This window comes from Cervus elaphus, chromosome 12 (genome assembly GCF_910594005.1).
Source record: "Cervus elaphus chromosome 12, mCerEla1.1, whole genome shotgun sequence".
Taxonomy (NCBI): domain Eukaryota; kingdom Metazoa; phylum Chordata; class Mammalia; order Artiodactyla; family Cervidae; genus Cervus; species Cervus elaphus.
Window position 1 is genome coordinate 66,523,358 of NC_057826.1, and position 144,179 is coordinate 66,667,536.

At 40.3% G+C, this 144,179-nt stretch overlaps 2 protein-coding genes and 1 non-coding gene across 3 annotated transcripts; 2 read left to right on the top strand and 1 right to left on the bottom strand.

Annotated features, from left to right (window-relative positions):
- The first annotated feature begins 2,693 nt into the window (after positions 1-2,693).
- On the top strand, positions 2,694-75,768 carry RASGRP1 (RAS guanyl releasing protein 1). Its single transcript, XM_043920454.1, has 17 exons — positions 2,694-2,997; positions 7,239-7,423; positions 41,074-41,179; positions 50,117-50,179; positions 50,542-50,673; positions 52,592-52,745; positions 53,776-53,949; positions 54,982-55,098; positions 57,339-57,614; positions 59,028-59,108; positions 62,222-62,326; positions 63,115-63,224; positions 63,999-64,143; positions 64,851-64,887; positions 65,621-65,773; positions 66,578-66,963; positions 73,210-75,768. The coding sequence occupies exons 1-17, from the start codon at positions 2,963-2,965 to the stop codon at positions 73,342-73,344; spliced, it is 2,394 nt and encodes a 797-aa protein (XP_043776389.1). The 5' UTR covers positions 2,694-2,962; the 3' UTR covers positions 73,345-75,768.
- Positions 75,769-80,677: 4,909 nt separating this feature from the next.
- Positions 80,678-110,867, bottom strand: FAM98B (family with sequence similarity 98 member B). The gene is made up of 8 exons (XM_043920705.1): positions 110,714-110,867; positions 103,814-103,959; positions 102,559-102,693; positions 96,951-97,129; positions 93,952-94,032; positions 92,227-92,343; positions 83,558-83,725; positions 80,678-81,491 (listed from the first exon to the last, which is right to left on the bottom strand). The coding sequence occupies exons 1-8, from the start codon at positions 110,782-110,784 to the stop codon at positions 81,105-81,107; spliced, it is 1,284 nt and encodes a 427-aa protein (XP_043776640.1). The 5' UTR covers positions 110,785-110,867; the 3' UTR covers positions 80,678-81,104.
- Positions 110,868-118,513: 7,646 nt separating this feature from the next.
- Positions 118,514-118,620, top strand: LOC122705959. The gene has a single exon (XR_006344228.1). It is a non-coding gene; the product is annotated as a U6 spliceosomal RNA (small nuclear RNA).
- Positions 118,621-144,179: the final 25,559 nt, after the last annotated feature.

Consider the following 144,179-nt stretch of genomic DNA (forward strand, 5'->3'; position numbering starts at 1 on the left):
TGTGCCTTTGTGCACCTAGGTGAAAAGAGATGACACGTGGGAGCAAGTACGCGAGCAAAAGCACTGCGGCTTGCAAGGGCACCCCAATACCGGCAGTGACCAGGTCATGACCTAAGAGGTCAGGTGCCTGGAGGGCATGGCTGGAGGCCAGGCAGGACAGGTTTGGTTAGTTGTGAAGGTGAGCAATGTTAAGAAGTTTGTCCTTTATTCTGTAGCAACAGGGAGAGGAGACAAAGAAATGACATGATCAGGTAATTCTGAAAACAACATGAACAAAGGATTAGAGAACTAGGAAGGCCACTTATGAAGCTGTGACACATGGTCAGGTTGGAGATAACTGGGGCCAAGACATGTGGCGGCGGAGATGGAGAGGAAGCCCTGGGGGACAATTCAAGGCAGCGACCAGTTGGAAATGTGGTTTTGGATGTTAGATATCAGGGTTAGATATTCAGACTCAGGAGTCATCTGGGTCCTGTTGAAGTCATAGAAGAAATTTAAAACGCCTACTTGGAAGAAAAACACACACACACACACCTAATTTGAGTAGTGGGTCATTTAGAAAATCTGACGAAAGCAGGCATTTTTAGTTGCAGAGGCTTCTCAGATACTCACAAAAAGCTGAGCAAAAGGTCCAGGGATATCACTGAAGAGCCTCTGGTTGAGAGAAAGACTATCAGAGAAAGGATCCGAAGGAATGACCTTACCCAAAAGGTAAGCAGAAGACGACAGTGATCCCCAGCCTTTCTCAGCTGTTACAGAGACATTGACTACTGCCCATCAGAGGGTTTTTTTGGAGAAGCAGAAGAGAGGATAAGAGAACATAAGTAAAGAAGGAGTGCTTTGCTCCTGAGGTCAGAGGCGCCTCAGACAAGACCAGGGAGACTAACCACATGGCTGATGATGAAGAAAGAGATGGAGCTAACATCTGATTTTTAAGGTGTTTGGAAAAGACAAATTGCTCAAGTAGGAACAACCAGAAAGCCTCTTCAAAGAGTTCAGCTGGGCCCAGAAACCCAGTCAGGTGCAGGCGGAATGCACAGCTCTCAGGAAGCCTAAGAAAAATCTGCTTCCTAGGCAGATGCAGGCCTCTTTCTTTAGAAAACTCAGCAAGACTAGTTTCTCGAGTGAACTAATAGCTAATCATTTCTGTACTTATTACATAATGAACTGCAGGCGTATAGCTGTATGCAACTGCCTGAAACTGAGCTCAGTATTATGTGTATATACCCAGTAGTCTATCTGTTAGTCTATCTGTCTATCTAAACACATTTACATATAATTATGCATTATATAAAGGCATGTGTTTATCATCTTGGCATATATACATATGCATATTCAGTGTAAGTCTGGAAGAGTGTCATAGTTTAATATTAAATATCCAAATATTCCTTCAGCGGTGTATACAGCTGTGACTGAGAACTTGGGTCTGTTACCCAATGTTCGTGAACATTCTCAAACTTCTTTCTGGTCTCAATATCAGAAGAGTTGATCTCATGAACAATTGTTTGTTGTTTTTTGGTTTTTTTTTTGTCTTGCATGTGACAGAAATTGAACTTTAGGCAAGGCCTCCTTTTTGAACACGACTACTCGAAATCCAGGAGAAAAGTTTTTGGTCCCACTTGTTCTATGGGATGCATTAAAAAAAACAAAAGACCAGCAACCTTTCATTTCTGTTTCTATTTTATATACTTTAATTTCACATTTCATTTCATATGCTTGGTGAATTACGGACCTTTGTAAGCTATCTTGAATTTCCTTTTTAGGAGAAGGTGGCATATACATATGAGGCTTTAAGGTCCACAACATCATGGCTGAGAAGGAACTTACTAATGTGGCTGGAGTTAAGGCATGTGGCCCTGATAATAGGTATGTTATTAGGACAGGCCCGCAGCCTTTACAGGGAGTCAGCCAGATCTCAGCCCAGGTCGTGGTTCTCTCTGGTGGGTACTAGTTGTATGATGGGAAGCATATTATGCTCTAAACCTTAATATTTTTCATCTTTAAAACAGTGACCTCTTGGTATCTGGGGGAGACGGTGTAAATGAGGAAAGCAATTAGCACAAGGTACTCAGTCAACATTTGCTATTGCCATCACTATCTTTTTACCATTCATGATCAGATCTGCCGTCAGAAAGTTCTCCCACTCCTCCCCAGCTCTGTGCCCTTCACTCCCATACCCAACAGAGGCCGAGCAGCTGTGTCTCCCCTGATATGGATCGTATCTGGAGTGTACCTCGGGGTGCAGAACAAGTCTCTCCAGCCCAGTTGCTAATTACGAACAAGATGATACTCAAAAGCACAGGCTAAGGCGGACCTACAACTTTGTTTTCGTTCCTTACCCCACCCTCGACTCGGCGCTCTGGTGTATACAAGAGAGGCTGGCAAGGGGATAAGGGGTCTTAGGGAGCCTGGACTGAAATTCGGGAAGGCGAAGGAGGTGGGGATTGCCCTTAGAGCCACCGAGCGAGGCCAGTTTCCTCCGGCTCCCACCCGAACTCCTGGCGCGGGCTGGGTGGGATCCAGGGCACCTGGAGCCTCCCCGCCCCTCCAGCTCCGCTTCCGACCTCAGCCCCGGGCCGAAGTAGGCACCAGGAGCAAAAGGCGAGAGTGGAGGGAGGCGCAGGCCTCTGGGGCCTACGGAGTAGTGAGGGCAGGTTTCGGGGAAGAGCTGAAGAGCGCCACACATTTCCTCGGGCGATAACCATCAGCGCTCGTCAGGTGGTGGTGCGGCGGGCTGTGCGCGCGCGCAGGGAGGAGGGCGAGGGGGCGCGCTCACACAAAGTTTGTGCTGCGGTGCGCCGCGCTCCGGCTCGCCCAGCTCCGAGAGCGGCGGGTGGGCGGCCCGGGCGAGCAGAGCCGGGGCGGAGGAGCTCGGCAGGCGGTGACGGCGGCGATGCCCCGCGCCCCGCCGAGCCAGTCCCGCCGCGCTGGGTGAGGTGGCTCGGGGAGCACGGCTGCGGCCATGGGCACCCTGGGCAAAGCGAGAGAAGCTCCACGGTGAGTAGGCGCGCCTGTTTCCTTTCTTGGGGCGGGGGCACGGCGCGCACGACCCCGGGACCTCGCCGGGATGGGGAGTGCGGCGGCTGGCACGGCGCCACCTCCTCTGGGAAGCTGCGGGCCCGAGGTGCGGAGGGCGGCGGTCCCCCGGGGTCTCGGGTTAGTCTGGGGCGACGGGCTCGAGGGACGGACGCGCCCGGGTTGCCCGGCGCATCTCGCCCGACGGGCTGGGTGCGGACGCGCGCCCTGAGTTGATCCGGCGAGACCCGGAATCGCGCTAAGCGACTGGATCCCGGGTCCCTCGGCGCTGGGCCCAGGGGACTCCCACTCGTGGACTTTCCGCGCCCCGCGCACCTGCCGCGGCCCCGGCAGCGCCACCTGGCGGTCCGTCCGGCCCCGCGGAGGTCTGGAAGGCCAACTGCGTTAGACGCGAGCGCGCAGGAGTCGGCGAGCCACGCAACCGCTTGCGTGGAAACCTGCACTCCCCTCACCCACCGTGATCCTAGGGACATGTTTCAGGAGGGACTTGAGGTGACAGAAAATGACGGAAAAGTGACCGTGAGTCAAAAATCTGTTGGCAGGGTAAGGAGGCCCGGAGAGGGCGGGCAACTTTGAGTTTGTTCCCCAAAGGGCCGGAACCGGACAACTGCCTGAGCTCAGCATAGGGCCGGGCAAGCTGGGCTCTTCCCACCTCCATCCACGCAGATTATGTTGCGCCTGACGTGCCCCGTCCAGCAGGAAGCATTGCCCTGCTGGACCTCTTGGAACTAAAAGCTCTTGGCCCCTTATGCCCTCACCTGCTCTGCCCGTGAAGGTCCAGCGCTGTTCTCTGCATGGAATTGAGAGGAGGGGGCTCCGGTAAATTAAATTCAGCCTGTGTTATGGGAGGAGGGAGAGGACAGGACTGGAAGAAATCCTCCCTAGAAGCTGATAAAAGCCATCTTTCACTGCAAAGAAAACTGTGGGAGTTTCCCTTCGTTCTCTTTGTCCATTTCACCCCTCACTCTTCTGGCCTGAATTTCACAAGAAGTTCAGCCCGAAATTGTGACCTCCACGGAGGTACCTGAGGCTGGAGAGGATTGCACCTGAATCAGTTCAGATTTTTGAAAATCTCCTTCAGCAAACTAGATAGGGTCTTAACCAGTTGTAGCCTCAGGGCATGCTTACAAGTTGTTTCTCTCCGGCTTTTTTTTTTTTTTTTAAGCTGGTGAGGAAACATTTGCCTACTATCCTTTAAAAATACATAAGGGTTTGCAGACTTAGGGGCTATTGGTTCTATAGATTGGAAAAACAACCTTAGACCTGCCTAAAAGAAAGTGGTTTATAAATTCCTATATCTAGCCATTTCACCAGAAAAGATAGAACAATTTGAAGGTCTGTCACAAAGCAGCCAGTCAAGAGACAGCACAACAAAATTGCCCAGTTTCCTAATTTATGGTGCACATACTTCTCATCTTCCCGACCTCTCTGAATGCCGTCTGGGTTTTAGCAGGTTCTCTTCTCCCTGGTTTCTCCTGCCCAAGCCCTCTGAGTCTCAGCAGCCTCTCTGCCAACTGCATCTCTCACCTCCCTTTTACCTTCCTCCTCCCTAAATACTCCCTTCAAGTCCATTTGTTTTGGGTAAATGTTACCAGCCCCTCCTAGTTCTGGTAAAAGCATCTACCTTTGAGAATCACCTCCTGGACCAAAGTGGTTTCCCCTTCAGGTGACACTGGGAACCATTACTCGGATTAGAGTCAGGGCAGTCTTTTGAGTCCTGAATGGTTGATGCTATCAACTGAGGGAGAAAATGGAATTTTCCCTGGATTGGCCAGTTGAGAGACAGAGGTGGACACCCACCTCCCAGTCCTAGCGGGAAGAGCTGCATATGGAGACCGCCTCATTGCCATGTCCTCATCTGTCCAAGCTTAAGAGAATGTGGAAGGCATATGAGAAAAAAAAAGAAAAAAAGACTTCTAACCAGAAGGACTTTGTTTTCATCTTTCCCAACTCTGCCTTGGGAGGAGGTCTTAATGGTGAACAGCAGCTAAGGCTGAAAGCTGACTGATCCCAACAGTGGATAACCAGTGCCAGGTTTAGGATCATCACTGCTTCTGCGGTGGGAAGAGAGCATGACATGGGCAGGGGAGGCCTGGCTTCTAGCTGGCTCGGCACTGGTGCCCTATCCCATTGTCTTTCCAAGCCTGGACTTCTACAGGCATGGTTGAAGGGCTTGGAGAATGACTTCAGAGGGGCTATCCAGCTTTTTGCTAATTCTGAAATAGTGAAAGATGCACAGTTCCAGGCACAGTAAATATTTTTTAAACAGAATCAGAGAGGTGCCAAGTACAAGTCCCAGATCTAGTACATATGAGTTATACAACCTTGTCTATGTCACTTAGCCTCTTTTAGACTCAGTTTCAAAATCGTGAAATGGAGATAACATCTTGGTTGTAAGCTTTAAAGACTATGTAAATCTCCATCACAGAGCCTGCTGTTATCAGAGTTACTAGTTCCGGTGGCCATTATTGTTTCCTTTCATTTTCAGATACTGGTCTGATCTTGGAGCCATCACAGGGCCTGGGTGAAAATCAGTAGTGGCCAGAAACTTGATCAAGTCCTATAATACCAATTTGATCTTTCAGAAATCACTGGCTTGGGCTAGCAGATCCTAAGAGCCAGTTTCTGATTGGACTTGACTGAGCCCATCCTAGGTCAGGACAGGTGGCAGCAGCCAATGCCAGACCAGCTTCTGAGCTACTTTGAAAAGGAACTCGAAGGGCCTGGTGTTCCCTCCACAAGTCTGGCTGTGCAGTAAGTGGTCCCATTGTCTTTTAACAGGGTGGTTTTGCCAAATCCACGTGTGCGTCAATATTTTATTTTGATCCAAATACTTCTTCAGCCCCTTCTGGGTGATATTACATCTTGTCGGTTACAGCTTTCACCAACATTCCACCTGGAACCAGTTCTCCCTCCTCTGAGAACATCACACTTCTTGCCCTTGACATTCACAGGCCAGTTATTTAAGATTTGTAGAGTTATCTTTTCTTGGTCTGGTTCTCATTCTCCAGCTAGATTTTTGTATTGAGGAACTTGCAGATGACCTTCATACTACAACAACAACTAACATATAATGAGTGTGTTTTATAGTTTGCAGAATACCTTCACAGACTGTCTCATGGGTCCTCTCTGGTCTTTCATACATGTGTTACTCATAGAATAAGTACTTATTGATCAGTTGATGCCATCATATGTTTATCAAATATGTAGTAATTAAAGTTATGGATCTGAGGTATATTTCTCTGGGAGTAAACATGATAGCTAGAGGCACAGTAGGAAGGGGAGGATATGCTCAAAGGAGTTACCAGCAATAATACCTATCGCTAGTAAACCTCCAGAGATGATAGATATGTTTCTGTGTATGTTATGTTTATTTTTTTAATGGAAGAAAAAATGCTCAGTTAACCTATTGATATCATTGTGCAACAAATTGACTTTTACTCTTGAGGTCATGACCAAAGATAAAGCTAAATGAAAGTGGATGAAACTGACCTATTGGGCTACTAAGCCATTTCCAGGTTCAGACTTCTCCTTTTGCATTCACGTCTGAAATAAAGCTCTCATAATCAGTAAGGACTTGATAGAATGATGCTTAATGATAAAAATGACTCAATGACTCTCAATAATGAAAAACAGAATCTTAGAACCCACCAAGATTTAGCTTATTATCTAAACACCACCTCCATAACCCTCACCCCCTGCACACAGGTCCCCACATCCTTAAAGATGTTTTTGAGGCCACCTGACTTTCGACAGTAACTCTGGTATTGCTCAAGATTGTTGAATTTAGCTGAAGATGGGACCAAACTGAAACAATTCTTAAGACCGAAGTCAGTGGTCTCTGGGCTAAAATAAAAAATTTATTGCTTGGAGCTAAAACCTGCCAGGATGGTCTTGCGTCTGCCTCTCCCCTTCAAGAACTGGAGAAAGCAGGCCAAACCAACCCCAGCCTCAGGCTGAAGAGCCCTGCTTGCAACCCTGAAATCTCACCTTGCTATTTGCTTGAGAGATATCCCTTTAACAGCCAACCAGTCCGCTTGGTGCCTTTACCAAGTGGGAGGGGTATGTCTTATCAGCCCGACTCCTGGGATTAATTGTTTTATCTCCTTTTCTCCTCTGTCTGCCTACAGAGTGCAGAGCTGTCAAGGTGGTCTGTCCCCTGGCTGCTCTCCTCTCATTCCGTTCCTCTTCTCTTTCCCTAGGAAACCGTCTCATGGCTGCAGAGCAGCCCCTAAAGCGAGACTAGAGGCGAAGCCCTCCAGCAGCCCCCTCCCCTCCCATCCCAGCCTGGCCCAGATCACCCAGTTCCGAATGATGGTGCCTCTGGGACATTTCGCCAAAGGAGCCAGCCTGGACGATCTCATCGACAGCTGTGTTCAGTCTTTCGGTGAGTTGGCGAACTGCCCACATGCATAAATGGGGCTCTTCTACTTGTTCTTCCTTAAAAAGTGCTTTATAGAATAGCAACCTACATTGCATTTGGGGTTTAAAAATAGCTTTCGAGCCTTTGAAATGTTAGAGACAGTGTGCAGTGCCTATGGCACATGACTGTGTGGGTGTAATAGGTCGTGATGAGAGGTGCGATTTAAAGCGAGAAAAGTTACTGAGGAGAGTTTGTGTTTCCAATTTTCTCAGGATGGAGGTTTTTCTCGTGATGAAAAATATCATAAAATGCAATGGTGCATCTGGCGCTTTTCTGTTCTTAGGTTCTTGGGGCACACAAAGACTAGCAAACGCTGTTACCAGACAGCAGTTTGGATCATTGGATGGCAAAGTCTGAATAATTCCCCTCACAATCTCGAAGGGTGGTTGAGGTGGAATAAGAAAGGGCTGGGTAAGGCCAAACTGTCTGTGCCTGGGAGATACTGGCAAATGAGCGGTGTGATTGAAGATTGGGGATCTATGAAAGGAGCAGCCAGACGTGTTGGCAGGGAGTTATCTAGATGCCGCACTCTGTCATCACCCGACACACCATGAGGGGTGAGCAGCTTAGCGCAGCTGACAAGGGTTATCGGCAAAGATGCCCTATTTAAAAAAAAAAAAATTGTAGGCAGTCTCTTTTGATTGTTATATGTGAAATAGTGATGGAAAAGGACTAAACATTTGTTCCCCTCCCTGAAAAAGGAATGATGGAAAATTCATAGAGTTCCATTATCACTGGTACCCACTCTGCTCCTTTGGGACCTCTCTGTCTCCCACTGGGAAGCTGATGAGCTTGTGTGGCTCAGCTCAGAAGCCCCAGACCACCCCACCCTGGCACCTTCCGGGGAGCTTAAGGAAGACTTGGTCAGATTCCAGGTGCTTGATAAGATCCCAGGTAGCGTGACTATGAGATTGTTAAAACTCAGAATGAGGGATTTATTCATTGGCTGGATCTGTGTTCCCTTGTGGCTCAGCTGGTAAAGAATCCACCTGCAATGCGGGACAGCTGGGTTCAATCCCTGGATTAGGAAGATCCCCTAGAGGAGGGAAAGGCTACCCACTCCAGTATTCTGGCCTGGAGAATTCCATGGACTATATAGTCCATGGGGTCACAGAGTCAGACACGACTCAGTGACTTTCACTGGATCTACGTAGTGCTCAGTCAGACCTTATTTGTAGACTTAGGAAAGCTGGACATTTTAGGGATCCTCCTTTAATTGGATTTAACAAAACATTGAACAGTTTCCATGATTCCAACATTGATTTAAAGCAGCGGTTCTCAAATGTTCCTGCAAAATCATGTGGCGGTTTTTGTGGTAACACAGATTGCTGGGCCCCACCCCCAGACTGGCTGTTCTCAAAGGTCCAAGGTGGGGCCCGAGAACTTACTGTTCTATCAGTCTCCCAGGTGATGCTGCTGCAGTTGATCCAAGAACCTCACTTTGAGAATCACTGCTTTTTTGTTTTAGATTTTTCAATTTGGAAAAGAAGGAGCATATTTTTTGTTTGTTTTTTTTTTTTTACTAATTCAGCATTAAATTTTAATTGAATTGTTATTTATTTACAGTTTAGTATTTCAGCTAAGGATGAATTCAGGAGCAAAATAAATGATTTTCTACTTAACCTCTTTGGAAAATAACCGTACAAGAAGATAAACTAGAAGCCAGGGGGATGGAGGGAAGCTTGGTGGTGATGAGCCATTGTTCGTCAGGCACTTGACTTTCACCTGGTTCTCAGCTCATAAGCTGCAAAGCTTCTCACACAGTTACGGTCGTCTTATTTACCCGTCTTTCGCAGGGCACTGTGACTATTTCATGAATAAGCATTTTTATCCTCTTTCCATTTCACTGTTGAGGAAATAGGACCCAGCAATCCTGCAGTCTTTCTTCTTCCTGTGCCAGTCATCCAGTTGCCCTCTGGGTTCAGGGCTGTTTTTCTAACCTTCAAGTCGTCCAGCCGTCAACCTGAAAAATACAGGAGGGATTCTGAAGCCCTGCAGAATAAGCAAGCCTAACCCACTCCCCTCAATGAATGAATCATAAGAGGGCTAAAGATACTTTGTTTCCTGGATTATATTGAACCGAAAAGTACCTTAAAATCCCAAAGGTATAAAAATCCCATTGAGTCTCATGGTCTTTTAACCATTATCATGAAGCATAGATAGTCCCTAATTAAGCCCCTAATTGCACCTGACTGGCTGTTGCATGAGGAGAATTACAGTGACCGAACCCCTCTTCCATTATTCAAGCTTAGAATTCCTGAGAAATGCACTGTTTGGCGGGGGGAGGATATGCAAAAGACAGGGCGGTGATAAGCTAAAGCATGCAAGAAGAATAAATTCCTTAAACCAAGAAGACTTGGAGTAAGTTCACTCTGGGGTTGAGAACGCATATTGGGGAGAGCACCCACTCTCTGTTCAAATCTCTGAGCAGGACTGTGAGAATGCTGCGGGAGGCAGGAGGGTGCCTTCTCAAGGCAAGGCTGTGCAGGTGATGTCCTGAAGGGCTTCCTGCCACAGAATTTACATGAAAGAGGCATGTCTGGAGGGAATGGGAACCAGCACTTTCATCTGTGATTTTGACTCAGGTTATCAGTTGAGTTGTCCAGTGGAGGAGGGGTGTGGAGCTGGAGGGGGGTGGGGCTGGGGATTCAAGCAGGACGGTGACAGGCAGCCAGCCGTGTCACTTCTGCCTTTGTAGGTCTCCTCGGAGGTGATCAGAGAATAGTAATGAGCGAGGTTAATTTTTTTTTCTTTTTAATTTTTTTGAGACATCTTACTGGTTATTTTCTCTGATTAGTATAGAAGAGTTTTGCTTTAGAATAAAACAGTCTGGCTTAATTTTTCTTTGTGAGTTTAGAAGTCTTCTCATTTGAATACCCATGAAAAGGGAAATAGCACTGTTGAAATGTGGGAAAAGTTTTCCTTTTTTTTGGTAATCTCTCCCTTTAGACTCAGGTTTAGCCACTCCTCCCACCAACTTGGCAAAGAAGATGGAGGGGAAAAAACCTCTTTTGAACATAAAGACTGATTAGTTAACTTATTAATGTATTTTTTACTACTTTCTCAACCTCACCTTGGTGTAGATGCTTTGAATTGGCTATAGCTTTGCTGTCCAATATGGTAGCCGCTACCCACATGTGACTATTTATGTAGACATTTTAATTAAAATTAAATCAAATGTAAAATTCAGTTCCTAAGCCTCAGCAGCCATATTTCAAATGCTCAAGAGTCACGAGTGGTACCTGCTGCTGGACAGAGTAAATAGAAAACATTTCCTTCTTTGCAGAAAGTCTGTTCAGTGGTGCCAGCCTGGGTGGACGGTTGACTCAAAGGGTAAAAGCAATGTGGGATTTACATTCTTCTAGCAGCTCCAGCTACTAGACTCTAAGGCATCCTGGGCATTTGGTAGTCTATACACATGGCTCCCCCTTTAGTATTATTAACCATTAATTACCTCCCACACTGTTCTCAGAGGAAGGACTTACTACAAGGCTTTTAAGGGTGAATGACCAGCATGTGCAAATTAAGGGTACTCTTGAAGGTACTGGTAAGCCTCCCAGTGTCACACACAAGGTTACAGATCTGTGATTAGAAATTCAGAGCCTTGAGTCATCGTGTGTTGCTTTCACCATGAAAGAGCCCACTCCCACCTTCTGTTTTAAGCAGAGGTCATGCTTTTACATCCTCACCGTATTATTGCTGGTATCGTATTATTGCTCTTCCACTGAGCATAATGAGGCAAATCATCACAACCTGGTACATTTATGGCAAATGTATGTGAATCACACCATCTGTTTCAGAGGTAGGAAAGACCTATGAGATCATCTGAGCTCTTTATAATGTTTTCACTTTGTAAGAGGGCTGCCAGCTTTGAGAGTCAAATGGAAGGTTTCAGATATCCCAATTCTGCCCCCCTCTGAACGTAAGACAACTGTGACAGCATCAGAAAGAAAACTGCAGGCACGTCCCAGTAAGGGACCCTCAGCAAACAGTCCTCCTGCTCCCAGATGGGGCATGGGAAAAACCTCAGTGTCTTTGTCTTACATATCAATGAGAAAGGAAACACAGTAGTATCTTATTTATTTTGTGTGTGTGTGTGTGAAGGCTATATGTACTGATTTTCTTTTAAACTAAAAACAACTGTGAAATAGGTCTGGTATTACTATCTCCATGGACAAACAAGAAAATAAGTAAAACCTATGAGAATTAAAACAACCTCCTTCATGTCTCCCCTCCCAGAAGCCTCTTGCAATCTCAGCCAGGCCATGCTTGGGGTTCTTCTCCTAGGGCAGGCCTCCCCTCACTCAGGGGAGCCCTTCAGGCCACACAGAACACGTCTGTTCTCTGTGCCCACAATCTGCAGGCTTGGTGTCCCCCGGATTAGAAATTAAATTCCATTCACTGTAGGAAATCTTTATTGAGCCCTATCTATATACCAGGCATCTGCCTGAAACTCACTCTCAAACAAATTCTGAGTTAATTAAAATTAGTGTATGCATCGTGTCTCCCAAAGAAGAAAACCCCAGGACTAGCAGGTTTATTTCCCATCCCACTAACAGGTATGTTTCCTGCAGCTGGTTGTTAAAAGCACTGCATAGACATTGGTTGTTAAAAGCATTGTATGACCTCAGCTAGTTAAAGATAAAACACTGCATCGATTTTTAAAGTTAGAACCAAAAAAGCACACACACACTTGGGACTCCGGTTCCCTCCATGGCAGAGGCAAGATTCAGGGTTCCTTAGCACTCTGCCGCTTTAGTCTGCACCAAAGCCAGGCGTCCAGAGGCAACAGAGGCACAAGGCCAGAAGCCAAGGGCCGTGACATTGAAGGGCACTCGGGCCCAAGAACCAGCAACTCCAAGGAACAAAACCAAGTGTAGGGTCGGGAAGGCTGGCCGTCATGAGCACAAGCCCTTTGTGAAGACCACAGCGGTACCAGTAACCTCCTCGGTGGAAGTCCCATCTCTGGGAGTCACAGCTACAAGATTTCACTGTAGAGGGTGGTCCTTAAGGCACCCACGTCCTGAAGCTTCTGGGCATTAGAGCAGCTCCCAGGTATGACCGTTCTTAGTCCCCTGGAGTGAACTCGTATGGTGTGATGGGGATGCTGTGTGCTCCAAGGGGCCTCTTTGCTGCGTTTTGCCAGGCTGGCATGTCTGCCCTCTCCGGGGTGTGAGACACAGTGGCTGCCAGGCCTGAGAAGGGAGGAGATGGGACTCCACTCACATCTGTGCTCTGTTGGGCGATGGTGTTTACAGCAGACCTCCATCTGCAACAGAGAACAGAGGCGCTCCTCACAGTGTACATGCGTAAGGTTGACAGTGTTCGGGAAGGCTGAGCATTTTAGTTCAGTAACTCCAGCCGGAGAAGTGAGGTTACTGAGAGAAAAAGAGAGACAGGTAGACAGGAGACTGACGGTGGTTGGACACTTATTTACTGCCTGTTCAGTAGGGCGCTGGACCTTTACCTGAACTGGTCTCATCCATGTTCACGACACCCCTGTGAGGTGGATATTATTTTTGCTTTTTTAGTTAACGGGCATTTGAAGCTCAGGAACGTTATTAACCTGTGGAGAGTGGCCTCCCTCATGAGTGGGAGAGCTGCTGAGGTCTGGACTCTGGTCTCAGGTCCCTGTTCTCTCCACTCTACCGGAGGTTCTCCAACTGTAACAGGAACAGTCATTGTTGTGGGGTGTGTTCAGCATTCAGATTCCTGGGGGTCAACTCCAGGATTTTTCGTTAAGCCTACAGTCACTGTGGCTTTGATGGAGGTGACCCACACACTGATTTTGAGAAATACCATCCTACAGCACACATACCTGCTTCTTGGACATATCAGAGCATTTTCTCAGGCTTTCTAAGGAAACATGGAAAGCTTGAAGAATACAAATCCTCTGAAAAACGATAGAGCAAATAGCTTTTCAGCTCTGTGAACCGGATTGAAGCCAGCCTCCTGGGCATGTCTGAAGCAGTCAGTCCAGATCTAACAAGAGAAAGACCCCTGCCCCTGAGCAGGTTTGTAACACTGTGCCCACTTCTGTCAGATTTACCTGCATTTCTATCCCTTCTCAGCTGTAGGAACTCTTGAAAACTCCTGCCTGTCAGTCTTTTGGCCATGGAATAAACAGAAAGTGGGTGTCTGTCATTACTATAGTTTGGCTCCTGGCCCGCAAAGGCATTCCCAACCTGCATTTCCACCTTTAAGCCACGCTCAGCCCAGTTCCTGCGGTGCTGGAGGGCCTGGCTTCTTAGAGTGTGCCTGCTCCCTGCAGGTCAAGATTCACAAGTAGTGGCTTAGCTGGGGGAACTGGCGCAGTGCCGCCTCTGAGCACTGCTCCAAAAGTGCTGCTTTTCCAGCAGACTTCTTAAAGCCCTGTGTTGACATGAAGGTTATTACGTTCATGATGGAAACACGTTGGGAAGTAGTGTGAAAGCAAAAGCAGTGTGTTCAGGGGACTTCTCTGATGGTCCAGTGGTTTAGACTGAGCTTCCAATGCAGGGGGCTCGGGTTTGGATCCAGGGTCAGGGAACTAAGATTCTACATGCCACACAATATGGCCAAAAAAAAAAAAAAGGCAATTTGTTCTGTTCAGTTGTTGGCTGAACCAGCAGTGATGGGCGGTGAGACCACCGGGGAAGGCCATCTGAAGTGCAGGCCTCAGCCCTGGCCCAGCTCCTGAGGGTAGGGCCCGCCTGTTTCCTCCTGGAGCGGTGACGGCTGCTGGGCTTGGTGCCTTGGTCTGCAGATAGTTTGAGCTGCCAGCGGGTCGTGTTGTCCTAAAGTGTTATGAGGAAGACAGCGGGGAAAGAGTGAGAGTGGAAGCCGGTGAGCTTCACACGGCCTCTGCAGATACGCAGGGCACCACGCTCGATTGGATGCTGTCACAATCTTGAAAGCCTTACTCTGTGAGAGCAGGTTGTTACATCTTCAGGAGTTTGGCTGGCCAGTTGCTCAACACAACCATCAATAAAAATTAAATTATGTAAACTTACAATTATATTAAAAATAAGCCCTCAAAACTCATCATTTCCTAATATGTCATCCCATTTCGCTGTCATCCGTTATCTTGAGATGATGTTTGTTGTGTCTGCATGGTACGAATGCGGTGTGCTCTGCTCAGCCACCCAGTACTGTCTGAGTCTCTGCGACCTGCGGACTGTAGCCCTCCAGGTTCCTCAGTTCGTGGAGTCCACCAAGCAGGAATGCTGGAGTGGGTAGCCGTTCCCTTCTCCAGGAGATCTTCCCAATCCAGGGATCAAACCCAGGTCTCTTGCATTGCAGGCAGATTCTTGACTGTCTGAGCCATCAGGGAAGCCCATGGGTGCTTTGTAGCAGTATGATGTTCATGTATAGCACATACATGTCATCCATGTATTCATACATATAGTGGGTAGACACACCTGCGTCTCTTCCCAGCTCCATGGTCATGAAGTCCTGTCAGGAGCTTGATGTTGCCTGCTTTGGGAGTATTTACACCGAGGAAATGGGCCATCGCTACTAATCAGGGCTTCTTCTCAACCCACCCCTGAAGAAGACATTGTTAAACATTTACTAGCACTTTCCCCCAGCTACAGAGGAGGCTTACATGGCAAAGGGCCAAGGTAGGAAGCTGAAAACTGGAAATCTTACTTTGTGTTACCTGGTTAAGAGAAATATTATTTGCCTTTGTTTTACTTCTTTCTTTCATCTAAATATCTTATAAAACAACTCTCCATGTGTTCTGCAAAGAAAAGGAACAATATACCTTAGAGATAAAGAGTTATATATCAGTGAAGTTGAGAAATTTTCTTAAAGAAGTGACAGTTCTGTGGTCACGAGAGAGGAAGGGGCGTGGGGGTTGGAGGAAAGAGATGCAAGGGGTCAGATGTATGGTAACAGGTGGTAAATAGACTTTTGGGGGTGGTCACTGTGTAGTGTATACAAACACTGGATCATAGTGCTGTATACTTTGAAACCTATATAACATTAAAAAGATGTCACAGTGAAACTTTAATACTGAGACATTTGCATTCCGGAGTCAAAGTTATCACTCTGTGTTTTGTTCTCTTAATTTACTTCCTCTAAAAATTCTCCATGATTAAATTTTCCCCTATTTCTGGTCAACTAAACCTCAATTTTGTGACTCTGTTCTTCATGTGTTTATATATTATATGCTGTCACTCTTTGTTTCTGATTCCATCTGTTTAATCATTTGCCTTTGTATCTCTCCATGTGGTAACAGGTACTATTGATACATAAAATCAAGCTTTTGTTGAATATATTTTCATAAGTTTATTGCTTGGTATATTTCTAATTTTGTGAACTGTTTATATCCTTTGCCTATTTATCATTTGTTTAATGTTTTTCTTATTAGAGGTTTGCAAAAGCTTTTTATTATTTATTTTTTTTAAGCCTGCTAACTGTTTGATTGGTATTTGTTACTGACACTTTTTTCCTCACTCCTTTCCATTTTTATGTTGGTTTTGAGATATTAATGAAGTGAAATTTTACATTTTTATGTAGTTAAATTGTCAATGTTTCCTTTTATCTGTTATCTTTTCCTGTATTAACTCTAAACTTGAAAAAAAAATCCCTGTTCTAAAGATTTGGTGACTATTCCATTGTCATTTTGTTATTTGTGCATTTATTTGGCTGCTCTGACCCTAGTTGCAGCATGCAGGATCTTCCTTCTGTTGCGGCGCGCGCGCTCTCTAGATGTAGCACAAGGGTGCAGTAATTGTGACTTACGGGCTTAGTTGCTCTGCATCATGTGGGATCTTAGTCCCCCTACAGGGGTTGAAACCCAGTCCCCTGCATTGCAAGCAGATTCCTAACCACTGGACCACCAGGGAAGTCCCCCCATTGTCATTTTAATCTAAGTTTTATTAAATCCATTGTATGATGAGGGCTTTCTGGTGGGTCAGAGGGTTAAGTGTCTGCCTGCAATGTGGGAGACCCAGGTTCGATCCCTGGGTCAGGAAGATCCCCTGGAGAAGGAAATGGCAACCCATTCCAGTACTCTTGCCTGGAGAATCCCATGGATGGAGGAGCGTGGTAGGCTACAGTCCATGGGGTGGCAAAGAGTTGGGCACTACTGAGTGACTTCACTTCACTTTTTATGATGTAATTTCATATTCCACTATTGTGGATGTTTGGTATAAGTTTGTCGGTGGTGTTCAATGAAAAAGAAAGAAACTTTCAGTTTTGTGTTTGAGGTTGTCATTGGCTTAAATCCAGAGCACTTAGACTTGCCATTTTGTAACTCAGAGCCTCAGTTTCCCCTATTGCCATATTCCTAAAATGATTTCTGAGACTGAAAATGCCATAATCAGGTTTCAATTATGATGTTGAATGTGAACTTGAAAGTCCTTTGGGAACTTGTATACTTTTGATTATTAGAAGAGTCAGTATCCTTGGGGTGAGGAATTAGAAGGCCAACCAAATTTAAATCCATTTTTCCCTAAATTATTAATTAGACCAAATCTATGTTGTACTTGCATAGGCTTTTTTATTGTGGTAAAGTATACATAACATAAAATGTGCCACTTTATAAGTTCTTGTATTTACAAAGATCTGACTAACTCAACTCACATACTTACATTTTTCTAGTTTTTTTGAGAAATAGACATACATCACTGTGTAAGGTTAAGGGGTATAGCATAATGGTTTGATCGATATATACTGTGAATTGATTACCACAGTAAGTTTAGCTAACATCCATTTTCTTGTATTTACAAAGATCTAATTGTAACTAAGTTCTCATGCCTTACTTTTAAAATTTTAATAGCTTTTTAAATTATTTTCACCATAGAAAGCTTATAAAATACAGACTTGCAAAAAGAAGAAGATTGCATGCATCCATTCTACCACCATAAGCAAGAAAAATACCATTGACACAGTTGGGTGTGTCTTCCTAGATTATATTCTATGCATATTTATGTTCTGCAATCATATTAACTTTTTCTGGTAGGTTGACTATAATTAACTCTTTGCTTTTCGTAATTCACATTGTAAACAATTATGATCTTAAATATTTATAAAGAGGTGTACTAGCATACAGAGTTGCTACTCCATCCTAAAATTGATTTTAAAAAATAATTCTGGCATAATCTCTTCATGTATGAGACATAAAAGTGAAGGTTGCTTGGCAACTAAAATGATTCTAATGAGGAATTGAAGACATTACAAGAAAAGAAGAGTAGTTACTCATTTCTTTTCAATGCTAAATGCTAATTAAGTTATGATAACTATGACTGATTATAGTTAAAAATGAAGGAAACAAATGCTCCCATTAACTTAAAAGTCTTGAGGTGAGCTTTTTTTCCCTAATGAATAGGAAAAGTCAGACTGGTTTTGCTGAAGGGAAGCTTTCCTTTCAGAAACTGGGAAAAATCTTAGGGCCTTGTTAACTTTCTGACAAATAGTTTACTTCAGAAGATGATTCTAGGAAAAAACTGGGAAGGTAGTTTATGAAGGGTGCTTTGTAAAGTGGGTTGTTACTCTGGGAGTAGGAGGTTTCAGAGCTATCTTACTTAAGGCAAAGGAACTGGGGTACTTACATGCTTAAGGACTGCTTCTAGGGGATCTTAATTCTCCACCACGTCTGAGCCGCCTGGCACACAGGTGAGGATGGAAGGGGTCTCCCAAGGAAGCCGTCAGGCAGCTGGGAGTTGGGTGGGCATATACTACAATGGGAAGGCCTAAGAGTATATGGGTGAGGCACTGATGGCCTGCTGAAGTCAAAACTAAATTCTCAGTAAATGTCGGAAGGGCGAATACAGGCTGCATATAGATCCAGATAGATTCAGAGCTGGTTAGTAATTAAAATCAAAGTGTGTACATACAAACATGGGTATGGATGGATGTCATTCTGCAGATGTAAACACTTATGAGTGGCTCTGGACATTTCATCAAATTTAAACACAGTCTGTGGTTTTGTTAGACACACTGATGGAAATACTAAGTACATTAGATAAAAACCAAAGTTCAGGAGGATCAATAAGGAAGAACAAAGAACTTGGATGACACTTCAATAAGAATAAATGTCTTACACTTAGGTTTAGTAATATTGCTTTGTATATATTCTGGATGGAAAAAAAAATAGATTGTCATCTTATGAAAAATGTCAAAGGATTTTAGTAGATTATTAATTTAGAATGAGCCAGTAGTGCCATGTGACTTCTCAAAAAGTTAACATAATCTGAAATTGCATTAATAGAAATAGACTTTCCTGATTAAGGGACTAATACCCTGATTGAATTATGAGTTCTAGTCCTAATGCTCACACATAGGAATGTTTTTGCCCTTAGCAAGTTTTTTAACATTTCTGAGGCTCAGTTTCTATCAACATGAAATTTAATACATAACCTCTGTTTTGTTGTGAAGTGGATATCTTTAAGTAGAAAGAAATCATTTATGTAAAATATAATTAGAAACTATTATAGGATATGGGGCTTCCCTGGTGGCTCAGACGGTAAAGAATATGCCCACAATGTAGGAGACCTGGGTTTGATCCCTGAGTTGGGAAGATCCCCTGGGGAAGGGAATCGTCAGTACTCTTGCCTGGAGAATTCCCTGGACAGAGGAGCCTGGTGGCCTACAGCCCACGGAGTGGGAAAGAGTCACACATGACTGAGCAGTTAGCACTGTTGTTAGAGTAGATAATCAAAAATAGTAGATAAGCAAAATATTGGGGTTAGGGTTTAGGGTTAGTTTATAGACTTGAACGTTAGTATATCATCTTCCCAGATTAATAATGCAGACTATCAAAGGATCCATAATTGCATCATGGAGATACAAGATGGAGATACCTGGTCAAAATGGCTGGGTCAAAAAAAATTACCAGGTGTTGTCATAATAGACACTTGTAAGTATGAACCTAGCAGGTAGTATAATTTTAAATTGTACATGAATATGAGCTATATAAATAGGTATTTAGTCAATAAGACCCAAAAAAGTTATTTTTTCATTTTTTCAAAATATTAGGGCAGTGATAAATCCAATATGAACTCTTTTATGGAATTTATTGAAGGAATACAGGTATTTGATGTAACTGAAGCACAGAAGGAGTAGAAGATACCTATAGGCCTTGGAAACCTCTAGAATTAGGGACTAGAACACTATCATGAGATACCAGAATGTATTTTCTGTCTCTTTCTTCTTTCTCGACTTGCTTCCCTGCTTATCAGCTTAAGATTCTTTCACTAAAGATTCCCCAGTCAGGGAATGTGGCGCTTAACAGCTGCAAATCCTGTATCTTTAACCATTAGAAATTTAATGTTTTTTTCCTCAAGTTCAGTGAAAAAATTACTCAGTGAAAAACTTTGGTTCAAATTGGGGTAGATGGCTACTACCTAAACCAATCAATTATGGCCACAGGGGTGGAGTCATTTAAGAGTAGAACATGATTGAATTTGGGGAAGAAATTTTTACTACATGTTTGCTGATGTTCTGGGCACATTAAAACAATATCTGTCTATTACAGCAAGATCTGGTCAAACAGTATAGAGTGTAGGGTATTATTAAATTTAGGTTTAGTCTCTGGGTTTTAAGATAAGAATGGAAGGCTAGAAAGAGTACAGAGAATATAAATAGTTAATGAATGATATAGAAATAAATTCTATGGGGCTATAAGATAGCAACAGCTGAAAAAAAAACAAATTACTGTTTTTTTCTTCTTCTTAGTCTTAATAGTGTTAAGCATTTATTTGTCTTGATAATGTTATGCATAGAAGAGTTAGTATGAGTTGTTTACCTCCAGAAGAACAGAAACAGAGTCAATGAACTAAAATTTCACCAAAGAACTACAGCTTCCCACTTATAGAAGTATTAAATATCAAAACAGTTCTGGCTCTAATGGATTGCTGACTATTGGAAGTATTTTTCTGCTGTGAACAACTATAAAACTGGACATAACATGTGAAATAACTATTTTTAGGTATTAGAAAACAGGACAGACTTGTGATTGTGGATAAAATGGAAAGATATGCAGAAACCTCAAAACTCATCTTGACATTCTCCTGGAAGCACTTTAAAAATTATTACACAGAAGACTGGAAGTCAGCATCTTGCCTGGCAGGGGAAGTAGAGTTTGTGTTCAGGGCTTTCTGGGGTGGTTGGAATTTATGGAGTAGGGTACTGGAAAGAAGGGATCTCCTTTCGTCTTTTGCAAAATGTTAAACTGTGTACAAAGGTGGTAAGACTCCATACTACCAAATAGTTACTGGGGTTCTGTAAGTCAAAGGAAGTCTTATAGTCTGTGAAATATTGCAGTTTGGAACCAGCCAGAATGTAGAGAGATAACACCTGAGGCATTCAGCTGAGACATGAAAAAGATCACACCACATGAGGAGGAGCACTAGAGCCCTGGAATAGATGCTACTCTTGAGCCACCCTGACAAAGCCTAAATCCAAGCCTTGACAGGATCAGTTTTAAAGCCCCGGTAAATTAAATGTGGCTATAAATTAACATGATACAGATTCTCAACATTGTATCCACAATGCCCAGCATATAATATAAATTTATAGGAAAATTTAAAAAGCAGGAAAATGTGACCCATAACCAGAAGAAAAAAAAGTTTAATAGAACTAGACTCAGAATTGATGCAAATGTTGAAATTAACAAGTAGGGAATTTAAAATAGTTGTTATAAATATGTTGAAGGATTTAAAGTAAGGTAAACAAAAGAGTAACTCAATAGATAAATGGAAACAATAAAATCAGAAGACTGACAGCATCCACTGTAGGGGAGGATGTGGAGCATCTAGAACTCTTAAACATTATGAATGAGATTATAAAATGACAAAATCACTTTGGAAAACTGTTTAGCCATTTCTAATAAATATACACCTACCCTTTGACCCTTCAATTCCACCCCTAGGCATTCATGCAAGAGAAAGGAAAAGTATATCATGGACTTACAAGTTATACAAGATATGATCTGACTTATACAAGAATGTCCAAAATATTAGGTTGATGAAAAAGTAATTGCGGTTTCAGACCGTGAATTTTAAATCATTATATTAATTGCTTTTGCCATGAAAATCCAAAATTGGAAACAACCCAGATATCACACAACATCATAAAGAATAAACAATATGCCATGTATACAACACAATACCTACTCATCAATAAGGATTGAACTACTGAAAGAGTCAGCATCGGTTAATTGCAAAAATGTTTTGCTTTGTGAAAGAAGCATTGCACACAAAAATAAATACTGTATGAGTCCAATATATGAAGTTCTAAAATAGGTAAAACTAACTTATGATTTAAAGAGAAAAAGAAAAATGGTTTTATAGTTGGGTGAGTAGGAGGAACTGACCAGGAAGATAAGGGAACTTAACTGGGTCATAGAAATATGGTAAATCTTGAGAGGGGTTTGGGTTATAAGAATGTATTTGTCAGAAGACATCAAACTATATGTTAAAACACGTGCCTTTCACTGTACCTCAATAAGATAGAAAAAGTTATTTAAAAAAAAAAATACCCAAACTGGCTAGCATAAGAAGTTCCTTCTATAAGGACTTCAAGTGAGAGAAAATCTTTTTACAATCCAATCCTGTGTGGTAGAGCTTGCTAGAAGGCAAAGCCAAGACTTCAGCGCCTACCAGATAGCAGTGACTAACTTCTCTTTCACCTCTGGTTTAATCCTTTGGGTTCTTCTGTGATTGTGTGTTGATCAAATAAGTGAGGGCCAAGATCTGAGGAACAAAATGTCTACTGACTCAGAAACCAGAGCCCCTCCTCCCCCGACCCCCCGCCGCTTCTGATGTATACTGGCAGGGCTGGGGAGATAAAGAAAACTCTACCAAGAACATCCTTGTTTACTCAGGTGATCTGGTGCTAGTGAGGTGCTCTGTGGAGCACCACGAGAACCAAAGAGGTGAAATGGTAGACTCCTTGAAAGTTAATTCATGAAACAATGCTGGTGCTGAAGAGAGGTTCATTGAAACGGACCAAGAGCCCACACATTTCATTTTAATCATACTTTTGAGTCTGTTCCAGCTGTTTTACTGGAGTGGCTGAAATAGTATAAAATGACTGGTGTTCAATGCCTCATGGGTCCTCTCTCTGGCAGAAATAGTATGAGTGGTAAGAGGCCCCAGAATTGGATGGTGGAGAAGGGAGGAAAAAACACGTTTTGCTACTGACTCAACACCAAAGAGCAGGGTCATCCCTACATTGATGCCTGAGAAGTGATGACCCTGGTGGACACTTCCCAGGGTTCCAGAGCAGAGGGGAGAGAGAAGATGTCCCAGATAGGCAAAGACCCTTAGTCAGCAGAGCCTGTGAAGGACCTGGGAGGATGGACATCTTTATGTTGGAGTGTGTGCACAGCCCTGATCTCTGGCTTCAGAGATAAAATATCCTCTTAGACTATGGTTGTGCAAGCCTGAGGAAGAAAGGGGTTTGCTAAACAGTAGGAACTCCCTTGGGTCAGAACAGTTTCATGGTCCTCTGGTTTACCCCAAATTGATTTCTTTCATTAAAATATATATGTATATTTATTTATTTGGCTGTGGTGAGTCTTAGTTGTGTCACATGGGACCTTTGATCTCTATTGCACCATGTGGAATCTTTAGTGGAATCCATGTGGAATCCCACATGTGGCATGTGGAATCTAGTTCCTTCACCAGGGATCAAATCCAGGTCCCCAGCATTGGGAGCACAGAGTCTTAACCACTGATCCACCAGAGAAGTCCCCCAGATTGATTTCTGATCTGCTTCTGATTGCGCTTTATGAATTAGAACTAACCAGTCCTCACTGAGGAGTCTGTAAATGTTGGCACCAGATCACCTGTTTGTTAAGTACTTCCCATGCGTAGCCCTGATGACACCTGGAAGACCTCACCATTGACTCCTGAAATTGGGAATGTCTTCAAGGGTTATTTAGTAGCTTGCAGACCTACCCCTTCCTTAGCAAGGAATAAACTAGGTGGTCTAAAGCAATCTAAGCAAACTTGAGTGACCATCATACCTTTGGAGAGATTTTTAAAAATATGAATTCTATGTCCATCCCTGAATATTTTGATGGAATAGATAAGAGATAAGACCTTGGGATTTATTTAAGGGAGGTCGTTTGATTTATTTTTTTGTTTTGTCTTATTTTTAAGCTATTTTCACTTGAAATGTGAGTCAGATTTAATATATTCATTTGCTTCTGGATAAGTCTGAACATACTCATCCTAGGATAGAAAACCTTTGATTTTTTTTTTTTTTTGCCCTGAAACTCTCCGTTAACATTAAGGCCACCTCACTAGAAAAACAAAACAAAAGTCACCCACTAAAGCCGAAAATTTGACCTGGTGTGGATTTTTTTCATTATGTTATCTTCTCTCAGAATGACAAATTATTATGCAAATATGAGTGAAGGAAAATTGAAGTCTTCAATATCTTAACACAGATAGATCTTTCCTATGGTTTCCCAGGTAACCAGGTGTGTGGAAAGGTGGGGGTTAGAGGGGAAATACACGCTGAGTGAGGAAAGCCTTGAAGTGCTTCCTGCTTATCCGTCTGCTCCAGACTTATCCAGACTGGCTGTGGGATCATAATTTTACCTGAATCACGAGCATGAATCAGGGGCACAGTTGCCAGCTTGTGTCTAGGAGAGGTACAAAGATGAAATAATGATATTGACCCTGCTGTGACCAAACTCTTAATCAAGCATCTGAAGCCAAAGCCTTGCCAACTTTCAGTCCCATCTTTGCTGATGTCTTGTACATTTTGGGGTCTGAATTTGTTTGAAAGTGACAGATCTGGGGTCTGAATTTGTTGGAAAGTGACAGTCATGGCTCTCTTGTAATCTTGGATGGCCTTCCATATGGTTCCTCGGCTTCTAAAGTAGTCTGGGAAGGCTGATGACGAGGAAGGAAATTGAGAGTTAAGATGCTCATGCTGGCAAAGTGTGGGAGGAAAATTAACTTCAAGTAACTGAGCTCACTGAGTTACAGCAAAATTAGGCAAAACCAACCTTTATTTCATGCTCTGATATGACCTCACTGTAGCAGCAAGCATGCATACATGCCCACATACACACTCACACACCCACTCACACACTCTCTAACATTCCCTTGGTAGCAATGCAATTAGGGAAAAGATGCAAGAAGAAATTATGGTTCTTTAGAACCTCTTTAGAAATGATCCGCCTTGAAACGAGCCTTTAGGGCTCAGGTTCTAAGACACAACCACCTGCAGTTTTAAAAGATTACTGGGTGAGAGGCTGCTGCCTTCTTCTTTGTGTGGATAGACCATTGCTTTTGCAGAATTTTAAAGATCAGAGTAAGGGCCCTTCCCCAGTTTGATATATTAGGTCCCCAACACTTTGACCCTGACCCATGTTTCTATACCTCCTATCTACAGGTGCTTTCTGACTCAACCCAACTGGCTTCACAGTCCTTTATTGAATATACTTTTAACTCTCTCATCTCCAAGAGTAGAAACCATCTCTTCTCTCACCCAGAATGTCTTTACCTCCATCTTAGTTTGTCAAGGTTTGCCCCCCTCCTTCAAGACCCACCTCACATGCCGCCTGTCCATGAAAGTTCAGTCATTTCTTCTAGTCAGATCTGGCCTTCCCCTCCCCCCACACTGCATTAGTGTTTCGTTCATGCCTCCCTCCAGGCCCTTCTTGTGTTCTGTTACAGCTGGAAGCTTCTGGACAGTTGCTAGAATAGGACCTTGGTTATCTGCACCCCCCTCAGTACCAGGCACAGCTCTCTTAGAACAAAGATCCTGGACTCGTGATGAGAACATCTGAGCTTGGAGCACCAACCCTGTCACTGTTGGTGCTGTTATCCACGGGCCGGTTGTTCATCCAGGGTGATATTCAATTATTTCCTAACTGGTACAGCACAGGCCCATCTGTCCACACAGATACCACTTGGACAGACTGAACGTCAGCCCTGTCTTTTTGCCTTTCTCATCTGCCAAGTGGCCATGTCCCTACCCACCTCACAAGGGGGCTGTGATGGTCAGCTGTGACCGAGCACTGTGTGATGGAAAGTGCTGTGTTTGGCTGTTTGATGGTGTTTTCAGTGCCGTGTGGGGTTGGTGACCCTGCCGTTGGCGTTCCCTCCTGCTCTCCTCTGCCCAGAGCAGGCTTCAGAGCTGACCACAAGCTGCTGCTCAGTTGTCGACATAAGCCAAAGAAACCTTAGCACCAGCCTGTTAGATCTCACAAACAGTTAGGATATCAGCTTCTTCAGGCATCTTCCTGTGCCATTTCAATCCCCAAAATGTCAGTTTTTCAGTGGATAATTTGGGAATTCATTTCAAGATTGCAAGCCCAGGAAGCCTTTTTAAACTGTAGTCTAAGCTTTTCTCACTCGAGGAGGCTTGTTCTGTTGTACAGTGACCTTAAAGTCCAGAACCCGTAAAGATACCTGGGAATCTCTGATTGTCACCGAGTCAAGGCCTTGCTGTGTTTAGATCTGCAGATGGAGTTAAGTGCCAGTGGCGTTAACACAGGTTGAACGAAGAGCCTGAATCTTGGGTCCTGCTTTGTCCTTATAGTTCCTTGATTTCTTTTCACCCTTTTTTCTAAAAACTGTGGTCATTCCCTTACCATCACCTCCCTGCGTTCTCTCACATCTCCAGAACATAAACCCTCACTCACTACATCTTTCTTCCAAAGACATTTAACTCTTCCTATAAGTGCACGGCTACTTCTGTGTTTATCATTGGCTACTAGTCAATATCTGTTCTTACACAGAGCAGTCCCCCCTTATCCAAGACTTTGCTTTTTGAAGTTGCAGTTACCCACAGTCAACCACAGTCTGAAAATATTAAGTGGAAAATTCCAAAAATAAGCAATTTGTAGGGTTTTTTTTGTAGGTTTTATTTTCTTATTTTTATGTGATATTTTTAATATGTGCTTTTTAATTTTTTATTTACATATAGTCGATTTACAATATCTTATTAGTTTCAGCTATACAGCACAGTGAGTTATTTATATATCTACTTACATATATGTATATTCTTTTTCACATTCTTTTCCCTTATAGGTTATTACAAAAGACTGAGTACAGTTCCCTGTGCTCTGTAGTAAATTCTTGTTGTTTAGCTATTTTGTATATGGTGGTGTGTATCTGTTAATCCCAAATTCCTAATTTATCCCTCCTCCTGTTTCACCTTTGGTATCCATAAATTTGTTTTCTATCTGTGAGATTATTTCTAAGTAAGTTCATTTTGTATCTATCTTTTAGATTTTATGTACATGATATCATAAGATATTTGTCTTTCTCTGACTTAACTTCATATAGTATGATAATCTCAAGGTTCATCCATGTTGCTGCAGATGATGTTATTTTGTTCTTTTTATGGCCAAGCAATATTCCATTGTGTGTGTGTGTGTACACACTACATCTTCTTTATCCATTCATCCATCAGTGAACATCTAGGTTGCTTGCATGTGTTGGCTGTTGTAAATAGTGCTATGAACACTGAGGTGCACGTATCTTTTCAAATTAGAGCTTTCTCCAGATTTATGCCCACGAGTGGAATTGCAGGATCATATGGTAACTCTATTTTTAGTTTTTTAGTTGCATGCCATTCTGAGCATGGTAATGAAATCTTACACTTTGTCCTGCTTTGTCCTGCCCGGGACATGAATCATCCAGCAGATCCACACTGTAGACTCTACCCACTTGTTGGACTAGGAAAAAGCATACGTGGTATATATAGGGTTTTGTACTATCTTTGCTTGCAGGCATCCACTGGGGGTGTTGGAACATCATATCTACCGTGGATGTAGATAAGACTACAGTCCTGCGAATTGGGTGAAAGAAATGGCCCAGTCCTAGGCACAGCAGGAGACTGGAGACTGCAGGGAACTAACTGGAAATCAAGAAACCTTTGTCCTTATCCTCAGAGGATCCCCATTTAGAAGGCAGTGCAGGTCTGCGAGACTACAGCCCTGGACTCAGAACATAGGGCTGAGTCCTGTATTTATATTGATACAATATTATATTTTATATTAAATATAATAGTACCATTGTATTTCTGGAGAAGGTAACCAGAGCAATCATTTGTAGCCCCTTCCTGCCACTTCCTAACTGTGAGACCACCGATGGATTATTTTTACCTTCTTTGAGTCTGTTTCTTCACGTGTGAAACAGAGCAGCATGAGTGTGGCAAAAATTAGAATGCGTGTGACACGGCTGTTTTGTGCATGTCTCAGCCTGTCAGTTACCAGTGTCGTGGTTGGGCCAGCCTTTGTGGTTCTTATTATGATTACAAGATGCCGTTCAGTAATAGCCATCAGGAAACTTTGAAAAAATAAAAGTTTATTACTGACAAGACCTGGAAATTATACAGCATACCAGAGACAGTCCACACAGCAAGGTTGGGGGAGGGAGAGAGAAGGGAGAAATGGAGGGAAGGAAGGAAGGAAAAAGGGGAGCAAGAGAAAGGGCACACAGGCCAGGGATTCTGCATTTATTGGGGTTGAGGGTGGGGGCAGAGCTCACTCTCTATTGGTGAACTTTAAACATAAGGGCAGGAGTTTAAAGCATGATGAAAGGAAAAAGCAGGTAGCTCAATGGTCAGTTGTTGAAATCAACCACAATCTCTAAAACCAAGGAGCCTGGGGTGGAGAGCCAGTCGAGAGCCTGGCTTTTTATCTAGTCTGTGGCTGGCAGTGCGTTTATTTGCGAGATAGCCATCTTTGAAGGTCGCCTCTTTGAAATGGATGCCTCGGCAATCAAAGCTGAGGTCAGGCACTTGTATTACAAAAAAGACAAAAACAAAACAACTCTCAGAGCTTACCCTGCCGTAGCCTAGCCCACCCACAGGCGTAGGGGATGCTCAGCTACTTCCCCAGGCGGACTGGCCCCAGAAACCCTCCAGAGCTGGGACAGAAAGGAGGTGCCTTTAATCTTCACAACCCAGAGTGAGGACCAGCAGGGTACAGTGGCGAGGGTGGGGCTGAGTCGCAAGACCTGGACTCGGGTCAGGCCCTCGCCACTTTTAAGTCACTGTGTGATTTAAGCAGCTCACCTCACCTTTCTCTGTTTCTTTATCTATCAAATAATAAAGGTAACACTCGTCCCTCAGAGTTGGTGTGAGATGAGCTAACCTGTGAGGAGAGAAGGCGCTCGTAAACGTGCACTGTCTCTCCTTCAGCCGTGCAGTGAAGGCTCGTCTGCTACGTGACTGCTGTCAGGCAGCCTAGGTATTTGTGACCTTACAGTCAACCAGATATCACAGTGGTTTGGACTTAGTTCAGGACCTTGTTCTCCCCCAAAAGATGTCACAGTGCTTTCCTTATCTTGATGGATCTCCTGACTATCTCTCTGCTGAGAGGGATGGAAGCAAGATGCTATCAAGTTCTTCCTCTGCAAGTGAGCGCATGGAGGCTTGGAGATGACAGAGCTATCCCAGGGCCAGGAGCTGGGTGCAGATCCCAGGACTGCTGTTTAGAAGCTGAACTCCAGCAAGTTACCTTACCCCGGCTTCTTCGTCTATCAGATGACAGTACCGCCTATCTCATAGAGATGACACATGTGAAGACTCTGGGGACAGTGCCTGGTACCCAGGAAACACACCATGTATGTTTAACAAAAAGTGAAACAGAGAGACAGTGAGCAAGGGGGAGACAGTCAGGTGAGACTGAATGTGTAGTTCATCTGTTCCCGTTAGATGCTGTATTTCCTCCAACAGTACCAAACACTGCTCCTGGCTCTTGCGTGTTCCAATTGACACCAGCCCTGAGGGTTTCAGTGTTGCAGTTTTGCTCTCTGTAAGTCGGTGACACAGCCTTGCTTCGTGCCTGGGGATGTGTGAAACATTTTCTTACTTGGCTCTTTTTTTGGGCAGTTTTTTGTTTTGTTTTGTTTGTTTTCCCCTTTGATTCGGTTTTAGTAAGAGATTCCTTACCCACCTGTGAAGTTCTCTGTTGCAAAGTCATTCCTGGGTCCTCATGCAGATTTCCCTCTAGTACCTCAGTAAACCCTGAGAAATCCTTCTGCCTTGAGGGCCTGACGGATGGGTTGTGTTTAGAACCTAGAACTGGAAAGAAGTTCGGATGCCCCTGCTGCCTCTGCCATGGATGGGGACCATGCTTAGAGGAAACCATGTCCCATCTCCTGGGCACGGACAGTGTGACCAACCACTGTGGACAGCCCCTATTTCAGTTTTGGTTATAAAGAAGTATTTCGTGAAAAATCATTGTCCCACTCTGGAATAACCAAAGCCTAACAGGAGCAAAGAGAAAAACAAAATATTGTTCCAAATCCAGCAAGAGAAGTAAGAATAGTTCACCACGGTTACAGTGGTTAATGGATTACTAAGCATTTTTCTGTCTTTAACCAAAGGTAATCTAATCCTAACTACAACCAACGAAGGGGCGAGGAGGCTTTCAGAATAACTTCTATCTGATTACAAAAGGCTTTGTTCAGTTCTCTTGACTACATGGTGGTTCGATGATGGTTTTTGTCCATGACTGTTCACTGTGGAGAATTATGAGCCAAGGACAGTTTCTAGGGTGAAAGCACAGTTTGCGGTGAGACTGTGTTGTCAGCCCTGTTGTGGTACACTGGAATGAGGTTATCTAGGTGGCTGTTAGGATCAAGTCAATATTGAGAAAAACTTTCTGAAGAAGGCTGAGTTTATGGCTATCCAGTAAGTCTCAGGCCTTGTATTATTTCACTGGGCCAATGTTTGGAACATTCCTAAATTGCTTCTTAATACCTATTCAGCCTGTCAACAAACATGCCAAAAAAAGGCCCACGGTTTAGCAGACAAGACTGAAGCAATATGAGCATGCTCCAGTAAGCAAGAAGAGCAGAGTGCGCTCTGCCCCAGATTCCTCCCCGGTTGTCGTGTCTTTGTCTTGGGTCCACCCCCTCCCCGGCTGGCCTGCCTCCAGCCATCTGTGAGCAGCTCTCTGCATCCTCCTTGGGAAGCTGAGCTGGGGCCCTACTGCCGTCCACTCCCCACCAGGCACGTTCCTGGGGGGGACAGTCACCCCGTGAGCCACGTAGGCGGCATTGACAGCAGCTCGCCAAGGACTCAAATCCCAGCGTCTCTCCCTAGCCAGATAATCCGATTTTCCCCAAGCACTTGGATGTTCCCTGGAGGAACAACCACCCACCCAGGGTATTCAGTCGGCGCTGTCTTCCAAAGCGGCTCTTAGAATATGCAGTCGTGGCTTCGTCCCAGAGTCCCATCCCCGGGCCCGCCCAGCACCCGTCACGCGTCCTTCCAGCCCTTGTCTGTTCGTGCCGGCGCAGCCTCGCCACGTCCACACCCAAGACTGTGTCCAGTTTGCGGAAGTGAAGAGGACAGCTTCCCTCACTTTTCTCAGACCCCTCATCCTTGAGACGTGACAGGCCGGATGGAGGCTGCAGTCCCCAGGGAAGGCCATTGGCTGGCTCAGTTGAGGCAATAGAGCTAAAAGCTCTTTTCCACTTCAGGCGATTTTGTGCGCATGGTTAGACATTTATAGATTGCAGTCGCTCATCCAAGAAATCTAGGTCGTCCTTTACATAGAGCTTCATGCTTCGAGAGAAGAGCCATGCCCAGGGAGGACCGTCCCCGGGGCTGTCTGGTTTGGCTGAGGGAGGGGAGAGTGTTGCAGGAGGAGGGAGAGGTGGGCCACACGGGGGCGATGAGCGCTCAGGGGACTGGGCATTTTCACCTACGCGGCCACTGGCCACAGGCTCTCCAGGGTCTGGTCATCCTAGCCTAATGGTGCTCACAATAGCCCTTGTGTTGTCATGACAAGCGGTGGGTTTAAGGGTTCGGGTCTCCAGGGAGATGTCGGTACTGTGACTGCAGTGAGGACAAGGTTGGTCTGCAGGCGCAGGGCTTCTGAGGGGGAAAAAGAGAAGTGGCTGTGAGCAAGAGGCTTATTTAGCTTTGTAGCTTGGATGGCTGAAAGGCAGAGCTCTTCACAGGATACTCAGGCTTCACCCTGCTCACCTTCCAGTAATCCCCCAAGGAGAGGCAGTTTCCTCGGATAGAACCTGGGCTGGGTCCCCTGGGTCCCCTGGGCTCCCTGGGCTGGGGGCCAGAGGGCTGGTCCTGTCTGCCTCCACTCGTCAGCCCTGAGACCGTGGCCAATGCGTGATAGCCCAGTGTCTTCATCTTTAAAATCGTGTCCTCGTGCTTCCTCCTCAGAGACCTGTACAGCTCACATGCTCAGCAGAGGTGATTCTGTTTACTGAACATCAGTGCTGTGGAAACACAGCCTTGCTCTCAGGTGTTGCATTGAGGGAGAGTTCTCTAGCTTCTGGGGGTGTCAGGGGCAGCTGTGTATGCACGTGTTGTGCATGTACATGTATTGTGCGTGTACATGGATGGGTGTGTATATCCAGATGCTAGGCAACCTGAACGCCCTCTCCACCTCCTGCTCCCCATCCCTGACCCAGCAGGACGGTGAATAAATCCAAAAACTCATGGGAAGCAGATACAGTCCCTTTCCTTTACAACGTGCCTCCAGGTCGGCCTATCTGGGACAGTAGTTGAGAGAAGCCTGATTAGACGAAATCAAGGGTCAATGAGCCAGGTTTTCCTGTCCTCTATATCCCTGGCTTTGACGGTCAGCAGCCCCACTGAGAAGACATGAGCCCACCCAGCCCTTTCCCACTGGGGTGGGATGCTGCTTGAAGGCTTGTTGCAGAAGTGTGAAACTGCCGGTCACGGTTCAATGGAGGCCTTGTATTGTTCTACATCATGGTATCCTCCAGCCAGTGCAAATAAATAATTAAAAGCTACTTGTAACCAAGATCTTCAGAGCTCCTGGACTGTGTATTGGGCCAAGGAATAGTAAATATTCCAACTAGACCTACATTTTCTCGGTCATGTGGTCTGGGTACTCACCATGGGTCTGGGTATGATGTACCAAGTTACCCAGAGCGGCCCGGAACAAGGCGTGGGCTGCGGGGCACTTCCCTTGTCCCAAATTCCCACTCTACGTTAAAATGCTCATCCTTGGGTGAGACCGGTAAGCACTCCAAGAAGTCACTGTTAGAACGAAGACATCTAAAAGGGTGCTCCCAAATGTCCTCCTCTCCTCCCAGGGCCTTTAATGATAGGGATTAACTGGTCAGTTACACCAGGCAAGCCGAGAGGGCACGAGATCAGGATTGAGGGGAAAAGTGAACTTGGGAGCACTGGGAACGAGACGCCCAGGAGGGAAGGAAGCCAACCCCAGGTCCATGGGTGCAAGTGGCAGCCACGGCATCTAGGAGCAGCCGCACCCGGCCTGAGCCAACTGCCAGCATCTCCTTCCAGCTCCCCACTCGGACTTCATACTGGTGGCTTGGAATTGGCCCTAGTGGGAGCGTTAACACCACAGAAATCTGCAAACACTGCAAATCAGAGTCCCCCTCACCGTCCAAGGAGAGCTGTTGTTTAAACTCTTACCAGTGCATCCCCAGCAGCAGCCACGCTGGTTGGCACACCTGCCCTGTGAAGGGAGACTTTGTTCTTAGCGAATCACTGACTTTCTCTTAACTGTAGTCTTCCCCCAAATCTGGAGGGGCTGAGGACCAGAAAAAAACCAGGATTAAGGTGGTACTGATACACGTCGTAAGCTGCTCAGGTAGGAGAAGCTCTGAGAGTTCAAAGTCTGTCTGCGTCACCATGTTCTTTCTTCACATGCACTTCCTGCCCCAGCTGCAGCCGTGGGCTCTAAAACATCAATCAGCCAAGCAAACGGCACACCAGTAAGCTTGTGTTCAGCTTGCCGGTTTCTCTACACTCTCCAGACAGGCTTTGATGAGTATACCAGTCTTGCTGTCAAATAAGGTTCATTTCTTTGGGACATTTATCGCCTTGTAGTCCATTCAGAACTCTGGATGTACCTGGCAGGTTCTATGTGGAGCAGCCTCTTCTGTTTCTGGACTTACTGATCTGCATTGGCAGAGGCAGTCCTGCTGTAGGCTCTAGATCCAACCCTGCCCCCCAGCTTTCTGATACAAGCTTTCCCATTACCGTCTTCTGGCCTCTGGTTTAACTTCCCTGGTAGCTCAGCTGGTAAAGAATCCACCTGCAATGCGGGAGACCTGGGCTCGATCCCTGGGTTGGGAAGATCCCCTGGAGGAGGGCATGGCAGCCCACTCCAATATTCTTGCCTGGAGAATCTCCATGGACGGAGGAGACTGGCAGGATATAGTTCATGGGGTCGCAAAGAGTCGGACACGACTGAGCGACTAAGCCCAGCACCCCACCCCCACCCAGTGTTGACAGCTTTCTTACCCTCAGTATACCAATTTCTGACTTTCTGCCTTTGAAAGTGAAAGTTGCTCAGTTGTGTCTGACTGTTTGCAACCCCTTAAACTGTAGCCTTCCAAGTTCCTCAGTTGATGGAATTCTCCAGGCCAGAACACTGGGATGGTTAGCTGTTCCCTTCTCCAGGGGATCTTCCCAACCCAGGGATGAAACCCAGGTCTCCTACATTGCAGGCAGATTCTTACCAACTGAGCCACCAGGGAAGCCCAAGAATATCGGAGTGGGTAGCCTATCCCTTCTCCATGGGATCTTCTCCACCCAGGAATCGAACCAAGGTTTCCTGCATTGCAGGCAGATTTTTTACCAACTGAGCTACCAGATCCTTTCACAATCAAGAGATTTCCATGGTAACCAAAACAGAGGGGAAGAAGAGACTCTGCTCTGGAGTTTCTGTGGTGTGGACATGTTCTATGTCCGTCTTGCAATGAGTCATTCCCACCCCACCACCCAGATAAGCCTTCATGTTAGGAAAGTCACCCCCACCCCTTGTCAGCAAGAAGTGAGGCCTAGAATGCAGCCCTTTGCAGGTTTTTTGTTCTCACATGAGTCTCATCACCAGGGAGAAGATAGTCACCCTGGGAGGCAAACAGCTTATTTAAGATTAAACCACAGAAAGGAAGAACAGCGTCTACAGGCCAACCAAGAGGCAGAGGGCTGGACCAGATGGCCTCTTGAAATGCTGGGTCACCTCGCTTCAGATATCAAGAGATGCTTCCCGAGTCACCACGACTGGATAGGGTTTCTTCTTCCCCAGAACTTTACCACCATTCAGCATGGTCTCCACGGGTTTCACCTCTAGCATTGACCCCCCCGAGATGATGTTCAAGTGTCTTGAGTGTGTGTCTTATTCCCCCACTAGATTGTGGGCTCCTCAGGGACAGGGGTGTTCTTGTAGCTCTTCAGACCTCCTTTGGTACCTCGGAGTGTCCCTTGCACTGAGTCAATTAATGATAAAATGTTTTTAATTGAAGTAGAGTGAAAAGTTGCTCTGTAGAGTAGTTAGAGAGTTGTGTCCTGTCATTGGAAGGGTACAGGCAGAGCCTGTTACCTGTGATGCCTTTAGGGGAGGGGGTCATGCATCAGTTAGAAGGTTGAGGTGGAAGGTAGCTAAAGTCATTTCCACCCTGAGATGCTTTGATCCCATGAAGCGTGGCTGTTGCCAGCACTGAGTCAAATGATGGAAACCCAGCCGTTGGCTCACAAAGAGATGCCGTGGCTTTCCTGTCTGTTCTGTGGAGCAGATGGACCGCAGGTCGGGTGGGTCTTCGACTAGCAGCACACATTGCTCCTCAGGTCGCGTGACGGAGTACGTGAGATTGACATTTTATGTCCCACTGAGGTTTTAACCTTTTAAAGCAGGCTTCCTCTGAAGTAGAAGGAGAAGCAGATGGTAACGAGAAAATATGCACATTTTATTATGCATTGCACATTTTACTTATTAGAATTTTTAGTATGACACCCTGTGTTTTTCAAAAGCCTAAAGCTGCAAACAAAATTAAATTATTCACTGAAATATTTAAATCAGTTTACAGCAGTTATACCAAATTATCAAAATAAAATCCAGAAGACTGGAAGGTAGACTTCCCTGGATCACCCACTTTGAGATCTGCCTTTCAGAGGGAGGCTCTTCCCCTCAAGAAGGAAGAAGCGCTGCTCTCTGAGATGAGGGCAGGAGGCGAGTGCCTCCTTGATGCAGTCATACAGATATTGAAGGTCGCATCAGGGAGAGGCAGTGGTGGGAACGAGGGCAAATGCACACACCAGGACGTCCTCCTGTGGAGCAGGGGGCACCGAGGAGGGGGTGCCAAGACGCACCTTCCCTCCTCTGCCTCCCTTTGCTGGGTGAGTCACTCCCTCCTGGCCTTACCATTTGCCAGCCTGCCCTCCCACAGAACATGTGAGGATTAGCATGCCCGAAGTTGGGGGGGGGGGCGGTGCATCACAGAACCCAGGGGAAGAGGGGAGTGCAGGGTAAAAGTGGAGAGTGACTATGACTCTGAGTCTTAGGCACAGCACCCTTCTTATTTTAAAGGCACCTTGAATGATCAGTATACGTCCACCAAGGCATATAGGAGAGTTTTTCAGAAGTTGTCCAATGCAAAAAGCTGTCCTTTCAAATGTGCATTAATCAGTTCCAATCCAATATGCCAGTGGCATCTCTTAGTCTTGTACCCTTCAGGACTGGAAGAGATCATAAAGCTCATCTACTTTAGCCGTTTCCCCTATTTCATACTTGAATTCCCTGCTCTGACAAATGGCTGTGCAGTGTCATGGAGAGCTGGGGATCTGGAATCAAACCGACCAGCAGCCAGATCCTAGCTCCTCCACCCATTGTCTCTTTGACCCAGACAGAACAAAGGAACTCATCTCTCTGTGTGTTGATTTTCTCAGCTATAAATTATAAGCAGGACCGACACCATTAGAAGTGTTGTGCGAATTAGAAGTAAAATTATTAAAGTACTTAGCAGAGTCCCTGGTATTGAGTTGGACTTCAGGGCTCAGACAGTAAAGTATCTGCCTGTAATGCAGGGGACCCAGGATCAATCTCTGGGTCGAGAAGGTCCCCTGGAGAAGGAAATAGCAACTCACTCCAGTATTCTTGCCTGGAGAATCCCATGAACAGAGAAGCCTGGCAGGCTGCAGTGCATACAGTCCATGGTGTCGCAGAGAGTTGGACACAAGTGAGTGACTAACGCTTTTACTTTCATTTCAGTAAATAGCAGCTGCTAGCCAATTACAATAATGTGATTAACTGTCCTGGCCCACCTCCTCTTAAATGCATCTGTGATGGGAATGGTTCCACTGTTGGGCAGGCTTAAGGATTAGAATTTTTTCTACCATATGTTCTGCCCAGTTCTCTTTCCTTCATTTTCTTCTATTCATCCTCTCTGGTTCCATGGTTTGTGGCCCTACAGAAGAAGTCTAAACCTTCTCCTACACATAACATTACAAATACTTGAAGATGATTTTAATATCGCTCCTGAGTCTTCTCCATAATAATCCTGTTTGGGTCCCTGTATCTTTCTATATGTGACTTGGTTTTGGTCTCACTCAGGACACTTCTAAGCCCCTTTCCCCAATATGTGAGCATCCTTGGAAAGATGCTTGCCAACCACAAAAAACAGTTGAGATAACCGGTTTTAGATTCTGTCCATACTGAGTGTGTCTGCAATTGTGTCCGTGACTCCTATGAACATTCTGATGCATACCCTACAAATATATTTCAGATTCTCCTGCTTTGTGCCATGATGTTTGGAGGTAGGAGTACTACTGCTTCTGTGAGGAGAGGTGCCTTATAAAAACTATATTGTCAGATTCTGAATTGAAAACTTACATCCCCATAATTTTGGTAGAGTGGATTATTATTGTCCCCTCCTCCAGTTTTTCACCTTCTCCATGTCAGTGGTCTTTTCCATGTGACTTCGAGGTTCCTGTCCTTTGCCTTGAGGTTCAGCAGTGACTTTCTTTGACCAACAGAATAAAGTGGAAGTGACAGCATGCTTGTTCCAAGCCTCGGGTAAGAGGCCTTGGATAGTTCCAGTTACCCTACAGCGCCCTGCCATCACCATGAAAACACTCCATGGCTAGCCCGCTGGTCCAAGGAAGCTGGGGGCATGTAGGGGAGGAGCCCCAGCAAAGCCCAGCCAATATCAGCCAGCCGCTCACCAACTTACAGACACTTGAGAAAATAAAAGATCACTGTTTTCAGTCACTGAATTTTGGGATGTTTTGTTTTACAGAATTTTTATGGCAGGAGATATATATTACAGAAATTATTTGGGCCAGAAAACAGAGCTAGCAGTACTAACCCTCTCTCACCAGAGTGTAAGTTTAGAATAAGTAATGAAAGATTTACAAAACTATAACAGGCTAGATAAATACTTCTTAAAAATGATTTATCAAGTTATAACTTTGTTAATTGTAACTTTATAAGCTGTGGCCAAGAAGAAAATAAATGTATATATTATATATCATTGGGGATTCCCAGGTGGCTCAGTGGTAAAGAATTCTGCCTGTTAAGCAGGAGAAGCGGGTTAGATCTCTGGGTTGGGTGTATTCCCTGGAGAAGGAAATGGCAACCCACTCCAGTATTCTTGCCTGGGAAATCCCATGGACAGAGGAGCCTGGTGAGCTACAGTCCTTGGGGTTGCAAAAAGGTTGAACACAACTTAGCAACTGAATAACAGCAACAATTAAATATCATTAATTAAATAGCTAATGAAAAAAGCAAACACAATATCCAAAGAAACATGAAAAGTTAAGGGGTCTCCTATTTGGTATAGTTCACTCACTCACTCACTCTGTAAATGTTTAATGAGTAACTGCTTGTATCAGCACTGTTCTGGACCCTAGAGATACGGTTGTGGAAAAAACAGACAAGGTCAGATCACATAAAAAAGATAACTTCAGATCATTGGTAAGTGCTATGAAGAAACTCAGGCAGGATCATGGCTACAGAGGTAGTTTAAGGATCACCATTCTGAGGACATGACATTGAAACTGAGACGTAAATGATGTGAATGGTCCATGGGAAGAAAGGCCACATTGAAGGAAAGAACACATGCAAAGTAGGAATAAGCTTGGAGCGTTTGTGGAATAGGCAGGAGTATGGAGGAGAGTAATATGGTATGAAATGAAATGAAAGACTGGAAGGAACCAGAATGGAGAGAGCTCTGTGGGCTATAGTCAGTAGTCGGTGCTTTATTTCAAGTGTAATGGGCTCCACTGAAGCACATGCCCTGATTTGTGGGTTTTAGGAGCTCACTCATGGCTGCTTCATGGAAAACAGATGGTGGGTAGGTGGATAAGAGTGAAAACAGGGAGGTCAAATAGGTCTCCATGGTGATGATTACAACTAGAATGGTGGCAAGGATGGGGGAACATGGAGAGGTTTGAGACATATTTTGAAAGTAGAATCAAGGCTCACTAATGGATTGGATAGGAGGAAAAATGAGAAATAAAGGGTAACCCCTAGGTTTTCTGTTTGGGTATGTGAAATGCTGACTGTGGTGCCATTTCTTGAGATGAGGAAGAATTGAAGAGACGTGAACTGGACGAGGGAGAGGTCAAGAATTTTGCTTGGACGAGTGAAGTCTGAAATTAGACATCTGTATGGATTCACCAAGTAAGGCTGAAGATGTCTGTTGGGCAGTCACGAGCATATCAGTGGTATTTTAGCCCAAAGGACTATAGATGAACTTCCCTGCTGAAATAAATTAATTTTTTAAAGTTAAAACTTAAGTTTTAACTTTTAAAAATTGTTAGAAAAGAAAAAGAAGTGGGAGGACTAAGCCACAGCATGGTGACATTTAAGAGCTCAGCAAAGGATTAGGAGACAGAACAAGAGCCACAGGGAGAAGCTGAGCGAGTGTGATGCTGAGGAGGCCAAGAGGAGAAAGTGTTCCGGGAAGGAGGAGAGAGTTGTCAGCTTGGGTTGGGTTGGGTTGAATGCAGCTTGAGTCATAAAGTAAGATGAGGACAGAGGAATGAACTCTTGGATCTAGCAATATGGACCTGATCAGTGACCTTGAAAATAAAAGATGTAGTGGGATAATGGACGTAGAAGTCAAAAATGGAATGGTTGAACGGGGATGGGAGATGAGACATAGATAACAGTGAAGTTTTACTGAAAGGGGGAGCAAAACTGAGAGATGGCTAGAGAGGACAAGGGTTTCAGGTTTTGCTTTACTTCATTTTGTTTTAAATAGGAGGTTCTGGTGCATATTTAAATGCCAATGGAAGTAAACCAGGAGAGAGAAAATTTGATATTGGAGGAGAGAAAGTGGACAAAGATGGTGTCATTGTCCTTAAGAAAAAGACCCTCAGAGCTCAGTGGAGGCACTGGCTTCTGAAGTGCTTTCCATGGTAACAGAGGAAGGCAAGAAATAAGAGTAACAGAATGCAGGTGAACTGGTGGATTTGGTGAGGGGAAGGGGAGTGATCTCGTCAGGGTTCCTTACGTTTCTGCAAGTAGTTAATGAACTATGACTTTAGGTCATCATTTGAGGATGAGCCAGGACTTCTGAATTCTGAGCCCAGATGGACTGTGTCCTTCACTTACGATTTGGTACACTTAGAAAGAACAAAAGTGACAGCCCCTTTTGTATAGTATGCTTTAAAGAGCAAAAAATGATTAAAAGAAAACAATTCATGTATGTTCTTTAATTTGACATTTTCCACTGAATCATTAAAGTTCCCAAGAGGGAACAGAATTCACATGGTTTAAGTGAAGACACTTTAATGAAGGGTCACTACTTACAGAGAGTGGAGTTGAGATACTGTACCCAGATACCCAGAGACTGTCAACAGCCAAAGGTTGCTACCATCCTTAGGACTAAAGAGTCAAGGGAGAGGAATAGTTTCAGATCCCAGTGAGAGCTGGAGCCCTGAAAGAGGGGCCAAGCAGTGTAATCATTTATCAAAAAGACCTGTAGCAGCTGTCAGGAAAGTGGTACCAAAGCAGAGAGGGAAGGAGAAAAATATCCCGACTTCCCTCTCCTCCCATCTCTTGCTGATGCTTCCCAATGTCTGAACCCAACTGTAAACTAACTGGCAAGGGAACCTGGTGATGCAGTCCGTGGTGAAAGACAGAGAATAGATGTCTGTGAACAACCAGCCCCTAACGCTTTCTGCCACAAGTGTTAAAAGATTTTGAAAACCGCTCTAGGGGGAATCTTTATACCTATTGCCAGTGTATGGAAAAAATCTTGTTATCTGGTACCAGTGGGATTTGGAAACCCAATTAAGAAGCTAACCATGGTCTTTGATACAAATCATCATAGGTACTTGTAAACCCATCCATAATCTTCCGAGGTCACATTTGCCCATAGTCTTCCTCCTTTATGCCCATTCAGGGATGCATTGCCCGTGAAACTAGGGAGACTTGCATTTTAGGTCCCCTCACTGACATGAGTCCTTCCAAGATCATGGGCCTAGAAATGTATTCATATGGTCATATGTTTTTGTGCAGTTTACAAAAGCAAGGTATTTTCACTGTGATCTATTAAGACTGTAACTCGTTTCACTGGGATCCTAGAAGGAACTTCTCCCTCCCCCCACCATATGCCCTTTGGGAGCCTCGAAACCCGGATCTGCTCCTGCTTTCAACAGACTCACGTGTACTTATGCAAATGGTACCACTTCCCCACGATCCTACCACCTTCTGGCTGGGTGATTAACAAGCATCAAAACAGGCATTTGGGGAAGGGGAGTATGCAGCAAGAGGGTAAGAAAAGCAAAGAAGGGAGGGGTGTGCAGTGCCAAAGGCCAAGGAGGAGGCACTGTGCCTGCAGAGCCCGCGCTCTGGTCTCCCCACTGTGTGATGGGAGTTGGCAGGTGTGCCGTCAGGTAACTAATTCCTCTTGGGGGCCTTGCTCAGATGCTGCTCTTTGTGTTTTCAGATGCAGACGGAAACCTGTGTCGAAGTAACCAGCTGTTACAAGTCATGCTGACCATGCACCGAATTCTCATTTCCTCTGCTGAACTGCTCCAAAAAGTCATCACTCTATATCCTTTAGCACAGTGCCTGGCGGCAGTCTGCAAATAGGATTGATTCAGAAGCATCTTGAAATTTGAATGATGCTTTCACTTTGGTTGGTATGGCATGACCCTGAGTGGTTAATGGGTTCACGTGTCCTTTCAGGGAATGGCATGCGTGTCTATGGATATGTGTTGTGTGTGTGTGTGTGTCTTCTGTTGGACAAGGCAGAGTTTTTGATGCTGATTTTTCTGGGAAGAGGTCAAAGAGATCAACATGCAGACACAGTGTTCTTCGTTCACTCTTGCTAGTGAAAAATACTTTTCCTGTAGATTAATCAAAATTCATATTCATCGCATGCAAATTGACAAGGGTGCTGCATTCTGGCTTTCCTGTCTAATTCTTCAACCTTCCCAGGTTTTGAAGAGAGCTTCCTGACACCAGGGCAGCTGGTGCCTTTCTGCTTTAGACGGAGGCACTGACTGTGCCAAGCAAACCCTGCTGGATTCTGACCCTCTTTGGGGTGTAAATTGAGTGGGGTGGCGCTGCTTTCTCTGTCTTTCTGATGCCTGATGACCCCGTGGGCTGTGGGTGGGGTGAGACCGTTTAGCACCTTGAAGCTCAGGTCCTGGGCACTGAGTCACGCTGTGTAGCTCCTCTAACCCTTTACCGCTCTCCCCAGCCTTCCCTTTTCATCTCATGGCACTCAACAGAAGCGTAAAAGCCATCAGGACTGAATCTATTCCCTAAGTCTCCTTATAAACACTCAGAGAAGAAGGTGTTTTCAGTGGCATTTCAGTGGCCTTGGGAGGCGTCCACGTGATGAAAGGTACAGGTAATAAATGGATGTCTAATCTACAGAGTGTTCTAAAACCGTAGTAGAACTCCATGTACCAGCAGTTCTCAATAGTGTCAGTAAATACGCAAAGAAAAAACTGTGTTCTCCAAGGACTAATTTGTACCTGGGGTACCCGTCTCGTCACCCCACTGGGTACCTGCCCCCACTATGGACCCGGAGTCCCCTTTCCTGTCCTTTTAAACCCTGCGTCTTCAGTGGCACCTGCCCCTCAGTCTAAAACTCATTCACATCTCCCTAACCTAAAAATAAACTCTCAACCGTGCCTCCCCTTCATTCCGTTGTTAGGGTTAGAAATGTGATGCACAAACTTCTTAAAATAGTCCACGCTCACTATCTCCCATCTCTCAACTCCCACTTACTCCTTCACCCGACTGTGGCCTCCACCCCTGTACTCAGACTTTCCTCTGATGTCACCAGTGACCTCCTGGTTGTCAAGCCCAGTAGCTTATTTTCCATCCTTGTTTATAGCGACCTCCCTGTAGAAGCATTGTTGACCGCACCCCGCCTCTCCAGACTCCTTCCACAGCTCTGGACTGCACCTTCCTGGGTCTCCCTTCTCCTGGGACACCCGCCTCCAGCTCTCCATCCAGCCTTTTCTTTGGGAACCTCTTCAAAATGGGACAGCATCCTGGTTTTCTTCTCTGTGTACTTTCCCTGGGTGATTTCTCACCAGGATTTCCACCACCATTCCTCTGATGAGCTTCAAGTCCATATTTCTCTTAACTCAAACCGTTTTTTTTAAGAAATGTTTGGACTGCTTTGTCCTATAGACACTTCAGTCTTAATTTACTCAAAACCTAACTCACCACCTCCACTCCTACTACCCCGTTAGTTCTGCTTTGACACCTGTATTTTCATTTTCAATTTCAGTTCATGGTGTCGTTGCCCATCTGATGGCCTAAAGCAACAACTTCAAAGCCCTCATAATCCTGTCTGCCTTTTACCTCCCACAGAGCCAGTCACCTAATCCCAGGGTTCCTGCTTCAGAAATGACTCTTAGCTCTTCTCTCCGTTCCATTCCCATGCCTCTGCCTTCGTTGGGGCCCCAGAGTCTCTCTCCTCGGTCTCTGTCCCATGCGGGGCTGCTCATCTGCACAGCCAGCTCCTCCTTTATCGTCCAGCCCTGCAGTTCCTTCCCTAAGTGAAGGAGACCATGCTTCAGAGCCTCTGCAGATGGAGGGGGGTGGTAGCCCCTCAGCTGACCCAATGTGCCCTGCCTGCTCCGTCCTCAGCTCTCTCAGAAGCCCTCTCCCCTCCGTGCCATGCTTCTCAACACACCAGGCTGGAGTGGGTCCTTTTTATTGGAAGGGAGGATGGCAGGGAGGAGGACCCTGGGTCCACAGTGGGGGCAGGTACCCAGTGGGGTGACAAGACGGGTACCCCCAGGTACAAATTAGTCCTTGGAGAACACAGTTTTTATTGGTGTTTTTCCATGGTTGAGAGAGAAAAATGTAACAACGTGCCTTGAATAGTTTGGATGCCTGAAAAGCACAGTCAGAACTGTGCTGGTACTTTGTTGCCACAGCACTGCCTGTGAAGATGCGGCACCTGAAGCTTCCAGCGAACAATGACGGTTGCCCCTGCAGACGCCTGAGCCTCGGTCCCGGCCTGCACGTGCTGCTGCTTGCTCCATCTCCTCAAGTGAGAAGCAGGGCCTGCCTCGCTCAGGTGGCCTCCATATGGCGCGGTCTTTGTGACCTTGGGAGGCTCTGCCCTCCTGAGTGATGTTCTGTGTGCCCACAGGCTTGGCCCTTAGATGAAGAGCGACGGGGTTCACAGACCTTGCCGCAAACGCTGCAGCAGCCCCTGTGCACCCATTCACTTTAGGAAATTGACCTGGGCTTATTTGTTGATGTGTGTATGTGTGTGTGGTTTTATGTTTCGTGTTTCTGTTTGGTTTTCATGCCCTTACGGATAGATTTTATAAACAGTAAGTCTATCAAAAGTTAGGTTTTTTTACGTTAAACTCATTTTATGAAAAGTACAAATTTCACAGTCATAGTTTTTCTTTAGGGGTCCAAGTTTAGCTTGCAAATCTTCTTGTTCTTTCCATAGGTCTAGAGTGTCCCTCTAAGCACTTGTAAGGGACTTTTAAAAATGTTTGGTTAATTAAAATAATGCCATTAATTAAATACTTGCAATGGTTTTAAACTGCAACTTGGATTTTATTTTTTATTCCAGGTTTCTTTTTTTAAGATAAAGTTGACTTAAAGCACTATAAAAGTTTAAGGTTTGAAGCATGATTCGCAAGTTTAGTGAACATCTGTCATCTCAAAATACAAAATTGAAAATAGACACAAAATTGAAAATAGATAAAAGTTTTATTGTGATGATAACTTAGAGTTTATCCTCTTAGCAACTTTCACGTATACTATAGAGCAGTGTTAATTATATTTATCATGTTGTACATTACATCTCTAGTACTTATTAGTCTTATAACAGGAAGTTTGTACCTTTTGACTGCCTTCATACATTCCTCCCTTTTTCCACCGCCTACCTCTGGTAACCACAAATCTGATTTCTTTTTCTTTGTTTATTTGTTTGTTTTTGAAGTATCATTGACCTATGACATTATGTTAGTTCCTGTCACATAACAGTGATTTGATATGGCTCAGATGGTAAAGCACCCACCTGCAATGCAGGAGATGTCAGTTGGATTCCTGGGTCGGGAAGATCCCCTGGAGAAGACAATGGCAACCCACTCCAGTACTCTTGCCTTGAGAATTCCATGGATAGAGGAGCCTTGCAGGCTATAGTCCCTGGAGTCTAAAAGAGTCGGATACAATGCAACTAACATGCGCACGTACATTTCAAAATGATCACCACAATAAGTCTAGTTATGACACGTCATCATACAAAGATACTGTGTAATTATTGCCTGTATTCCCCATACAGTGCATTTCATACCCGTGACTCATTTATTTTTACAAACGAAAGTTTGTACCTCTTAATCTCCTTCACTTATTTCTTTCCTCCCCTCTGGCAAACACCTGTTTGTTCTCTGTACACATAACTCTGTTTTCATTATATTCATTTGTTTAGTGTTTTTAGATCCTTTGTATAAATGAAGTACAGTATTTTTCTTTCTTACTGTTTTCACTTAGTATGTGCCCTCTGGGTCCATCCATGTTGTTGCACATGGCAAAATTTTGTTCTTTTTTATGGCTGGGTAATATTCCATTGTGTGTTTGTGTACACCAAGTATTCTTTATTCATTCGTCTCTTGATGAACACTTAGTTTACTTCCATACTTTCGCTATTGTAATTAATGCTTCATTGAACACAGGGCTCCATATATCTCTTCTCATTAATGTTTTTGTTCTCTTCAGATAAATACCCAGGAGTTCTATTTTTAGTTTTTTTAAGGAACCTATTTACTGTTTTCCATAGTGGCTGCACCAATTTATATTCTTACTAGCAGGGCACAAGGGTTTCGTTTTCTACACATCTTCAGCAACACTTGTCATCTGCCGTCTTTTTTATAATAGCCATTCTGACAGGTATGAGTTGATCTCTCTGTGGTTTTGATTTGCATTTTCCTGATGATTAATGATGTTGAGCATCTTTTCATGTGCCTGTTGGCCATTTGTATGTCTTCTTGGAAAAATGTCTATTCAGATGCTCTGCCTGTTTGTTAGTCAGGTTTTTTTTTAATGTTGTATGAGTTATTTGTATATTTTGGATATTAACCCTTTATTGGACATATTGTTTGCAAATATTTCCATCATTTAGTAGGTGGCCTTTTCTTTTTGTTGATAGTTTCCTTCATTTTGCAAAAGCTTTTTAGTTTGATATAATCCCACTAGTTTATTTTTGCTTTTGTTTTCCTTGCCTGAGGAGACATATCCAAAGAGCATACTTCCTATGTTTTTCTCTATAGGTTCTATGGTTTTGGGGCCTTTAAGTTCTTAATCAGTTTTGAATTTATTTTTGTGCATGGTGTGACTGCATAGTGCAGTTTGATGCTTTCACATGGAGCTGTCCAGTTTCCCCAGTAACATATATTGAAGAGACTGTCTTTTCTCCATTGTATGTTCCTGCCTCCTTTGTTTTAGATTAATTGACTGTAAATTTCAAAGTTATTTTCTGGGTTGTTTTTTCTGTTCCATTGATTTACACGTTTGTTTTTATACCAATACTATACTGTTTTGATGACTGTAGCTTTGTAGTATGTCTGAAGTCAGGGAGCATGATAACTCCCCTGTGTTGTTCTTTCTCAAGATTGTTTGGGCTGTTCAGGGTCTTTTGTGTTTCCATAGAAATTCTAGAGTTATTTGTTTTAATTCTGTGAAAAATGCCATTTGTATTTTGATAAGAATTACATTGAATCTGTAGACAGACTTGGGTAGTATGGTCATCATAACAACATTCTTCTAATCCATGAACATAAGTATCCCTTTCCATCTGTCATCTTCAATTTTCTTCATCAGTGTCTTAAAGTTTTCTGAATATGAGTCTTTTACCTCTATAGTTAGATTTATTCCTAGGTATTTTATTCATCTTTTATGTGATTATAAATGATATTGTTTTCTTAATTTCTCTTTCTGATAGTTCCTTGTTAGTATATAGAAATTCAACAGATTTCTATATATTAATTTTGTACCCTGCACCTTTACCAAATTTATTGATGAGCTTTAGTAGTTTTTGGTGGCATCTTTAGGCTTTTCTATGTATAGTATTATGTCATCTTCAAACAGTGACAGTTTTAAATTCTTCCTTTCCAAGTTGGATTTCTTTTATTTCTTCTTACTGTCTGATTGCTGTGGCTGGATTCTAATACCATGTTGAATAAAAGTGGTGAGAGTGAGCATCTTTTGTCTTGTTACTGATCTTAGAGGAAATGCTTTAAGTTCTTCAGCCATTGAGTATGATGTTAGCTACGGACTTGTCATATATGGCATATATGTTGAGGTATGTTCCTTCATTACTCACATTGTGGAGAGTTTTTATCATAAAAGGATGTTGAATTTTCTCAAATATTTTTTCTGCATCCATTGAGATGATCATATGATTTTTATTCTTCAATTTGTCAACAGGGTATATCCCACTGACTGATTTGTGGAGATTGAATTATCTTTGCACCCACTGGATAAATTCACATTAATCGTCATATATAATTCTTTTAATATACTGTTGAATTTGATTTTCTAATGTTTGTTGAGGATTTTTTTCATCTGTGTTCATCATATTTTTATCAGTGTGTTGGCCTGTAATTTTCTTTTTCTGTGAACTCTTTGTCTGATTTTGGTATCAGGGTGGTGCTGGCCTCATATAATGAGTTAGGAAGTATTCCTTCCTCTGCAATTTTTTAGAATATTTGAGAAGGATAGGTGTTCACTCTTTTCTCAATATTTGGTAGAATTCACCTGTAAAGCCATCTGGTTCTGAACTTTTGTTCATTGTATTGTTTTAAATTACTGATTCAGTTTTATTGGTAATTGGTCTGCTCATATTTTCTATTTCTTCTTGATTCTGTCCTGGGAAATTGTACATTTCTCGGAATTTGTACATTTCTTCTAAGTTGTCAATTTTATTGTCATGTAGTAGTAATCTCTTATGATCTTTTGCATTTCTCTGGTGCTCGTTGTAATTTCTTTTTCATCTCTGATTTTATTGATTTGGGCCCTCTCCATTTTTTTTGAGTCTAGAAAGGTTTACCAATTTTATCTTTGCCAAAAAACAGCTCTTGGTTTCATTGATCTTTCCTATTGTTTTTAGTCTGTTTCATTTATTTCTGCTGATCTTTATAATTTCTTTCCTTCTACTAACTGGGTTGTGTTTGTTTTTCTCTTGTTCGTTTAGGTTTAAGGTTAGGTAGTTTATTTGAGATTTTTGCTTGTTTGTTTCCTAAGATGAGCTTGTGTCACTATAAACTTCCTTCTGGGAACTGCTTTTGCTGCATCCCGTAGATTTTGTGGTTTTGTTTCCATTTGTCTCCAGGTATTTTTTGATTTGTTCCTTGATTTCTTCAGTGATCCATTGGTTGTATAGTAGCATATTTTTAGTCTCCACACATCTGTGATTTTTGAGTGGTTTTGTTGTTTTTTTTTTTTTTTTCCTATAGCTGATTTCTAATCTTACAGCATTGTAGTCAGAAAAAATGCTGGGTATGTTTTCAGTTTTCTTAAATTTACTGAGATTCATTTTGTGGCCTAGCCTGTGATCTATCCTGGAGAATGTTCCATTTGCACTTGAAAAATGTATGTATTCTGCTGCTTTTAGATGGAATATTCTCTATATATCTTAGCGCATCTATGCTAATGTTTCACTTAAGGCCAGTGTTTCCTTACTGATTTTTTTGTTGGATGATGTTCATTGATATAAGGGTGTTAAAATCCCCTATTACTATTGTTTTATTGTCAATTTCTTGCTTTGTGTCTGTTAACATTTTCTGTGTATGTTTAGGTGCTCTTATGTTTGGTGCATATATGTTTACAATTTTATTTTATTTATTATTTATTATTAATTTTTATTTATTATATCCTCTTCTTGGACTGACCCCTTGGTTACTCTGTAATGTCCTCCTGTCTCTTGTTACAGTCTTCATTTTAAAGTTTAATATAAGTATCACTACCATGGCTTTCTTTTAATTTCCATTTGCATGGAATACCTTTTTTCATCCCCTCACTTTCAGTCTGATTCTGAAGTGCATCTCTTGTAGGCAGCATATATATGGATCTTGCTTTTGTATTCATTCAGCCACTCTGTGTCTTTTGTTTGAAACATTTATACCATTTACATTTAAAGTAATTATTGATATGTATATATTTATATAATTATGAATTTTATATTTTAGATTTTTAAACTATTTCAAGGACCTTTTTGAATTCTAAACAGGCTTGTAACTTCAGTAGATTAAAATTGTAAACAGTAAAGCTGACATCTTAGGTGTTTCAAAGCTATGCATAAACTTAGTAAGGTTTGAATTTAAAATTTAAGTGTAAAGCCTTAATTATATATTCCAAATAGAAGTTTCACAGCTATCATCATTCTAATATGCTCTTAAATACTGCAATATGAGAGATTTAAAAATACACAAACTCCTTCCTAATTAAAAGAAAAGTCAGTAATAAGCTTTGGACTGTCTCTTACTTTACTGTATCTACACCTGTGTTTTGCGGGGGTTAGAACATGCACGCCCAGTGAATGAAGGCTGCTCAGCCCGGGTAACTGAGACATCTGCTGGCTGCTCAGTGGAGTCCTCTCAGGGACCTGCTGGAATTCACAGAGTTCTGGGTGGTTTTTAAGAGGAGAAAGAGGGCAGTGGCTTGTATAGCACACAGCCCGCACAGTATTCCTCAGTATGTTGACAAAACAGAGTACAACCACACAGCTTCATCACTGGATTGGATTTTGCATTTCTTTGACCTTTGCAATAAACGTGTATTCTTTCCATACATTGCTAGAGACATGTGAACTTGGTGGACCTTTGCTGTTCTTTCATGTTCTTAGGATGGCATCATTCTTGTGGAATATTCCCAATGATATTGATCCTTCACATGCTCTCCAACTGTATTTGGGTCATTCACATGACTTTTTCTGACTTGCATTACAACCTGTAAGATCAGTCTGCTGACACCCTCTATGCATATATTATCATTTTCCTATTATTGCATGAATTATCATTATAATATATCTGAATATTTATTCCTTGCTTTTCTTCTAATTCACTGCATAGGGTGTTTTTTGTTTTAAATCAGTTGCTGGAAAGAAAAGGGGCTCTTCTTTTTAGCTTGTTTTCTCTGGCAGACTAGACTCCTAGTCTTGGATGTGGGCAGAGGCCCCTCTTCACTTCTTACAGATCATTTTCCTGGGGCCTTGCTGTGCTGGTGACTTCCTCCTTCTGTAGAGGAGATGCTGTGGCATTCTTCTATAAGCCACTTCAGCATGGGCTAGATAAAGTCACAATCTTCGCCCTTCTAGGTGATAATAAGCATATAGCTACATCCATCAAGTTGGTTTTATCCTAGGTCCAGAGACGTAAGAAAACATTTTAATTAAAATTTTAGGAGGGCTGGGGGAGGGCAGTTTTAGCAAATCTTCCAAAGATAAGAAGTTGCTTGGTTTTTATAACAGAGGCTTCCATTTCCCTTAACCACAGCCCTACCTATAAGGATGCCTTGGCAAAGAATTCACCAGGGCTTTGCCTGAAGATCTGCTATTTTGTAAGGTAACGTTTCTGCATACATTTGGGACTTTGTGGGGTGGGGTGAAATGAAAAAGCCACAGTGGTTGTGCCAAAATCTTTTGTCATGGCTTCTCAGATTATGATTCACTTTAGCATAGCATAGCATTTGATATGGGCAGGTGTGAGGGCCCACAGATGATTGTCACTGGGTGGTTTTCTTCTCTGTCCCCTACCCCTACTCCAGCTCCTTATATTCTGTACAGAGAAGTATATAGTCAGTATTTCCAGGAATACAGGACAAATCAGCCCCTGTCTTTTTCCGAGTCCTTCTCGGGGAAGAACCTACCAAAATGTGAGTCCTTGGCTTCAGTTTTGGCTTATGTTTTGTGACTCCCACCGTGCAGGTACTGGATAACAGAATTCTGGATCATGTTTAAGATGGATACCAGCTTGGCAAGCACCATGGAGGAGTTTCAGGAACTGGTGAAAGCAAACGGCGAGGAGCTCCACCGCCGCCTGATTGACACAACGCAAATGTGAGTGCCCTGTCTTTGGAAACCACCTCCCTCCTGTAATACAACCCAGGCTGCTCAGCAAGCCTCTGTGTCCTGCTGTGACCTCTGCTGTGTCCCGCTGCGACCCAAGAAGCCTTCAGGCAGGTTCAGTGGCTTTACCAAAGAGAATTGCCTTGTACCAGGAAAGCAGAGAAGTCCCTGGTGATAATGCTGTATGTGGCTTCTCTCTGAGAGCAGGAAAAAAAGTCTCAGTGAAAAAGAAATCAGGTAGCAAGACGCTGATTAAAATTTATACAAATCCCAAGAAACTGAAAGTGCAGTGACTAAATTGGTGCTTCTTCAGCAGCCAATGCCTGGAGGCACCCTGAACTTACAAATACGGAAGGCACTGCTGGAAAATGGATCCTGCAGACGGTTTATAACATACATGGACATCTGCAAGAGACATTGCAAGAGATCTGTGCAGAGGTGGAAAAGTACTCAGGAATATTTCATATTGTTCCTTGGGATTTCTTATTTATGAGATGGTCCCAGTCTGAAAAAATGAATGCCTGTCCTAATTTCAGGGGAGGAGAGTACACTCGTTGTCTGCTAAGGCTTTCATAATGTGGTTGCTTTATTTTAGAATAATACAGATCCCTAGGACATAGAATTCTAGTGCTGAAATATATTTTAAAGATGCTTTTATCTTGGGAAACTGAGGCTCAGCAAGACTGGCTCGTCTGGGGATACAGAGCTAGTCGAGTTAGTGACGGAGCAGAAGCTGGACTGTGAGAGTCCCTAGTGCCTTGTGCCACGGCCACATAGAAATGATTTCCAAATCACGTGCCCCAGAGTCCCACTTAAATCTCCTTCACAGGTTGGACTCTCTGAACTTCTTTCCTTAGAACTGTAACAACGTGAAACATAAAAGAAGGTTTTGCAATAGCAACATCTTCATTTTTTAAAATGCAGCACACAGGGCCTGGGACAGTCTGGAAACCCTGACTTCCTTGTCCCAATACACCTCTAGCTGACTTTCCTCTACCAATATTTTCCACAGTATGTTCTTTAGGAATTAGTCAGTGGGATGTTGCCTGACCAGATATACTTGAGAAATAGTGAACTGAACTTCCCTTTTGCGATGCATCTCAGAGTCTGTAATATGCTCTTTGGCTACGGGGGCTGCAGAATTTGTAGCATTTCCCAAACTCATTTGACCACAGAACCCTTTTGTCAAGAGACAAGGTTCTCAGGAATTCCCATTTGGGAAACAGAGTCTGCAACCTGCTATCTTTCTCTTTGCTTCCATAGTGAAGGAAATTGAAAAAGAAATATGTGGATTGATTACAAGAAAATGTGTGTGGGGCCAACTCTAGAGTTAGCTAGGCTTCCTTGGTCATTTCAGTTCCTGGGGACATTTGAGGAAAATGCCACAAGTCTGCCCAGAGGGACCTTGTGTTCCTACACATGATTCCCCAGCGTAGCACCTCCCCTCTGTGCCCTTCTGGCGTGGAAACTGCCCCCAAACCTTGAGATTCCCAACCGGATAGAATCCCCATCACCCTCATGAGATGAAGGAACACACGGTAGACATGGAGAGAACATATGTGACAGGGCTACACAAGGGGCCAGCACTTGAAGGCCAGGACACTGTGACCAGGGCTGTGTCCTTCCCACTTCCTTAAGATCAACACATTTTACCCAGCACATTCAGAAGGCTCATTAAGATCAGCACATTCAGAAGGCTCATGGGAACCATCAAGGCTTCCTAGCTGTCACCACAAGAAAAGCTGCTTAAAGGACACTGTTAATGCATTGTTTTGGCCCCAGAAAGTTAGCTAATGGTGCTTTGCATATTCTTGTGAGAAACGTTCATGTATTTACTTGCATTAGAAAAGCAGTTTTGATTTATTCTTTTCCCCCCCATCTTCTCCCTTTTCACTTTTACTCACAAAAGCAATGCCCGTGACTGGTCCAGGAAACTGACTCAACGGATAAAATCGAACACCAGCAAGAAGCGGAAAGTCTCCCTGCTCTTTGACCATCTGGAGCCAGAAGAACTGTCTGAGCACCTCACTTACCTGGAGTTCAAGTCCTTCCGGAGGATATCGGTAGGTACCCAAGGGCTGCCCTGTGACAGCTCTGAGAGTAAGCAGAGGAATTCAACAGGCCGCCAATCTCCTGCCCCTGAAGTCCCCTCTGGGCTGGCGGGCTTTCCCGTCAGCCTGTGTGTAGTAGGGCAAGTCAGGGCACACTCCCGGGCTGTGTTCCTCCTGCTCTGCTCCCCGCTCCATCCTCCAAGTCCGCCTCCCCCTCCCCACTACTCGTTCAGGTGATAATACTAGGCACACACGATGCCTTGTGCACATGAGTGTACACACAAGACATGTGCGTGTGTGCACGCACACACACACACACATTTTCCCCCTGATTAATGATTGTCTTTCAGAATTTTCTTTAAAATTTTCCTCCCGCAAAATGAGGATAAGTCCTGTAAGAGTTTGAATTCATTCTAGAATAGGCTTTGGATGGCTGGGGGAAATTTCAAAATAAATCAGATGCTACTGGTCTAGTTCAGAATTTACCTAAACTCTTGAAGTGCTGCTGACATGGCCCCATAGTCACCCCTGATCCTAGAGATAAACTCTGCTCACCGAGACCTTGCTCCTTCAAACTCTATATGTGATACCAAAGCAGCTCCATGCAAGAGAACTCGCTGCCATTGAAGTGAACAGAGCTTCGTTGGAGAGAGAGAGAGAGAGAGAGACATAATAGATTTTGTGAGATTATCTTTGTTTTTCCCCTTCAGCAGCAGAGCTGGAACTGGTACTGGGATTTTTCTTCTATACTGTACTCTTTTAGAGTTTAAACGAGATCCTGTCCATATCTGCTCAGCATAATATTTGGGTTAACTAGTATGTGTACACATCCGTTTATGCCTGATTGCTTCTGATGTCGAGAGGCATGCTGTGGGTGGAATAAGATAGCCTTCCTGCCATCCTTGTCGGCAGCAAAGGAGAGGAGGCCCAAGAGCTCCTCTGTCCCTCAGCAGCTTCTGGTCATCAGCTCAGCAGAGGTAGCATGCCCCTCGGGTCTCCAAGAATGCTGGAGCACAGTCCTGATGAGTTTCTTTTTCCCCAGTTCTCTGATTATCAGAATTACCTTGTGAATAGTTGCGTGAAGGAGAACCCCACCATGGAGCGGTCCATTGCTCTGTGCAACGGCATCTCCCAGTGGGTACAGCTGATGGTTCTCAGCCGCCCCACCCCCCAGCTCCGAGCTGAAGTCTTCATCAAGTTCATCCAGGTGGCTCAGGTGAGTGACTGGATGAAGACTTGAGGCCTGGTAATACCAGGTAAATGACTCCCTCTCCCCTCAGCCTAGTCTGTCCATGAGAGCTGCTTTCCCCTCATGAATCTCCTGGTGGGGTTTGTGCACCTTCACCTGCCCTCAGATCTCGGTATGATGACTTTTCTACATCCCACAGGAGATCAGGATGGAGAGGGCCATGTAGGCAATCTTCAGAGTCAGGGTACAGCTTTAGTTCTGTTTAAATCTTTAACGCTTTTCAGAAGATGCTTACCAGCCAACTTTGTTTTACCTATTGTGGTCCACTTAGCAAAGGAAAGGGTAATTCAGATTTCAGTATAGCTGGGCCAGCTTGATTTAGGTCTGTGAGCCCAAGTTATGTTGAATGGCTGGGTTTAGTGTTTGAGGAGTAGGTTTTAAGCATTTGATGAGAGGAAAGCAGATATTATGAACACATATCTGAAATTTCACAGAGATTCTAGCACTCTGTCTCAGATAGTTATAGTCCTATTTAAGCCATGGTGTTGCCCACAAGAATAAAAACAGTCTGGTTACTTTGGGGTAAAGAATATAAAAGATTATACTGAATGATATATTTTTCTAGCTTTAGATGTTCTAGACCAGTGTTTCTTAAAGTGTGGTACATGGACCACTTGCTCTGATATTAACTAAAGGTATCTTAAAATCATAGATCCCTTAAGCTCAGCCCCAGATCCAGGGAATCTAAACATCAGGACTTGGGTCCAGAATCTTTGTGTTAAACAAGTACTTTGGGTGTTTCTTAGAAACCACCGATGTAGAGAGTGGTCTACAGACCAGCTGAAATGAAAGGAAGAAGATGGGATGCTTTGCTAGATTTGGGATCTGCTGGTCTGGAATAAGCCTGAGAAAAGAAATGTTTGGAAAACTGCAATACCTGATCACTAGCCTTTGGCCAGAATTAGGAATACTCATAGCACAGAGACAAGAGACAGCCTCAAGCTACCACGTAACTAACATGTACAGTGACTCTGCTAGCATCTGTTTTCTGTGTCACAGAAGCTCCATCAGCTGCAGAACTTCAATACGTTGATGGCGGTGATTGGAGGGCTATGTCACAGCTCTATTTCCAGGCTCAAGGAGACAAGTTCACATGTCCCGCATGAAATCAATAAGGTCAGTGCTCCTGTCTCCTCTAGGGCCCTTCAGCAGCATTCCTAGGACCAGTGTCAGCATTTCCTCCTTGAGGGGCAACCTAGAGAGCATTTCCAAGCCACACCATCCCTTTTTTAACCAGGAAAAATACCCAGGAGAGAACCCCTTAAGAAAACCCACAGGGTGGGGACGTCACAGATTTGCAGGTGACTGAGTCAGTCTGGCCAGTGTTACTGCCCCCATTCCCGCTGGTGATTTGGAACAATATGTGCCTCTTTTCCATGCTCATTGGCCACTGAGTGTCCAGAGCCACCATTTTAGTACTGACTCCCTTGCTTGAGCAAGGAATAGTGCTGGTTCAGTGACCATAGTTCAGTTTGCATGTCAAGTGAGGTTGTATATTGACACATCAGAAATCTAACTAGCCAGACACCTTGGAGAGTGACATTCTGGAAAGTTGAATTTTCCAAGATAGTTGGAAATAAGCTTTTCAGGTACGATTTTGTAATAGGTGGTATTTTATTGAGGAATATTATTCTTAAGTGTCTTATGTACTTTCCTACATTAGATTTTATAGAGACTTTAATCCTTTATGATACAGGACTATTATTATACATATAAACCATTATGATATAGTGCATATATAAATGCAGCTATATATGATATGGGTTTGATGATGACTGCTCAGAGTATTTCATCTCATCTGGCCTTTCTTACTAAACTCAAAACCCCAGCCCCCACCTCCAAGCTGACACAGAAGGAGGCTGTCTTCTTAGGGAAGAGATATCTTAGCCTCGTTGCCCCATCTGCTTTTCCCACCCCATCTGCTTTTCCCAGGTGTTCAGGAAGGTGTTCCCCGTCTTTCAGGAAGTCTCTTATTAACCATCCCTGCTCTCACAACACTGGGGTTGGAGGATGCTGCTCCACCCACACCTTCCAGTGGTCTGATCACCTTATAATTTCTTGATCGTGCTGGCTGAGACCAGGCAGAACAACTGAAGAGACTGCCTGCATCACAGAGGTGACACAGGGAGAGAATCACAGAGACTAATGTGCCTTCGTTTCATATTGACAAGCCCGCTCCTCTGCAATGCTGCTGGACCTTCAGGGTGGTCTGCAGAGTGAATTCCTAAGTCCAGGGTTAAAGCTAGTGTCCCCCAATAGTTTATTTCACTTTCTAAGGGGAACAAAAAGTTCTCTAAATCTTTGCTGCTCATCTCTTGTCGTGTGAGCCTTTCCCCGACTCCACACTCCCCAGCCCTATTTGCTCAGGTGTCTGCTCTCTTGCAGCCTTGTGACTGTGGGAGGCTGACTCTCAGATCTCAAGTAACTTCATCAGGGAGAAACGGTGCCTCTTAGGCCACAATTTTATGACAGGAATTTCCAGCACAGCGTTTAAAATTGTTATTCTGTGTTGTGACATGATTGGCAGGGAGTCTCTTCTTCCTGTCTTGGCTTCTGAGAAAGCTGGTCACCACACATGGGGATGGACTCCTGGGAACCCCATGCTGACTTGAAGCAGGTGTGTTGGAAGGAGCAGCAGATGTGGCTGCACCCTTGCCTAGCACCCTTCGGCCACAGCAGAGCACAGGCTCTAGTGCAGAGTCCCCAGGCCTCCGCCTCATCCCTGGCTGGTCCTTTGCCAGGAATTGGTCTGCTCTGTTCAGTCTCCCTGTCCAGGGTTTCAGTCTGTGAGTGGACTGTCGCCTGCTTCCTAAACATAGGCCCATCCTGAGACTCGCTGAGTGAAGAGGCCCACAGAGCCCAGCCTAAGAAATAAGAACACTCGATAGACGACTGATGTGTCACACTGGAAACACACCCTTCCCTATGCCAGCTGTGGGCAGCACACTTCACTTGTCTCTGGAAGACACAAGGGAGGGGGACTGCGGACAGCGTTCAGAGGGACACTTGCCATGCACTGTATAATCTTGTACCTTAAAAAAATCATTTTATCATGTGCTTGTATCACTTATTTTTTAAAAGAACAACTTTAGCATAAAAATATTAAAACCTTACTTAGAATTTTCCAGCTGTGAAGTAAAGTACACCTTGCCCTTGGTAAGTCTGCTCTGTGACATGTAAGTTGGCGCTGTCACTGGAGGGTCAGAGCCTGCCCCTTGAGATGGCTCGCCCCATGCCTGACTCATCAGGGGCCAGGTGTGATCATGGTAGGGGCTGAGGGTAAACAGGTGGCTGCTGCAGACAAGAGAGCCCGCCTGGGGGGCACCTGTGACCGGCTCCCCTCTTCTGTTTTGTAGGTTCTAGGTGAGATGACTGAGCTGCTGTCCTCCTGCAGAAACTATGACAACTACCGGCGTGCTTATGGGGAGTGCACCGACTTCAAGATCCCCATCCTGGGGGTGCACCTCAAGGACCTCATCTCCCTGTACGAAGCCATGCCCGACTACCTGGAGGAGGGGAAGGTGAACGTCCCCAAGCTGCTGGCCCTGTACAACCACATCAACGAGTTAGTCCAGCTACAGGAGGTGGCCCCACCCCTGGAGGCCAACAAGGACCTGGTGCATCTGCTGACGGTGAGGCTCCATGGGAGACAAGTTACTGGCACGTCCTTATCAGATACCAGCTCAGTGAAGCCTCACAGAACTCTGTGAAGTGGATACTGTCGTTACATCCGTTTTATGGATGGGGATTCTGAGGCAAAAATACATAACTTGGCAGAGGCTGCACGTTATTAAGCAGCAGAGCCTGGTCTGAGACCCAGGTGGTGGGACTCCAGGGCTGTGCTCCTTGAACTTCTAGGAGTATTCCCTTCCTCGTAGAAAAGCCAATCCTAAGCTCTCTGGGAGGAGCTGATAGCAGATCAGGATACAAGACTTGGTAAGAGATGGAGACAGTGGGTTTTCATTAAAAAAAAAAGGGGGGAGGGGGAATGGCAGTGAGTTAAAAAATACAAAAACAGGTTGATTATTTGGGTCCTGCCACCACTGGCTTAGATCCCAGAGACATTCAAGCCCAGGGTGGGCGAGCACTTGTCGGGTGCAGGAGACCAGGCTGTGCCTTTGGGTGTGCTGTGAGAGCAGGTGAACTCCCTTCCAGACTGTGGTTTTGTAGTTCACCAGTTGTGCGCTATGAGCACAGAACTGTTTCCTTCTCTGTGAAATCAGAGGGGTTCATCTCTGTGATGACTTCTCACTTCTCTTTCAGTACTAAAATTGTACAATTTTTAATGCGTTTTTTTTTTTTTTTTTTTTTTCCAGCATGGAATAATCACTGTAGCCTCTTCCTACCTGAGGGGACTATTCTGATAGTTCCTCAGGCTTTGCATTCAGCTGGTATCTAATCCCAGCCTTTTTACTAATTGGCCAGGTGATTGGCTGGTCTCATCCTTAAGACAGTAACATCTGAGAAAAGAGGCTCTGAATCTTAATTTTCTTGGATTACAAATTTTGTGAGGAAAGCAGTGAACATTCTTCTACCCAAAAAAATACGCATGTTTTTGAGTTCTTAACCCCCTAAAGCCCATCCATAGAATCAGGTTCAGAACAAGATTATTTCTAAGACTGCTGTCCTCTAAAATTTTAAAGTTCTGAGATACATAAAACTCTTAATATCATTTGATAATGTCACTTAAATGGAATTCTGTTGCTGGAATCAAATTTTAATAGTATCTGGCCATGAAAACTGTCCTTTCAGTCTGCTTTGGGAGAGAACACCTGAGGTGTGGACTGTCTGACAGATAAGGCCTTTGGTCTAAGCTCTACATAGAAGCTTAGCTGTTTAACTATAGTTTAAAAGAAACTTCTCCAAATTTAAAAACATTTTAAAGAACTAATGCTTGCCCTACTCCAGTAGTAGATGTTATATCCCCAAAACTTTGTGAATTTTTAACAAGTAAAGTAACTTACAGCTTGGAAGAGGGAACCCCAGGGAAGAAGCACTGGCAAACAGTATTCTAGCAATTAACTCTCTTCTGCTTTGCTTGGCAGTTATCCCTAGATCTCTACTACACCGAAGATGAAATCTATGAACTTTCCTATGCCCGGGAACCCAGGAATCACAAAGCCCCAGTGAGTTTTTCATATTAAGCCTCCCATATGTAAAGGTGCTTTACAAGTTGCTCATCAAGGTCATTAATCTTGGAACAGACTTTAGTTCAGTTTAAGAAGCATATTATGTTTCTATTGTGTGCCTAACATTGTGCTAGGAGTAAGGAAAACTTCATTACATATGAGGAATAGTTCCTGACCATAAAGAACCTGCACAGTACTCATGGGGGTAAGACTCCTATGTGAACAGTAAGTAACAACATGCCATGGGTGTCAGAAGTGGGAGAATCAGCCAGTGGTTTACTGGCTAGAGAAGGGATATAGCATGGTGGCCTGGAGTAACCTTGCCCTCCTATTGACTATAAAGCATCCTCACATCAGTTGTTTCTCTGCATCCATTCATCTGTTCGTGGATATTTAGGTTGCCTCCATGTCTTAGCTATTGCAAACAGTGCTGCAGTCAACACCGGGGTGCATATATCATTTCAAAGTATGGTTTTCTCCAGATACATGCCGAGGAGTGGGATTGCTGGATCATAGAGTGGTTCTCTTTATAGTTTTTTTAAGGAATATCTGTACTATTCTCCATAATGGCTGTACCAATTTACACTCCCACCAGCAGTGTAGGAGGACGCCCTTTTCTCCCCAACCTCTTCAGCATTTGTCATTCTGACCAGTGTGAGGTGATAACGTCAAAGTACTTTTGATTTGAATTTCTCTGATAAGTGATGTTGAATATCTTTCCATGTGCTTTTTGCCCATCTCTGTCTTCTTTGGAGATCTACTTAAATCTTTTGCCTTTTATATTTTATATATATATATGTGTGTGTGGTTTGTTTTTACAGAGAGCTGAAGAGTTGTTTGTATATTTGGAGATTAATCCCTTGTCACTTTGTAAATATTTTCTCCATTTTCTCAGTTGTCTTTTGGTTTCCTTGCTGTGAAGAAGTTTTTAAGTTTAATTAGGTCTCATTTGTTTTTATTTTCATTACTGTTGGAGGTGGATCAAAAGATATTGCTGTGATTTATGTTAAGAGTATTCTGCCTATGTTTCCCTCTAGGAGTTCTACAGAATCTGGACTTACATGTAGGTTTTTGATCCATTTTGAGTTTATTTTTGTGTATGGTGTTCTAATTTCACTCTCTTAAATGTAGCTATCCAGTTTTCCCAGCACTACCTACTGGAAAGACTCTTTTCTCCATTATTCTTTCTCCATATATTCTTGCCTCCTTTGACATAGATTAATTGACCATAACTGTGTGCGTTTATTCCTGGGCTTTGTTTCATTGATCTCTAGTTCTGTTTGTGCACCAGCACCATACTGTTTCGGTTACTGTTGCTTTTGTGGTATAGCCTAACGTCAAGGAGTCCAATTCCTGCAGTTCAGTTTTTCTTTCTCAGGATTGCTTTGGCTATTTGGGATTTTTTTGTATTTTCATGCAAATTTTAAAGCTATTTGTTCTAGTTCTGTGAAAAATGTCATGGGTAACTTGGTAGGGATTGTGTTGAATCTGTAGGTTCCTTGGGTAGTCATTGGAAGAATATGGCATATCTTTCCATCTATTTGTGTCATCTTCAGTTTCTTTCATCAGCATCTTACAGTTTTTGGCATACAGGTCTTTTGTCTCCTTAGGTAGGTATATGCTTAGCTATTTTACTCTTTTTGATGCAATGGTAAATGGTTATTGTTTCCCTAATTTCTCTTTCTGATCTTTCATTATTAGTGTATAGGAATGCAAGAGATTTTTGTAGTCTGAAACTTTACCAAATTCATTGATGACCTCTAGTTTTCTGGTAGAATCTTTAGGATGTTCTATGTATAGTGTCATGTACTCTGCAGTGATAGTTTTACTGATTTTCCAATTTGGATTTTTTCTCTTTTTCTTCTCTGATTGCCATGGCAAGGACTTCCATAACTATGTTGAATAAATGTGGTGACAGTGAACAACCTTGTCTTGTTCCTGATCTTAGAGGGAATGCTTTCCGCTTTTCACCAATGAGTGAAAACGATGTTAGCTGTGCATTTGTCATAAATGACCTTTATTATGTTGAGGTAAGTTCCTATGCCCACTTTCTGGAGAGTTTATGAGAAATGGGTGTTGTTTTGTTGGAAGCCTTTTCTGCATCTGTTGAGATGATCATATGGTTTTTATTTTTAACATGATGTATCACATTGAGTGATTTGTGGATACTTAAGAATCTTTGTATTGCTGCTATAAATCCTACTTGATCATGCTGTATGATCCTTTTACTATATTGTTGGATTTGGTTTGCTAGTATTGGGTTGGCCAAAAAGTTTGTATTTTTCCATAAAATGTTATGGAAGTGAACTTTTTGGCCAACTCAGTATTTCATCTAGGATTTTTGCATCTGTATTTGATATTGACCTGTAATGTTTGTGTGTGTGTGGTATCTTTGTCTGGTTTTGGTATCAGGGTGATGGTGGCCTCATAGATTGAGCTTGGGAGTCTTCCTTCCTCTGCAGTTTTTTAGAAGAGCCTCAAAAGGATAGGTGTTATCTCTTTTCTAAATGTTTGATAGAATTCACCTGTGAAGACACCTGGTCCTAGACTTTTGTCTGTTGGAAGTTTTTTAAATCACCATTTCAATTTTACTACTTGTGATTGGTCTGCTCATGTTTCCTATTTCTTCCTAGTTCAGTCTTAGAAGATTGTATCAAAGAATTTGTCCGTTTCTTTTAGGTTGTCCATTTTATTGACATATAGTTGTTTGTAGTAGTCTCTTATGATCCTTTGTATTTCTATGGTGTCAGTTGTAACTTCTTTTTCATTTCTAACTTTATTGATTTGAGCCCTCTCCTCTTTTTTCCTTGATGAGTCTGGCTAAAGGTTTAAGGTTTATCAGTTGTATTTTTTCATTCTTTCTCTAGTTGCTTTACAGGGAGGAAATCTAAATGAACTACTACTTTACTCTGTCAATAGCTTCAACAAAAAGTTTAATGGAGAGAACACTATTTTAGATTTCAATTACATGTGGGCCCTCTGCTCCCTGCCACTGCATAATAGTTGAGGGTTATCCATAGATGCAACTACCAGGTAATGGGAAAAGAAAGAGCTGTAGGTTATAAGACTGCATTATAGTTACTGGGATTTCTCTAAATATTTCATTTTAGCCACTAACACCTTCAAAGCCACCAGTAGTAGTGGACTGGGCCTCTGGAGTATCTCCCAAACCTGATCCAAAGACCATAAGCAAACACGTCCAGAGGATGGTGGATGTAAGTACAGCCATGTTTCCATGCAGGCAGAAAGTAAGGTACTGCCTGGTTTAGTTGTATGTGTGGGGATAGGGGAGTACAGCAGTAGAAACAAAAAGGGTAAGAAATTTGAAACTTTCCTACATGAGCAAGGGGAACCACTTCTCATATTGTGGCTGCAGAACAGTTCAGAAGTTACATTTTGCCAACACACTTGGGCCTCATGGAGGGAAGTGTACCTCTTAAAAGCCTAGCAAGAGAGCATACATTTAAAGGCTGTCAGTTGATTTGCAGGTGGAGAGGGGTTAGAAAAGCTTTAAGTTAAAGGTTATAAGGAGAATTGTAAAAGTTTGGCACTGCTTGATTCAATTCACTGTGCTACATGCCTTCATATTACTGTATTTATCCTGTGGACTATTCCAGTGTAACAAGAAAAGTACAAGCCAGCAAGTGATGGGAGCACTTTGGACTGGGCTGTTAAAAGCTACACTGCAGTCTGAGCTGTGCAGTGAAGGGAGAGGAGGGGGGAGCATCCCTCAGGGTGGTGCACTGTGGGCACAGTGAGCTGGAGCGGGGGCTACTGACGTGCTAATGGAAGTGAAAGCAGCTAGCCACCCTCCAGGTGCTGGTGCCTGCAGAGACCTGGGATGTGACCTGCTGAGTCTCTGCAGCAGCTTCAGGAGCAGGTTTCCTTGTTCCTGTCACTCAGGACTGAGGAGAGGCTTTTTTCAGGTGTTCCAGCCCCTTCGTCATTTGGCTCTGATTGATTTCTCTCTTGGTAATCACCAAAGAAACACCTTTTTCCACAGTCTGTCTTCAAGAACTATGATCATGACCAGGATGGATACATTTCCCAGGAAGAATTTGAAAAGATTGCTGCAAGTTTTCCATTTTCCTTCTGTGTGATGGACAAAGACAGGTGAGAGTTGATGCATGGGAATATGTGGTTATGAGCCTGGTGATGAGAATGCCTCATGGATGTTCTGCTAGAAGAATCTGTAAACTCAGATATGTTTACATATGCTACTGTGGTCACTGAATGAATTTTGAAACTAAGAGAGCATCATCAAGCACATGCCTGTCTGGCTTCAGTTTGGATCACAGTGCACCATGAGAAAATGCATGCTTTTTTAAATGCCTGAGTTGAAGATTCCATAACTGCTGGTTTAGGAACAGTCAACTCAAAACTCAAAAAAAAAAAAGAAAAAGTTTAAATCCCTTCTTGCTTTCCTTACAGATCATGAGAACAAATAATATTTATGAATATTGTGCATATTTACTTTTCTCAAGATTACATAAGTTCTATGTGGGTGGTTCTCTGTGTGAAACCAAACGTTTGATTGGTGGGCTCCAGTTATGTAGATGTACTGTCTAAAGCCAGAAACTACAGCATAAGGTATTTGTCTCCCTATACCCACATTTCCACTACTACTTTTTAAAGTCTTATTGGAGAGCAGTTAAATCAGTTAGGAGAATCTGGTTTAGCCAAAGAGTAACTGTGGAGATAAGTAGTGTCATCTTACCTAATTACATGCAACTCACACATCCTTATTACAAGGAGGGCTGCTGGAAGTAACTGTGAGGTAATACATACTGTACTACCCGTCAAGGATACAAAGAGAGTGAGTTTCTAAGGCTAGAAGGAGCCTTGTGACCCAGCCCCACTCACACCTCATCTCTCATTTGCTGGCAGGGAAGGCCTCATCAGCAGAGACGAGATCACGGCCTACTTCATGAGGGCCAGCTCCATCTACTCCAAGTTGGGCCTGGGTTTTCCTCACAACTTCCAAGAGACCACCTACCTGAAGCCCACTTTCTGTGACAACTGTGCTGGATTTGTGAGTTGTTCTTAAGAGTGCTTCAGGGTTTTACTTGGGGAGTACGAGATAGTTTAAGAGATTAACCAGGCACAGATCTCACATCATTTTACCAACTCGTCCCAGCCTAGAGTCTGAGAAAACACCTATGGTAACCTTGTTCTTAAATGTGTGGATTTTACTCTTCACTCATCTTTTCCCATTTCTTCCTTACTTTTCTCTCTGGTAGTTGGGGCCTCAAATAAAATTGTAAGGAAATGTTAAATTGAGGCTGTACTTTTTAAGTATTATATCCATATGCGGTTTTAGATGTTAGAAATATGAGACATCTTTCCCCCTTCAAAAGAAGTCACCTGGGTGGCTGCCCCATCCCTGGCCAACAGTTTCCTCCTAAACTTATCCCCTGACCCCAGGATTCTATATTCTTGCCGTTTAGTTTGGAGTCTCAAGAATCCTATTTGTCCCGTGATCTGTCCACTTCAGACCTGGGTCATAAATCCACTGTAATAAGCAGCTTCTTGAACACTTAACCCTGATTGGCACAAACTTTTCCTGTTTTCAGTTTAAGACCAGGATGGATAAAGACACATGAGAGCTAAATGAGGTTTACCTCCCACTTGAGGTAAAGAATGCAGAACAATAAAAGAATGGCTCTTAGTGTCTAGGTTCATACCAGGTAAGATGATAGACATGGAGCACATTCTAACCATCTCCTCTTTGTCTCACAGCTCTGGGGAGTGATCAAACAAGGGTATCGGTGTAAAGGTAAGGCTCAGCTTTGTCCAGCGTGTTGTCTTCCCTGGTCCTAGGAGCTCTCCTGTAAGGCATGTTTGACCCATTCAGCCCACAGCTCTCAGCAAGCTCACAGCCTCATCTCCTAACTGGCTTCCCTAGAGCAGCCCTGAGAGTGACTGCCACCACAAAGGAGAGGAATCCCTAGGTGACTAGCTATGCACTTCTATTTCAAGATCCTCTCTTTGCCTGGGTTGCGCTGGAAATTGGGGTGACTGGTAGATTATGTGGTCATGGGTCCCCAAAGACAGGCACAGAATCACTTCTGAAACAGAAGATAAGTGATTACCAAAGGCCCTTGTCAGCTTTCCTTTTACCATAGTTGTCCTTGGGACTAGAAAACTTCAAGAGTAAAGGAGCAAAGACATTTAACTGAAAGGAAAAAAGATTGAGACCTAACAGCTGGGAGCGTCTAGAGGTCTCCTTAGAGTGAGCAGTATGTGTAGGAGGACCAAAAAAGACACCTCTTTTTCCACCCAAGATAACAGGATGCCACTTCTGATTCTCAGACTCATGATAAGGGCTGTGACAAGACCGAGATCCAGGGTTGACCCAGTAAGAAGAATGCTAAGTTCATTAGAAATGTTAGGTGCCCTAGCTCCAGAACTTAGGAAGTGCATATGTGACAAGACCAGTGCATGGGTGTGGTTTTGAGATGCTGGAGGAGAAAGTGAAGGACTTCCTGACTAGGGTGTCTTGTCCACAGACTGTGGGATGAACTGCCACAAACAATGCAAAGACCTGGTTGTGTTCGAGTGCAAGAAGCAAGCCAAGAACTCAACAGCTCCCACAGAGATCAGCACTTCTGTGGGGCCAGCGTCCAACCTTTGCTCCCTGGGAGCTAAAGATCTGCTCCATGGTAAGCAGGCACTGGGAACATTCATTTTGGGAAACGAAGTCAGAAGAATATAGTTTTCAGGAAGGAAAGATTAGCTCTATCCTTCCTACTCGTAATGGAAACCACCACAAATACCCTTGTGGTAGACATGCCTGTATATTATGCACTTTGTATTATTAAGAGTTCCTTGTCACCTGTGGGCACCATACAATGCAGGCATGCTTAGGAGAAAGGTCGCAGAGAACAGCAATGAAGCCTGGGAAGGGGTTGCACCTGCAGGGCATCTGTCCCCAAAGCTCTGTCCAGTAGTGATGCTAGGACTTCTGAGGCTTTCCTAGAACTTCCAGGAAGAAGAATGGGTAGGTTAAACATGGGTGTACTATGGGCAACAAATGAACACTGATGTAGAAGTGCTATAAGACAAGGTCTGCTTGTAATGAAAAAACTGACCACCAGTTAGTAAGGTAACAGTGATGCCCAGTTAACCCTTCTGTGATTTAGATCAAATTCCTAGACATATAAAAAGCTTGGGATGGAATCTTAGACACTCTGCCTTTTGGGGAACAAAAGCAAGCAACAGGAAAGGAGTCTTTAAGGATGGCCTTTTCTCATGGTGGATAAAGCCTGACACCAACAGCCATGGCTTGGCCAGCAAGGCCTCTGAATTTCAGCTGCCTCACCCCCTAAACTGGCTGCCTGAAAGTTAAGTCCACTTTGGGCTTATGGACTCCTGTAGCAATAAGAAAATCCTCATTTGATACTCATGTGTCAATTTCGAGTGCCTGCTTTTCTAAGCTAAAGTACCAACATGTTTTCTTCCTACAGCACCTGAGGAAGGACCTTTCACATTCCTTAACGGGGAGGCTGTGGAACACAGTGAGGACAGTAAGGATCGGACCATCATGCTCATGGGGGTATCCTCACAGAAAATTTCTGTTCGGCTGAAGAGGACTGTCGCCCACAAGGCCACCCAGACTGAAGCACTGTCTTGGCTTGGCAGTGAAGGCCCTTCCAGTCACTTTGTGCTGTCGTCCCCAAGAAAGACAGCCCAGGATGCTCTGTATGTGCTGCCCAGCCCTACGTCTCCATGCCCCAGCCCAGTCTTGGTCAGGAAGCGGGCTTTCGTCAAGTGGGAGAACAAGGAATCCTTCATAAAATCAAAGGAGGAGCTCCGTCACCTCAGGCTCCCAACATACCAAGAGCTGGAACAGGTACCTTCCTTTTTCTTTTTTTCAGACTGAGAAAGTGGGGCTAACCAGGGAAGAACATGTAAACTGAAGATTCTGACCAGGTTTATTATTAGAAAGATAAAGGGGAAGAAAAGGAAAAAAGGTAAGAAAAGGATTCTGCTTTGTCGCAAAGAAAGCAACGAGGGCCCTGGTTCGCATTACATATCTAGGACAGACAAGGCTCCCTGTTGCCATAGAGGCACAGTCTCAAAGTGCTGGTGCCAAGGTCCAAAGCTCTGTTCACAGCAGGTTCCTTGAGAAAAACCAGTTTCTACTGATCAGCTTTACTGTGGTGACACCACACCCTTTTTCTAGACTTAAAAGCGAGTTGCCTAAATCTTCCCTCCCTAGCAGTCTTTGTTATACTATTCAGTTATGTTTGGGGAGGGGAACATCATGCTATCAAAAGAAGAGAAGAGACTATTTAGCTCACTGCACAGAAAGCCTCCTCCTCAATGTAAAATGAGGGAGCTTTCCTCTACAACTTAAGGAGATGTACTGATTTATATATTTATACATTAGACCAGCTAAATCAACAGTAGCTGGTAAATGCACAGTTGATTATTATATATAGCATTATAATCCATTAATTGGTAAAAAAAAAAAAATTGATACCACAGCTGTTTTTTCCTGTTAGGCTCATAATATCCTAATTGTAATGTACTTAATGGAGGCATGAGAAAAGACAAAATAAGGTTAAAAGAGAGAGAGAAAGGAAAGTAGGAGCTAGGCCAACTGGAGACAGCAGGTCATTGTAGGGTCATCACGAATTTACTTGTTTTTGTGTAGAGTCCAGAGCTCAGAGTGAGAGCTGGTTAGACAGACCTCATCACGGGACAGTAGTTTCTTATCAAAGACAGGCAACTTAGTCATTTTAGAGATGGGGAAGAAGGCCTGTCTGCCTTTTACCCCCAGAACATAAAGGTCAGCAATGTGTTTTTGGAGGCCTGTCAGTACAAACACAAAACCAACATCCAACTGGCTAGAATTCCTTACATAATTCTACACACCACATAGTAAAACTGCCCAATAGGGTCTCAGGACTCCCTACCTGGTCCTCAGTGTTGCACCTTCCCTGTTAGACCCCCAGGCATTGAATCAAAGAAACAAGTTAGATGATGCATGTGAAACTCCTGGTTTGGTGCCTAGAACAAAGAACATAATATTAGGAGGCACACACCTGCTAAAATAACAGATTTTCCAGATGAAAAGTACTGTCTCACTCAGAATATTTAGGACATGCTTTAAGAAACAGAAGGTGGCACAATGTCGGCTACACAGAGCTCTCTCTGGGGGTAAAAATGACCAGAACCAACTTTTTTAAGAACAATGGATGAACCTTTGAAAAGTGACCTTGAGAGAGTAGGAAAAACCTCAGTCTTGGTGACAAACACCTGTGTTCCTAATCCGAGCTATTTCTTACTGCTGCTATTACAGTCTGTGACCTGTTTGGTCTGCTTTAAAGTAGAGAGAGCCAGAAGCTGTCCATGCTCTCTACAGCTTGCTTCAGATCTTGGCATTTTACATGCCCGTGCAAAGGAGTAATGTAGTTGGCAACAACTTCTTGCTGCAAGGAGTGAGTGGTAGAAAGATTTCAGATAAGTCAGTTAGGTCCAGAACTAACTATTCCAGTAATACCAGAGCATGTAAACTCTTATTTTTATCCTTGTCTTAGAGTATTTAATATGTAATATTAAAATAATGTACGATACATATTAATATTGTAAATATGTTTATACCTCTAAACCAGCACAGGACAACAGAAAATACAATGCCTCTTAGATTCAAATCGCCAATCTGATACTATACCCACCTGTTTCATCATGTAACAGTACCTGGGGTTTCCCTGGTGGCTCGGTGAAAATCCACCTGCCAATGAAGGAGATGCAGGTTTGATCTGTGGGTCAGAAAGATAGCTTGGAGAAGGAAACTGCAACCCACTCCACTCCTCTGTCTATTGGCTTTCCCAGGCAAGAAGAGTCTGGCAGGCTGAAGTCCCATGGGGTTGTAAGAGTCAGACATGACTAAACAATACAGTTACCTGGCACATGGCAAATACTCAGGACTACACAGTAGCTAATAGACAGCTATCTGGGTAATTTATGTTGAGAAGTAATTCATTAATCAGTATAGTATAAGCAAGCTAAGAACACGAGATTCAAAGTCTCAAAATCCAGGGATGTTGGCATCATGGTAGTGTGTGTGACTCCTTTTTAAATCTCCCCTTTTATTTACAACCAGATTGGTCATTCATAAACAAAAGAGACTGTGCATCTTATACCAGAACACCCAGTAGATTTCTACCCACCTGTGCTTCAGAAAGTACTGCACAGGACCTCAGAGAGGGCTGTGAAGCCAAGGGAGTTGGTGAGCCTACTCCATGCTGATTCACTGCTATCAGGAAGAAAAATAGAGACCACAAAAAGAAAAGGTGAACAAAATTGATAATTGTGAATAATCATTTAACCAAGACTGTTTGCCTTAAAAAAACAAATGGTTGCACCATCATGAACCAAAACTTCAGGCCCACTAACAAAAGGTGAAACTGCCAAACCTTTATTCACACTAAGAAAAAATGAGAGAAGTCTCAATATGTAAAATTAAAAAAACAAAAGGCAACATTACAGCTGTTACTACCCAAATCCATAGAACCATAACAAACTTATGAATATGCCAACACACTAGATAACCTAGAACAAATGTATAAATTTCCAGAAATGACCAAGACTGAATCCAGAAAAAATAGAAAATCTAAACAAACCAATAACAACAAGCAAAGACATTGACTCAGTAGTCAAAATCCTCCCAACACAGAAAACCCAGGATCAGACAGCTTCACTGGCAAATTCTACCCAACACTCAAAGAATTAACACTGGTCCTTCTTAAAAGCTTTCTAAAAAGATAGAATACTTTCAAACCATTAGGGTAGTTTTACCCTAATACCAAAGTCAGATAAGGACACTAAGACAACCTATAGACCTATGTTACTGGCAATTATACATGCAAAAATTCTCAACAAAATATTAGCAACCTGAGTTTAAGAACACATCAAAAAGATGCCATACACTATGAAAAAATGGGATTTCTTTCTTAGGATCCAAAGACAGTTCAACATATGCAAATCAATAAATGTACTATATCACATTAGTAAAATGAAAGAAAAATCATGTGGTCATCTCAACAAATGCAAAAAAACATTTGACAGAATACAACATTCTTTCATGATAAAAACCCTGCTCAAACTGGATAAAAGGAATATACCTCAACATAATAAGGTCCATATATAACAAACTGACAGCTAACATTATACTCAGTGGAGAAAATTTCAAAGCTTTTCCACCAAGATTAAGAACAAGATGAAGATGCCCACTCTCACCACTTATTCAAGTACTGAAAGTCTTAGCTAAAGCGATTAGGCAAGACAATAAAAAGCATCCAAATCAGAAAAGCAGCAGCAAAAGTGTCGCTACTTGCAGATGATGAGTCCATATATAGAAAAACCCAAAGATTAAACAACAAACAAAAAAACCGTTGCAGCTAACATTTTCAGTTAAGCTGCAGGATACAAAACCAGCTTACAGAAATCAGTTGCATTTCTACACACTAAGGATGAAACATCTGAAAAAGAAAACTTCCCTGTTCCCAATAGCATCAGAAACAACATATTTAGGAATAAATTTAACCAAGGAAATGAAAGATTTATACAAGGCAAACTACAAGACTTTGCAGAAAGAAATCGAAGACACAAATGGAAAGACTTGCTGTGTTCATGGATAGAAGAATTAAGACTGTTGAAATGTCTGGCAGAGGACCTAAATTCTTTCAAGGAAGACATAGATGCCCAATAGGCAAATGAAAAGATGCTCATCATGAGATGATTATTAGAGAAATGAAAATCAAAACTACAATGAAGTACCACCTGACAGCAGCATTACTTCCAAGACATGGAAGCAGCCTGAGTACCCAGTGACAGATAAATGGATAAAGATGTGGCGTGGGTGTAGTGCTGTGTGTGTATATACATGTATGTATAGATATGTGTGTGTGTGTAAAAAAGAATGAAATAATGCTATCTGGATGGACCTAGAGAATATCATAGCTAAGTGAAGTCAGTCAGAAAAACAAAAAAAAATTTCACTTATATGTGGCATCTAAAATATGACCTAAGTTAATTTATCCATGAAACAGAAAAGACTTACAAACAAGAGAACAGGCTTGTGGTTGCCAAGGGAGAGGCTGGGGGAAGGATGGGATGGAAGTTTGGGATTAGCAGGTGTAAACTATTACATATAGAATAGATAAACAACAAGGTCCTACTGTGCAGCACAGAGCATTATATTCACTATCCAGTGACAAACCATAATGGAAAAGAATATGAAAAAGAATATATATGTGTATAACTGTATCACTTTGCTTATAGCAGAAACAAAACATTGTAAATAAACTCAATAATTTTTTTTTAAAAGGAGTGTTAAAATGCCCATACTACCCAAAGCAATCTACAGATTCAATCAGAATACCAATGGAATTCTTCACAGAAATAGGAAAAACAGTCCTAACATTTGTATGGAACAACAGAAGACTATGAATAACCTAAGTAATCCTGATGAAAGAAGCTGGAGGTACCACACTTCCTAATTTCAAGTTAAATACTACAAAGCTACAGTAGTAAAAACACTATGATACTGGCACAAAGATAGACACATAGACCAATGGAACCAACAACAGCCCAGAATTAAACCCCTGTGTATACGGTGAACTAATACTTGACGAGAGCACCCAGAGCACATCCAAGGCAAAAAGGATAGTCTCTTCACAAATGGTGTTGGGAAAACTGGATCAGCACATGCAAAGCAATGAAATGCGACTCCCATCTTACACCTCTCATAAAAATTAACTCAGGATGGATCAGAGACAAACATGAGGCCTGATACTATGAAACTCCTAGGGAAAAAAAAGTAGGGAAGAAGTTCTTTTTCATCAGTCTTTGGCAGTGAATTTTTGGGCATGACACCATCAACAAATGGGACTACATTAACTAAGCTTTTGCATAGTAAGGAAACCATCAATAAAATGAAAAGGTAACCTACTGAATGGGAGAAGATATTTGCAAATGATATATCCAATAAGGAATTCTTTAAAATATGTAAATAACTCCTACAACTCAATACCAACAACAAAATCTAAAAACCAGAACTAAACAGGGTTTTTCCCCAAAACACACAAATGGCTGATAGGAACATGAAAAGATGTTCCATGTCACTAATCAGAGAAATGCAAATCAAAACCACAATGAGATATCTTCTTGATCATAGTCACTCTAAGAGGTATGAGATGATAACAAGTGCTGGTGAAGATGTGCAGAAATAAGGAATCCTTGTACACAGTTGGTAGGAATGAAAACTGGTATAGCCACTATGGAAAACACTATGGCGATTTCTCAAAAGACTAAAAAAAGAACTACCATTTGATTAGTAATTCCACTTCTGGGTATATATCCAAAGAAAATGAAAACACTAATTCAAAAAGATACATGCACCCCAGTGTTTGCAGTATTAAATAGTTAAGATATGGAAGCAACCTAAGTGTCCATCAACAAATGAATTGATAAAGATGTGTGTGTAAATGCATATACATATATCAATACATATGCATAATGGAATATTAGCCATATAAAAACTAAATTTCTATTTGTAGCATTGGAAATCAGTGGCTGCCTCTATAACTAAATCACTGCAAGTTAGATAATTAAATCCCAGTTTAAGGGGATGGGATAAAATTCTCACCTTTATCAAGAGTCTGTTAGTTTTCAATGATTTGGAGAAGAAAATATGTGTAATCTCCCATGTGAACTGTAATATCACATAGTATATTCTAAAGTCATTGCTTTTATACCTCAAACCTGACCAAGACCTTTTCTGCCACATTTAGGTCTGCTACACAATATTCAAAGATTTTATTATCCATCTATTGCCCATGAATGGTTTATTCTGCCTGCTAGCCACTCACATCTTTGATAAACAAAGATGTGATATAACAAAACTAACTGATACACATGATCATTTGATAAGTATTTAACTTAGTTTTTATTCAGAGCAGAATAACTACCTTGAAAACAATTTCACAGTTACAGTGAAAAGATGCCAGTCAAGAGTAGTACTCCTGATGTAACTAATCTGCCGTTTATTGCTGCTTTATTAACATACCTCATTCTCCTTTTCTTTTAGGAAATAAATACCCTGAAAGCAGATAATAATGCTCTAAAGACCCAACTGAAATATGCACAGAAGAAGATAGAAACCCTCCAACTTGCAAGAAACAATCATGTCTTGGCTCAGATGGAGCAGGGTGACTGTTCTTAGCCCAGAAACTCAAGAAAAACAAACTGTAGAGTATATCAGAGATCTCATTTCCTAAACCTCAACACAAAGACCCGGAGAACCTTAGACTGACTGGCTTTAAAAAGGGTACTTTAAAGAAAAGGAGCTACTTTTTTACTTAAAAGATTCTTACTGTGCAGTAAGGTTTTCTCTTCCAGTCAGTTTGAATCAAAGGGAGGATAGCTGAAGAATGAGAAATATTTGCCATTCATTCCACAAACTTTTTCTCCCCTTGGGACTAATATCAAAAGCATGGTAAAACACATGACTATAGTTTTCTGACAAGGTAGCTTCTTCTACAGACCTGTCCAGCTGCTGCTTCCTTAGAACTAAAATCCCTGGAAAATGAATGTTTCCTTCCCTGGCTTTTTCTGAGGCATTGTTCCATCCAAAACTTGCTTATGATGGAAAAATACCCACATGCCAAAAGGAGAATCACTTCCTCTGTATTTCAGCATTCTTTACAAACCTAGTTCCCACTTCACTACCTCAGATCTAATCAATTTGCCTTTCCCCCTCCTTCCTCACTATATTCTTACACAAAAAAGGATATCTACCTAGAAGAGAACTTCTAGAGATGTAGCCATAAATTTGGGGGTGGGGGGCAGGAAGGAGCTATTAAACAACATGACATCATCCAGTTACAAGTCAACTCAATTTTAGTCTCACAATCATGATAAAATAGCCAAATTAAGTACCTGGAAACATGGCTATTACCACCTCATACATGGCTGGCTAATTAGCTAAAGTAAATATAACACAAACATGTTTGTCCCTTACATAATCTACAATGGATAGAATTTTAAGAATTTATAGCTTTTTTAAAAAAGTCTGTTTAACTTACATGTGCCATTTTTTTTTGAAGTAACTGTTTTTTGAATTGAATTTGTGCTTTTGTCTTCACTATTAATACTATTTAGAAATAAGCTAACTGGATGAGAGGTTTCAAAATAGCTGACAGCACGTACATATGTACATATTGTGTATATACAACATCAGACATGCATGTGGCTTGGAATTCTGTTTCCTCCTTCAGATGTGGAAGTGATTTAGACTTTTGGTCATGTATACAAATTCACAAAGTTCAGTTTGTTACAAGATAAGAAATTACTTATAACGTAAATTGTATTGTTTGGCAAAATCACAAGAGTCCTGTGAGTTTTCTATTAATGAAGGTTAATGATAAATGGGCTCATTTAATTATCTGGGCAACTGTTGACAAACTTCTCTGTCAGACTCTATTTCTCTAAAAAAAATTCATATGATCATTTTCTTTTGGCCGGGAACTTACCTTCCATGCTTGGATGCCTGATGCCGAGCTGACTTAAAAATTCATACACAAGCTGACCAACTGCCAAGAATATAATCTCAACAACCAGAACTTCCAAACCGGCAACACCAAGTCTTAGTCAGAAACAAACTATATATGCAGTATAGTTTCCTGGAAGGATTCAGACCACTTAAGAAGTTTCTTTGATGAAAGACCAGTTCCCATTTGCATACCCCCTTGTACTGAGCTTTAGTGAAAAAGCAAATGACTAGCTTTCACTTAGTGTTTAGTGTTTTTAAAAAAATCACTGTACACACAAATTTACATCTTTCTACATCCAAACTCAGAAATCCCCATGGCAGGGCTGTTTAGGTCCACTACTTGGTATATAATCATGTAGGAAGTACTTTGCTACTTACCTTATATGGAACAAATGAGTTTACAGTCATCCTTAAAATTCTTCCCTTATTCTTGTCCTCTGATACAAACCAAAGACAGTACAGTTCAATTTCTTTATGTGGAGTTATAAAACACAATTGAATTTTTTTTCACTCTTCTTATATGCCATCCAAAATACAGAGCCCAGGTTAGTGTACGTAAATAATTTGTAATCTAGAGGAATTCAAAAGGTCACCGTCTCCTTAGTCTAATTAACATGGCTAGAAGGTCTCAGGCCTTCCAGAATTTATCACTGAAATGGACAGGAAGCAGTAGTTTCACCACAGGTCTTTACAATCCAGCAAGGGCCAAAGAAGTATAGTGTATAAATCAGTATTATTTGCTCTGAGCGACGTAGGATTAGTGAAATCTACAGAAATAATCTGGAACAAATTTTTTGTCAAGCCTACAGTACAAATTTGTGTATCTTGTATCAACTTGAAATAAGTTTGGGCATATATTTATCCGTCAAAACAAGGACAAATCTTGTTTCATTAACAACAGTGTCACTTCTTTTCTTTGGTAATTGATTTGCTGTTTTACTTGTGAATTTCTGTTTAAAGATGTATAATGTAAAAGAACTGCAAGGAAAAAACAAATGTACAGATTGTAAAGGTGGGTTTTTTTTTTTATACCTAATGTAAGTTTTCATTGTGTAATATTTATATGATAAAAGACATTAGGATCCCTACAACAAAGATGTGCTGTGTTTCTTCTAGTTCATAAACATGTAGATGCTTCATCTGAATTTTATAATCAATAGCTGAGACCACTCTCTAATTCTATTAACCAAACCACTTGTCCTGAAAGGAAAAGCAAAGCAACTAATTACTCAGTATGAGTGTTAGTCGCTCAATCGTGCCTGACTCTTTGCGACCCCAAGGACTGCAGCCCACCAGGCTCCTCTGTCCATGAGTTTTCCAGGCAAGGATACTGGAGTGGGTTGCCCTTTCCTTCTCCAGGGGATCTTCCCAACCCAGGGATCAAACCCGGGTCTCCTGCACCGCAGGGAGATTCTTTACCGACTGAGCTACATTTTTCTAAATATGTAACATGAAGTACTAATATATAGAAATATTCATTTACCATCTTATTCCATAATGACAGTGATCCCCAAATACGATCCCCAAATATTAAGTCTATAAACACTTAACACTGAAGGAGACAAATCTGAGGCTGTCATTTCTCTGTGGCTTTCATCTTTAAAGCCACAATTCTATCTAAGAAATCTAGCAAGAAAAGAGAAACTTTGAAACTGTGGATGGAATTGGTAAAGGATCGTTCAATCTAGGGTACAGATCACCCAGAGCAATTCATTTGTGCTCACGATTAGTGATCATTTAGACTAATTAAAGATAGCCATGATATTTCCTTAATCCCCAGGCAACTTTTGTTTAACTAGACCAATGGAGGGGAATAGGGAGATAGATTCTAGTCACTCAAACTCCATAGTGGAATGCATTCAATCAGTTCAGTTCAGCTGAGTCCCTCAGTCGTGTCCGACTCTTTGCGACCCCACGGACTGTAGCACGCCAGGATTCCCTGTCCATCACTAACTCCCAGAGCTTACTTAAATTCATGTCCATTGAGTCGGTGATGCCATCCAACCATCTCATCCTCTGTCATCCCCTTTTCCTCCTGCCCTCAATCTTTTCCAGCATCAGAGTCTTTTCAAATGAGTCAGCTCTTCACATCAGGTGACCAAAGTATTGGAGTTTCAGCTTCAGCATCAGTCCTTCCAAGGAACACCCAGGACTGATCTCCTTTAGGATGAACTGGTTGGATCTCCTTGCAGTCCAAGGGACTCTCAAGAGTCTTCTCCAACACCACGGTTCAAAAGCATCAATTCTTCGGCACTCAGCTTTCTTTATAGTCCAACTCTCACATCCATACATAACTACTAGAAAAACCATTGCTTTGACTACAGACCTTTGTTGGCAAAGTAATGTCTCTGCTTTTTAATATGCTGTCTAGGTTGGTCATAACTTTCCTTCCACGGAGTAAGCATCTTTTAATTTCATGGCTGCAGTCACCATCTGGAGTGATTCTGGAGCCCAAGAAAATAAAGTCTGTCACTGTTTCCATTGTTTCCCCATCTATTTGCCATGAAGTGATGGGACCGGATGCCATGATCTTAGTTTTCTGAATGTTGAGCTTCAAGCCAACTTTTTCACTCTCCTCTTTCACTTTCATCAAGAGGCTCTTTAGTTCTTCACTTTCTGCCATAAGGGTGGTGTCGTCTGCATATCTGAGGTTATTGATATTTCTCCCAACAATCTTGATTCCAGCTTGTGCTTCATCCAGTCCAGCATTTCTCATAATGTACTCTGCATGTAAGTTAAATAAGCAGGGTGACAATATACAGTCTTGATGTACTCCTTTTTCTATTTGGAACCAGTCTGTTGTTCCATGTCCAGTTCAAACTGTTGCTTCTTGACCTGCATATGGATATCTCAGGAGGCAGGTCAGATGGTCTGGTATTCCCATCTCTTGAAGAATTTTCCACAGTTTGTTCTGTTCCATGCAGTCAGAGGCTTTGGTGTAATCAATAAAGCAGATGTTTTTCTGGAACTCTCTTGCTTTTTCTATGATCCAACGGATGTTGTCAATTGGACCTCTGGTTCCTCTGCTTTTTCTAAATCCACCTTGAACATCTGGAAGTTCATGGTTCATATATTGTTGAAGCCTGGCTTGGAGAATTTTGAGCATTCCTTTGCTAGTGTGTGGGATGAGTGCAATTGTGCGGTAGTTTGAACATTCTTTGGCATTGCCTTTCTTTGGGATTGGAATGAAAACTGACCTTTTCCAGTCCTTTGGCCACTGCTGAGTTCTCCAAATTTGCTGGCATGTTGACTGCAGCACTTTCACAGCATAATCTTTTAGGATTTAAAATAGCTCAACTGGAATTCCATCACCTCCACTAGCTTTGTTCATAGCGATGCTTCCTAAGGCCCACTTGACTTCACACTCCAGGATGTCTGGCTCTAGGTGAGTGACCACACCACTGTCGTTATCTGGGTCATGAAGATCTTTTTTGTATGTTCTTTTGTGTATTGTTACCACGTCTTCTTAATATCTTCTGCTTCTGTTAGATCCATACCATTTCTGTTCTTTATTTTGCCCATCTTTGCATGAAGTGTTCCCTTGGTATCTCTAATTTTCTTGAAGAGATCTCTAGTCTTTCCCATTCTATTGTTTTCCTCTACTTCTTTGCATTGATCACTGAGGAAGGCTTTCTTATCTCTCCTTGCTATTCTTTTGAACTCTGCATTCAAATGGGAATATCTTTCCTTTTCTCCTTTGCCTTTTGTGTCTTTTCAATTCTTCACAGAAAATAATTCAATCCTTCAACACTTCATAGAAAATAATCAAGTTACACTAACAATCTGCCCCTTAAGAGGAGAGATTAAACTACCTCCCCTCCTCTGTCTCCAATTCCCATTCCAAATACTTCCACCCTGTGTCCCTGACAAGGTATAGATGACATCACTGCTCAGAACATTTTCCATCACAAATATTTTGGGTGTTAGCCATACCTTCTTTTGACACACAAAAAGGTAATGAAATAGTTTTGGTTTAAAACGTTTTTTTCTGTTTAGTGAGGCAAGATTTCCTTGATCTGCAAAAAACAAGGGAATGGGTTAAAAGGAAATACCTCATTCCATCTTTGACAGCTTATGTGTAATGGTGCGATCGTTATGCATGGGTGGACATCAGTTACTTCTTTAATCTAGATACTACCAATAATATGTCTACGGGTGCTATCAGATACCATAAGATAGAACAAGGCAGGGAGAAAAAAAGGGGGGAGGGAAAATGAGGTGGCAGGAAAAAATAAAATTAAGAACTAGGCAAAAAGAATGATAAGCACAGAAAAAGGTGTTAGATTTCAGGAGGCACAGAAGTGCCATTCACCATACTCTACATTTGACTGCACTCAATTTATAAAGCATTTTCACATTATGACCTTTAACATTAAGGCCCCAAATTATGTTACTGCTATTCTAGATATTACTGAGTAAATTTTCTACAAAAGAAGTTTCTGCTAAGAGAAGATTATCATGAAAATCCTACCCCACAGGAAAGAAAAAAATATTAGGGTCTAGACCACTCAGCTATTCATTCAAGTAAAATTTTTAAGAATGTGCAAATAAGAGTGGTTCCAGCTTTAGCATGATTCCAGGAGCAAGAGCTAAACTTGGATAAGATTTACAGTGAGAAGCAGATAATCCAACAGCAAGCCTATGAAAGTACAAAGAAATCCTACAGAAATTAATAAATTAATCTTTCTACCATTAGTGATTAAAAAAAAGCTGAAAGTACTTATAAACCCATTCTGTATCAGCAACTAAAGCTCAAGCAGAAATCTAAACCTTTTAAATGAAAATTTTAACTAATAATTTTTTGAAATATTTTACTCCAGCAGTCTTTGCTTATATATTTTCAAGTTATTTTTCAGAGTTCATAGCTACTTATAAAAGTATTTCCTTATACGGAAAGACTTTTTCTTCAACTATCACAAATGAAATTCTCTCTTCAATAAAAAAAAAAATGTTTTTAAAGTTTACAAGTAAACAAAATAATTTTATGTTTTCCTCTCCTGAACAAATTTCTTTGAAGGGTTAGCTTGAAAAAGACATGTCCAAGACTATGGTATACACAATATTTAAAGTTTTATCATTTTAGATTTCGCCATGGGATTTACTGTAAAACAAGAGTAACACTGCCAAATCCATTTGTCCACAAGTACTCAGCTTTCGATCAGACTACAGAAAGTTGTTAATGCACCAGAAGTCTACAGATTTTAAAGTGGAACTGAAAAAATTTATATGACTATATCTTTTTCTCTTTATATAAGAAAAATGCATTACTTGGGCCACCTTTTACACCTTTCACAACAGGCCTCTATAAACTCTCAACAAATTGGACTTGCACTTAGATCTTTATAAAACAACCTGAGAAGGCTCAAGTGTCACATTCCTCATTTGACAAAAGAGGACAAATTAATCTCTGAGAGCTATGGCCATCTCAGCCTATAGCCCCCGCCCTGGGCTAGTGCCATGATTTAAATTCACAACTCCTGATTCCCAAGCCCTTGACTGCTCCAACCAATAAATCACATTTAAACATTCTCTAATCCTGTGTTTCCCAAATCTAGCTGTGAATCAGAATTACCAAGGCATATCATGGCCCTACCTTTGATCGGTAAAACTGGACATGTGTCCTAATCCTGCACAGCACAGAGCAGCCTGCCCTTTAATCTCTGGATACCTAAAGCAATGGCACAAATGATGAAGAAACCAATTTGCAGAAATCTTTCTCATAACACAATGTAAAACTGGTCCATGTCTTTGTTCCTTTATGGTAATTCTGACCTCAGTCTTCAATTCTGCTCTAACAAAATCATACAGATTTCAAATCCAGTTGGAAAATAAATATGCGTAGCAAAAAGTAGACTTGGGCTTCAATTATTGGAATTTTAACAGAAACCTGGCCAGAGGAATTGTTCATATAAAAGAAAAACACAAGTCATGACAACTTCTTACTGAACAGTCTCTTTTCCTATTTTGTAAAATAGAATTAACAAATACAAAACAGCCACAGGACTACAGATGAGGCAATAAGTTTATATTCCTTTCCACTACAAGTGGGGTCATTTATGTGTCTCAGACCTGAATAAAATACAGGTAACAATCTAAATTCAATCATGACAATAAAATACTTTCCATTTTCCAAGTTTGATGGTAATAATATATTTACACTTTTAAAAATATTTTTTCCTCATTTTTTTGTTTTTTAAAAAGACATAACATGCTCAAGAGTACACAGAGTGTGGAAAAAATCATCACTTTGTCTAAGAGATCAAACAGTATAAAACAATGTTCTTTTACATAGTCAAGCCAATTCAAGAATGATACCATCAGGGAATCTAACATGGTGTTTACTTCAAAGATGACACTCAAGTAGTTGTTTAGAATACTATGCCTAATGTATCTATCAAGAAGTAAGCACTGCTATCTAAATGTTGCGGCTTTTAGTATCTTCTATACCCACCACCACCTCCTCCATACGGATCTCCATAACCTCTTCCGCCATAGCCTCCTCTGCCTCCATAGCCCCCTCTCCCACCGTGGTCTCCCCTCCCACCATAGTCTCCCCTGCCTTGGAAACCTCCTCCTCTACCACCCCCTGCCCCGGCACCGCCCCAGCCGCCTCCCCCTGCCCCGCCACCGCCCCAGCCGCCTCCCCCGCCCCAGCCGCCGCCTCTCCCGCTCCCAGCACCTCCCCTGCCACCGCCTCCACCACCCCAGCCACCCCTGCCGCCGCCTTCCTGTCTCTTCTGCCAGGGGGGCATCTCAGGCGGCGGTGGTTCAATTTCATTCGGCCGTCCTCCCCTGTCAGGCACCCTTCCCATCAGCACCTGTGTAAAGAAATATTTTCTTTCAGTTTCCAATATTGTAAAAGTTACAATTTACTTAAAGGATGCAAGCAACATTGAAGTTATTGTTCTAATAAAGAAACAGAAGCCAAATATTTTAGGACATGAAAGTACCAGACACGGCAATATGAATTAATATTGAAAATATAAAAGTGATGTGTGACAAATTCCTCACAATGTGCTGTTATTTTAAACAGTGTGGGAGAATATTTATGAAACTTAAGAACTTGTTTAAACCTTTTTGGTAAATTTTATAACAAATGTAGTAGCCATCACACTAAGAAAACTTTTTAGCAAAACATTTACAATATACATAAACTTCATACCCTATACTACTTAACTCCATATTCATTTACACAACTCTGGACTTTCTATTGCCACTGGTTTGGTAATAGACTATCCCATAAAAGACTATTTCTAAGCACATTTTATTTCAACAAAGTATGAAGTACATATGATAACACATGGGTGTAATACAGGCAGATGTGAAGGTTATCAACTGCAAAGGGCTACAAGGATTTTCAACGAACTATTCCTTTTTTCATGAGAAACTTAAGCTAACTTTCAATGATACTAGTTACTATATTATAAAGAAAATAAAGACTTAATACACTTCCTTAACCATGCTTCATAATACTTCAAAGGATAAACTAAGGAAGAGTTTGCTTCAAGTACCCCAACTTCTGTAGAAAGGCTATTTTATATGTCCATGAACAGAGACCAACAGGAAGCAAATAATTTCCTGCTAGTGTCTTTCAGTAAAGATGATAAACCAAATCTGCCTCAGCCAAAATGACCTACGAATCAGTTGTGTTCTACTTTCCTTGATCCTCTAATCAAAATCATGTTTTACTACTTTATATCATAAATGAAGACAAAAAAGTACAAATTCCACACTGTTGGACAAGGTTCAAAGTACACATATATTCTTCAAAGTACACTATAAAATCTGCAATAATGTCCTAATTAACCAAATCCAAAAAACAGCTTTTCTTGGTTGTTATCCTCATTGGTCTCTCCACCAAACATTCAATGTTTGTAGATATACAGGGACATTGTTCCAAGATCTGATAATAAGATTGCCCTCAAATAATCAGACTATCAATTAAAAACTCAGAAAAGAGATGGGCAATATTACTTAAGAAAACTCTTGATCCAGAAAGACTAGCTTATAACCTTGATGCAAGATATAAAGTAACATATTTAAAAACGGAACACTTTCAGAATAGAGGAGGCTGATCTAAAATGGAAGCAGGAAGGCCCAAACACTGGTGCCTAACTTAATGGTAATTAGCAAACTGACTTTATATACAACCATCCCGATACAGGACACCCTTCTCACTGCACTGAGAACTGATATTGTAAAATTACCCAAGTCCCATACTTCTGACTTTTGTCTCTTTTATAGTAGTTTGTCATAGAGTGCTCTAACTGAAGAGTATATGCGAGACAAGCTGATATAAACATTCTAAATTATTTTATTGTTGCTGCCACTGTTGTAAAGTAAAAAATTCAGACTCTCTGAGTTGACTTAAGACCGCTGTCAGAGAAATAGACCTATACTCTAAATCAGGAAATGGAACATCCAAGAGATTTTGCAATTTCTAAATTGCAGAAGTAATTTCTCTAAGTAAATGATAGAGCTCGGATGTAAGTAAATGATAGAGCTCGGATGTGAACCCACATCTGTATGACTCCAAAGCATGTACACTTTCCTCTGTACCACAGATCTAAGGAGTATGTTGTGAGTATCCAAAATGACTCCTACAGATTTTTTACTGACAAAAAATGGTAACATTATTGGAAAGAAGGCAAATAATTTTGGCTAATGATACTGATAAAAATAATTCTTAATTCTTCTAATTCAGATAAAAACTGTGATTTATGAATATAGATTGAAATAAACATGCACACAGAAAATATTAGTAAGCCTAAACTAACTCTCTTTTCTAGTCGTTCACTGGGATGAAAAATGGATTGAAATCTGTAAAAACATCAATCAAGGACATTATAAATTCTTTCTTCTCTGTATTAAAAGAAAAACCAACCTTATTAATGGCACACGCTGTCTTCTCCCGGCTGGATCCACTACTTGTCCTGATGATCTTGGACAGATCTTCACGGGCAGCAAGTAAATGTGCCAAGGTTATTGTTGTCTTGGGTGACAAAGCGTAACGCTTAGGTTGGTAAATTCTTGCTATGTCATCTGTTTTTAACTAAATGACAAAAGTCAGGGGAGAAAGGAACCAAAGAACATTTCAATGAAAGAGCAATGGCAATCATAATCTTCAGAAAGGAAAAAAAAGATAAAACACAAGCAAAGAAATAAACAGCAAAACATTCAAGTATCTGATAATCTGTAAGTAGAATGAAGGGGAAAAAAAGAGACCGACAAATGCTAAAAGACTATGTAACTACCCATAACAACTCATTTTAAAAGTAACACAAAAAAGATTCCACTCAAATTAACAAAGAGCAAAATACCTAAAAATAGCTTTACTGAAAACACATACAGAAACTTTAAGAAAACGTTAGTAAATCTACAAAAACAAAAGAAGAGCTTGAATAAATGGAGAGAAATACCATGTTTCTGAATGGGGACACTGAGTATTGTCAGTTTTCCTTGAAATTAACTTATACATTTATTGCAATCCTCCTGGGATATATTTTTAGTGGAGCAGGGAGGTAAGGGATATCTACAGTTAACTCAGAAATGAAATATGTATGAAATGACTAAAACAATTTTGAAAAGAGTTTTATCATCAATTAACAGGTAATATGAAATTATTCATCACTGCTTTAACAACTTACATTCACTGACTACTTGTTAAAAGTGCCATGATATTCTTCATTTAATATCATTTCTTTAATCCTCAAAACATCCTTTTAGAGTGTTTGTACAGGTACACTATCCTACCTCACTCTAATTAAATGGAACTTGCGGGGGGGGTGGGGGGCGGGGGGGGGGGAAATGAATTGATGAAACAAAAGAGGCAGTTAAGATGTTAAGATTCCGGGCCTCATAAACGTATGAATACAATAAATGATAGAGAAAGCATCAAAGATCAGTGAGACAAAAGAAATGGAGGAAATTTAAATGCCTATTATTAAATGAAAGAAGCTAATCCGAAAATAATGATCTGTATGATTCCAATTATATGAAATTCTGAAAAAAGCAAAACTATAGAGATAGTAAAAAATATCAGTGGGTTCCTAAAGGTTGTGGGGAGGGAGGGAAGAATAGACAAAGAAGATTTTTAGGGCAGTGAAAATACTCTGTATGATGCTATAATGGTGGATATATGTCTTTGTATATTTTTTCAAACCCATAGAATATACAGCATCAAGAGTGAAACCTAATGTAAGCTACAAACTTTGGATAATAATGATGTATCAATGTAGGTTCATCAACTGCAAAAATTTACTACACTGGTGGCAGATGTTGATAATGGGGCTATGTAAGTGTACAAGCAAGGGCTAAATGGAAATCTCAGAACTTTCTGTTCAATATTGCTATGAACCTAAAACTGCTCTAAAAGATAAAGAATATTAAAACATAAGAAAGGATCAGTAAGAAAGCAGATTTTTTTAAATAGTGCTGGAATGAACTGTTGTCTATTTGTAAAATAATAATAATGCATAACATATAACAAGGGATTCCAAATATAACAAAAGTTCATTGTTTAACTAGAGCAACTGTATGCCAATAAAATGAATAATCTAGAGAAAAGGACAAATTCTTAGAAAGATACAACCTTCCAAGACTGAACCAGAAAGAAACAGAATATATGAACAGATCATCAGAATTAGTAAATTGAAACAGTAATATAAAAACTTCTAACAAACAAAAGTCCAGGACCAGACAGCTTCACAGGTGAATTCTATCAAGCATTTAGAGAAGAGTTAACACCCATCCTTCTCAAACTATTTCAAAAACTTAGCAGAGGAAGGAACACCCCCCTCCCCCCCAAGCTCATTCTATGAGGCCACCTTGATGCCAAAACCAGACAAAGATATCATAAAAAAAGAAAATTACAGGACAACATCACTGATGAACGTGGATGCAAAAATCCTCAGAAAAATACTAGCAAACCAAATCCAACAACACATTAAAACAATCAGACACCATGATTGAGTGGGATTTATCCCAGAGATGCAAGGACTCTTCAACATAGGTAAAATCAATTGATTTGATATAATCACGTTAACAAACTGAAGAATAAAACCGTATGATCATCTTAACAGATACAGAAAAAGCTTTTGACAAAATTCAACACCAATTTCAGATAAAAACTCTCCAAATGTGGACACAGAGGGAACATACCTCAACTTAATAAAGGCCATACATGACAAACCCACAGCAAAATTATTCTCAATGGTGAAAAATTGTAAGTATTTCCTCTAAGATCAGAAACAAGGCAAGGATGTTCACTCTCATCACTTTTATTCAACATAGTTTTCGAAGTCCTAGCCATAGCAGTCAGAGAAGAAAGGGAAATAAAAAGAATCCAAATTGGAGAAGAAGTAAAACTGTCACTGTTTGAAGATGACATGATACTATACATAGAAAATCCTAAAACTGCAACCAGAAAACTACTAGAGCTCAAAGAATTTGGCAAAACTGCAGAATATAAAATTAATACACAGAAATCTCTTGCATTAAATTAATATAACACTACTATGGCTACCCACTCTAGTAGTATTCTGGTCTAGAGAATTCCACGGACTATATAGGCCATGGGGTAGCAAAAAGTCAGACACGAATGAGTGACTTTCACTTTCTTTATGGAGAACAGTATGGAGATTCCTTAAAAAAACTAAAAGTAGAGCTACCACATGATGCCACAATTCCACTTCAGGGCATATATCTGGAAAACTGTAATTCAAAAGGATACATGCACCCCAATGTTCACTGCAACACTATTTCCAACAGCCAGGACATGGAAGCAACCTAAATGTCCATCAACGGAGGAATGGATAAAGAAGGTATGGTGTATATATACAAAGGAATATTACCCAGCCACATAAAAGAACAAACTAATACCATTTGCAGCAACATGGATGGACCTCAAGCTTATCATATTAAGTGACGTTAGGTCAAACAGAGAAAGACAAATATCATGATGCTGCTTATATGTGAAATGTAAAAAACCATACAAATGAACCTATTTACAAAACAGAAATAGTCACAGATGTAGAAAACAAACTTATGGTTATTAAGGACGAAGGGAGGGAGGGAGGAATAAACTGGGAGACTGGCACTGACATACACCTACTAGTGTATGCCAACTAGACAGCAGACAACTAGTAGGAACCTCCTGTGTAACGCAGGGAGCTCCCGTCAGCACTCTGTAACGACCCACATGGGAACAGAATCTAAAGAAGACTGGACACAGGCACATGCGTAACTGTCTTGCTTTGCTGTACAACAGAAACTAACACAACACTGTAAATCAACTGAACTCCAATAAAAAAAAAAGTAAGACTTCTAAAAAGTTCATTTTTTTTAAAGTTTTAAAACTAAAAAACTATGTTATAAAGACTATAATTTCTGCATATCAAAAGACATAAAAGACAACTGGGGAAAATATTTTCAACAAATAAAGCAACTAGCTAACTTCCTTAATATATAAAAAGCTCAATCAGAAGGAAAACAGGAAGGCCTCAGGGGAAAAAAATATATAAGACACAAATAGAAATTTCAAAAAAATAGGAAATTCAAATGACTAATAAGCTTATGAAAAAAAGTTCAACTTTACTAATAAGACAAATACACAAATGAAAACAATGTAGTCATTTTTAACCATCAAGTTAGCCATAAAATTGATAATATTCTAAATATTCAAGAGGCTAAAGTGAGAGCAAAATGTCATTTGCCTTATTTGTACGAGTTTAAATTCATAAAAACTTTCTAAAAAACAATCTGGCCATGTGAATCAAGAGCATTAAGAGTCATAACCTTTGACAAGAATGAATTTCCATTTAGGAATCCACAGGTTTCACATCTGCAGACACAAAAGGCTGATTGTGCAGTTATGTGAGGAAACATGAATGAAACCTGACAGCATTATGCTAAGAAGTCAGACATAAAGCCACACATTGTATAATTCCTTATGTATATGACATACACAGAACAGGCAGATCCAAAGAGAGACAAACTAGATTATAGTAAAGGAAGGTGAGGGTACTGTGAATGACCACTGAAAGGAATATTTCTTTTGCAGTTGAGGGAAATGTTCTAGAATTAGATCATGGTTACATAATACAGAGAGTATACTAAAACCCACTAAATTATACACTTTAAGATGGTGAATTATATCTCAATAAGAAATTAAACATTAATATAAAAAAGGATATTGAAATAGAACTTTTAGAGATATGGGACAATGATCACACTATATTCACAAAAAAAATACTATAAAATTATACTTTTATTTCAATACTAGCAAAATAATAGAGAAACCAGATTAACCATACAAATAAATGTTTATAATCTTCTTGAAGGGCAACTCTATAAGGGGTGTATAAAGAGCATTTTTAAAATGCATATTCTTTGATTAAGAAATTCCACTTTTAGGAATATATCATGTACATGAACAAAAATGTAGTTGTCAAGGATTTCATTACAGGCTCAAAGAAGACAAAATTATAGGAAACCTCAAAATCAATAAGTATATCCACATGATAAAATGTGGAAAGATTTTAAATGCGGTAGAACAACAGTTGATCAATCATTCAACAACATCAGACACATGAAACAGGGAGAATAATATAAAGATACATTAAATTTAATATGAAAACTCAGGGTATAAATGCATATACTCATATATAATTGAAAAGGATGACATGAAAGGTCAAAATTTGATCATAATCTAAGAAAAAAACATTTAAAAAATCTTCCAGAATAAAGAAAAATGAACAAAAACACAATCTCCTTGTCCTAAAACATGATGGAAAAACACCAAGATAAAAATATCAAGGTATTTCCTAAAAGTATATTTCCTCAGAGTCTCTAAGTTTAAGGCTAGTCAAGAGTCTACATTACCATGAGTCTGTGCCACTCTGAATGTTCAAAGAGCATGCCAAAACTCATTTGTTTTGGATTCTTCTATAACCTTAAGGACAACACTGAAAATATCCTCCAATTTAGTATGTTAAGATACTTTTAATGCACTACCTTTAACAATATTCTTTATATTCCTAAATTGCTTTTCTCATTAAAATTCTAGCAGATTAAACTGGATACCCAATATGTACAGAACCTCCACTAAGTTTCCAGGGGTCAGTAAAACTCACACTTTCCACACATCTAAATTCTATTTCCTTTCTTTAAGTCCGCAATTATGTCATCTACTTCTTTGGTAACTCAGACCTCTCGGAGCATCTAGGTTTCTTGCATACAATGGTTACCTCAAACACATGGACACATGTGTCTAAAATTTATCCCGGTATGCATGCAGAAGAGAAACAGGTTTTAACATTCTGAGAAGCCAATTAGAATAGCCAATATTTCAACAGTGAAATATTCTAAAAACGTTCTACATCTAATCACATAAGGTACTGAGATGCTCATCCAGAACCAGGTACATCGTAGTGCTTGACACATGTGAGGTGCTAAATAAATATTTATTGAAAGAAAATACACATTAAGACAGTCCTCAACTCTCCCTTACAGCTATTCTATTGCTATGCTAAAAAAAATTTTTTTTCCTGTGAAATAACAATAGTTCACCAACAATCCTGTTCTAGTCATTCTTTAATTTTTTTTTTTTGTATCTGTCTGCAAGGTGTCTGGAAGGAAACTATGTATATACCTAAAGGAGTATTTCTACGTAAATGAGTCAGATTACACATATTTTTTTTTAAAAAGTACACAAATACTACAATAAACAGAATGGAAAGAGGGATACAGATAAGAAGAGAACCAACATCTCAGAAAATGAAATCAGGAGCCAAAAATAGGGGTTAACTCATCTACTTGTGGAATAACCAACCATCTTCCAACCATCGGGGCCATGCTGCCACTCCACCTCCCCTGGCCAAATGAGAAAAATGTACAGGAAAAATGAGGCTTCCCTTCTTAAAAAAAAAAAAATGAGCAGTCACACTTCTACAAGTGAGCATTAGAAATTTCCACTGCACAGTAGCCAGCTCCGAAACCTGACATCAACAATCCTGATCAACAAAACAGTTCCCAAGCAGTTTTTCAGTGTCTTCTCTTAAATATGGACAACAAAAGACCATAATGCATTTGAAGAAAGCCTTCACAAGACAAAGACCAAGAAAAACAAATCAAAAATTGCCCTGGAAGAGATAGGAAATAATTGAAGGGAAAAAAACAAAACAAAAAACCTTTCATAAAAAAATTTTTTCATCCCCATTTAAGAAGATAGCACAGTCAATAAAACAAGAAAGAAAGAAAGAAAAAAAAAAACACAGGAAAGGAAAACTCAAGTAGGAAAAAAAATTCCGAGAAAGGGAAAAATGATGGCAGAAACAAAAATTTAATGACAAGCACAAAATAAAATTGAGGAAAATTCCAAGAAAGTGAATCAAAAAGGAAAAGAGAAAATAAGAAAAAAAAAAAAAGCAACTTGAGGATCTACTCAGGAAGTCTAATAGCTGAATAAGAGTTTCAAAAAGAGAAAATATAAAAGAAATAGAAAAGTTGAGTCTATAGATTGAAAGGCCCACCTAATGTTTAGCACAATGAATTAAAAAAGACCCTGACTGACATATGCTGTGAAATTTCAGAACTCTAAGGATAGAGAAGAGAGTCTAAAAGCTCTCAGAGAAAAATAAAAGCTCATCCAAAAGAATGGAGGATGGCATCGGGTTTCTCAACAGTGGCACTACATGCTAGAGATGCCTCCAATATTCTTAGAGAAAAATGTTTTCCACCTAGAATTTTATATTTACTCAAACTATCAATCAAATGTGGCAGCAGAATAAACATTTTCATAATGTAAGGATTCAGAAAAATCACCCCTATGTATCCTTTGTTAGGAAGTTATTTGTGCATTTACTGTAGCAGGTTGAGAGAAAAAAACCATGAAAGAGAAGACCATGGGATCCAAGAAATGGTGGAGTAGCCAAGGATAGGTGTGCAAGTGGCCCAAACTGCAACAGGACAGTACAAGCCATTAGGGTGAAAGTATACAGAAAAAAAAGGACTCATCCGAATACCTGATTTTTAAAAAGAAGAAAAAAAGGAAGAAAAAAGCAGCAGCAGCATATGGTAAAGAAATACAATGTAGGAAAAAAATAAAATCCATTAAAAGGAAGATAAAACATCTGGTAAATAGAATGGTTCCCCAGAGATGTCTCCATCCTCCCTGGAACCTGTGACTATGCTGCCTTGCAGATACAAATGCAAGTTAAGTTAGGATCTTGAGATCAATTATCTGGGTGAGCCCAGTGTAATCACAAGGATCTTGATAAGAGAGACACAGGAGAAGGTGTATGACAATGGAAGCAGAAAGAGAAAGATTGGAAGATCCCACACTATTAATTTTGAAGATGGAGAATCAGATCAAGAGCTGAGGTACACAGGTGGTATCTGGAAAGTAGGAAATGCAAGGAAATAGATTCTCCCCTGCAGTGTCTGGGAGGAGTCGCAACCCTGCCAATACCTTCATTTTAGGACTTCTGATGTCAAGATCTGTTGAGAGAATACATGTGTATTATTTAAACCACTAAATTTGTGGTAATTTGTTACAGCAGCCACAGGAAACCAATATAGGGCACATGGAGAGAAGGACCACCTAAGAGCACAGATGACAAGTGAGGCAGCCCTTGCTGACATCAGAACCCAGACACACAAGACAACCATCTTAGATGTTCCAATCCACCCCAGCCCAGGTACCCACTGAACGAAGCTGCATAAGTGACTTCAACTGATACAAGATGGGGCAGAAGAACCACCCACTTACCCAAAGAATGTAATAATAGTATCTGAGAATAACAGGCACAGATTTACCTATCACTTGAAACAACTATAAAACTGGACAATCCACATGAACCAGTGATTTTCAGACACTGGATATCCAGAAGCATAGGACAATGATCCCTCTAACAGGAGAAGCAAATGTTTTCCTATATTTGCCCTAGCTTACTGTCTGCAGTGATTCCAGACTGTGATGCAGGGTAGGGTGGATGATCCCAGAAGAAGCCTGGGTACAGATTAAAGGCATAATATGGGAATGATGGATGACAGCTCTCCAGAAAACTATCTGAAGAGGTTCACATTTGGGAATGCTCCCACCCTGCAACCCTTTTCAACTGGAACACAGTTCATAGCCTTAAGACACCTTTAAGATTTGTTCAGACATCAGTGCTGCCTAATTGACCAGTTGCTCACTACATCTATCTCACCACCACATATGATGCCTTCTTTTATGTATCAGTTCAGTTCAATTCAGTGGCTCAGTCATGTCCAACTCTTTGCAACCCCATGGACTACAGCACGCCAGACTTCCTTGTATCCTTGCATAAATCATAACAACTGAGTTTTAAATAAATGTGAAAAATATAGTCAGAAATTAACATATCTATGAACAGAGACCAGGATTATTTAAGACCAGTAGTTTTGGTCTAGGCAGGAGCTTCAGACAGAGCAATAAAGTGCAAATGCGGCATTATTACATAACAGACAAGAGAGCCTGAAGAGCTGTCACAGAGTACCACCTACAGGACGCAAACGGAAAAACAGCCTTACCTTTGCTCTGTCAGACCACCCAAAGGACTGCACTGTTACATCTAATCGTTTCATCAACATCCGCCGGCGGCACTCATATTCACATGAAAGAGCATCATTGATTCTTTCCAGTTTTTCCTAAAGAAATTGGAAACAATCATAACCTTTAGACTCATTATGCACAGAAAAGAATTTTGGAAAAAAAAAAAAGAATTTTGAAAATTGTGGTCAATGTTTCCTACTATTCAAAAGATGGTACTTGATGGTCATTTTGATCCCGTAAGACCTAACAGTAAATTGTTTAAATAATAAAGATATTTGATAGAACATTTATGATAGTCAATAGATATCAAACATGCAAATTAACTCAACAGTTGTTAGTTTACCTGATCTTCAATCAAACATGTTAATTTAAGTGAAAGGCCTATTTGCAAAGTAGTCTGGACCAGTAAGGAAAGAAAATAACAACTTCCCATCTTATTGACACTGAGCTACTATACTTTTCAAATTAGAACTATGTTAACATATTAGGCACTGTAAATACTTTTGGTCATTTTTTTTTAATTAATAATCTGAATGAAGAAATGTTAGGACCTACTGCTCTAGAAGATCAATCCATTTTAATTCTCCAATATAAAAAATCTACAAAACGGCACTAAGATCATGGCATCTAGTCCCATCACTTCATGGCAAATAGACGAGCAAACAGTGGCTGACTTTATTTTTTTGGGCTCCAAAATCACTGCAGATGGTGACTTCAGCCATGAAATTAAAAGACGCTTACTCCTTAGAAGGAAAGTTATGACCAACCTGGACAGCATATTAAAAAGCAGAGACATTACTTTGCCAACAAAGGTCTGTCTAGTCAAGGCTATGTTTTTTCCAGTAGTCATGTATGAATGTGAGAGTTGGACTATAAAGAAAGCTGAGAGCCAAATAATTGATGCTTTTGAACTGTGGTGTTGGAGAAGACTCTTGAGAATCCCTTGGACTGCAAGGAGATCCAACCAGTTCATCCTAAAGGAGATCAGTCCTGGGTGTTCATTGGAAGGACTGATGCTGAAGCTGAAACTCCAATACTTTGGCCACCTGATGTGAAGAGCTGACTCATTTGAAAAGACCCTGATGCTGGGAAAGATTGAGGGCAGGAGGAGAAGGAGACAACAGAGGATGAGATGGCTGGATGGCATCACCGACTCAATGGGCATGAGTTTGGGTGGGCTCCAGGAGCTGGTGATGGACAGGGAGGCCTGGCGTGTTGCAGTTCATAGGGTCGCAAAGAGTTGGACACAACTGAGCGACTGAACTGAACTGACAAGACAGCAAGAGATACAGATGTAAAGAACAGACTTTTGGACTATATGGGAAAAGGCGAGGGCAGGATGATTTGAGAGAAAAGCATTGAAACATGTATATTACCACATGTAAAACAGATGACCAACGCCAGTTCGATGCATGAAGCAGGGCACTCAAAGCCAGTATTCTGGGACAACCCAGAGGGATGGGGTGGGGAGGGAATTGGGGAGGGGGTTCAGGATGGGGGGACACATGTGCACCTGTGGCTGATTCATGTCGATGTATGGCAAAAGCCACCACAATATTATTAGCCTCCAATTAAAATAAATAAATGAATTAAAAGCAAATATATATATATACAATTTTTTTAAAAGCATGTAAAAATCTAATGTCCATTCATAAAATTAAGCTATATACATAAAACTAATGAAAAAGGAGGGGGTGGTTTACCGCCTGTTCCAGACTTAAATCAATTTTCAGCAGTGGTTTTCCCACATGATTTTTCTGGACTTTTGAGAGAGTATCTTTCACCTAAAATTAAACATAGAAGATTGTGAAAATGTATATCCCCAATTTAAAACAATCTTATTCATGCCTAAAATGTTGTGAATGCCAGAGAATTAATAAAATGTTAACAAGAAATCATTAAAACATACCTTCACATATTAAGAAAGAATATCACTACAATGCAGAGTCATCCTCAAGGAAGCAAGTTACATTAATCCAAGCTATAGCACACCTTTTCCAGAGTAAGAAATAATGTACATGGACAACTGAAGTAACTACTAAAAGACTTATGAGAATCTAAGTTTTATGTGAAATAAATTCAGATTCTTAGGACAGCACACTCTTACATCCTCACAAAAAAAAAACAAAAAACAAAACTAAAACCTTTGCTGAGTAGGTTGCATGTATGTTGGTCACTCAGTCATGTCTGACTCTCTCCAACCCCATGGACTACAGCCCACAAGGCTCCTCTGTCCATGGGATTCTCCGGCCAAGAATACTGGAGCGGGCTACCGTTCTCTTCTCCAGGGGATCTTCCCGACCCAGGGATCGAACCCTGGTCTCCTGCACTGCAGGCAGATTCTCTACTGTCTGAGCCACCAGGGAAGCCCTGAGTATGTTGTTTTTACTCAGTTAAGTACTTTGTACACATTCCATTGTTCAGCAAGACAATGAAGGAGAGTAAGCCCTCAATTAGTCACCATTATAGCACATTTCATCACTTTTGCAAAGCCACAGATTTGAACTGAAACATTTTTATTTTTGGTGAACAAGATTTAGACATTTGTTTATGCTTTACAATATCAGAAAAGTCATTCAAACAGGATGAAATATATACAGTTGCTTAGTTCATAATATAATAGAGAAAACAGGAACAGGTCACATTTGAGGAGTATGAAACTTAATGTTGGGGGATCTCTTTTCAAAAAGAATTAAAAATTATGAACACAAAATTAGCTTGGAACTTGGTGGTGGTAATGCAAAGTGGCTGTAAATGGTGGGTACATGGCTTCTTTTGAGAATGATGGAAATGTTCTAATTAGATTTTGCAGATGATGTACTCTGTAAACAAAATCCATTGAACTGTATACCTTAAATGGGCATATTTTATGGCACTTCAATTATATCTTTTGGATCAGTATGTGGACACACTGGAAGATTAGGAAGAGTCTAGGAATCTGTCTCAATCTGAAACAGCCCCAGGTATTAGGCAACCCCAGATAATTCTTAATCCAGAGAAACAAATTCTGAAGAGCAATTTATGAATTATAGAACAATATTCTTGAGCTGGGATTCATAGGCTTATTTTTTGGTTTGCCAGTTCTAAAAGAAAACAAAACAAAACTCTTTAATACTGTGTTTTTATCTTAATGATACTAAAATTCTCTTACATTCATTAAGACAAATCTTGTTTTCAGCTCATAAATTATCAGTGCAAAAGAGTACTTTATTCAAGAATATAATTTAAAACAGCAAGTCTAAAAACAGAGTTTTAGTACCTATTCTTGAGGGTGAAAATTTTCTTTTCCTTGAAAAATGAACCCTGTATTATTCTCCTAGAGGACTCCTACAAAACCTAGAAATTAGGCTAGAATTTGGTCTGCAAGAGCAGTATTCTAATTTATGCCTTGACTGGGAATGATGATAGTTTTATAATTGAAAAAAAAATTCAAAAGCTAGAGATATAGTTTTGTTGTTGTTAATTACTTGTTAATTAATTAGTTGTTCTTAGTTGTTCTTAATTACTCCATCAAGGTACTCATTCATTTATTAACTATACAACAAACATTTCCTAAACACTTATCCATCAGAAATTGCAGACTTCTTTGCTCACTGCCAAAGACAATCACATTGAAATTTTATTAACAGCATCCATTAAAAAGAAATTTAGTTTGCTTTTACAGGAATACTCTACTTCTTTCATTATACTGTAATTCAACGTTGTTTAGAAACCAAATCCTTAAATTTGCAGGAAGATTTCTATCAGGGCAAACAGCAAACTTTCACAAAGCCTAGCATTTCCTCATTAAGATCTGATTCCTGAATACTGCTGCTGCTGCTGCTAAGTCGCTTCAGTCATGTCCGACTCTGTGCGACCTCATGGACTGCAGCCCACCAGGCTCCTCCATCCGTGGGATTTTCCAGGCAAGAGTACTGGAGTGGGGTGCCATTGCCTTCTCCCTCCTGAATACTAGTAATAGGCAAATAAGGTCAAAAGCATACTATTTAGTTTTACGTGAAAAATTTAGCTTTACACGAAGATGAGTGTGTCTCTAATTAGAATGTATATCTTGTATTTAAAGGAAACACAGTTGATTCTTGAACAACATGAGTTTGAATTGTGCTGGTTCGCCTGTACGTGAATTTTTTTCACTAAATACAATTACAGTACCATCTGATCTACAGGTGGTTGAATTTACAAATACCAACTGAAGATACAGAGGCCAATTGTGAAGTTGTATTTTAATTACTGACTCCACAGAGGATGAGCACCCCTAACTCACACAGTACTCATTTTCATGAGTATTTTCACCCACAAGACATTTACAGGAGCTCTCCTGGTGGCTTAGAGGTAAATAATTTGCCTGTCAATGCAGGAGGCACAGGTTTGATCCCTGATCCACAAAGATCCCACGCACCCTAGAGCCCATGCTCCACGAGAAGCCGCCACAATGAGAAGGCTGCGTGCCACAGCTGGGGAATAACCCACGCTCTCCAAAACCAAAGAAAAGCCTGCGCAGCAATGAAGACCCAGCACAGCCAAAAATAAATAAATAAAATTTAATAATTTGCTGTTGCTGTTCAGTCGCCAAGCCATGTCTGACTCTGCGACACCATGGACTGCAGCATGCCAGCCTCCCTGTCCCTCACCATCTCTCAGAGTTTACATGTTCGCATTTAATTGAATTTGGGGGAAATAAAAAATAAAACAAATACAATACCTTTGATTCCACTTGGCTTAGCATAAGTGGAATGTCAGAAGTTGTTGACTTGGGAATCCCAAGGGTATCGCAGATAGCCTGAACTTCCTGATAAATTTCACTATTTTTATCTAATTGAGAATTTTTACACTTCTTGTTCTGTAGTATCTGTAAAGCTTGAAGCTCTGTACTTAAAAATACTATAAAAAAAAAGGGGAAAAACAAATAAATGTTAATATGCACAAGAATGCTTTAAAAATCCCACTTGTGGGTATACACGTACATAAGGAGCTGAAGTGAGGATCTCAAAGAGATCTTCACTACCATATTCACTGCTGTATTGTTCATAATAGCCAAGATATGGAAACAACCTAAGTGTCCTTCAACAGATGAATGGATAAAGAAAATGTGGTATATGTATACAATGGAATATTACCCAACTTTAAAAAGAAGGAAATCCAGTCATTTGTGACAACATAGATGAACCTGGAAAATGCAAAGTGAGACAAGCCAGATGCAGAAAGACAAATACTAATGATACCATCTTTATGAGCAATCTAAAACTCCTAACACAGAAAGTAGAATGGTGGTCACCAATCTAGGGAAGAAATAGGATATCTGTTAAATATAAATTTCTGAAGAACTGGAGATCCATTTTATTGAAGTTTCAAAATCAGAGGGATCTTGGCACAGTCCTCATAAGCAAAGTGACATATATTAGTTATGTAAGATGAATAAGTCCTAGAGATCTACTTTACAGCATAACAATACTGTATTATATTCAGTTAACAGTTTTATTGTGTTTACAGTTAACAATACTGTGCTGTATACTTAAAGATTTGCTAAGAGGGTAAATCTTACATTGAGTATTCTTATCACAAAAAGAAATAATAAAGAGGGCAGAAGGAAATTTAAAAAATAATGCCTACTCAGGGTCTAAAGTCTAGTAGGAGGGACCCATCAGTAAAAGAACAACATTAAAATCTTCAAGAATGTATAAAGCTGAAAAATTACTCTCTCTGATATGCAGAGCTCAAGCCAAGGGAGAATGTACAGCTTTAACTGATCTATAAGCAGATAGAGCAATCTGTAAAACTGCCTTTAGGACAGACCACTCCAAATTGTTCACAAGTCCTTTCACAGTCACCATGTCATCCTTTCAACAGTCATCTTTCTAAAAATTACTCAAAAATATTAGATGGAAAAAATAAAACAAAATGGTAACAGACTCTCAAATACTGAGAAGTAAAAGGCAGCGGCCAGAGAAGAGGGGTGTGGAGGTGGGGGTCTAACAAGCAAAGGCACAAACCTCCAGTTAGAAAAGAAATAAGCCTCAGGGATGTAATATACAATATAAAGCATATGGTCAATAATATTGTAATAACTTTATATGGAAACAGATGGTTACTAGACTTACCACAGTGACCATCTCACAATATATGCAAAGGTCAAAACACTATGTGGTACACATGAAACTAATATTTATATGAACTGTATTTCAATTTAAAAACTAGTAAAAAAAAAAAAAAACCCACATCATTTTGGAAAGTAAAAAATTAACTTAAATCATTAGTCTTTTTTAAATTAACTTTCACAACAGTAAAGACAGATACTGGGGGTTCATTTGTTTTCATTTTAGTTAAGTTTATACACACACAATTTAATACAATAGTTTCAACTTCAGTTGAACAGGAAAAGATGCCTGAGAAACTGTTTAAAAGTACAAGTACAAGGGTTCCACCCTTAGAGATTCTGAACCAGAACATCTGAATAATGATTTGGGAATCTAAGTGGTTTTAGACCCAAGGACAGGATTGAGAGCCACATTTAAGGTTTTTCCATGGGAATCTAAGTGGTTTTAGACCCATGGACAGGATTGAGAGCCACATTTAAGGTTTTTCCATGTAATCTACACATGATAGTCTAAGGAATCCATAAAAAGTTAACACCAATATGTATCAAACTTTGCTTATGACAACTATGCCAAGGTCCCTCTGATTTTAAAACTTCATTAAAACAGATCACCGTTCTTCAAAAATTTATATTTTACAGAGAACCATGGCTGAAGTCTGTCTTTGTTCTACAGAAACACGTTGTACATAAGAGTACAAACAAGAGTTCAGTCTAGTATTTAAAATGCTAATCCATGCAGACAGATGGATAATAATACTGTGATAAGTCTTCTTCCCATACAGATTCTCAGATTCCCCACCCTAAAGCAATCACCAATGTTAGTTTCTGGGTATCTTTTAAGGCATATATGTATATATATATTTAGTATACATTTCTACCTTCTATACACTTTTATTTCTATTATAGAAACAAGAGTATACTATACATGTTCTGTGTATTTTTTATCTACCAATATATTCTAGAGATCATTCCATATTTACAAATTTTATCTACTCTCATTCTAAAGGCTCTATCACGGTATCAAGGGTGGGATGACACCACCCTTATGGCAGAAAGTGAAGAAGAACTAAAGAGCCTCTTGAAGAAAGTGAAAAAGTTGGTTTAAAGCTCAACATTCAGAAAACTAAGATCATGGCATCCGGTCCCATCACTTCATGGCAAACAGATGGGGAATCACTGGAAACAGTGGCTGACTTTATTTTTTTGGGCTCCAAAATCACTGCAAATAGTGACTGCAGCCATGAAATTAGGACACTTACTCCTTGGAAGGAAAGTTATGACCAACCTAGACAGCATGTTAAAAAGCAAAGACATTACTTTGCCAACAAAGGTCTGTCTAGTCAAGGCTATGGTTTTTCCAGTAGTCATGTATGGATTTGAGAGTTGGACTACAAAAGAAAGCTGAGAGCCAAATAATTGATGCTTTTGAGCTGTGGTGTTGGAGAAGACTCTTGAGAGTCCCTTGGACTGCAAGGAGATTCAATCAGTCCATCCTAAAGGAAATCAGTCCTGAATATTCACTCGAAGGACTGATGTTGGAGCTGAAGCTATAATACTTTGGCCACCTGATGTGAAGAACTGACTCATTGGAAAAGACCCTGATGCTGTGAAAGATCGAAGGTGGGAGGAGAAGGAGACGACAGAGGATGAGATGGTTGGATAGCATCAGCAACTTGATGGACATGAGTTTGAGTAAACTCTGGGAGTTGGTGATGGACAGGGAGGCCTGGCGTACTGCAGTCCATGGGGTCACAAAGAGCTGGACACGACTGAGCGACTGAACTGAACTGATACGGTATCACTGCAAAGATGCACCATTTCTATTTAACAACTGTAAACAATACCATAATGAACATTCTTTTCATGTATCTTTGTACACTCAGTATGAACTCCTAGTCATTGAATTGCCAATTCAAAAAACAGGTGAATTTTACCTGCGTTACTGAAAATTTGCCTTTCCAAAAGATGGTCCCAATTATTCTCCCATCACATTTCAATACCTGTTAGTAGCATATGAGAATGCTTGCTTACGACTTTTTTTTCCTGGTATTTGCTAGCCTGGTAAGTGAAAAATGATTTCTTGTTTTTGCAACTCTAACTTTGTGCATCTTTAAATGTTCAGAAGCAAATTTTTAAAAACTTTTTTCTATAGGATGCCATTTCATGCCTTATGTACTGTACATATTTTCCCAGTGAGTTTTTAATCTTTATAAAAGCTCTCCACATAGTAAGGAATTTGGCCCTTTTAGTTGTACACACAATGCCAACAATTCTAAGAACATGCCACTTATTAAAGCAGCATGTTTTAAAGGTAGTAAAACTAAAGATGAAATAGATGCTGGTAAGACTGCTAAAAGGTTATAACCTTTCTGGAACAAAATATGGCAATATCTGGACTGAGATTTTTTTTTTTAATAATCTTTTTTCATAATCTTTGTCTAAGTAAAAGCAACCAAAAATATGAACAAAGTAATTAACTTAAAATATAAAAAATCCAAATACCTCTAAATTTGAAATCTATTAAATAAAAATGTCCATAGTATAGAAAGCTATATAGTCAATTTAAATTATTTTTTCAAAAAATACTAACTGATGGGAAAATACATATATTAAATGAAGAAGAGGAAGAGCAAGAATTACACATGTAACATCTCAATCTTATTTAAACATGTGTGTACAAAGGAAAAAGAAGAAAAAGGAAATACACTGAAAAGTTATTCATGACTCTCTCTGGGAAGTGAAATGATAAATTATTTTCTTTACATATTTATCTACTTTGTAAGATTCCTATGATGAGAATATAATTTTCCAACAAGTAACATTAAATTTACTATTTTGTTTCTAAGTATACAGTGGCATTAAGTACATTCACATAGTTGTATAACCATCACCACCATCCATCTCCAGAACTTTCTCATTTTCCTTAACTGAAACTCTGTACTCATTAACACTAATTCTCCCTACACTAACTCTCCATTTCACCCTACCTCTCAAGCATGTATTTTTATAATCAGAAAAAAACTATACCAAACTCTCTTATAGTTCCTCTATATTTTTACTTGGATCAGAAACTGACAGACAGTACTATTATTGCTGAGCTTCTTAAAAGCAAAGGCGAAAGCGGAAACGTGATTTACATAGTTCTCATTGACTAGTATAAAGAGTATGCAAGTTCCTCATGGCCAGTGCTTCTTAGCTTCCTTTTGTCCCAATACACTTTTGGGTTATTGTGCCTTCCCATTTAACAATGGTTCATTAAATCAGTGACTCACACTGAATGGGAGGAATACAAGGAAAGAGTGTGAGAAATGGGGGCACATAATGGTTATTCTCCCCAACACATAAGATAATTCAACTGTCAACATTTTGATCATCACCACTAAACACATAAACATGATTTCTGCTCTAATGAAACCAATATTTTAACACTAGAGCATAAAGGAATAGATCAAGTGCATCTTTTTATAAATGGTACAATCTAAAATAATAGAAATCTTTAATAATAGAAGATGTTAGAGAAATTCTTTCAAGAGATCAGTTTGTAGAACATTCAAAATAGCATGAAATTAAACTAACTAAATTAAAAAAAAATTTAAGGGGCCCAATATAAACAAATGCATTTGTTATTTTAGGTAATTGTTTAGATATAGGGTAATCTGTACTCCAAATTCATCCCTGATGAAAAACAGGCTACATGCACTAGAATTCAAGTGGCACAAGGGCACAATTTTCTTTTAAACTGATATATCCCTAATGCTTAGAGCAGTTTCTAATACAGTAAAAAGTGATCAATAAATTTTCTGAACTATCTTTAAGTGCCTATCATCTAATAATTTGCTTAGCAGCCTAATTTCAGAGAGTTTTAACATTAAACAGGACTTTGGAGATCACCACTTTAGCCAGTTAGTCATAAATGTCAAGGGATGAATTAGGTGAAGGAAAAACTGCTAAAGTACTAGTCATAAACACAGAGCAATCTATACTGGCCAAATAAATTACAAGTGTTATGGAAATCTCAGAGAGTACATTAGTAGAATTTATCCTACATTTATACAAATATCTGAGTCAGTTTCACATTTTAAGCCAAGTATTAAAATCTTTCTAATACACAAAATGTCTAATGCTTCATTAATTAAAGTTCATAAATGTTGACTTGAAAATAACACAAACCAGATCAAACACAGGCATTTAAACTGTTCAGAGAAATATAACTTACATAGTAGTTTCAAACAGTCATCCTTCTTTTTTAAGCGGTCTTTAATATCTCCAGAGATGAGTACAGAATATGGACATGCCATTTCTTTTAAAAAGCCACTTATTTCAAGCTGGAAGCTTTCTAGATCATCTCTCCCTTTAAAAAAGAAGAGGCATAAAACATTTACTAAGTATTTACCATATAATCTGATACTATCAAATCTACTAGCTGATTTTAATTTCATATCAATTCTAAATTTTCACTTTGACATTAAATCCTTAAATGTGTGACCAAAAGTAACATATTAGGTAAAGCTTAGGTTAAAGTAACCAAAACATTATTTCTACATATAGAAATGTAGAAATTCAAGAACATAAGTATCTATTCATGAAATTCTAAATCTTTTTATATTTAAATCTCTGATAAATATCTTCCAAAGGGCTTTCCATAAAAGCAGATAAAATGGAAATATTTTATGTTAGTAACTGAAATATTACAGCATTATTATGGCTATAGTTATTAATTGGCTTCAGAGCAAATGATCCATTTCTATCGTATTTCTATGGATTCAGATAATAAATGCAATCATCTAATTAAACTTCAGCACTTATCCTTCTTTCATAATCGAATTATGTGGGAACTTGTGTCGTAAGTTCTGAATTCAGCTTATTTTACTTTACTTCAGGTGAATTCTATTAGATTTGGCAAGAAAAAAAAAACAATTTTAAAAGTAAGAATAGCATCAGAAGGGAATGCTACTTTATCTTCTAGCAAATGCCCAACAAATTTTTATCTTCTACCAAAGACCCACAAGAATTCCAGCTACCAACAGTAATGAATTAAACAAAACTTATAAACTAGCAGAGAAATTTTTTACAGATGTATTCCTATGTGAATCCATGTCCTGAGTTATAGGTTTGGTAACATAAATTAGGGATTACATATACTTTAGGGGAAAAAAAAAAAAACCTTAATTCCAAAAAAGCAGCATTCAAAAACTAAACTTTTTAATAACCAAATTCAATACTAAGTTCAAGACAGCAGATAAACAATAATTATTTATAATTTTGTATAAATTTAAGAAATAATTTTGGGTCAATCAGTATAAAATTAAAAGATACTTAAAATCACATACTGAAGTTCTTTTTTTTTTTTTTGAAGTTGTTTTAATGACTTTTCTTTGTACAGTGAGCACATTAAAGATAAAACTGCAAATCATAACCTATCATTTCATTTTACTAGTAAACAGAAAAGTAAACAAAACTAATGGCAATACCAGCTGAAGTGATACTTTCTTCCAAGTTGCACAGTGATTTTATTTGAGAGCTTAACCAAACACAGAGCTCTGAAAATTCAGGTGAAGACAGTCCACTCTCTGCTGCCTTTGTAAGTGCTTGCTCTTCCAACAGTGGTCCCTTATACCTAAAAAGGAAAATATAAAAGATTAAAACAATAAGGAAAACCCTAATATATGTAATACTTTTTAATCAAAGTCTGTTGCCTGTCTTTGTAAATAAAATATTATTGGAACACAGACAATAAATGTATCCATGTATCTGACTGTTTCCCTACATTTGTGACAGAGAAATCATGGCCAGCAAAACCTAAAATTTTTACTATCTGGTCTGTTATAAAAATAGTTTGCTGATTTCTGCTCTACATAATTAACATTTGATTTTTTTGTTTTAAAGTTTTTTAGTAAAATTATCAACCTATTTTAAGATAAATATTACATATAACAAAGTCAAACAATAATAACTATATTAAGTTACAGGAATAAGAAAAAAGTAACACAGTTAAAGGAGAATGGATGCAAATTTTAAATTTAAAAATTTAAAGCCGAAAAAGATGTATAAAATTATTTTACTCTTAACCATTTCTTTTATAAGTTTATATTTTTAAACACTGCTACAAAGTGTATCTGAATAGAACCTTAAATTTTCAAACCACTTTGACATATTATCTAAATTGAATTTGATATCAGTTTTCCTTTATTGTTCTTAGTGTATCTGAGCTTTTTCCCCCACATTACAAACTTGTAAGTTTCAGCACATATGCTGGGTTTTAACCCACTGCAGTTATTTTTCATTTGATTCTCAAACTGTCCTATCTCTGATTAGTGGGAGCCCATTCATGTTAGTCAATGAGTTCTCTGACTAGTTCCCAGAATTCTTTGAATATTTTTCTTGCTTTCTATGACAATATGTTCTTGCCTTCTACCTGCAACCAGCCATTTCTCCAAAGAAGCCCTGATTCTCTTCAATGGTATTTATTTTGAGTACATAATCTGGCAGTAAAGATTAGTCACAGCAACTGTACCTTTTTAAGAGAAATTACATCGGGAGTTCACACTGCTGTCTTCAATTCAGATTTAGAATTATAGAGTTTTTACCTATTTTGCTTTACATTTTAATCTATTTTTCTCTTACAATGAAAATTCTGGTTTCTTATGACATTTGTAGAATCCTAGTATGGCAACCCACTCCAGTACTGTTGCCTGAAAAATGCTATGGACAAAGGAGCTGGTGGACTACAGTTCATGAGGGTCTCAAAGAGTCGGACACAACTCAGTGACTAAACAACAACAAATATAAAAATAAATTACATAGTTTCAGAATAGAAAAAACAGTATTACTAATAAAATTACTGAAAACAATTTATATTCTTATTTCTAGAATCCATTCCAGTAAGGATGTATAGAAAAACAATTTCTTTCCATGTGATTAAATCCTACACAATATATTGAAACATTTTTTTTATTTCATTCTAGGTTTGCTTTATCATTATGTAAAACATTTTTATGGTTTCAATGTCAAAAACAACACATGGTACATTCAGACAAATCTAGCTTGTAATCTTAATGCTGTTCCCTCTGCTCTGGTTCCCCCCTTCCTCACAGGAAACCATATGTATTAATTTGGGGGTGTCAAACCATGTTTTTAAATACATATACACACGCACACATGCACACACACACACACATACACACACGTGAGTGCTTAGTCATTCAGTTTTATCTTACTCTTTGCTACCCCTTGGGCTGTAACCCACCAGGCTCTTCTGTCCATGGGATTTCCAGACAAGAATGCTGGAGACGGTAACCACTTCCTTCTCCAGGGGACCTTCCCAACTCAGGGATCAAAGCCACATCTCCTGCAGATCCTGCATTGGCAGGTGGATTCTCTACCACTACGCCACCTGGGAAGTCCATACATGCGCGCGCACACACAAATGTGAACTTGTTTAGATAAAAGGCAGCCTACTATCTAGGTTTTATTCCTTTTTTTAACATATATAGATAGATAGATATGTGTGTGCACGTATATATTAGAAATCAGAAATATTATTCAATCATATTTATGGTTGTATAGTACTCCACTGTCTGCATGTACCATATTTTATTTGCTGTCCCCCCACTGAAGGATTGTTTTTTTTGTAGTGCTCTGCTATTATCAAAATTAGGCAAAGAAAAGAAATTGGGCAAATTTTTGTCAGTGTATATATGGGATAGATTCCTAGAGGTGCAATTGTTAGATCAAAGGGTAAATGGATATGGAACTTTGCTGGATACTATAAAGTTTTCCTATATAAGGATTATACAATTAAAATACAAAAGTATCCATTACCCATAACTCACCAAAGTTGCCAAACATTTGGATTTTTGACCATATGGTTATCTCAATATAGTTTTAATTTACATTTCTCTTATGGCAAGACTGTACCCTTTTCATACATTTAAAGGCCATTTGCATTTCTTTTTCTCTAAATTCTCTGGTCATATCTTAGGAAGGGTTTTTTTAAGTCCCCATTTTGCAGATAAGAAAGCAGGGCTTAATGAGATTAGCATATCTGCCTTATGCAGCAGGCCAGAGGAATATTACAATCATCCACTCTTTACAGTAATGCTTTTAAGTTAATATCATGTTAATTCTGGCTTCCCAGGTGGAGCTAGTGGTAAAGAACCTGCCTGCCAAGGAAGCAGACCTAAGAGACGTGGGTTTACTCCCTGGGTCGGAAAGATCCTCTGGAGAAGGAAATGGCAACCCACTCCAGTATTCTTGCCTGCAGGATCCCATGGACAGAGGAGCCTGGCGGGCTACAATCCATGGGACTGCAAAGTCAGACACAACTGAGCAACTAACATTTTACTACAGAAGGTAATATCAGAAGATAAACAAGTGATGACATTGTTTCAAAACCAGATTTGACCCAAAATGCTCCAGGTGAACTCAAACTTCTGTCCACACTAATAAGGAAACAAAATAAAGAACCTGGCCAGGTAATGCAGTCAGCTAGGACTAGACCAGCTCTGTTCCTCTAACCAAGACTGGTTCCCCTGGTATTATCTTTCTACCGTGACTTACAGAGCCTCTCATTCAGATTTCATAGTAAACATCTTGTTTCTCCCTACTTGCTTTCATTTCTGCAATGAAGCAACAATCATGAGCTCTCAAAAAAAATTTAACTATATTATTGGTGATGTTATTTTTACTGAAATGCCAGTTGTAAAATTCAACAAAAATTTACTAAATCACCAAAAATACTAAATCTTGACTACACAATCCTTAATGCCTCAGCTCATCAAAACAGACAAAAGGAAAAAAGGAAAATAAATGCATGTAACATGAATAGTTAACAACAATCATAATCATAATAGCAACGAACATTTATAAACTAATCTTAGGCCAGTGCTACGTGCTGTATGTATATTAACACATTTAATTATAATATCCTATAAGAGACGTATTATCATGCCCAGTTTGTTCTATCAATTGTTCAATTAGGAAAGTGCCACTCTAATTCCAAACACTTGAGACAACTCCCCTAGGCCTCAACTCCCCCAGGGCCATACACAGTGGAACCATAGTTGCTGATCTGACACTGCTTTAAGCTGGGTGAACCAAATTCAGTCCAGTAGGGCCACTGGCAGATCTTCAAAAGGACATAGTGAAGGTCTACTTTCTTTTTTCTATTTTCATAAGCCAATATATAAAATATGAGACCCTTTTTCCCCTCGTCATTTACTCACCCTACTGGCTTGTCTCTGATTCAGCCCTCCACTTCTTCCTACTTCCCAAACTCTTCCCCTATGTTCCATCCATAAACAACAACTCTCCTATTCTGTAAGTGTCTTCTCAGAAACTCTCACTACTCTGAGCCCTGGGTATTTCTCTCATAAGTGCCCAAAGGTCAAACAGTGGGGTTTTTGTTCTCCTTGCTTCCCAATACAGCATTCATATCACTCACTGCTCCTATTATCTTTTTTTAAATTGAGAAGTTGTTTTACAATGTTGTGTTAGTTTTAGATGTACCACAAAGTGATTCAGCTATATGTACAAACATATCTTTCTATTCAGATTCTTTTCCCATAGATTTTTATAAGATACTGAGTCTAGTTACCTGTGCTATACAGTAGGTCCCTGTTTATTTTATGTATATAATTCCTAATTTACCCCTCCCCCCAACATCCTCCCCCTCTGGCAACCATACGTTTGTTTTCTACATCCTGTGGGTCTATTTCTGTTTTGTATGAAAGTTCATTTTTGTATCACTTATATGATTGCACATATAAGCAATACTGTATATTTATCGTTGACTGGCTTATTTCACTTAATTTCTACATCCATCCATGTTGTGTAATGGCATTATTTCAGTCTTTTATGGCTGAGTAATATTCCACTGTATAAATACACCACGTTTATCCATTTCCTCTGTCAATGGACATTAAGGTTGCTTCCCTATCATGGCTATTATAAATAGAGCTGCAATGAACACTACAATGCATATATCTTTTCAAATTATGGTTTTCTCCAGATGTACGCCCAGGAGTGGGAATACAGGATCATATGGAAGTTCTATTTTTTGTTTTTTAAGGAACCTCCACACTGTTCTCCATAATGGTTTTAACAATTTACATTCCCACCAACAGTATAGGAGGGTTCCCTTTTCTCCACATCCTCTCCAGCATTTATTACTTGTAGAAGTTTTCAAGATGGCCATTCTGACCAGTGTGAGGTGACACTTCATTGTAGCTTTTACATTTCTCCAATAATTAACAACGTTGAGCATTTTTTCATGTACTTTTTGGTCATGTGTATGTCTTCTCTGGAGAAATGTCTACTTAGATCTTCTGCCTGTTTTCTGATTGACTCCATTTTCTCATGAATATCTCCTGCTCTCTCTAGGCTCAGGCCTGTCAGATGTGCCACCCTCTTTCTCTCATGGTTTTCACTGATCAATCTCTTGGACACTCGTCAACATTCCCTGTGCTCAGTTTCCTCTCCATTCCTATTTTTTTCAATGATACTGAGTGTCTTCAAAACCCGTATCTATACCCTTTCCAATACCCTGAGTTCTCAGCCTCTTTGCCACTACACATAAGTAAGCCACACCATCACTTGGAACTAAATCACATCTGAAATCACTAATCTGAACAAATCACTCCCTGACCACGGCCTACTTATTCTACCTTCCAACTTGCCCTTTTGACCACACTTGATACCATCTGTACCTGTTTCTATGCTTCTTCTGTATTCTCTGTATTTACTAGCTCCTGGCTGTCTTCACTTTCTTCCTTGTCCAACTGAGATTCCAAAGTGTATCATTTTATTTTATTGCTCAATAAATACTTATCAACGAATCATCAATATCATCATCTCCTTCAGCTCTAATATCTAATCCAATCAATCACTAAGACCAGTAATGTGTGCAGGTGCAGACTCTTTGCAACTCCAAAGATTGTAGCCTGCCTGGCTCCTCTGTCCATGAAACTTTCCAGGCAAGAATAACTGGAATAGGTTGCCATTTCCTACTTCAAGGGATCTTCCCGACCCAGGGATCAAACCTGCGTTTCCAGCATTCAGGCAGATTCTTTACCACGGTGCCACCTGGGAAGCCCAAGACCAGTAATGTACATCTTTCTATATGCACTGCCACTAAGCAACCATCACTTCTTGCCTAGACTACTAAAAAATTCTCCAATCTATTCTCTACCATGCTGACAGAACTAACTTTTTAAACTAGACATCTAAACACTCCCCTTTTTAAATTCATTAATCATGTTGCACTTCTGTTATGACAAAAATCCACAACATGGCCTAAAAGGTGCTGCAAGCCCTGTTCCTCACCTAAATCTCATCAATCCAGTATTCAACACTGCTCCTTGCTCTCTGCCCTGGAGCTGTATCAACCTACTTCAAAGTTCCCTTTTTTGTCTCTCAACTGCCTGGCCCTATGCCTACCTCTGTGCATTCTGTGACTTGAACCTTTCTTCATTCATCTACCCATTCATTCAACCGCTATTTATTGTACCAGACCTGACTGTAAGATGTTCTGAGGAACAAAACAGGTAAAGAACCTGTTCTCCTGGAGCTGATTTGTGTGTGTGTATTAGCGGGTGGAGAGGGTGGGTGTTCAAGAGAAAATAACAAATGTGCAGGACAAGATAATCTGGAATAGGGATAAGGGATGTGAAGAAAAACAGGATTATGGCTGAGGAAGAACCTATCTTGCACGTATTTATTCCCATGCCTTTAAGTATTAACATCATTCCAGGAGCTTTCACAGCACTCACCACTCTGAATTGCAAGCACCAGTAGACTATACATTCCACGACTAGTTAAGCTACTAGTAACCTGAAAACTCTTTTTCCTTGGCCTAGCACATAAAATACACATTAGTGAATACAGGTTAACATCAAATTAATATGTTGTTAATGAATGGAAGAAACGGTTAATGAATGGATTCACACTGAATTAAAACTTCTTCTCTGGTCAAGGAAGGAGGAGTGATTTGCCCCGGAGACAACAACTACACTCTGGACTTGCAGAGCCTCACAAAATTACCCCCCGCGGGGCTGCAACACTTTCTCCCAAAGGAGTGCTGCCAGGCGGGCCCCTCCGCGCCTTCGCCGTGGGTCCTCGTTGCTGAGTTTCGAAACAACGAGCTCGGGAAAGGGGGCCACGCGCCCTAGCTTTTCAGGCCTGCTCCACCCCCCAAACGGATTTCTCTCCCACCTCCCTCTTAACTCCGTCGGCGCCGGAGGCAGCGAGGCAGGGAAGGAGGCCTGCACCGAGTCGCAAGAGCCCAGCCGGAGGCCCACATGAGGGAGACTGCGGCAGCCATGGGGAGAGACAGCTTACGTTTTCCGGGGAAAGGCGATCCCAGGACTACTCACCCCAGGGCCTCCAGTGTGTCCAGCACGTCCCCCTCCATCGTAGGTTCGGGACCCGGATCCGGCCCTCTCATGGTCCTTCGGCCCGAGGCTGTTCCGTTCTCTAAGGAACCCGCCGGAAACCGGCGTCCGCGGTGCCAAGGTTCCGCCGGATCTCAACCTGAACTGCCTAGGCGGGGTATAGGAATGTTCCTGACCTGCAGGCAATTGGCTGTTCTGCCTAAAACGACTTTATATACACAAACTATAATAGCTTTTTAAAATGATATCAACAACAAATAGTAGTAATAAAAAGGCTTGAGTTTTGTTTTATCGAACATCGTTATTCTACCCAAGTTGTTTTTGACGGATCAGATTCCTGCCCTCTTTTTATAACATCCTGAAATAAAATATTACCTTGAGCTAAAATTGTACGGAATATCATGTGCCTACGCAAATAATTTTTAAGTCAAATACACAATAAAGCTCCAACTTTAAAGAAGAAATAAAGACAAGGCGATGTATAACAAAGTGTTGTTTCATTATGTAACATAGACCAAAGAAATGATCAGATGCTTGCATCTATCTGTAGAATCCTCTTCAACACATGCAGATTATGTGTTGCACTGCTGAAAAAATATAGGTGAGTGTGACACTTCCTTGGTGGTCCAGTGACTAAGACTCCCTGCCCTCAATGCAGGGAGCCCAGGTTCAATCCCTGGTCAGGGAACTAGAGCCCATAGGTCACAACTAAAAAACAAACAACAGTATTCCCTCTGTATACTATTTATGGACAATTCAGTGTCTATCTAAACTATACAAAAATATTTTAAGGCTCATAAGAGAGAGTCCGCATAGATCATAAAATCATTAACAGCTGTATCTCCCAAATAAATATCCAAATAAACATGTAACAATTTATCCTTTTAAAGGACTGTCCCAAGCCTTACAGAATGGTATAACATCCTTGGCCCTAGTCCACTGAAGTCAGTTATGTTCTCACCTACTTAATCATTGTTACTAATAAAGAACTTGCCAATAAATTTGTAAAACTCAGGGAGAAGTTTACCCATAAATTTGAATAACTTTCAATAATGACTTCCTCTGTGACAACCTGGAGGGGTGCGATGGGGTGAAAGGTGGGAGGGAGGCTCAATAGGAAGGAGACATATGTACACCTATGGTTGATCCATGTTGATGTATGGCAGAAACCAACACAGTATTATAATTATTCTTCAATTAAAAATTTAAAAAAATGATGACTCCTCTACCATATACCCAGGCTTAAGTATAAAATTATTTGCAGGTTAGTGGTTAAGAATCTGCCTTCCAATGCAGGGGAAGCAGTTTGATCCCTGCTCAGGAACTAAGATCCCACACGCCACCCAGTAATAAGTCCACACAACTATTGAGCCTCAGCGCCTGAAGAGAAGCCTTGTGCCACAACCAAGACCACTGAGCGTGCTCTGTAGCGTCTGACTCTTTGCAACCCTATGGACTGTAGCCCACCAGGCTCCTCTGTCCATGGAACTTTCCAGGCAAGAATACTGCAGTGGGCTGCCATTTCCTTCTGCAAGTGATCTTCCTGACCCAAGAATCAAACTCACGTCTCCTGCATTGCAGGAGGATTCTTTACTGCTGAACCACTAGGGAAGTCAATGGAGACGAGATACAGTCATAAATAAATACTTTTAAAAAAAAAAAGACTGAAATCATAAAAAGTATGTTCTCTTATGTTAGAATTAAACAGTGAATCAATAAAAAAAAGAAAATTTTTAAAAATCCCCAAACATTTAATGCTCAGAATTTAAGCAATGCACTACTTCTGAATAATCAGATTAAACTAGGAATTAAACTAGAAAAAAAATGGATATGAGAAAATATTTTTGAACTGAATAACCATAAAAATACCATGTGAAGGATGCAGATAGACCCATACTTAAAAGAAAATATATAACATTAAATGTACATATTAGAAGATTTTTCAATTTCAAAAGATTGAAAATTATCTAAGCATCAATTGCAAGGTGAAAAGCAAAACAATTATATCCAAAGAAACAGAGAGAAAATACAGTAAAGAAATTAAGATAAATTTGAGTCTTTTTGCAGACAAATAGTATTGACAAACCTTTAGCCAAGCTGATCAGGAAAAAATAAATAAGTACAAAAGAAGAAGCAACAAACAACCATTATTAGTAATGAAAAAGAGGACACAGGTACTTTGTCATCAGATATTAGACAGTTAATAAAAGGATGTTATGAATCATTTCATGCCAATAAATTTGAAACTTTAAAGTTGATAAATTCCTTGAGAAACACCATTTAACAAAAATGATACAAGGAAATTTTTTTAAATGAATAGTTTATATCGAGTAAAGAATGACAAATTAAAAACCACCAACAAAAAATGCTCCAAGCCCAAAGTGTTTTCCTGATTTTTCCAAATACTTAAAAAAGAAATAACACCAATCTTATATAAATTTTTCCAGAGACTAGAAAAACATGGAGTATTTTGCAATGCTTTTTATGAGGACAACATTATCTTTTAAAAAATCAATAAGAACATTATTAAAAAGAATTTATAGACCAGTTCCTCTCATGAAAAGATCGCTGCACTTACACAGTCACTTGAGTACGACAAAGTCACCAATGTAGTTCAGGTTTCTTCAATACACGGTGCTGGATCAATGGGATATCCAAATCATGACCTCTACCTCATGCTATTATCAACACAAATAATCAATAAACAATCTATTTTAAGGAATGGAAGAGCGTTTATTCAAGCCAAGCTGAGGCCCATAGCCTGGGAAACACAGATTCAAGAAGCACTTGAATTGTGTTCACATCTGACTACCACAAAAAAGGGGGAGGCTTATATAGGTAAAAACCACAAAGTTATAGAAGTTGTTTGTCAAGAAGTAGGATTGGAGTCAGCAAGAAGTAAGAATGTTTGTTCAGCAAGGTTAGTTGGTATCCAAAATAGCTGTACAGTTTCAGGGAAAGACTTGGAGACCAGAAGGTTGCAGCTGGCAGCTGCTGGCAGGTACTGTTTTGAAAATGGCTGCTGGTATCCTTGACTGTGACACAGCTCAGAAAATTCAAGTTCTCAGTGATGCAGGAACATGTCTGAAAACACATCCACAATGGCCACCAAGCTCCATTTTGGATGACAAAACCCCAGGTACCCCATTTAATTTTTAATTGATCTTAAATATGTTATCATTGAATTCTTTCCTTTGGAAAGCACTGATGATCAATTTTATTCTTGTTAGGTCCTTTCACTGCCAAAATAGCTAATAACCTGCTCCAGATCCATTGAGTTCCTTAGGGCTGGGGTGGGTTTGGCCCAGGAAATTTGCATTGCGAGGAGGAGGAACAAGAAGAGTACATTCCAGGCTGGGGTCACATTTGAGCGCCCAGAGACCTCAGGGATATGGTCTCCAGCGGGTTACGTTTTGATCAGCATCAGAGTTAGTTGATCCCTCGGGGATGTAATTGAAACCACACACCTCATCTTGGGACTCGAGCACACTCATACTTCAGATGACTTGAACCCACAATCTCGCAGCTGAAATCACACAGCTGGTCCTCAGGACTTAATAAAGCTCAGGGTTTTTGTGTTACACCACAGAAGGAATTCCGTGAGAGCCAAAATTCTAGACAAGGAGTAGACTTACTAATACAGGACACTTGTGAAGGATACCAATGGGCAGGCAAGGCTGCTTTAAGTGGGAAAGCAGGCATATTTAGAGAGATACATATTCCACAGACAGAGCAACGTCTCTCTCAAAAGGTGACAGTGGCCCTAGGAGACACCACACTCTGTATATGGAGTGTGGCCACCTCAGAAAGCAAGAAGCCCCAAGGTGTGGAGGGTGGTTAGTTTTTAATGGGGTGAGTAATTTCATAGGCTGATAAGTGGGAGGATTGTTCCAACTATTTTGAGGAAGGAGTGGAAATTTCCAGGAATTTGGCCACCACTCACTTCTTGGTCTTTTATGGTCAGCCTCAGAACGGTCATGGTGCCTGTGATATATCATTTAGCTAATACATTACAGTGAGTGTATGAGGAGGCTCAAGGTCTACAGAAGTCGATTCTTCTGCCATCTTGGACCTAATTGGTTTTAACCAGTTTTTGTCATATTCACAATAGTTGTGTCCTTCTCTTAATAGTTTTGCCCTACCCTGTTCTCTTGTCTCATTCCCTCTTCAGAGGTTTTACTCCCATAATTGTATGGGAAACAGAGAGGTGACAGACAGTGTCTCCTATAGCTGCTTCAAGGCTAAGCAGGGCATTGACCCTGTCTATCAGAGAGTAAAAACCTCTGGATACCTCTTTACAGGCCCCAGGAACAGAACAGCTCCTTGTGTTAAGTCCCTATGGGCTGGAATCCTTGCTTAACCATCCTTTTTATGCAGAACTGTTGTAACTGCTTCTATAGTCTTCCTATGAGTTGTTTTGAAGATGAAGCACTTTTGCAACAGCATCAGAATACAATATAACTGTCCATAAATTACCAGACTTAAAAGGCATGGTTAAACATCTGGTTACAATATAATCAATAAAGAAACTTGGCTACAATAACCAGAATTACAATTGATTACATTTAACACAGTCTGGGCTTGGGAAAGTAATTTATAATATTTGTTTATACAGGCTTCTCGGCCTGAATTTTCTATCTCTGGAGATAGTGTCCTTCTACTTCCAGATGTGGGGGTGTACCTTTCACATGGCAGATTTATTTCCTGCTTTTAGGGAGACAGAAAGGAGGATGAGAGTGGCCTGCTTGCATTGGCTGTTTCTTAAGTAATTTTAATTCAAAATAATCAATACGCCATTGAGGCATATTTTGGGGTAGCCTACTTATGGGCTTCCCTTGTGGCTCAGCTGGTAAAGAATCCACCTACAGTGTGGGAGAGACCTGGGTTTGACCCCTGGATTGGAAAGATCCCCTGGAGAAGGGAAAGGCTACCCACTCCAGTATTCTGCCCTGGAGAATTCCATGGACAATCTATGGGGTCCCAAAAAGTTGGACACGACTGAGTGACTTTCAGTTTCACTTAGGTCCACAATAGCACCATTTTCTAAAACATCTCTAAAAGTTTCACATATTAAAAGCTGAGCTGGTAACTGTGAAGAACCAGTGGTTTAGGAGAGTCCTCCATTTGTCTGAACCAGTTTTTAGTTCTGAGAACAGGTCAGTTTAGTTAAATAGTCATATCTCATTTTCTAGAGGAGGAAATGGCAACACACTCCCACACTGCAGTATTCTTGCCTGGAAAATCTCACTGACAGAGGAGCCTGGTAGTCCAAAGGGTCGTAAAAAGTCTGACATGACTGAACAACTAAGGACTACATCTCACTTTAGGAGGTGATGAATGTACTGGGCTCCCAGAACTAGGACCATGGTGCAAACAATCAGGTATTTAATAAGAGGCACTTTCATGAAAATAAAAGAAAAACAAAAGTTCATGACTGGAGCAACTTATAAACCGGTTTCTGGGTCCAAGAAACAGTCAATTAAAATTTCTAGATGTCAGAGTGAAAGCTTCCTTTGCAGTTTGAAATGCCTCTAATGATGTCATCAGGTGTTCAAGTAAACTTTCTGAAGTGGCCCATGAGAACTGTTTAAATATGAGCTGTGGCAAGGTCTCTGAAGTTTATATCAAGTCATTTAGCTTCAGGAAAAGGGCTTAGTTTGGGAGTTCCAAATTCTGGAGAAATCAGATAGGGAGAAAAAGAAAAATATTTCAATTCTGCTTACAAGATTTTAATTTACTAAATTGTTTGAAGTTTTAAAATTTTTTCCTTGTATCTGTGAAACAAATTGTTAAAAATCAGTAATATTAAAAAAAATCAGTAATATTTTAGACAAAATCATAAAAAATTATTTATCAGTTCATTCAATCTCATGTAATTCTTGTGCTTGAGTGCAGTTTTTCTATTAGTTCCACTGGCCTTGTCTGATGATTGAGGGTGATAAGAACAGTGGTAATTTCAAGAAGTTTGCAAGATTTTTGTTAAAGCTTTCATGATTTGCTTGGTGAAGTGGAAGCTATGATCACTGGACATAGTGAAAGGTATACCAAGTGGAAAATACATTTTTTTTTTAAAGTTTCTTTGGCATCAACATATATGTACCTAATATGGGAGAAATCAATTTATAAAATAAATATTAAATACATAAAGGGAGAAACTGATGGGAATATAGCAGGAGACTAACACACCACTGGATAGATCTTCTAGAGAGAAAATCAATATGGCAATACAGATCCTAAATTATACAATAGAACAGTTTGATTTAGTTGACATTTTCGGGATATTACACCACCCCCCCCCCAAAAAAAAAAACCCATAATACACATTCTTTCAAGTGTACATGGAATATTCCCTAGGATTGACCCCATACTAGGGTGCAAAACTAACCTCAAAAAATGTAAGAGGATAGAAATTATTTCAAACATTTTCTCTGGCCACAATGGCATGAAACTAGGAATCAATCACAGGAAAAGAAATGAGAAAAAAATCCAATTACATAGAGCCTAAACAAAATGCTACTAAAAGACCAATGGGTCAACAAGGACATCAAAAAGGAAATTTAAAAATTCCTTGAGATAAATGACAATGAAAACACAACCATAGAAAATCTATGGGATGTATCACAAGAAGTTCTTAGAATTAGAACTTAGAAGTTCATAGCAAGATAGGCCTTCCTCAAAAAGTAAAAATAAAAAACTTAACATACATCCTAAAAGAATTAGAAAAAAGAATAACAAAACTAAAGTCAGAAGAAGGAAATAAAAATTAATAAAGATCAGGGAGGAAATAAATCAAAATTAAAAAACAATAGAAAACAAAAATCAATAAAACTAAGAGCTGACTCTTTGAAAGGGTAAGCAAGATTGACAAACCTCTGGCCAGGCTCAGCAAGAAGGAAACAGAACTCAAATAAATAAAATAAAATATGAAAAAGGATAAATCTCAACTGATACCACAGAAATCAAAACATTAAAAAGCCATAGGAGAATATGATTAACTGACAATATGCCAAAACATGCCATCAAATTTGATAAAAATAGAAGAAATAGACAACTTTCTAAAAACATACAACCCACCAAAATTAAATCAAGAAAAATAGATAATTTGAATAGACCAATTACTAAAAGTGAAACCTATGACTTAAAAGAAAAACTCCCTACAAACAGAAGTCTGGAACCAGATAGCTTCATGGTGAATTTTACCAAACATACAAAAAAGAAACCTAGACTCATCCTTTTCAAACTCTTCCAAAAGATTAAAGAGGAGAGAATATTCCCAAAGACATTCTATGAAGCCACCAACAGCCTGATACCAAAACCAGGCAAAGATATTGCCAAATAAAAAATTATGGGCCTATATCTTTGATGAATATAGATGCAAAAACTCTCAACAAAATATTAGTAAACCAAATCCAACAACACATTAAAAAAATCATACACCATGACCAAGTAAGATTCATCCCAAGTTCACGAGGACGGCTCAACATAGACAAATCAGTCAATGTAACACACCACAGCAACAAAAGTCAAAAACACAATGTCATCTTAGAAGATGCAGAAAAAGCATTCGACAAAATTCAACATCCATTCATGATAAAGACTCTTACCAAAGTGGGTGTAGAGGGAACATATCTTAACATATGAAAGCCATTTATGACAAACCCACATCCAATATGATACTCAATGCTAAAAGCCTTCCCACTAAAATCTGGGACAAAGGATGCGCACTATCACCACTTCTATTCAAAACAGTGAGGCAATCAGACATAAAAAAGAAATAAAATGGTGCTCGCTTCGGCAGCACATATACTAAAATTGGAATGACACAGAGAAGATAAGCATGGCCCCTGTGCAAGGATGACATGCAAATTCGTGAAGTGTTCCATATTTTTTAAAAAGGAACACATCTGAGTCAGTTCTGATGAGGTGGATGAACCTAGAACCTATTATACAGAGTGAAGTGAGTCAGAAAGAGAAAGATAAATATTGTATTCTAATGCACATATACGGAATCTCGAAAAATGGTTCTCAAGACTTTACTTACAGGGCAGCAATGAGGAAACAGACAATCAAGAATAGACATATGAATAGAAACTAAAGAGACCATAGCAAAAATCAACAAAGCTAAAAGCTGGTTTTTTGAAAAAATAAACAAAATTGACAAACCATTAGCAAGACTCATTAAGAAACAAAGAGAGAAGAACCAAATTAACAAAATTAGAAATGAAAATGGAGAGATCACAACAGACAACACTGAAATACAAAGGATCATAAGAGACTACTACCAGCAGCTCTATGCCAATAAAATGGACAACTTGGATGAAATGGACAAATTCTTAGAAAAGTATAACTTTCCAAAACTGAACCAGGAAGAAATAGAAGATCTTAACAGACCCATCACAGGCAAGGAAATCGAAACTGTAATCAGAAATCTTCCAGCAAACAAAAGCCCAGGACCAGATGGCTTCACAGCTGAATTCTACCAAAAATTTAGAGAAGAGCTAACACCTATCTTACTCAAACTCTTCCAGAAAATTGCAGATGAAGGTAAACTTCCAAACTCATTCTATGAGGCCACCATCACCCTAATTCCAAAATCAGACAAAGATGCCACAAAAAAAGAAAACTACAGGCCAATATCACTGATGAACATAGATGCAAAAATCCTTAACAAAATTCTAGCAAACAGAATCCAACAACATATTAAAAAAATCATACACCACGACCAAGTGGGCTTTATCCCAGGAATGCAAGGATTCTTCAATATCCGCAAATCAATCAATGTAATACACCACATTAACAAATTGAAAGATAAAAACCATATGATTATCTCAATAGATGCAGAGAAAGCCTTTGACAAAATTCAACACTCATTTATGATTAAAACTCTCCAAAAAGCAGGAATAGAAGGAACATACCTCAACATAATAAAAGCTATATATGACAAACCCACAGCAAGCATCACCCTCAATGGTGAAAAATTGAAGGCATTTCCCCTGAAATCAGGAACAAGACAAGGGTGCCCACTCTCACCACTACTGTTCAACATAGTGTTGGAAGTTTTGGCCACAGCAATCAGAGCAGAAAAAGAAGTAAAAGGAATCCAGATAGGAAAAGAAGAAGTGAAACTCTCACTCTTTGCAGATGACATGATCCTCTATATAGAAAACCCTAAAGACTCTACCAGAAAATTACTAGAACTAATCAATGAATATAGTAAAGTTGCAGGATATAAAATTAACACACAGAAATCCCTTGCATTCCTATATACTAACAATGAAAAAACAGAAAGAGAAATTAAGGAAACAATACCATTCACCATTGCAACAAAAAGAATAAAATACTTAGGAGTATATCTACCTAAAGAAACAAAAGACCTATACATAGAAAACTATAAAACACTGATGAAAGAAATCAAAGAGGACACAAACAGATGGAGAAACATACCGTGTTCATGGATTGGAAGAATCAATATTGTCAAAATGGCTATTCTACCCAAAGCAATCTATAGATTCAATGCAATCCCTATCAAGCTACCAACGGTATTTTTCACAGAACTAGACCAAAGAATTTCACAATTTGTATGGAAATACAAAAAACCTCGAATAGCCAAAATAATCTTGAGAAAGAAGAATGGAACTGGAGGAATCAACCTGCCTGACTTCAGACTCTACTACAAAGCCACAGTCATCAAGACAGTGTGGTACTGGCACAAAGACAGAAATATAGATCAATGGAACAGAATAGAAAGCCCAGAGATAAATCCACGAACCTATGGACACCTTATCTTTGACAAAGGAGGCAAGGATATACAATGGAAAAAAGACAACCTCTTTAACAAGTGGTGCTGGGAAAACTGGTCAACCACTTGTAAAAGAATGAAACTAGAACACTTTCTAACACCATACACAAAAATAAACTCAAAATGGATTAAAGATCTAAATGTAAGACCAGAAACTATAAAACTCCTAGAGGAGAACATAGGCAAAACACTCTCCGACATAAATCACAGCAAGATCCTCTATGACCCACCTCCCAGAATATTGGAAATAAAAGCAAAACTAAACAAATGGGACCTAATGAAACTTAAAAGCTTTTGCACTACAAAGGAAACTATAAGTGAGGTGAAAAGACAGCCGTCAGATTGGGAGAAAATAATAGCAAATGAAGAAACAGACAAAGGATTAATCTCAAAAATATACAAGCAACTCCTGCAGCTCAATTCCAGAAAAATAAATGGCCCAATCAAAAAATGGGCCAAAGATCTAAACAGACATTTCTCCAAAGAAGACATACAGATGGCTAACAAACACATGAAAAGGTGCTCAACATCACTCATTATTAGAGAAATGCAAATCAAAACCACAATGAGGTACCATTACACGCCAGTCAGGATGGCTGCTATCCAAAAGTCTACAAGCAATAAATGCTGGAGAGGGTGTGGAGAAAAGGGAACCCTCTTACACTGTTGGTGGGAATGCAAACTAGTACAGCCGCTATGGAAAACAGTGTGGAGATTCCTTAAAAAACTGGAAATAGAACTGCCATATGACCCAGCAATACCACTTCTGGGCATACACACTGAGGAAACCAGATCTGAAAGAGACACGTGCACCCCAATGTTCATCGCAGCACTGTTTATAATAGCCAGGACATGGAAGCAACCTAGATGCCCATCAGCAGATGAATGGATAAGGAAGCTGTGGTACATATACACCATGGAATATTACTCAGCCGTCAAAAAGAATTCATTTGAACCAGTCCTAATGAGATGGATGAAACTGGAGCCCCTTATACAGAGTGAAGTAAGCCACAAAGATAAAGAACATTACAGCATACTAACACATATATATGGAATTTAGAAAGATGGTAATGATAACCCTATATGCAAAACAGAAAAAGAGACACAGAAATACAGAACAGACTTTTGAACTCTGTGGGAGAAGGTGAGGGTGGGATGTTTCAAAAGAACAGCATGTATACTATCTATGGTGAAACAGATCACCAGCCCAGGTGGGATGCATGAGACAAGTGCTCGGGCCTGGTACACTGGGAAGACCCAGAGGAATCAGGTGGAGAGGGAGGTGGGAGGGGGGATCGGGATGGGGAATAAGTGTAAATCTATGGCTGATTCATATCAATGTATGACAAAACCCACTGAAATGTTGTGAAGTAATTAGCCTCCAACTAATAAAAAAATTAAAAAAAAAAAAAAAGAATAGACATATGGACATGGGGAGAGGGGAGGAAAGTGTGAGATATATGGAGAGAGAAACATGGAAACTTATATTACCATATGTAAAATAGATAGCCAACTGGAATTTGCTGTATGGTTCAGGAAACTCAAATAGGGACTCTGTATCAACCTAGAGGGGTGGGATGGGGAGGGAGATTCAAAAGAGAGGGGATATAATGTCTATCTATGGCTGATTCATGTTGAGGTCTGACAGAAAACAACAAAATTCTGTAAAGCAATTATCCTTCAATAAAAAAAATTTTTTTAATGTATTCAAATTGAAAGAGAAGAAGTAAAACTGTCACTATAGGCAGATGACATGATACTATATATAGAAAATCGTAAGGACTCCACATACCAACTACTAGATCTACTAATAAACTACTACTACTACTACTAAACTACAAACTACTAATAAATTAACTCAGCAACATTCAGAAATTGGTCGCATTTCTTAACACTAACTAAAGAAATATCAGAAGGGGAATGTCAACAAATAGCCCCTCTTAAAATGGCACCTTTACCTACTGCTGCCGCCAACCTCTCTACCGCAGCAGATGCAGACAAAAATCTCTGGAGATGTCATTGCTGCCAAAATCCTGGCTCTCTATGTACAGAAATACGGTGACAGAGTTATGAAGGAGAAGGAAAGAGTGGCTTTATTTCTTTGCCAGGAAAAGGAAGAACAAAGTAGGCTAGCAACTCAAGAACTGTGCAACCCCCACTTCCAGTCCCTGGAATAGAGAGAGGCTATTTAGTCAGGCATTTTATACAGTTCATGAGGTTCTCATGGCAAGTATACTGGGGTGGTTTACCATTCCCTCCTTCAGAGGATCACGTTTTGTCAGAATTCTCTGCTATGACCCGTTTGTCTTGGATGGCCCGGCACGGCATGGCTCATAGCTTCATTGAGTTATGCAAGCCCCTTCACCACAACAAGGCATCAATGCAATGGACGTGAACTTGGGCAAACTCCCAAGAGATGGTGAGGGACAGGGAGGCCTGGTGTGCTGCAGTCCTTGGGGTTGCAAAGAGTCCAACTGAGTGACTGAACAACAACAGTAACATATAGTTAGGCAGGGGTATGTGATAAGGATCAAGGAAGTACCAGTCTTGCATTCTTCTTTCTTCTGCAAAATTTCAATGGGGTGGGTGGGTTTGCTAACAAGATTAGGGTGTGTGTAGGGTTTTAGGTGGTGGGGGTCTCCGAGTTTCTCTGATCCCTTTAATCTTGACTCTGGCAGTTTTGTGGCCCCTTGATTAGCAACTGTTTGAATCTGCTCTTTGGAATTCTAAGAAGGTCTTGGAGGCTGGAGTCTTGCCTATAGGAAATGAGGGACAAAAAGGCCCTCATGTCCAGGAGGCCCACAGGGCCTTGCTCCACATCATTATCAGGTCACTGTCATTGCTGCTGTACAAACTACACTTCAGTTTTCTCTTTTAAAATTAAGTGTCATCTTGGACTTCCCTGGTGGTCCAGTGGTTAAGAATCCACCTGCCAATGCAGGGGACATGGTTCGATCTCTGGTCCAGGAAGATCCCACATGTCACAGGGCAACAAAGCCCAACAAAGCCACAACTACTGAGCCCACATTCTAAAGTCCTCGAGTAGCAACTATGGAGCCCACACACCACAACTACTGAAGCCTGGGAACCCTAGAGCCCATGCTGCACAACAAGAGAAGCCACTGCAATGACAAGCCTGCACACCACAACTAGAGTGTAGCCCTCACTTGCTGCAACTATAGAAAGCCCACGCACAGCGATGAGGACCAAACAGCCATAAAGAAAAATAAAATAACAAGCAAGCAAACAAAAAACCCCTAGGATTAAACCTGACCAAGGAACTGAAAAAATATATGCTGAGAACTATAAAACATTAAAAAAGGAAATTAAAGAGGATTCAAAGAAATGGAAAGCTATCCCATGCCCTTGGATTGGAATAATTCATACTGTTAAAATGGCGATGCTACACAAAGCAATCAACAGATTTAATGCAATCCTTATTGATTACCCATAACATTTTTCACAGAACTAGAACAAATAATCCAAAATTTTGCATGGAACCATAAAAGATCCAGAATTGCCAAAGCATTCCTGAGGGAAAAAACATAACTCTCCCAAACTTCAGACAATAGAGTGTGATGTTGGCGTGAAGACAAACAGCCCAGAAATAACCCCACACACCTACAATAAATTAATCTTTGACAAAGGAAGCAAGAATATAAAATGGGAAAAAGGCTCTTCAGCAAGAGATTCTGGGAAATTTGGATAGCTGCATGTAAGTCAATGAGGTTAGAACATACCCTCACACCATACATAAAAATAAACTCAAAACTGCTTAAAGACTTAAACATAAGACATGGCACCATAAAAGTTTAGAATAGAGCATAGGCAAAATATTCTCTAAGATAAATCTTAAGTCAGTCTCTCAAAGCTGGAATAAAAAAATAAATAAATAAACCAATAGGACCTAATTCAAGCTTTTGCACAGCAAAGGAAACCATAAACAAAACAAAAAGACAATCTACATAATGGGAGAAAATATTTGCAAATGATGCAACCAACAAGGGTGTAATAGCTAAAGCATACAAATATCTCATACAACAACAACAAAAACAGCCTAATCAAAAAATGGGCAGAAGACCAATAGACATTTCTCCAAAGAAGACATACAGATGGCCAAGAGGCACATGAAAAGATGCTCAACATCACTAATTATTTAAAAATGCAAATCAAAACTACAATGAGGTACCACTTCATGCCAGTCAGAATGCCCATCATTAAAAACTCTACAAATAACAAATGCTGGAGAGGGTGTGGCGAAAAGGGAACCCTCCTACACTGTTGATAGCAATGTAAATAGGTGCAGCCACTACTGCACCTGAGGTTCCTCAGAAAACTAAATGGAGCTACCATATGATCCAGCAATCCCATTCCCGGACATTCATCCAGAGAAAACCATAATTAGAAAAATGCATGCATGTTTATGCTTATGTTCATAGAAGCACTATTTACAAAAACCAAGACATGGAAAGAAACTAAATGTTCATCAACAGGTGAATGGATGAAGATGTGGTACATATTGTCCAGTTGCTCAGTCACGTCTGACTCTTTGCAACCCCATGGACTGCAGCATACCAGGCTTTCCTGCACATATATACAATGGAATACTATTTAGCCATAAAAAATGAAATAATGCCATGGATGCCATTTGCAGTGACATAGACAACTAGAGATTATCATACTAAATGATGAAAATCAGAAAGAGAAAGACAAATACTGAAACAAGGGTAAGGGGGCAAGGCACAATCTTTGAAAGAATGAGACAGCCCGAGGACATAACACAAACTGATTGGAATCAAATGGATCCAAGACTATCAACTGACTAGACCTGAAAATCTCTCTCTCTTTCCCCAAGATAGTTAGAATAATCCGCTCATGCATTAGCCTAGGAAATTACCCAGCCCATAAAAGCTAACCACACCACATTTTGAGGCCACACTTGCTCTCTGTGATGGCCTGCTCTCAGACTGTGGAGTATGTTTCTCTCTGAAAAAATTCACATTTTTACCTATCACTTTGTCTTTTACTGAATTCTTTCTGCAATGAGACATCAAGAACCCGAGCAACATTTTGTCCTGAAACCAGGTCTGTGATCTCAGTTGGAAAACCATGCCTTTGGGCTGGGTTTGAGTCCCAGCTATGTGGATTCAAGTTCCAAACTGGGTTTTGGCTGGGTTTTAGCCCCTGCCATGTAGGTTTGATGCTGAGCAGGGCCCTGTGGGGCTCCTGGGCATGGAGGCCTACGATTCCCTATCCTTGTAGCAGGACTCTGGCCTCCATGACTTTCTGTGAGTACCAAGGGCAGAATAGTTGCTAATCAAAGGAGAAGCAGCAACAAAACCACCTGAGGCAGGCAGTCAGTTCAGTTCCTCAGTTCTGTCCAACTCTTTGCGACTCCATGGCAGCAGGAGAGGTTTCGCTGTCCATCACCAACTCCCGAAGCTTGCTCAAATTCATGTCCACTGGGTTGGTAATGCCATCCAACCATCTCATCCTCTGTCGTCCCCTTCTGCTGCTGCCTTCAATCTTCCCAGCATCAGGGTCTTTTCCAGTGAGTCAGTTCTTCATATCAGGTGGCCAAAGTATTGGAGTTTTAGCTTCACCATCAGTCCTTCCAATGAATATTCTGGACTGATTTCCTTTATGATAGACTGGTTGGATTTCCCTGCAGTCCAAGGGACTCTCAAGAGTCTTCTCAAACACCACAGCTCAAAAGCATCAATTCTCCAACACTTAGCTTTCTTTGTGGTCCAACTCACATCCATATATGACTACCGGAAAAGCCATAGCTTTGACTAGATGGACCTTTGTTGGCAAAGTAATGTCTCTGCTTTTTAATATGCTGTCTAGGCTAGTCATAGCTTTTCTTCCGAGGAGCAAGCATCATTTCATTTCATGGCTGCAGTCACCATCTGCCATGATTTTGGAGCCCAAGAAAATAAAGTCTGTCACTGTTTCCCCATCTATTTGCCATGAAGTGGTGGACCAGATGCCACCATCTTAGTCTTTTGAATGTTAAGTTTTAAGCCAGTTTTTTCACAGTCCTCCTTCACTTTCATCAAGAGGCTCTTTAGCTCCTCTTCACTTTCTGCTGTAAGAGTGGTGTCATCTGTGTATCAGAGGTTATTGATATTCTTTCCAGCAATCTTGACTTCAACTTATGCTTCATCCAGCCCAGCATTTCACATGATGTACTCTGCATATAAGTTAAATAAGCAGGGTGACAATATACAGCCTTGATGTATTTCTTTCCCAGTTTGGAACCAGTCTGTTATTTAACTGTTGTCTTTTGATCTGCATACAGATTTTTCAGGAGGCAGGTACAGTGGTCTGGTATTCCCATCTCTTGAAGGATTTTCCACAGTTTGTTGTGATCCACACAGTCAGAGACTTTAGCATAGTCAATAAAGCAGAAGCAGATGTTCTTCTGGAATTCTTTTGATTTTTCTATGATTCAACAGATGTTGGCACTTTGATTTCTTGTTCCTCTGCCTTTGCTAAGTCAAGTTAGAACATCTGGAAGTTCTCGGTTCATGCACTGTTGAAGCTTCCCTTGGAGAAGTTTGGGCATTACTTTGCTAGCATGTGAAATGAGTGCAATTGTGCAGTAATTTGAACATGCCTTGGCATGGTCTTTCTTTGGGATTGGAATGAAAATTGACCTTTTCCAGTTCTGTGGCCACTGCTGAGTTTTCCAAATTTGCAGGCATATTGAGTGCAGTACTTTCACAGCATCATCTTTTAGGATTTGAAATAGCTCACCTGAAATTCCATCACCTCCACTAGCTTTGTTCGTAGTGATGCTTCCTAAGGTCCACTTGACTTCACATTCCAGGATGTCTGGCTTCAGGTGAGTGATCATACCGTTGTGATTATCTGGGTCATGAAGATGTTTTTTGTACAGTTCTTCTGTGTATTCTTGCCGCCTTTTCTTGCTATCTTCCATGTCTGTTAGGTCCATATCGTTTCTGTCTATTGTGTCCATCTTTGCATGAAATATTCCCTTGGTATCTCTGCATTGATCACTTACTATTCCAAAGAATAGCAAGGAAAGATATGAAAGCCTTCCTCAGTGATCAGCGCAAAGAAGTAGAGGAAAACAATAGAATGGGAGAGATTAGAGATTTCTTCGAGAAAATTAGAGATACCAATAGAGATAACAATACATGAATCTTGAACTTCCAAATGTTCAAGTTGAATTTAGAAAAGGCAGAGGAGCCAGAGATCAAATTGCCAACATCTACTGGATCATCAAAAAGGCAAGAGAGTTCCAGAAAAACATCTATTTCTGCTTTATTGACTATGCCAAAGCCTTTGACTGTGTGGATCACAATAAGCTGTGGAAAATTCTTAAAGAGATGGGAATACCAGAATACCTGACCTGCCTCTTGAGATATCTGCATGCAGGTTAGGAAGCAACAGTTAGAACTGGACATGGAACAACAGACTGGTTCCAAATAGGAAAAGGAGTACGTCAAGGCTGCATGTTGTCACCCTGCTTATTTAACTTATATGCAGAGTCCATCATGAAAAACGCTGGGCTGGATGAGCACAAGCTGGAATCAAGATCGCCAAGAGAAATATCAATAACCTCAGATATGCATATGACTCCACCCTTATGGCAGGAAGTGAAGAACTAAAGAGCCTCTTGATGAAGGTGAAAGAGGAGGGTGAAAATGCTGACTTGAACTCAACATTCAAAAAACAAAGATATGGCATTCTGTCCTATCACTTAATGGAAAATAGATGAGGAAATGATGGAAACAGTGGCAGATTTCATTTTCTTGAGCTTCAAAATCGCTGCAGATGGTGACTGCAGCCATGAAATGAAAAGACACTTATTCCTTGAAAGAAAAGCTATGACAAACCTAGACAGCATATTAAAAAGCAGAGACATCACTTTGTCGACAAAGGTCCATATAATCATAACTATGGTTTTTCCAGTAGTCATGGATGGATGTAAGAGTTGGACCATAAAGAATGCTGAGCACTGAATATCTGATGCTTTCAATCTGTGATGCTGCAGAAAACTCTTGAATGTTCTTTGGACTGCATGGAGATCCAAACAGTCCATCCTAATGGAAATGAGTCCTGAATGTTCATTGGCAGGACTGTTGCTGAAGTTAAAGCTCCAATATTTTGACCACCTGATGCAAAGAATTGACTCCCTAGAAAAAACCCTGATGATGGGAAAGATTGAGGGCAGGAGGAGCAGGGGGTGACAGAGGATGAGATTGTTGGATGGCATTGCTAACTCGATGGACATGAGTTTAAGCCAAGTCCAGGACATAATGAAGGATAGGGAGGCCTTGTTGTGCTGCAGTCCACGGGGTCACAAAAAGTCAGATACAACTGAGTGACTGAACAACAACAAATGTAAGAGCACTTAAACAGATAAACAAATATTAACAGATCAAATGGGAGAAATGAACAGCAATACAATAACATTAGGGGACTTTAATACTCTACATGGATAGGTCATCCAAACAGGAAAACAGTACATTAACATTGCCTTAAATGTCACATTAGACATGTTAATAGACATTTAGGATATTCCATCTAAAAGCAACAGAAAACTCATTTTCCTTGAGCACACATGGAACATTCCCTAGGACAGATCAGTTCAGTTCAACTGATTCGTGTCCAACTCTTTGTGGACACAGACTGCAGTACGCCAGGCTTCCCTGTCCATCAGTAACTCTCGGACCTTGCTCAAACTCATTTCCATCGAGTCCATGATGCCATCCAACGATCTCATCCTCTGTCATCCCCTTCTCCTCCCACCTTCAATCTTTCCCAGTATCAGGGTCTTTTCCAATGAGTCAGTTCTTCGCATCAGGTGGCCAAAGTATTAGAGTTTCAGCTTCAGCATCAGTCTTTCCAATGAACATTCAGGACTGATTTCCTTTAAGATGGACTGGTTGGATCTCCTTGCAGTCCAAGGGACTCTCAAGAGTCTTCTCCAACACCATAGTTCAAAAGCATCAATTCTTTGGCACTCAACTTTCTTTATAGTCCAACTCTCATATCCATACATGATGACTGGAAAGACCATACCTTTGACTAGACAGACCTTTGTTGGCAAAGTAATGTAGGCTCTAAAACAAATCACAATAAATTTAGAAGACTGAAATCATATCAAGCATCTTTTTCAACCACAATGGCATGCAGCTAAATATCACTTGTAAGAAGAAAACTAAAAAAAATCACAAATATGCAGAGATAAAACATGCTACCAAACAAATGGGTAAAAGAACAAAAAATCAAAAAATACCTTGAATGAAATAAAAACAGAAGTGCAACATACCAAAATTTAACGGATGTAGTAAAAGCAGTTCTAAGAGGAAACTCATAGTGATAAGTGCCTAAATTAAAAAACAAAATAGGTCTCAAATAAACAACCTAATTTGACACCTCAAGAAGCTAAAAAAGAACAAATGAAGCTCAAAGTCAGTAGAAGGAAAGAAATAATGTAGATCAGATCAATGAAATGAGACTAAAAGACAACAGAAAAAAATCAAGGAAACTAAGAGCTGTATTTTTTAAAGATAAAAAAAAATTGACAAATATTCAAGTAGACTCACCAAGAGAAAAAGCGAAAGGACTCAGAATCAGAAATGAAAGAGAAACTACAATTGATGTTACAGAAATACAAAGGATTGCAAGACTACTATGAACATTTATATGCCAACAAACTGGACAACCTAGAAGAAATGGATAAACTGTTAGAAATAAACAACCTACCAAGACAGAGTTATGAAGAAACAGAAAATCTGAATATACTGATTACTAGTAATGAAACTTCACCAGTAATCAAAAGCCTCCCAATAGGACTCCTCTGGTGGTCCAGTCATGAAGAATCCACCTTGCAATGCAGGAGATACAGGTTCAATCCCTGGTCAGGGAACTAAGATCCCATATGCCGCGGGGCAACTAAGCCTCTGCACTGCAACTGCTGAGTCCTATGCTCTGGAGCCCATGTGCCACAGCTAGAGAACTTGTCTGTCGTAACTACTGAGCCCATGTGCCAGAATTAGAATCTATGTGCTGCAACAAAAGATCCTGCATGACAAAAAGAAGATTCCATGTGCTGCAACTAAGATCCAATGTGGCCAAATATCTTTTTTTTAATTAAAAATAAAAGAAACTTCTCAACAAACAAAAGTGCAAGATCAGTTGGCTTCGATGGTGAACTTAACCAAATACTTGAAGAAGAATTAATACCAATCCTTCCCAAACTCTTTCAAAATATAGAAGAGGAAAGAATACTTCCATACTCATTTTATGAGGTCAGCATTACCCTGATACCAAAAGTAAACAAGGACACTCCCAAAAGAGCAAACAGGCCAACATCCCTGATGAACAGAAATGCAAAAAATCCTCAACAAGATATTAGCAAACCTGAATCAGCAATACTTTAAAAGGCTCATCTACCCAAATCTAGTGGGATTTATTGCAGGAATGCTAGGCCTTGTTTTATATCTACAAATCAGTGTGATATACCACATTAATAAAATGAAGGATACAAATCATAATCATTTCAATAGATGCACAGAAAGCATTTGACATAATAATTCAACATCTATTTATGATTGAAAAAAAAAACCTCTCAATAGCTGGAATATACTTCAGCTGTGGGCTGTATAAGACAAGCCCACAGCTAACATCATACTCAGTAATGAAAAGCTGAAAGCTTTTTCTCTATGATCAGGAACAAGAGGAGATTGCCCGCTCTCACTTTTTTTTTCAACAAAAATATTAGAAGTCATAGTCAGATCACTTAGTCAAGAAAAAGACATAAATGGCATTCAAATCAGAAACAAGGAAGTAAAACTCTATTTACAGATGACCTGATAATGTATATAGAAAACCCTAAAGACATTGCAAAAAAAAAAAAAAAATCAACAACTGTTAGAACTAATAAATTAAGGAAGCATGTAGGTTACAAAAATCTCTATACAAAAGTGATTTGGTTTTATACACTAATAATAACTGGCAGAAAGAGAAATTAAGAAGATAATCCCATGTACAGTTGCATTAAAAAGAGAATACCTGAGAATAAATTTAACCAAGATGAAAAACATATAATGAAAAATATAAGATACTGATAAAAAAAATCAAAGAAAATACTAATAATGGAAAGATATTACATATATTGGAAGAATATGGTGAGAATGTCCCTATTACCTAAATCAATATGCAGACTGAATACAATCTCTCCCAAATTTCAATGGCATTTTCCACAAAAATAGAACAAACCTAAAATTTGTATGGAACTACCAAAGATTCCAAACAGCCAAAGCAATCTTAAGAAAGAATAAAGCTAAATGCATCATGCTTCCTGACTTCAAACTTTATTACAAAGCTGTATTAACAATCAAAATAGTGTAGTATTCACATAAAAACAAACACATCAGTGGAACAAAATAGAGACCCCACACAGAAACCAAGGAACCAACAATATACAGTGGGAAAAGGAATAATCTCTTCAATAACTGCTGATGGGAAAACTGGACAGCCACATGCAGAAGCAATAAATTGGAGTCCTATCTGACACCGTATACAAATATCAACTCAAAATGGAACGAGAACTTTAACACAAAACCTGAAACCATAAAACTTCTGGAAGAAAAAATAGACAGTAAGCTCCTTAACATCCCTATGTGCATGCTAAGTTGCTCAGTCATGTCCTATTCTGTGTGACCCTATGGACCACAGCCTGCCAGGCTCCTCTGTCCACAGGATTCTCCAGCCAAGAATACTAGAGTGGGTTGCCACGCCCTCCCCCAGAGGATCTTCCCGACCCAGGGATCAAACCCAAGTCTCTTAAGTCTCTGCATTGGCAGCCAGGTTTACCACTAGTGCCACCTGAGATGACCTAACATCCCTGACATCCATTACTAGTTTACTTGAGATAAATTAATCTTCACTCACATTTCTCTTTTCTTCAGTTATTTTTCTCTTTTCTTCAATAACTCCAGTTATTTTGCCTTTCTTTACTGTCTGTTTAAAAGTCTGGAGATTATTTTAGTGAATGGTTGAAGCATAGACTGTACTTCTGAACTCACTGTTATCTAATATTTAAACAACCCTACTCCAAAAGCAACTCTGGAGTTCCATACAAGTACAAGGTTATAGGATTCTAACAAATACAGTTCTATCCTTTGATAGGTCTCCCAAATTATACCAAAGATCTCACATTTTACTAATTATTATTTTAGGTAACCAACTCTGTCTTATTAGCCATGGCTGTGGGATGGGGGTTCACGATGGGGAACACATGTAAATCCATGGCTGATTCATGTCAATGTACGGCAAAAACCACTACAATATTGTAAAGTAATTAGCCTCCAACTAATTAAAATAAATGGAAAAAAAAACTTTGTATCATTACAGTTTTTGCAAAAAATAACCCTCTACTAACAAGCAGAAACAAACAATATATTCCAATAGGCCTTGTCTTGAAAAACAGTGAAAGTGTTAGTCGCTCGTTTGTGTCCGTCTCAGCAAATCCATGGACTGTAATCCACCAGGATCCTCTGTCCATGGAATTTTCTAGGCAAGAATACTGGAATGTGTAGCCATTCCCTTCTCCAGGGGATCTTCCCAACCCAGGGATCAAACTTGGGTCTCCTGTATTGCAGGCAGATTCTTTACCAGCTGAACCACCAAGGAAGCCCAGCCAAGATGATATATGTAACATCCCTGACATCTTGGCAATACGATATTAGATTTGACACAAAAACAGGAGCAAAAAAAGAACCTGATTGAAGGTAACTTCTGAATGTGAGTCTACACACTGTGTCAGTTCGGTTCAGTTGCTCAGTCATGTCCGACTCTTTGTGACATGGACTGCAGCACGCCAGGCCTCCCTGTCTATCACCAGCTCCTGGAGCTTACCCAAACTCATGTCCATTGAGTTGGTGATGCCATCCAGCCATCTCATCCCTTGTCATCCCCTTCTCCTCCCACCTTCAAACCCAGCATCAGGGTCTTTTCCAATGAGTCAGCTGTTCGCATCAGGTGGCCAAAGTATTGTAGCTTCAGCTTCAACATCAGTCCTTTCAATGAACACCCAGGACTGATCTCCTTTAGGATGGACTGGTTGGATCTCCTTGCAGTCCAAGGGACTCTCGAGTCTTCTCCAACACCACAGTTCAAAAGCATCAATTCTTAGGCACTCAGCTTTCTTTATAATACAACTCTCACATCCATACATGACAACTGGAAAAACCATACCTTTGACTAGACGGACGTTTTTTGGCAAATTAATGTCTTTGCTTTTTAATATGCTGTCTAGGTTGGTCATAACTTTCCTTCCAAGGAGCAAGTGTCTTAATTTCAGGGCTGCAGTCACCATCTGCAGTGATTTTGGAGCCCCCCAAAATGCAGTCTGCCACTGTTTCCACTGTTTCCCCATCTATTTGCCATGAAGTGATGGGACTGGATGCCATGATCTTAGTTTTCTGAATGTTGAGCTTTAAGTCAACTTTTCACTCTCCTCTTTCACTTTCATCAAGAGGCTCTTTAGTTCTTCTTCACTTTCTGCCATAAGGGTGGTGTGTCATCTGCATATCTGAGGTTATTGGTATCTCTCCCAGCATCTTAATTCCAGCTTGTGCTTCTTCCAGCCCAGCGTTTCTCATGATGTACTCTGCATATAAGTTAAATAAGCAGGGTGACAATATACAGCCTTGACGTACTCCTTTTCCTACTTAGAACTGGACATGGAACAACAGACTGGTCCCAACTGTTGCTTCCTGACCTGCATACAGATTTCTCAAGGGGAGGTCAGGTATTCTGGTATTCCCATTTCTTTGAGAATTTTCCACAGTTTATTGTGATCCACACAGTCAAGGGCTTGGCATAGTCAATAAAGCAGAAACAGATGTTTTTCTGGAACTCTCTTGCCTTTTCGATGATCCAGTGGATGTTGGCAATTTGATCTCTGTCTCCTCTGCCTTTTCTAATACCAGCTTGAACATCTGGAAGTTCACGGTTCACGTATTGCTGAAGCCTGGTTTGGAGAATTTTGAGCATTACTTTACTAGTGTGTGAGATGAGTGCAATTGTGCAGTAGTTTGAGCATTCTTTGGCATTGCCTTTCTTTGGGATTGGAATGAAAATGGACCTTTTCCAGTCCTGTGGCCACTGCTGAGTTTTCCAAATTTGCTGGCATACTGAGTGCAGCACTTTCATGGCATCATCTTTTAGGATTTGAAATAGCTCACCTGAAATTCCATCACCTCCACTAGCTTTGTTCGTAGTGATGCTTCCTAAGGTCCACTTGACTTCACTCCAGGATGTCTTGCTCTAGGTGAGTGATCACACCATCATGATTATCTGGGTCATAAAGATCTTTTCTGTACAGTTCTCTGTGTGTTCTTGCCAACTCTTCTTAATATCTTCTGCTTCTGTTAGGTCCATGCCATCTCTATCCTTTATTGAGCCCATCTTAGCAAGAAATGTTCCCTTGGTATCTCTAATTTTCTTGAAGAGATCGCTAACCTTTCCCATTCTATTGTTTTCCTCTATTTCTTTGCATTGATCACTGAGGAAGGCTTTCTTATCTCTCCTTGCTATATTTTGGAACTCTGCATTCAAATGGGCATATCTTTCCTTTTCTCCTTTGCTTTTCACTTCTCTTCACAGCTATTTGTGAGACCTCCTCAGACAGTCCTTTTGCTTTTTTGCATTTCTTTTCCTTGGGAAGGTCTTGATCCCTGTCTCCTGTACAATGTCATGAACCTCCGTCCATAGCTCATCAGTCACTCTATCAGATCTAGTCCCTTAAATCTATTTCTCATCTCCACTGTATAATTGTAGTGGATTTCATTTATATTTCATATCTGAATGGTCTAGTGGTTTTCCGTACTTTCTTCAACTTAAGTCTGAATTTCGCAATAAGGAGTTCGTGATCTGAGCCACAGTCAGCTCCCAGTCTTGTTTTTGCTGACTGTATAGAGCTTCTCCATCTTTGGCTGCAAAGAATATAATCAATCTGATTTCGGCATTGACCATCTGGTGATGTCCATGTGTAGAGTCTCTTCTTGTGTTGTTGGAAGAGAGTATTTGCTATGACCAGTGTGTTCTCTTGGCAAAACTCTATTAGCCTTTGCCCTGCTTCATTCTGTACTCCAGGACAAATTTGCCTGTTACTCCAGGTGTTTCTTGACTTCCTACTTTTGCATTCCAGTCCCCTATCATGAAAAGGACATCTTTTTGGGTGTTAGTTCTAAAAGGTCTTGTAGGTCTTCATAGAACCGTTCAACTTCTTCAGCATTACTGGTTGGGGCATAGACTTGGATTACCGTGATATTGAATGGTTTGCTTTGGAAACGAACAGTGATCATTCTGTTGTTTTTGAGATTGCATCCAAGTACTGCATTTTGGACTCTCTTGTTGACTATGAGGGCTACTCCATTTTTTCTAAGGGATTCTTGCCCACAGTAGTAGATATAATAGTCATCTGAGTTAAATTCACCCATTCCAGTCCATTTTAGTTTGCCAATTTTGTTTTGCTGATTCCTAGAATGTCAACCTTCACTCTTGCCATCTCCTGTTTGACCACTTCCAATTTGCCTTGATTCATGGACCTAATATTCCAGGTTCCTATACAATATTGCTCTTTATAGCATCGGACCTTGCTTCTATCCCCAGTCACACCCACAACTGGCTGCTGTTTTTGCTTTGTCTCCATCTCTTCATTCTTTTTGTCATCCATAGAGAAATACTGGCTAGCTGAAAAATGTCACCTGAACTTAATATTTTGCAGGATGTATTTAAAATTGTCAACCACATTAACGTATAAGCCCTTAACTCACATCCGTTCATGCAGCTCTATGAGGAGATGGACACAGAGCACACACAGGGAGGGAGATGGCTTTCTAAAGGTGGATCTCTGGCCGGAGTCTGAATTATGAAAGCGACTCCAGAGATTTCTTTTAGAAAAACAGTTCCCACTGGCAGCACGGTTCAGTGACACAGAATAGGTCACAAAACTTGCTTAGTTGTTGACATATTCAACCTGCTCAATGAACTCAATCTGTCATTTTGGGGGAGAATGACAACTGTGTATAAGTTGGCAGATAAAGTGACTGCATTCAAAGCCAAACTGGGATTACAGGGATGACAAGTGAACATTCAGATTTTTGATATGTTTCAAATATTAACAGATTTTGAAAGAGAGTGAGCCAGAGCCTTTTTTCCCAGGTGGTACATGATCACCTATGTCAGCTTCCAAAAGTGATTGAACATTACTTCCCAACCACACGAGACCTCCAAACTAGGAAGGAATATATCCAAGATCCATTTGTGAATAAGCCAGGTGAACTGAATTTGAGAGAGAAGAACAACTGTTTGAGACTACCAGTGATGGCAGCCTTGAAACTAAAGTTTGAAAGTGAAAGTCACTCAGTCGTGTCTGACCCTCTGTGACCCTATGGACTATAGTCCATGGAATTCTCCAGGCCAGAATACAGGAGTGGGTAGCCTTTCCCTTCTCCAGGGGATCTCCCCAACCCAGGGATCAAACCCAGGTCTCCCGCATTGCAGATGGATTCTTTACCAGCTAAGCCACAAGAGAAGACCAAGTATACTGGAGTAGGTAGCCTATCCCTTCTCCAGGGGCTCTTCCCGACCCAGGATTCGAATCAGGGTCTCCTGCATTGCAGGCAGATTCTTTACCAACTGAGCTATCAACTTCAAATCTCCATACATTCCGGATTAAAGTCAAGGCAGAATATCCCGAGATTGACACAAATCACTGAAAATCTTGCTTCCATTTCCAGCAAAATATCTTTGTGAAGCAGGGTTTTCTGCAGTGATAGCAATCAAAACGAGATAACGGAGTAGACTGGATATAAGCAACATACTTTGGGTGTCACTGTCTCCCATCACCCCCAGATAGGACCATCTAGTTTCAGGAAAACAAGTTCAGGGCTCCCACTGGTTCTGCACTGTGGTGAGTTGTAAAATTATTTAATTATATATCACAATGCAATTACGATAGAAATAAAGGGCATTTAACAAGTGGAATGTTTCAATGAATGTAATGTAATAAAGGTAAATGTAATACACTTGAATCATCCTGAAAACATCCTCACCTTGATCTGTGGAAAAATAGTTTTCCAGGAAACCAGTCCCTGGTGCCAAAAAGGCTGGGGACTGCCACTTTACAAAACTGAAAACGAAGCTACTATATGATCCAGCAATCCAACTCCTGGGCACATATCTGGTGAAACTGTCATTTGCAAAGACATATGTACCCCAATGTTCACTGTAGCAGTATTTACCTTAGCCAAGACATGGGAGCAACCTGAATGTTCATCAACAGAGAAATGGATAAATAAGATGTGGTATGTATATACAATGAAATACTACTCAGCCATAAAAAAGAATGAAGTAATGCCATTTGCAGCAATGTGGATGGACCTAGAGAGTGTTAAACTGAGTAAAGTAATACAAAGACAAATATCATGATACAACTTATATGTGGAGTCTTAAAAAATGGTACAAATGAACCTATTCACAAAACAGAAATAGAGCCACAGATGCAGATAGAAAACAAACTTATGATTACCAAGCCAGACAAAGAATAATTGGGAGATTGGAACTGACATATACATACTACTATATATAAAATACATAACTAATAAGAACTATGTAGACAGGGAACTCTACTGAATACTCTATAATGACCTACATGGGAAAAGAAGCTAAAAGAAAGAGTGCATATAATGTGTATATATATCCACATATAACTTATTCACTTTGCTTTATAGCAGAAATACAATATTGTAAATCAACTATAACTCCAATAAAAATTAAAAATGTCGCATTCATATGATTTGGAATTAAATATCTACAGCAATGTTGAAGGTTAAGACAACAAACCAATACTTTTAAAAGTCTATGGGGACAAGGTTCTATTGTATAGCACAGTAAACTATATTCAATATATTATAATAATCATGGAAAAGAACCTGAAAAGAATATATATATTATACATATTATATATATACACACATGTATGTATGTTATGCATAGCTGAATCCCTGAAACTAACAGATTATAAATCAACTATACTTCAATTTTAAAAAAAGCCTTTGAGGGGACAGAGTCTTGAGACAAATGAAAATGGAAAAACATACCAAAACTCATGGGACGCAGCAGAACAGGGGAGTTCATAGCAATAACTTCTACATTAGGATACAAGAAATATGCCAAATAACTTAATTCTGTGTCTCAAAGAACTAGAAAAAGAACAACAAATCAAGCCAAAAGTTAGCGTAAGAAAGGAAACAAAGATAAGAGCAGAAATAAACAACATGAAGAACAAGAAAATAATAGGAAAGATTAACAAAACTAAAGAGTTCTTTGAAAAGGCAAATCTTCAGCTAGACTAGTCAAGGAAAAAAGAGAACCTAAATCAATAAAATTATAATGAAAGAGGAGACAAGCCATACAGATAAATAAACAAAGTTATTACGAACAACTGTACACCAACAAACTGAACAACCTAGAAAAATTCAGCAAGACTTAATAAAAAAACAAAACAAAACAAAAACTGGAGCTATAAAAAAAACAAATGCCTGTAAGGAAATTGAATCAGTAATCAAAAATCTCCCAACAAAGGCTCAGGACCAGGCTCTGGTGAATTTTACTAAATAGTTAAGGAAAAATTAGTGACAGTCCTTCTCAAAATCTTACAAAAAATAAAAGAGGAGGGAACACTTCCAAACTCAACAAAGTCCAAAAAAGAAAAAAACACTGCAAGGGGAAAAAAAAAAAAATTAATAGGCCAATATTCCTAATGAATGTAGATGTAAAAATTTGAAAGTAGCAAGCCAAATTCAGCAGCCCATTAAAAGTATCATACACCATGATCAAGTGGAATTCATCCCTAGGAAGCAAGCATGGTTCTATGTATGCAAATTGATAAATGTGATACATCACATTATTAGAATAAAAGAAAAAAATCATATAACTATCTTAGTGGATGCAGAAAAAGCATTTGACAAAATTCAACATCTATTCATGATTAAAATCCCTTAAAAAATTAGGTATAGAAGGAAATGTAATAACATACATACATATGTCGACATACATCAACATAAGAAAAGGCTATATAAGGCAAGCCCACAGCTAATACCTTAGTTGATAGTAAAAGATTAAAAGCTTTTCCTCTAAGATCAGGACCAAGACAAAGGAGCCCACTCTTACCACTCCTATTCAACATAGGATTGTAAGTCCTAGCCAGAGCAATCAGGAAAGAAAAAGAGATGAAAAACCATCAGGATTGGGAAGGAAGAAGTAAAATTGTCACTATTTGCGGATGATATAACTAATTTTCAGGACTCAACCTAAAAACTATTAAATGAATTAACAAATTCAGTAAAGTTGCAGGATGAAAAAGCAACATATAAAAATCAGTTGTGTAACTATAAATAACAAATTACCTTAAAAAACTTTTTAATGATTTCATTTAAAATAGCATCAAAAACAATAAAATACTTAGGACTAAATTTATCTAAGGAGATAAATGATGTCTACACTGAAAACTATGAAATAGTTATGAAAAAATTGAAGAAAACATGAGTAATTATAAAGGTATCCTATGTAAATTGGAAGAATACTGTTAAAATATCCTTACTACCCAAGACCATCTATAAATTCAATGCAATATCTATCAAGATTCTAGTGAAATTTTCTTGTAGAAGTAGAAAAAACACTCCTAATATTTATATGGAACCATAAGAGACTTTGAGCAGCCAAAAGAAATCCTGAAAAAGAACAACAAAGCAGGAGACATCACACTTCCTAGTTGCAAACTATATTATAAAACCATAGTAATCAAAACAGACACATAGACCAAGAAATGCAATTAAGAGCCCAGTATTAAATCCATTCATATACAGTTAGCTAATAACTTGACAAGAGAGCCAAGAATACTCAATGGAGAAAGGACAGTCCCATCAATAAATGGCACCAGGAAAAATTGGATATACACATGTGAAGAAACAAAACTACTCTAATCTTATACCACTCACAAAAAGTAACTCAAAATGAATTCAAGACTTAAATATAAGGCCAGAAACCATGAAATTGCTGGAAGAAAATATAGGGAAAAAGCTCCTTGACATGGGTCTTGTCAATGACTTTTTGGATGTGATACCTAAAGCACAAGCAAAAAAATAAAAACTGAACTAGTGTGATTAAAACTAAAAAGCTTCCTTCCATACAGCAAAGAAACAAAATCTTTGGAATCGTAAAAAATATTTGTAATCTCTATATATGGTAAGGGATTATTATTCAAAATATATGAAGAACACATACAACTTAATACTAAAAATAACAACAGAAAAGTAATCCAAAAATAGGCAACAGGCCTGAAAAGACATTTTTCCAAACAGGATCAACTGGTGCATGGTACAAAAGGTCAACTGGTGCATAAAAAGGTGTTCAACATCACTAATCACTAGAGAAATGCAAATCCCTACCTTTTAAAATGGCAGGCATCAAAAAGATAAGAAATAACAAATGCTGGTATGAACGTGGAAAAAAAGGAACACTTTCTGTACTAGTGGTAGAATTTTAAATTGAAACAGTATGGAGTTTCCTCAAAATATAAAAATAGAACTACCACATAATCCAGCAATTCTACTTCTGGGAATATATATGAAGTAAAGAAAAACACTAACTCTGAAACATATTTGCACCGCCTTGTTCATTGCAGCATATTTACGATAGTCAACACATGCAAACAACCTAAGTGCCCATCAATGGGTAAAGATGCAATTATCCATTATATATGTATACACACAACATATACATAATACTCATTTTATCATAATTAATTGATATACATGCATGAGTTTATTTCTCAGGTTTCTGTTCTATTTTACTGATCTGTGTGTCTGCTTTTATGCTAATACCATACTGCTTTTGGTAGGGAGGCCTGGAGTACTGCAGTCTATGGGGTCGCAGAGCTGGACATGACGAGGTGACTGAACAGCAGCAGCAATACTGTTTTTTTATTATAACTTTGTAGCAAAGTTTAAAATCAGGAAGCATGATGCCTCCATCTTTGCTTTTCTTTCTCTTATTACTTTGGCTACTTGGGGTCTTTTGTTCCACATAAGTTTTAGGATTGTTCTATTTCCGTAAAAAACAGATTTTTGATACATATTGCATTGAATCTGTACATTGCTTCAGGTTGTTATGGACATCCTCACAATATTAATTCTTCTAATTCATGAGTACAGACTATCTTTCCATGCATTTCAATATCTTCTTCAGTTTCTTTTGTCAACGTCTTATAGGTTCCAGTGAAAATATAGACAATTGTTAATAACATTATCTTGAATTTCGTGAAGTATAAAAAATGGTATTACAGGGCTTCCCTGGTGGTCCAGTGGTTGAGAATCCTTGGTGTGGGAAGATCCCACATGTGGCGGGGCAACTAAGCCCGTGCGGCCTCACTATTCAGCCTGCACCCTGATGCCCGTGAGCCACAACTACGGAGCCCGTGCACCCTACAGCCCCGCTCTGCGACGAGAGAAGCCACCGCAACAAGAAGCCCGCACACTGCAATGAAGAGTGCAGCCCCTGCTCTCCTTGACGAGACAAAGCTCGTGCGCAGCAGCAGAGACCCAGGGCAGCCAAAAATAAAAGAAATATTTTTAAAAATGGTATTACAAAAAATCACCATGAAGTTAGCAGCAGACTTTCCCCTGTTTTATTCCACACAGTAGGAAGCTATTAACTGGCAGTCATTTTTATCCAGTTCAACCTACACTCTTTTCCTGATCCATACTTAATGCTAGGAATGCAGTCTTATTTTAAATGGTAGAAATGAAAAACGCTAACTGCGCTTTGACTTCATTTTTTCAGTTTCAAGCATTTATGATGATAAAGATTTTGATCATGATGATGAAATATAAAGTATTTTCAGCATATTTTTTTTACCTCACTGCACATAAACTTTTTGAGTTCTGAATCTCAATGCTGTCTTTATGAAGGATAGTATTCTATTCTGTCTTGATTCAACTGTAGAAAATCTTCAAAGACAATGTTATAAGACTGCCATACCTCTAATGACTTTGTGAATCATGAAGTGTATCTTGTGAGAAACACTAACAAGCAATTAGAAAGGAAAACAAATTCAGAAATATTACATCTGATAAAGTCTGTTTTCCCAGAAGGAAATGATTTGGTTGTCTTTGTAAAAACTAAAGTCTGTCATTTTTTCCTCCACCAAACTGCTTAGCCTTATGTTAAGTACTCAAAAGCCTTGCTTACTGTCAAAGGTTTTGGATGAAGACCAATAAAAATTTCTATGACATTAGATTCTTCCCAAAGAAAACTTACTGGTAGGCCCACTGTATGCTTCTTTTTTAAAAGAAATTCTACTGATATTATAAATGTACTTAACTATTAGAATTAATGCGCTTTATCAGTGCCAAAATCTAGTTACTATTGTTTTATTTCTTGTGTGATCAGAGCCCAAAACCCATCTCTGAATAATCTTCTCCTGTGGTCTAGAGACTCAAATATACAGAGTTACTGACAGATAAGAGCTTTTTCTCTTTAATTAGTACTTTCCTAATAGCAAAGATAGACTTTCCTTTTCCCTCTCACAACAGAAGCCAATACCATTACTCAAATTGCTCTATAGGACACAACTTTGTCTGTCAGTCCCCAGTTAAACTAGTATTAACATAAATTAAACACAACTCTTTGACAGAATATTTTCCTTGGTATAGTAAGTTTTGTGTACATGCTTAATCATGTTCAACTCTTTGCAACCCCATGGACTGTAGCCCACCAGGCTCCTCTGTCCATGGGATTTCCCAGGCAAGAATACTGGCTCCCAAACCACAGCCCATTAAATTTATCAGGGGGGTGGGGATGCAATTCCAGGACATGACCCACTCTGGGACTATGAAAGATCATGCAAGCCAGGCTAGGATAAGACATTACTTGTTTATCAAAAGAAATGAAAAGGTGTATGCCCAAATCTGTAAATTATGATAAGGTCTGAGAGGTTACACAGGAAAAGGATGAAGGCTGGAGAGACTACCAAGAAGCCACCCAGGCCCAATCAGTGTGTCTTTTGTCAGAAAGGAGGGCACCGGCAGGGGGAATGTCCTGAATGCCTCTTCTGTGGGATGCTGGAAGGGCAACCCCAACCAGCCCCTGTTCCCTGCAAATCTCTCTCAAAGGAGAGATCCCCTTGCACTGACTGACGGGGCCAAGTCTCTGCCCACTTCCAGATCCCACTCGACCCATCCTCATTACTCCATTGGGTCACCCTCAACGTGGCAGATAGGAGAACTGAATTTTCTGTAGACACTGGAACCACCTGCTCTGTTCTGACTTAGCCAGCCAGCCCCTTCTCCAACCGTGACTGTACCGAGATGGGAGTTGACAGACAGCCGAAAGGAAGATTTATGTCTCTCCTTGCCTGCAGACTGGGGTCCATTATAGCTACTTACTCCTTTTTGTATATGCCAGAATGTCCTTTCCTCTTCTTGGAAGAGTTATACTAAATAAATTAGGAGCTACTATATTCTAAGGACAGGGTGAAGTCCAAGGAGGCAAAGAACCCAAACAGAAAATGCATCTACTAGTAATGCCAGATGACCC

Bases quoted from the DNA above. Each gene is read 5' to 3' on its own strand.
- RASGRP1 (XM_043920454.1), top strand. From the start codon at position 2,963: ATGGGCACCCTGGGCAAAGCGAGAGAAGCTCCACG. The intron at 2,998-7,238 runs GTGAGTAGGCGC...CTCTTTCCCTAG, and splicing joins AAAGCGAGAGAAGCTCCACG to GAAACCGTCTCATGGCTGCA. The intron at 55,099-57,338 runs GTCAGTGCTCCT...TCTGTTTTGTAG, and splicing joins TCCCGCATGAAATCAATAAG to GTTCTAGGTGAGATGACTGA.
- FAM98B (XM_043920705.1), bottom strand. From the start codon at position 110,784: ATGAGAGGGCCGGATCCGGGTCCCGAACCTACGATGGAGGGGGACGTG. The intron at 94,033-96,950 runs GTATTGTATTTG...GTTTAATTTTAG, and splicing joins TAAGCCAAGTGGAATCAAAG to GTGAAAGATACTCTCTCAAA. The intron at 81,492-83,557 runs GTTGGTTTTTCT...TTCTTTACACAG, and splicing joins CAGCGTGTGCCATTAATAAG to GTGCTGATGGGAAGGGTGCC.